This window comes from Polyodon spathula, chromosome 19 (assembly GCF_017654505.1).
Source record: "Polyodon spathula isolate WHYD16114869_AA chromosome 19, ASM1765450v1, whole genome shotgun sequence".
NCBI classification, from domain to species: domain Eukaryota; kingdom Metazoa; phylum Chordata; class Actinopteri; order Acipenseriformes; family Polyodontidae; genus Polyodon; species Polyodon spathula.
The window spans coordinates 17,443,353-17,548,259 of record NC_054552.1 but is presented as its reverse complement, the minus strand read 5'-3'; the positions used below and the strand labels follow the sequence as shown (position 1 = coordinate 17,548,259).

Here is a 104,907-nt window from a genome sequence, read left to right as displayed (position 1 = left end):
CCCCTCTAAAAACATTTTTCAAATGCACGTTTGTTGAACTTAATTGTGGAATTATCACCCGCACCTGGGCATGATTGTAAATTAGGACCAGGTGCAGGGTTTAAAAAGAAAGCAGTCAGTCTGCTCAAGGCTGCTGCGGTGTGAAGAGCCCGGTTGTGAGTGTGTGCAACCATAAAAAAAGGTATTATGTAAAACTTTTCTGTGTGGTTTGTGGATGGGGAAACAGCTTAGCTGTCAGGTGTTAGTCAGGGAAGGTCTTGTGTTTAGTTAGTGCTCCGAATGGGAGCTAGATGTTTGGTTTGTTTTGTTTGTTTTTTCTGTAAATATTTAAAAAAAGCGCGTCAGTGCTTATAAAATTCAATTTCTGTGTCCTGGGTCTTGCATATTGGGGGCAAACGAATGACTGTGAGTGACCGCCCGTTTACAATTATTACTGTATTGTATTTTTTTTTAATGAATTAGTTTATTTTACTTACAGTACAATATTATTAAATACATGTTTTATTATTAGTTACATATTTTTGTATTTTTTCTAATTCATTTAGCTGACGATCTTTATCCAAGGCAACATAGAATTACTGTATTAAATAATTAAAATATAGAATGTTACATACTGTATACTAATGTACAGTACTAGTTACATGTTACATTGTTTTATATTGTTTGTTCTGTAATAAACCTTTATACTACATACATTGTGTATGCACATTAATTAGTACTGTACTAGGTTTTGATTTTTGTGCTGATTTGGCGGGTATGTGCATGTATCTGGTTATTACATACCTCGGTTATAACATAACTTTTTTTTTACGGTCCCAAGGCAGTTTGTTGTATCAGAGTTTTACTTTATATTGAACTGCTCATTCTAATATTTATATGAAGTATTTTAAATATATTTAACTACTCATTCTAATATTTCTTCCCAGGTCTACAGGGTGGTGTTCCAAAAGCAGACAGATAAAATAACACAAAGAGCTTCATGTGTAAAAGTGTTGTAGTTACGCATGGAGGGGTTTGTGGAACGTGGTCCTGGAAGCTGTTACCAGGGGCAAAGGAAGCGCCACATTCGAGTGGTACAGCTGAAGAGACTAAACCTTAGCTATGCCACAGAGATGACTGCTGCTTTGGGGTACAGTAGTGTATCCCCTTTCTAAGCCCCGGTGTGACTTGAGTAGATCACCATCATTGAAAAATCCCAGCATACAGTGGTTTGCAGAAGTATTCACCCCCCTGCAAACTTTTCACATTTTGTTGGCACCTGAGCGTACTCCATGACACTTTCAAATTATACTAGAATCTACACAAACTTCTCCACATTTATAAAGTTAAAAAGTGCACGTAGAATAAGTAAGATTTACAGAAAAAAAAACAGATTAATCTTAGTTGCATAAGTATTCAACCCCTTTGCTATTGCAGCTCTAAATCAGCTTAGGTGCAAACGATTTGTTTGAAAGGTCACAAAATTAGTGAAATGGTCTGAGCCTGTATGTACTCAAAGTGGTTTAATTTGTAGATAATTTCCCTCAGGTATATAAAGACTTTCAAGCTGCAACTCACATAGTGATCCAATAAAGCAACCATGAAGACCAAGGAACAAGTCAGGGATAAAGTGGTAGAGAGGCACAGAGCAGGAGAGGGGTAGTCCATCATTAAGACGTGGAAGATGCAACATACTACCCAGATCAGGTCGCCCTCCCAAACTGAGCAGCCTGGCAAACAGGAAACTGGTTCAGGATATCACTCTGAAGCCAACAATGACCCTGAGAGATCTGCAAAGTTCTGTGTCTGAGGTGGGAGTCAGTGTTCACACATCAACAATAAGCTGGTCCCTACACAAAGCTTGCCTGTATGGACGGGTGGCAAGAAAGAAGCCATTGCTCAAAAAGCACCATCCCAGCTGTCAAGCATGGTGGTGGCAGCATCATGTTATGGGGATGCTTGTCAGGAAAGAGGGGAGAATGGATGGTGCAAAGTACAAGTGAATCCTTGAGGAAAACCTGTGTGAGTCAGCCAAGACTGAAACTGGGCAGGAAATTTACATTTCAGCAGGATAATGGCTCGAAACACAAAGCTAAAGCCACACTGGAGTGGTTGAACAAGAAGAGAATTAATGTTCTTGAGTGGCCCAGTCAAAGTCCTGACTTGAATCCAATCAAAGATTTATGGCAAGACTTGAAGGTTGCAGTCCATTCATGATCCCCAACAAACTTATCAGAACTGGAGCAATTTTCCCATGAAGAATGGCCATAAATTTCACCATCCTACTGTGCAAAGCTAGTAGAGACCTATCCAAAAAGACTCATAGCAGTACTTCCTTCAAAAGGTGCTTCTACCAAGTACTGACTTAAGGGACTGAATACTGATGCAACCAGTAAATTTCATTTTGTACATTTTCTTTGCATGTTTTGCTGACATTTAATCTCTTCCTCATATAAGTGTTTAGATTAACAGCTACAGCTTTGAATAAAATAATTTTGTTTGAAAAACTGCATAAATTATTTGTAATTCAACAAAATGTGACATTATTGGTAGGGAATACTTCTGCAAACCACTGTATATTCTTTGCAAAAAAGTTAGTTAATGCATCAGTTAGGGTTGATATTAAAATGGCAAAAGTAGGGAAATGTGATGTTAGGGTTTTAAACCCTACCTCTGCATTCCCTCCCACCCCCTTACAAGCAGTGGAAGGGGCAAGGCAACACAAGCAACCACAGTCAGCCATCTTCAATTAAGACAAATAATATACTACTCTCTGCAGATAACACAAGGCGTCCACCTGCACTGCATAAGAATGGATATTTACAGAACGCATGTGTGTGTGATCTGCCAACATAGTCCTAAAACACTGGTGAACACAGAACATACTGGTATTACAGCACAACGTATACAGCTCAACTGTGACAGTGAGGCCAGCCTTCCCATTAAACTGAAATCTGTTGCTCATCTAGTTTGACAAAAAAAAACTCTTGGTTGATCCATGTTGTTGGTGCTGCCATCTCAAACTGATATGACACAGCACATCCCACTCACCCAAGTAAACACAGTTTTATAACAGTGTACCTCATACACTTCAATTTTTGCAGGTGACAATATCATTCATACATCTGTCGCATGGGTGTCCTGTTCTTAAAGTTCTCCCATTCCCCCTATCCATGTGTGACTGAGAAAGAATGAATCTTGGTTAGAAATCTCCCTCTCGATCTGTGAGAGCGTGGTGTAAAGGGAACCGAGTGCCCCTGACTGGATGGTCGGACAATTCATTCCAAGGATTAGGTGGAAGTTGGCCATCTAGAAAGGGTGCAGAGCTACAGCACACCAAGTTATCGCCCCAGAAGGGAAGAGATGTGGCAACCGCGGATTGGAGAAAAAACATTTGCACTCGCTAACTAAGGGGTCGTGGCTAGGTGGTCTGTTACTTTGTTATGGTTAAGAGTGAACCGCTAAAGGCAAACTGTAAACTTACAGTGAGTGTTTTGTTGGTTTGTCGTGTTAAACAACACTTGTTGGTTCTTCTTAGACGGCTAACACAATCTGGAGCTGTCGCTTAAGGCCAGCACCAAACCCAGACAACACTGCACAACTGTTCTCGGTTAAATTGTATTTCACCACTCGCACTTTAGCACTCACTCTGGACTTGTGATCATGTGTGTGTGTCTTGTGTGTATTTAAAACTTTATTGTTTCGGGACATTTAACTGAGCAATACACATCATTGTGTATTGCCAGCTCTGATTATTATTTACTGTTGTCAAATGACTTTAGATTACAATTAAAACCATCATTTCACGAGTAACTGTGTTGTTGTCATTCTCTTGAACACTGCATCTACACCTGCGTACTGTAAACCACTTTGCCACATCTTGTTACTGTGAATGCTAATGCCGGTCCATCACCCCTTCCTCCATTATAAAAGACTGTACTATGCCATTGAACATCTTAAAACGTATTAATCTGAGACATCAATTGGATTTTTAAATTAATGTTATCAAGTACAAAAGTATGAAAACGTTTCTATATAAAAAAAAAAAAAAAAAAAAAAAACATGTGCATCTCAAGCCTAGCCCACAGTACAAATGCATTCCTTACAACTCATAAGCGAAAACAACATTCTATGAACAAACTTAAACGAATACTCCAAAAGCATGTTTTTTTTTTTTTTTTTTTTTTTTTGTTTGTTTTTTTAAATATTGAATTCTGACCATCTGTTAGTAATATTCAAAGCTGATGGAGTTTTGTGAGGCAGGCAGACTCCAACATGTTCAGCTTGTTCAATGTGAAACAAACTATTTTAGCCTTTTGGCTGACAGAGATTTGGGGATGCTGTTTGTGCATTGTGGAGACTTTGTTTAGACCAAAAGTTCCAAGCAGTAGTTATATGATATGTAATAAACTATAACTTTAATATTATGGGTCAAATATTGCCAGTATTGCAGTACAGTTGTTGTAATTTATCTATTAGAATACAATGAGTCAGCAGTTCAGCTATGGCCAAACATTTTGCATCTACCTATATAATTAAATCATTTTGCTTCACAGAGTCGAAAGAAGCCTGAGGAATAATGCTACATTAACAAACTGAATTACCACCGCTTTGTAGTTTTCCATACTTAACGAAAAACTGTGACATTTCAAAATCCAACATGCCTTAAATACTGCTATACAACCATTATGATAGTTCTGTAGTTTCTTTGATAACATGATGTTAAATAAAACATCTAAATGATGTTAATCTAGGCTTTTTTTTTTAAATGTCTCAATCCCCAAAAAATAAATGTATGTGATGCACAGTGGTGTCCATAGCTGTACCCTGGTGTTTGTTTTGTTCTCTGGCACTCTTCCCAAGGTGCTGTAAGACTAGTGGTGCCATAATTCAAATAGAATCCCAGTACCTGTACCATCGCTTATAGCAAAAAAATTAATAAAACAATGTAACAACGTAATAGTTGATAGTTTTCAAGCGAGGACTATAACCATTAAAATATTTAATATATAAAAGATAGATTAACATATTGTATACTGAAATGCTTCAAGGTATAGTGGTATAATACTGTGTTTTGGTGCAATAATTCACACTAGAATTCCTACTACTACTAAGATGCAAAGTACACTGGTAAATAACAATGTTTACAGTGTGTTTATAACTTGTCTACTTGTTTTCGGATGAATATGGCGGCTCTGAGGCATGCCAGGGTGATGACAGAGGGGGAGCTGCCCCCCCGGTCTCCACTGACAGAGGAGGAGCAGTGTATCCTGACAACGCTGGACGATGTCACCATGCAGGCCATCATAGGGGTGGACACTGCAGAGCCACAGCTAACAGCATGTAAACACAGCAGTCCTACTTACCACAGAAAGGACAAGAGTTGAGAAGATGGGAACTCTGCCTACAATGACAGTGAAATATTTACTATGGAAGTTGGTTCATAGTTAATGGAACTACCATATTAGAGAACTTGTCCCCTGCCTGATTCTTATTTTTCCCATGTGTATCAAATGCAGTGTCCATATTTCCTACTGTTTTTTTTAATGCGTGTGCCATGTTTAAACAATATCCTCTTTTACTATGTATCGCATCTCATGATGGCAAACAACATTGTGAAGACTGGGCTTGATACACAGAAATACTGTAAGAATGTGGCAATAGACAAGTTAATTCCTTCAAATAGAGCTTGTGGTCGTTTCAGTAAAGATAAAATCACTTTCAAAGTACACATTTCATATTTGGCTGTCACTTATCAAAATAGCCATTTGTCCTTTACACTGAAGCCTTAACTATATAAATTGTTATGCACATTTTTTTTTCACTACTGCTGACCAGTTAACCAGTCCCAGTCTCAGCTAGGCCCCTATAGAATAGTAGTGTGAATTGTTTCCAGGTAAGACACTGAACATGTTTCATTAGCTCTGGTAAGGTTGTAAAGTTCCACATTTACAGCACAGGGGAATCCCCTGGACTGTGTCACCACCTCTTTGTGGTTATCCCAGCTGAGAGAACCCCAAAAACAGGCTGATGCAAAATCCTTCATTTAGTTCCAGCAAAGGCTTATCTTAGCATGGAATACATGAATCAAATCCACCCCTTTAGCACTGAAAGAGTATTACAGACTGATAAGAAACAGCTTACCCAAGCATTGCACTTCATTTACAGCTCTGCTCTCTTATAACAAAAACCCTGGTGTTTGTTTTGTTCTCTGGCACTCTTCCCAACCAGGTGTAAGGCTATTGGTGCCATAATTCAGACTGAATCCCAGGACTAGATGTGCTTCTACTGTAAGTGCCGATAGCACTGTTTTGAAGATGAGAGAATCGCATTTAAAGTTTGACAGTCTGTGATTCAGTCGAGTTAGCAGGTTCTCACTCTGACTGTACCATAAAAATAGAGGGCCTTAATACTTGAAACTTAATTTCTATTGTTTAAGCCACTTCCTTGCAAGACAGTTCATTTGTTTACAGCATGCATGGGTTTCATTCCTTACAGGGAGGGAGCAGCCACCCTGGACCCCTTTCACCCAGGTGGAGCCGCGTGTGTTGCAGGGGCTCATCGGGATAGACACTGCAGACCCACACCTCCTCACAGGTGAGCACAGGGCAGGGGCTCTGGATAGACACTACAGAGCCACGCCTCCTCACAGGCGAGTACAGGGCAGGAGCTCTGGATAGACACTGCAGAGCCACGCCTCCTCACAGATGAGAACAGGGCAGGGGCTCTGGAAAGACACTGCAGAGCCACGCCTCCTCACAGGCGAGTACAGGGCAGGGGCTCTGGAAAGACACTGCAGAGCCACGCCTTCTCACAGATGAGAACAGGGCAGGGGCTCTGGAAAGACACTGCAGAGCCACGCCTCCTCACAGGCGAGTACAGGGCAGGGGCTCTGGAAAGACACTGCAGAGCCACGCCTCCTCACAGATAAGAACAGGGCAGGGGCTCTGGAAAGACACTGCAGAGCCACGCCTCCTCACAGGTGAGTACAGGGCAGGGGCTCTGGAAAGACACTGCAGAGCCACGCCTCCTCACAGATAAGAACAGGGCAGGGGCTCTGGAAAGACACTGCAGAGCCACGCCTCCTCACAGATGAGAACAGTGCAGGGGCTCTGGAAAGACACTGCAGAGCCACGTCTCCTCACAGGTGAGTACAGGGCAGGGGCTCTGGAAAGACACTGCAGAGCCACGCCTCCTCCCAGATGAGAACAGGGCAGGGGCTCTGGAAAGACACTGCAGAGCCACGTCTCCTCACAGATGAGAACAGGGCAGGGGCTCTGGAAAGACACTGCAGAGCCACGCCTCCTCACAGGTGAGTACAGGGCAGGGGCTCTGGAAAGACACTGCAGAGCCACGCCTCCTCACAGGTGAGTACAGGGCAGGGGCTCTGGAAAGACACTGCAGAGCCACGCCTCCTCACAGGTGAGTACAGGGCAGGGGCTCTGGAAAGACACTGCAGAGCCACGCCTCCTCACAGATGTGAACAGGGCAGGGGCTCTGGATAGACACTACAGAGCCATGCCTCATCACAGGTGAATACAGGGTAGGGGGTCATTGGAACAGACACTGCAGCTCACCACAGCTAATAATTTAAGAATAATTTTTGAACAGATCTAGACACAATATACAATACAGCATTTCAATCTGTGTAAAAAGTCTAATAAAACCTGTAATGAGGGTGGAATGTAGTAAATGGTGAGTACCTAGTTAAGGTAGCTTAAGGTTAGTGTTAATTGGGGGTTGTGAAATCAGCCGATGAGAAGGAAATGCACTTTGTTTGAACTCTTCATATTTTCAGGAATCCCAGTGAGCTTGTATGTTTTACATGAACTTTAACTGATATCTTATAAACATTCAAATAAAAATATGAGGACCAACACAGTATAAGAAATTGCTGTGGTCTGTATTCAGATCCAGGTTTCTGTATTTTTTGCAGCCAGTCGAACAGCACAGGTGTTGAGCTGTGAGGTGCTGCCAGTGAAGGAGGAACAGACAGCATCACTGTCTCCACCATCCTCTCCTGCCCAGACTCCCTTCCCAGCCCCCAGCCCTCCACAAACTCACAGAGACACATCACTGATACAGAACTGTCCAAAGCGTAGGCATTACACTCGCCCACCACCAGCCCCTCCCCTCCCCCTTCACCCACAAGACCAGCCTGCCCTCCAGGGCAGCTAGCAGCAGACCCCTCGGAGCTCCTGGTCCAGGTTATAGAGCCAAATTCGTTGTTGGTCAAATCTCTTAGTCAAGTCACGAAGAGGGGGAAGCCGAGACAGAGGGCTCCCCAATTCAACCATAAAGAAAACCACCTCCTTGTCAAGGAGGTTGTGAACAATAAGAAAGAGTTGCTGGGCAATTTGGTACTGAAACCTTCCCAGAGAAAAAGAAAATGGGAGCGCATTGCCCAGAAAGTGTCCGCTCTGGGGTACCATCGCAGAAGAGCAGCAGACATCCAGAAGAGGTTTTATGACCTGCGGCGGGCAGTTCGGACAAAGATGGCGACTCTGAGGCATGCCAGGGTGATGGCAGAGGGGGAGCTGCCCCCCTGGTCTCCACTGACAGAGGAGGAGCAGTGCATCCTGACAACGCTGGACGCTCTCACCATGCAGGCCATCATAGGGGTGGACACTGCAGAGTCACAGCTAACAGCATGTAAGTGATGGCTGGGTCAGGGCAGTGAGCCAAGTTGGAACAGAGGAGGAAATCTTGGGTACTGCCACACCCATTGAAACACTGGAATGGCATTATTCATTGTTTTTGAACAGATCTAGACAATCAGCATAACTTTTTAAAATCTGTGGTAGATTAAGAGAATTAAGCAGTCTTAAAAAAGAGCAATCTTCTCTTGAAAAAAATCACATACCACATTCTGCTGAGTGGACAACCCTCATTTAGCAATCATCACAATTTTAAGCAATTAACTACTCAATAAAAATAAAGTACTATGCATGTGTTATTGTTAACTGAAATGGCTGAATTAGTGTTACATAACTCCAGCAGTGTTAAGATCGTGACACAACAATTCTTGTTTTACTATACTTAATTTCAGTCAGAAAGGGGGAGCATGATCTGGATACACTAGCTTACTCATAACAGATATTCTGGTTCTGATCTGGATACACTAGCTTGCTCATAACAGAGATTCTGGTTCTTTTTTTATAATTCGTCTTCCTTCTGTATTTTTTGCAGCCAGTCAAACAGCACATGTGTTGAGCTGTGAGGTGCTGCCAGTGAAGGAGGAACAGACAGCATCACAGTCTCCACCAGCTTCTCCTGCCCAGACTTCCTTCACAGTCCCCAGCCCTCCACACACTCACAAAGACACTTCACTGATATAGAACTGTCCCAAAGCGGAGGCATTACACTCCCCCTCCACCAGCCTCTCCCCTTCCCCTTCACCTGCAAGACCAGCCTGCCCTCCAGGGCAGCTAGCAGCAAACTCCCCAGAGCTCCTGGTCCAGCTGCTTGCCGCGCAGAGGGATGGGAACTCCGGGCAGGCCAGCATTGTTAGGATCCTGACCTTGATGAAGGAGCAGCAGGAGCAGCAGTTGGGTGTTCACCAGAGCCTGGCAGAGAAGCAGAGTCACATGGTGGAGCGCCACAAGGCTCTACAGCAGCGACTGGGTGAGATCAGCAGCAGTCTGAACCAGCTCGTTGCTGGCCTGCTCTCCACTCTGCAGGTCCTGAGCTCAGCTGCACAGGGCCTGCATACTCCCCCTGTCTCCCAGCCCTGTCCCCCTCCCCCTCCTGCTCCTGACTACTAGCCTTCCTCTCGAAGTCACGCTCTCTACAGATCTGCTATGGGGCAAAGAAATGATCATCTTGGGCTTCTAAAGTTATTTCGTGGCAGAAACTGTCTCAGCTGTCAGACTGTAGGTTAGTTCACTTCTTTTTATGCCTTTCACTTCCAGAGGATGGGTGAGTTTGATTCTGGTTTAATCCCAATTGAGATTCATGTAATCCAGAACAACATGCATTCAGCGCTAGTGTCATCCTCTGCTGAGGACCAGGCCTGACTGGTAGGCAGGATTGTGGAGAGCTGTGAGGGAAGCTCCCGTGGGCTTGCCTGTGGTAGCCAGTGCCATCGTCCCTCACCTTTCCATAACTCTAAACATCAATTTTTTATTTTATATTATAAGCATTATGGTTGTGATCTGTTACTTTTAGTTTCATGTTGTAGAACTGCAAAAATACATGTTCTTCTGCAGTTCTCTTGTCTGGAGTCTTTTCTACACCTCACTCCTAATATGAGCAAATACAAAACACAGTATGATTTACTATCTGGGCAATTCAAGAGCAGGTAACAGTGTTGATAGTTACGTCAGGATTAGATACAAATCCAAGTGAAATACAAAATACTACAGATTAGATTAAGAGCAGGATTAAATACAGTAAAATAGGGAGCAGGGGACTGGGCAGTTCTGACATTAATAGGAATGTCGTTCCACCACTGCGGGGCAAGGGTGAAGAAGGAGCGGGCTCTGGAAGCAGGGGAGCGTAGAGGAGGTACAGCCAGTTTTCTACTGCAAGCGGAGCAGAGAAGTCGGGTCGGGGTGTAGTGAGAGATGTGGGTCTGGAGGTAGCTGGGTGCAGTCTGGTCAAGGCATCGGTAGGCGAGTACAAGAGTCTTGAACTGGATGCGAGCGGTGATCAGGAGCCAGAGGAGTAGCACAGGAGAAGCGAGGCAGAGAACACCAGGCGAGCAGCGGAGTTCTGGATGAGCTGGAGCGGACAGGTAGCAGACGCAGGGAGGCCAGCCAGGAGGGAGTTGCAGTAGTCTAGGCAGGAGAGTACCAGGGTATGGACGAAGAGTTGCGTGGAGCAGTTGGTGAGAAAGGGTCGGATTCTTTGTATGTTGTTCAGGAAGAATCGGCAGGTGTGTGCTAGAGCGGAGATGTTCTGGGAGTAGGAGAGGCAGGAGCACAGGGTTACTCCGTGGTTCTTGAGGAATGGAGATAGAGGTCAGAGGAGGGGGAAGATGAGGTCAGATTTAGAGAGGTTGAGTTTGAGGTGTTGAAAGTGCATCAAGTAGGAGATAGCTGACAGACAGGTAGAGATACTGGAGGGGGAGGGAAGGAATATCTGCATAGAAATCGTATGAGAAACCATAGGATTTAATGAGGGGGCCCAGGGAGTAGGTGTAGAGAGAACCGGAGAGGACCCCCGACTGATCCTTGGGGGACTCCTGTTGAGAGAGGGCGAGGTGTGGAGGTTGAGCCGCGCCAGGTTACCTGGGAAGTCGGAGAGGATAGGATTATTTGCTTCTGCTGCTTTCAACACCCAGTTCTGTTTGAGAACATCCTTCTTGAAATGGGTCATAAAGTGTCAGGACTGCAGTAAGCAGAACCCAGCTCAAGGTGGTTAATAGTTCAAGTGTTTTTCAGAATGGTGCCTGGATATCTCTCAGCAGCTACTCAATGAGTCCTGCAGAGTGCAGTTAGGAAATCTAATGTATCGAATGTTGGCATTTGCATGGCATCAGCAATGATGAAGGGGTGCCCTGTTGAGCAGTAATAATGCACTATTGCTGTATAGAAAACCAATATAATGTGCCATCCACTTGTAGAATACAGTAAGCACAAGAGGGAAGACAGACCATTTGCTTTGCTTAAAAAGTGTAAACTACAACAAGATAGATCATGCTAACACATTTAGATGAAAATATAAAATTAAAATCTAACAGAACACCTTGCAAGTATGGACTAACATGGAAAAGTCAGTGGTTAAATCAGTGTGGCAATGAAACAGATTTTGCTGGCACACCAGCACCCAATTGAGAAATGGAATACAGCTGTGCACCAAAACAGAATCTCAAGAAACAGTTGTTCTCTATACCCCAGAAACTTAAAACCTGTAGCCCTGCAAATATGAAGTTACTGATGACACCACTGATGACCGATAACCTAAACAGGTTATAAAATTGTTTGTGCTAGCAGATGAAATAGCACACAGGGATGCTTAAATATAGCTGTCCATCATTGTTAGCATAGATCACTGCCCTACATTATATGCATGTGAAAAGGTATTAACAAATATTACACAGTGTGGACTACTTCAAGATACAAACTTTAGCAAGACTATTTACTGTACTTAAATGGTGTTTTTCCTAAAAAGGGTATTTTCAAACCTGGTGAGGATTGTCATTTCATCCCATTTTTTGTAGATGCTTTACCCTTCACAGCAGTGTATTGATCTGGAGAAAATAAGCATAGGTCCCCCCCCCCCCCCCCCCCCCCTCCCATACCCCCCCTCCCCACACTTCATGTTTGACCCTTCCAATAAAACTATTCATCTTTTAGCAAGCCCATTTTTCACATTGTTGTCTCAATCATACTAAAATTTTAAAACCGTTTGGGTGGGTGGGCAGTGTCCGGTGATCCCAAGAGTCTTTCCTTTATTCCACCTCTGAAGCAGGTGCTGCAGACATGCATGGACAGAGCTGCTTTCAAGAAGTGGCATTTCCAAGGCTCTTCTCCAATACAAGCGTTGTGTATCAACTTTTGAAGTCATGTTTTTCCCTGTAACCTTCCCATCCTCCTATTTTGTAGATGTTTCATTACTGCTGACTCCTGGTAACTAAACCCCTCTTATGCTGCAATTTAAACCGGTTCCATGTCTTCATCCGCACAGGCAGCCCTTTATTCTAAATTTGTACATCTTAAAATAAAATTTAAATCACGAGCACCAAAAATATTCCATCACAATACAAATGGTAAAGAACATTACACTAATTTTGAGAATTTTATAATGTGAAATGTTGCTGTGCAAAACAAAGAAAAAAAAAAACAAAACTCAGGATGGCAGGTGCTCATCTTTTATTGATGTAAATTCATTAGTGCAGGACAACTCCAGGCACTATTTTCTGCATTGTTTTTATAGACAACTTTTTCAAAACCATCACAAGTCAGAAAGCAAGAGGGGAACATCTCAGGAACACACGCACACACTAAAACTTGACAAAGTCAGCTACAGCAGCAGGGAGTGCGGACCAGAGTGTGGAGGGGACCAGCCTTCAAAGTGCCAAATCCAGCCCTGCACCAAGGGGTAAACCACCTTCAAAAAGAGCCATATTAATATTGCAGATTTACTTTTATTGTATCCTCAATTTGCTTTGCACAATGTAGCAGCAGATTAATATTGTATAGTGGGCAATTGTGAAAAGCTCAAAATCACCCCTAAAATAGGCTTGCATGAGCTCCACTGCAAATGGCAGAAGGCTGAGTTTATATAAAACCCCCCCTACTACTTAGACTGGTCTCCACAGTATGACAAATAAGCAGGTTTCTTGAACCCTCAGAAAGACTGGGAGGTCAAGACCAGCAAGGTCGTATTTTAGACAGGCCAATGCCTTGTGGATGGAAGCTATGACCAAGAAACTCCTGCTTTACAATCCAGTGGATAACGCCTTTTCTTTTTCCTTGCAACTCTAAATGCATGGACCAGGATTCAAAGGGTATGCTTCAGAATATCAATTTTCAGAAACACAGGTTATTTCACTACTTAATGGGCTCATTCTTCCCCTTTTAAAGTGCAGTCCAATCATTCCATCAACCATCCAGTATAACAAAATAGATATTGGTTACCTTCCAATCACACTCAAAAGTATAAATGGAGAATGTAACAGTGAGTGGAGTGCAGCAATTTAAAAACGCAGTACAGAAGATAGCGAGATGGACACAAACTACAAAGCAGGTAGGCCCAGGCAACTCTGACAGAAGAATAATTCCAATGTGCAGGGCAGACGTTTAACAAATCATACAAGAGACAAGGCCGTATCCCTTGATCTTTCCAGCAAGAATAACTAGGGTACAGGACCCACAAAACTAACAATGTGCTTGTCCAACATCAGTTACATGTAAAAATTCCTCAATTACTTAATCTGTTCCTTGCAGGTATCAGAGAACAGCATGTTCTGTAAACTCTGGTTCCACACAGCAAGAAGAGATTTGCCTGGCCTGCACAAAAATGTCCAGATGAATTGTTTCTGATGTGTTCGATATGGTGTTTATTCCTTTAATAATTACTACAGGTTCTGGCAGCTAGAACAAGTGCCCTGGTGACAGGGGGGTGCGGGGAAATTAGGAAGCTGGTCTAAGGACTAAGAGGATTGCCTAGGTGTGCCAAGATGGACAGGAAGAAGTGAAAGGAGTGGGGGCCTCGAAAGCTGCCGCAGGGCGAAGGGACAGGAGAGGGGACTGGGGATGAATGGAGTTCCCTTCTTTAGGGCACGGGGACAACACGCATGGTGTTGGTGTAACCGGAACCTGGGCGCCAGCCAGTCAGCACGATGACCACATCGCCAGACTTGAAGAATCTACGAGCCTTGCCTAGGTTGAAATAGGAACAAAAAAAAAAACAAACAGGTTAGAGCAACTGTGGGACTGTATATAGATAACTAGCAACCTGGTTAGCACTGCAAAAGTAAGAGTGTCAGAAGCAATTTGCAATGGGTTAAGGAGTTTCTTGTGAAAATGTGTGGTACTTTTCAGGCTGCTGGAAGCCATGCAATAGAACAAAAAAGGTGCATTGAGGGAGTGGAATACCCAATTCCTTTTATATAAAAAGAGGAGAGCAGGGGGGACATGTGGGAGAAGGTTGTGTTGGAGTGAAGACAAATGTTGAAAGCTTGGATTACTACAGCTTCAAATAAAACTTTTAAGATGCATACTGAAACATATGCACCCCTTTGCAGGGTGTTTAAAAATGGTGATCCATCTATCAGTTGTTAGTTGCAGACTTACCGATATCCATGGCAAAGTTGACACGGAGGTCAACGTCATCTGCCCACACGTCAAGGGCAGGCTCATTGAACAGCACAGGGAAGATCCCACGGTACAGGTGGGCCTGGCGAGCAGTCTGTCCTTGACGAGTCACAGCAATGATGGGGGCACGGGGGCGGTACCTGGAGATCAGGTGGGCGGACCTAGAGAGCAATACATCAAGATAAACCAAGAGGATTCTGCTTCACTTTTAGTGGCTTAATCACAGTCCAGTGTCATGCAAAGAACCCTTCTCTTTCAGCCCATAACCAATGTATCAAGAAACACACTGAAGTACCAACAATCACTCAGGGAAGGAAATGAGGTAGTAATCTTGTTGTCACCCCCAACTTGTAATTCTGGCATTGCCCTGCCCAGTCACACATTTGTCTTAAGCTCTCATGTGAAGAATGATTTGGCTTTCTGTATAAAACCTGGAATGGCTCAAACCGATATGAAATAGGAAACATTTTCTATCTTTCACAGATAAGATTGTCAGTTGGGGCACAACCCACCCTCACCTACAGGCTTCCGCCGCTCTGGGAGGCTCCTGACACACCGTCTACTCAGTGAGAGGCAGCTGTGAGAGTCCCTAAATCAAGACAATTCCCTTTCATTCTGTTATATTGCCATAAAAATCAACCCGAGAACTTAAGTTTACATTGCACGACCACCTCGAGACTTGCATCTTCTGAACATCTGTATTGAAAACATTCCTTTTGGTCAGAATTCGAGTAAGCAACCAAATCCTTTAATCCTGTGCAGACGAGGTCCGACAGAGAGAGATCTGTCATTCAACGAACATCTTCCTTTCGGGTCAGTAAGCATTCTTGGTTATGCAAAATGATTTAGTATGCTTCCAGTGTGAGTGTGTTGATTCCATGGTATACAGGAATCTTAACCATAGACTGAAATGCTCCACCGTGTAAAAAGTATCCATTGGCTTGGGGCTTCAGTGAAATCCATTTTCATTGGGGTGTTATTCCTGAAGTTTCTCTTATGGATATTTCACAACAGTAAATTTTTTCTTCAATTTCTTTATGGGTTTACAAAAATTTTAGACTATTGAGTATGCCATCAGGTAATGTTTTTAACTCGAGATCGCTGAATCTCAACAGAAAACTGCATTGTTGGTCGATTATCAAATTTGTCAAAAGGTTTTTGTCACTTTGTATGTGTTGTATGCAATTATGTCACCATTCCAATCAATTATAATGCGAAGGGTTAAGGAGCTTGTGAGACACTGGCTGCAGACTGCTTGTGGACTCCATGAAGGCAGCTCTTACCTAGCAGCATGCAGGCCTGTACCTTACCTGCCAGTCTTGGTGAGCACGATGATGGCGCTGGCACAGCACTTGAAAGAAGACTCAACTCCGCCGATGGCGGCAGCCTCAGTGGGATCCCGGGTCAAGGGGGACAAGCGCCGGAGCTCCTCAAACAGCTGCCTGTGGAAAATAGCGGCCTCTGCCTCACGGGCAATCTGAGCGCCACAGCACCACCCAGAAGGGAGGGGACAGAGTCAGACCCACAATATTGCAGAAGCAACTAATACATTGTGATGTGGCAAAGAAAAAAAAACAGGCAGACCCAATAGCTGTGAAATTTACCAGATAAACAAATCTGGTGTTAATCAAATTAGAAGTTAGCTTTTGTACCTACATTTTTCATTTTAACAAACCCTCCACATCACAATCTATTAATACCACTGCAAGAATCCTTTACTCAGGGCTTCAGCTATAGACCCAAGCTCTCCTTGCTCACCAGGCTGAGCTATTCTCACTTCCAGGAAGACACTCACTAAACACCTTGCCTTCACTTTACCTCCTAGACTTCAGCAACACTTTACTGAAACTCACTTTCAAACTTCAGCTATGCATTTACCAATTCAGAACTAAATGTTTATCTAGCACTCCTAGGTGGAAACAATGTCTGGATTAAAAACAGTCCTGCAATGCTGTGGAATATAGCAGTTGCTGATAAATTACAGCAAAGTGATGCAATGGTGTAGACTGTTCAAGGCTTGGAGGTGAAGCAGAAGGCAAGATCTGTTTGACAGCCAAGGACCTCTCCTGTCTGTCTTCATACCTGCCAGACCCGCTCAATACTATGAAAGCCGACGCTAAGATCTTAAAGGATGCCTCCACGGCTCCAATGGCAATAGCCTCGTTTTGGTCACTCAAGTGCGCAGTTATGCGGCGGAGGACCTGAAAGACCTGCTGGTGAAAAATAGCTGCCTCGGCCTTGGCCTCGCGAGCAATCTGCAGCCAAGGAATGGGAGCGAAGAGAGAGAACGGAGGGGAAACGAGCAGACAGAAGATGGGAAAGAGTGGTGCAGAAGTAATTTAGTGTAATTAGTGTAATAAAACATGTTTATATTACCAACATGCATGTGGTTTTGCTGGCTGGTTGTGCACAAAGTCAATAATTTGAATTGGCTAAATGTACAGTATTAACCAAGTCATAACTTTGTTACAGTATCTGTTCCTTTTCCAGTTTCACACTAGGCTTTAATACAGTAGAGCTTTGCCATTCTAAACATTTTCTGAAGGTAACAACTGGGATTCAAAAGCAGGAGTGTGAAAACTATCATTTTCAAAACAGGAAGATTATACCGGGCTTACACTGCACGATTTTTGCTGCTTGCTGACGAGTCTGCAACTAAATTTCTTAATCTGGGACAAAATGACGTTGTCGGGAACAAAATGGTGAAATGTGAGAGGGTCTACGATGCCCCATTAATAGCTTCTGCGAGCTCCCACAACATCCCGACAAATTTCTAACATGTCAGAAAACTTTAGTCCCTGACAAAGCAATTTGTGAAATGTGCGAGGGGCTATGGGTCGATTTCTTGACGAATGCTGCTAGCAGCCAATAGGACAAGCTAACAACAATGTCGAAGAGAAAGGTTGTGCCTCTCTGACATGTGTGACATTTCCTATCATAAATCGCTCATTGAAGGTACCTGGTAAGCAAACAATTGTTATAACTTGTTAATACTGTGTGTGCTCTCATGGCAATCAATTTCTACAGTCACTCGTACTCAATATCCCTTTCAAACCCCTACTATATGCTCATTCAAAATTAGAGGAGGAGCGGTGTGCATCTGCGAGAAACTGAAAGTAGATTACATTGTTGCATATTTAAACTTAAACTTGTAGTAGCCTACTATTAAGTTGTATTCTAGTTGTTCAAAAGCGCAACACTCACTCTTAGTACAAAATATTTAGTTTAAAAGGTATTTGAATTATTCATCAGAATTTGGTATTCTGATGAAGATCGCTTGACAGCTAATCTCCCACGCCAATCTCTTAATCGAATAAATATTTTGTACTATGAGCGAGTGTTGCACTTTAATAGGATTAGATTTTATTATTTTGGATGCACCTCAACTTGCATCAGTCTGTACTAGCCATGTCTTAAGCCAATTGCACGTCCAAATGGATCTTGTCAGTTTTTTTCTGTGCAAAATGCACAGACAGAGATCGCCTCCTCGCTTGAGTCCACGATTCTCCCGAATGTCTACTATTCTGCAGTGAAAATAGGCGCAGTCCGAGACAAGATATCTCTTGTAGTGAGTGTATCTTGCAATCCCAGATCTACAGTGAGAAATCGGAGTAATCTGTAAATGAGCGGCTCTGTCTCCCGATTGCAAAATTCATGCAGTGTAAGCCCGGCTTTAGTCAAAGCAGCAAGGACAGGACAGGTTAGCTTTAGAGAACAGGGGTGTTAATTCTAACATTAAATACACAGCCATTAGTTATTTCTGTAGAAAAGGTGAATGCTTCAAAGCAGAACCACAGCCTCTTAATCAGAGCAGCAAAAGCAATTAAGAAATACTAGTAACATTTGTAGAACAAGACATTAATGTGTGCTTTCACAGAACCACTAATCTACAACTATCTAACCACAGGTACAATTAGAGGTAGATTAGACTGGTGTTAGGAAGAAGGGGTTAGAGCAAGAACAGATGCACCTTAAATATCCAAGTGCTGGGGAAAAAAAAAAAAAATTCTATTCTTTGGGATTTGGGTTTCATACGCAAATTTCGTGAAGATTAGAGATTCGAATATTTGAGCGGAGCCACTAGGTTGAGGGGCCACATTACGGCTGCTTGGAGCACCATGCTCAACGAGTGGGACAGGCTGGTGAGAATAACCACAGAATTGTGGCTTTGAGCTAGTTTAAAAATGGAGAGAAAGTGTCCGACATGAGAATTAACTTGCTACATTACAGCAATGTGGGTAAATTTATATAAACCCTTCATACCAATTTAAAAAAGGAAATCAAGCTATTGTTTATTACAAGTTGTTCATTTTATATATGCATTTCAATTTAAAACAAGGACATAGCTATACAGCACACAGGATGGAAATACAGGGGGCAATATTGATTGCCTTCTGTTTTATATAAAAAGCATTGGCCCCTATCCCCACTTACATCTCTGAACAGCACATTGCAGACTAGGCACATACATATGGGTATAAAAATTGTACAAGGAAAGTAAGACAACACTGCTCTGCAACAGTTACCCTCCTCAAAACATGCACTCCGTATGAAACAGAAAGATATGGTTGTGATCAGTCAGAGGAGGCAACTATATTCCCAGGAAGGACCACTCTGACCAGGGGATCTTGAGATTAATATTTATGAATTACTCAAGGTGGGGGGCGGCTAGTCTCAAGACCTTTGACATATAGCATGCCCCCTCCCCTAGCGGGCCAACGGATCTTTCACATCCACAGTGTAAATGTTCAGATATTGTATTACTAGTTTATTTAGCAGATGCCTTTATCAAAGGCAACTTGAGACTAGGCTGTGGGTTTCCTGTAACTAGGGCGAGAGTCGTGTTGTCGTCATCCGTCCCATACCAATGCATACTCACCGCATGTTGCATGCACACAGCCTCCAGGGGATAGTCTCCCTTGGCTGTCTCTCCACTCAGCATGATGCAGTCAGCTCCATCCAGGACTGCATTGGCCACGTCACTGGCCTCTGCACGAGTGGGACGGGGTTTTTTAATCATGCTCTCCAACATCTAGAGAACACAAACGACAGGGATACTAGGTATCAAACAGCAATTATTTTTATTCAAAACAAATTATCACAATTAACAGGTTATATTTTGGGCCCCTATGTCCAGTCAGGTGTCCGAGTAATAAAAACACAAGTATAGCACAGGATTGGCTTTGCAGAATTTTATTTCCATTGAAGATAAACATCCATTAAAATAATTTAGGAGAGCTTTTCTATGAGGTGCAGTATGGCACTCTGTTGGCAGGTACCTGAGTGGCACAGATTACTGGTTTGCCAGCTTTGTTGCAACGACCAATCATCATTTTCTGTGCAAGGAAGACTTTTTCAGCAGGAATCTCAATTCCAAGATCTCCACGGGCAACCATGATGCCATCACTGGCTTCCAGGATCTCATCAAACCTGTAAAACAAAGGAAGTGGCGTTACCTACGTGCCGAGCCCTCTCCCCTAGCTCCCATCTCTGATGCTCCACTCCCTCACCTGCGCACACCCTCATGGTTCTCAATCTTGCTGATGATCTTTATGTTTTTGCCCTTCTCTCCCAGGACCTTCCTAACAGCCTGCACGTCACTAGCCTTGCGGATGAAGGAGGCAAAGACCATGTCTACCCCCTGCTCCACTCCAAACTGCAGGTCCTGGATGTCTTTCTCAGAGACAGCAGGCAGGTCCACCGCAGCGCCTGGCAGGTTCACTCCCTTCTTGCTGCCCAGGCTACCACCGTTCTCTACCTCACACATGACGTAGTTAGACCCTGCACCAAAAAAAAAAAAGCGAGCAAACCAGTCTTTTGCATTCATTAGGCCACACTGCCCCTTGGGCCTCTGCTCCTTCTAATCACTGAACTCTACCTACAAGTCTTTCTTGCCCTCTCCGCCTACTCCCACAGTAGGTAATATGATACAATAATTTCTCCCTCCTCCAATGCTGCTCCCGTCCTCTCACCTAGCTCCTTCACCACAAGGGAGATGAGTCCATCATCAATGTAGATCTTGCTGCCCGCCTGCACCACCTTGGTCAGGTTTTTGTAGTCGACCCACAGCGTGTTCTCATCACATTTCTCCATGAAGTTGTCATCCAGGGTTATCTTCAGAGAAGCGCCCTTCTGCAGCTCCACCTCTGCTGTGCCACTCTGCGCAGGAGACAGCATGCCACACTCATTCAGTAACTTGAAACACCTGCACAGCTTGCAGACAAGGTCTTTCTCGTAGAACCAACTATTTGGGTTTCCATTTAACATCTGTAATCCCAGCTCTCAAACATTAGTGGATACAGGGAGGCAAAATAAGCTCCTCAAAACTCTCCCCCCCCCCCCCCCCCCCCCCCCCCAGGACATACAGTAGCACACAAAATAAACAACCACTCTAAGCCCTCCACCCCCTTCCCACAGTTTTCACCAAAATACAATTAATGTAACCAATAGGGATGAAACAAATTAATTTCCACAATACGAATAATGAAAGAGTAGGCTCTCAACGATACACCGATCACCATGATAGTAACAGTTATTTTATACTTTTTTTTAACTGAGTAAAAAAAAACACAAGTTGTCTATGTGGGATATGGTCTGCAACACAAGAAAGCTACAGACTAAGAGCAGGATTCTAGCAAGAATGAAAAAAAGCTTACAAACACAGGTAGAAGAAAAATAATCATGAAATTGTCCTTATTACCATCATTAATAGTTGCATAAAAATAGTCCATCAAAAAGATTTTCCTCCTGCTTTATTTACACATTTTATTTAAAAAATACTAGGAAACAGTACACAATTACAAAATATGAAGCATCTGTATTTCTTGCAATACATTTAAAGTACTTGCTTTACACACATACTGCTAACTATTCTTTTTTCAAATAGTCTGCAAAATAATTCAATTACCTAGTATGTATTAGTATACATCCTGCAAGTATGGAATAGAGCAGTACGGAAGGGCATGTTCCTGCTTTTGTTGCGCTTTTGCTACATTCTGCGGATTGGAGGTACACCCTATGGTACTGCATTTCCCCACTATGTACTTTAATTACAAAAAATAGGACTAGGGCTGTCGGTTAAGCCTCAAAATAGCAATTAATTGGGCACACAAAATATAAACTGTTCTAGTAAATCTCGCTAATTGCAACACACCTTTTCGGTGCATTCCTCTCCCCGTGATGTTATTTTAATATTGTAGTCAAGTAAAAGATTGTGCACAACAATTGAATGCGAGGGGCAATTACACCTTGGTAGCGTCAAGAGAAAAAAAACAAAAAACACAAGCCTAAAGGGAATTTAACAAACTACAGGAGTGTTACTATAATATTTAATCCAAACCAATTACAGTACTTTGGAATGTAAGCTAGATAAACCAGATATGATTTTACTAAACTTAATTCAGAGACAGCATCATGCACTGCATCTTGTTAATACTGTACCACCTAACCTTCACTATCCTGTGAAACAATGCGGAAATCCCAGACTAAAAAACATAATAAAATTTACTTGCCACACATTGCATACCCGCTAGCTAATCCTTAATCAAATTGCATTTAACATCACAGATTGATTTATTTATTTAACATTATTGAATACTGTTAAATATTCATTCTATAACAGTTCATTTTGGAACTCCAAAGCAGCAAACAATGCACTATCTTATTTATTTTTTTAAATGTGCATAATTTAGACTGTTTGCCAGGAATATATGCCTGTCGTCCTGCTCTGGAGACAGGGTGGTGCGTTTTTTTTTTTTTGCATAGTGAATAGAGGGGCATACTAACAAAGAATTTTCAAAACTGATGATGATTCGCTGGTAGGATGGGAGCAGTAAAATCAGATGCTAGTTATCACGAACAGGAAAAGGCACGCCCACTGCTTGTATGTGGCAGAAATACTGTAAATAGCAAGGCAGGGCTGTTCAGCGCAGTTTCATTGACAAACTAACAATTTTATTATTATTTAATCGATTATCCAGTATTTACATCCATGTACTGCATAAGAGGAATGGAATCGAAACGAAAAATAGATTTGATTTAAATCGCACCAGCCCTGCTACCCACCGATGATTTTACACATATTTGGAGAGAAGTATCTGTTCTGCTTCCAGCCACGTTTAGCAAGTCGTTTTCTACAATTATCGAATAATTTAAAAATGTTAACTATAAGATTCACGAATATTCGTAATCACGAAATATACTATCGAAAAGTCGTTTCATCCCTAATAACCGATGAATTCCGTTCTAAACAGTAATTACTTTCATGTGCACATCCTGGTTTTACAGTTCTGTAGTCCACTTGAAATCGTGCTAATTTCACAGATAATCAAAGCTAACCAGCAACTACAGAATGTACAGAATTAATGTATCGTTAATTGTTGTTGGTAGCAGATAGCTGGTGGAGTATGATATACTAGAACAGCATAGCACTGCAGAGAGCTCTCAGTAGCTTGCTAAATCAACCTGAAATCAAATAGTTCACTCATTTAGTTTGGTTCAATAATGCAGCATCAGTACTCACCCCCTTGATGAGTCCAGTTCTGATTTCCGGTCCCTTTGTGTCCAGTGCCACAGCCACTGGTCTGTAGAGGATGGGGTTAGCAGCAAAGCTCTCAGTGGCTTCACGCACATTCTTGATGGTTCCTTCATGGTACTGCAAGAGAGGACAACCGTGTTACTATAACATTCAAATACACCCCTACTCCTTATGAAAGTGGTGCATTGGTGCTTTATTGCAAGAACAAAAATCCCTGCTTTATTTATATAGCACTTTATACAAAAGTATCACAAAGCACTGTATAGTAGATAGCAGGGGAAAAAACCCAAAATACATTTGTATAGCATGTCACATACAATTGCCCAAGTCAGACCATTTAAATAACAGTATACACAATACAAAAAGCAGCATTAAAGTTTACATTAAAACCCAAGATAAGAAAGCAATTATATAACAGTACGTTTTTAGTCTACTTAACCCAAGGGTCCTAGCTTCCCTGACAAAACTAAGGCAAGGCATTCCATAAATTTAGGAGCTCTACAAGAAAAAGCTATACCTCTCATGTTGCTTTTGTTGACCCTAGGAATAACCAGCAGCATCCTGTGATCTCAGAGTGCGGTTTGGAAGATACAGGGTCAGTAACTCCTCAAACCACTACTGCAATGCCTCTCGTACAACCCTTACCCACAAAAATGAAAACGGAGGGCACTGTCATACTTTCTAATGAAATGGGTAGCTTACTGACCAAGTTAGTTAAAAAGGGACAGTCTTTGGGTATTCAATCGCTGCTGAAGCGGGGTTCAATAGACAAGCAATGCGTTGTATACTTTGTTCAGACGACAAACTACTGGCAGAGCCGTTCACATGCAGCACTTGTAAAGCAGAGTTTAAATATAAAATCCTTCTGTGATGTTACAATCCTTAATCTGTACCCAAAGTCCAGGGACAGCATATGCAATCTCCAGAAAGTCCCATTGAAAAGTCTAAATAAAACTGCAGTGCACTTTACTAAATGATATTACAAACAAGGATGTTGGGATAGTCATTGTATAAAACACCACATTTCCTCACATTAGGTCCCAACTACAGTGCTCCTACATGACAAATAAAAGCCTAAGCCAATTACTTGGAAAAGGATTCCTTTTGTCAGTGCCCCCGATCGACAGGCTTAATGCTGGAGGACTGGATAACCTGGCAACTTGCCACTGCTAAAACCTGTTCACTCTTTTTGAACATTCCCACCAGTAAGACAACTACATTTACACAAATAAAGATGAACAGTAGCTCCCAGCACAAAGCAAGACTAACATACACTGAACTGCAACAATGACAGAACCAGGTAACAGTGGAACAAAACAGAGCTCTACTGCAGTATAGACTGGGCCAGGCTTATTCAGTCCTCACAATTTATGAAACCGGTATTCAGACACACAAGTAAGACTACTTAAACTGGTGTAGATATTCATTAAAACCAATGGCTCTCAAACACATTCATTCATATTTTTTAAATGCTCATTTAGAAATCATGCCACCGGTATTGAAACTGCTGAAGCAGATCAGGGCATCTATAGAAGGAAGAGGGATTAATCCTGCAGTTTCTGTATGGGACTCAGTCCACTGCCCAGATTATACTCTAGCTAGCTGCTAGCCCAATGATAAATGTCTTACAAAAAATACCCTTCCAACTCACAATCCGAGTCCAAACAGCATTTGTCATGCGTTACATTAAGTGCTTGCAGGGAAATGACAGTGTGGTTTAAAACATCCTGCAGGGTTGATAATGACAGCGAGTTTTAGCCTTGTATTGTGTAACTCACATTGTAGGAGGAAGCTAATCTTAACAGTTTATACTGTTTTATCTCTGGTGAAGAGAACAGCTAATTTCTAGAATTACACTCTAAATCTACAAGTCAGAAGAGATGGCTTCAGTCTGACCTCTAGGTACCATGTTTGAATGCTTGCAATCAATGGCAACTGAACCAGCTAGTGCTACATATGGAAAGCTGTAGTAGTGGGAAACGTAAGTGTACTTCGACTGGTAAGTCAGAGAGATTGTGTTTCCACTGCCCTTTTGAGAACATGCAGCCACCATCTTGCCCTCTACTCCTGAAATGTCAGGAACTCATGCAGACGTTTGGTTTCAGTACAAGCTAGTTTGAATACCATAGGCAAAACAGGCATTATAATATTCTGTCAAATTAACCAAACTGGCAAAGCTATCTACAGGTGATCAGTGAATGATCTACAAAAGTTCAAAACAATTTTACAAGAGACATATCACCTTTGCTTTCCATAGTTTTTAAAGCAAGCAAAAAACAACCTTAACAAGAAGCCATTAGACACTTGTAGCCTCCACTATATAAGACTATAAGAGTTTATAGTGCAGCAAATGTAGGTTGGCAATTTGTCATGGTATCTCTGCTATTAACGGTATAACCAAAGACTCCTGTGTTTGAGTTCCTCATGGTTGAGGCGAGATGGACCAAGGGCAACAGGGACTAGACCTATTTCCTTACAGACAACCTTTCAGATAACAGACCAGAAGTCAAAACAAAAAGGTTACATCCCAGCCATGACAAAGGGTCAGATCTGCTGGAGGGGACCCGCTAACACAGCATTGCCAAAGGTCTGGGTTCAAGGAACCCCTCCCCCCCATCTCAGAAGGATTTTAACCGGGGCCCAACACAGGGAGAATGACTCCACTAGAGGTATACAGGTGAAAAGGCCCTAAATCAGTTACTTTCTTGGGTCCCCAAGAATCAGACCCACCTCGTGAGTGCCGTGAGAGAAGTTGAGTCGAGCCACATTCATTCCAGCCTTGATCATCTCCTTCAGAGTCTCCACAGAACGGGAGACCGGCCCTACACGCACAATCAGGGGCAAAGAAAAGTCAGCACCAACATGAACTGTACCATTTAAATAATGCATCAAAAACACCACTGGTATAATATGAAAAATGAAGACCAAAAATTGCATTTGCTTTTCAGGAAACTTGTGTGAATTTAGAGCTTCAGTCTTTAAAGTATTTATATATTTTAACTGCACTGTCATGAGTCCTGGAATATGGAGTTTGTATTTCAGTAGCAAATCCAAAGTCAGCTTTATTAAAAGAGAAATCTAAGAACTTAAAGAAAGTCTTACAAGTGCAATATTACATAGTGTGTTTGTACAGACCAGGCTATATCTATGTAATTTGTTGTATTTTTATACTGCTGCAAAATGGTCTACAACATATCCTCATCACAACATAAAATGTAGATACATAACATATAGAACTTTCTCTAAGCAGTTATTCACTGTGAGGATGGATATAAAAACTATTCAATAGTTGTGCTAAAATTAGCAGCACTTGTTTTATGTGCATTTTGAATTTTTTTTTTTTTTTTTTTAAATGTTAGTCCCTGGTTGAGGTGAAACCCATGGTCAGTTGTGGTCCCCAGGCAGCACCAGTATTCCCTTTAAGCTTTAGATACAGAAACTTGCCGTTTTGACTGAGAAAGGGTACAGTTATCAGTGAGAACTTCAGCCATGCATTAACCCTAAATATATTTGTTGCATTATACAATTTTGAAAGAATATTCCAAAACAAGTATCTAAACAACTTTACAATTTACTCAATTTAAACAAGACATTTACTGTGGCTCTGCCTCTGGTTCTGAATCATCCCGTGCCTATGCAGCTGTCAGTTGTTATAGATACAGACTGCATGCTTAACTGGTGGCCTGCATAAAATTGCCAACATCTGCACTGCCTTCAATTGTAACCATCTTTTAGGCTATTATTGATTCATTCTTGGGAACACAATTCTGTTCCACAAAAAATGGCGAATTCAATTTGTTCCCAATTAACGTATTAAACATGGCATTTGAACATAAATAATGTTGGTAGTTAAAGTAAGCTTAATAAACATTACCACAATTTTTTTTTTTTTTTTTATCCCTCCCACCCCCAAAAATCAGACTCTTCTTGTAGTAATAGTAAGTAAAGCACTTAATGTAAATGCTGTTTCTTTCCTAATTCTGCAGTGTTATTTGCAATATTTAAAGAGGCGTGTCTCCAGACAGATGGATGAAAACAATGTATAGTGACTACATTCTTTACACAGTAAAGTGATCAATTTCCTTTAAGGATTGTATAGCTAGAAAAAGTTCAGCTCATTAAATCGTCCGAAATAATTCAATTAAAACGGCCATGGTTTAATTTTTTAATTATAGCTTCGTTAAAGGCAGGTAGCGTGGGAAGAAAAACTAAACTATAATGAAATACGCAATTAACTTGGCTTACTTCGGGAAAGCTCCTCCTTGAGCGCAGTATCTTAGGTCTTAGTTTTTCAGCATAGAATGCAGTGCTTTGCCATTGTTGCAGTCTTATTTGCTTTCTTTCTCTACGTGTTTACGACTGGCATTGTGATATTTAATAGTACTGAATTTTACCTGATCATGTGAATTTACAGCAAAACTAAATACTACAGCACCATCCTCATAGATAAATCAGATTTATTTTATTGTAATAACTTGCGAAAGGTAGTAAACTGAGTGCGGAAGTTCTTGCCAGTTACTGCGAAAAATGCACGCATTTTAGCCTTGGAGGGAACGCTGGGCAGCACTCACCGATCGTGCAGATGATGCCGGTGTTGCGGGCGGTGGTTGGTTCAGAGTCTATGTCCAGCAGACACAGGTGCTCCAGGAAGGTGTCAGCCATTGAAGCATTGAGCTGCTGGGTCTGGATAAAGGCACTGCCCATCTCTTGGGAATGAGTCTTTGATGAGGACATGGTCACTATTGGGTCTATCCTGCAATTCAGAATGGGGGATGAAAGAGAAGGTTAGCTCAACAGCCTCAGTCCAGCAACTGTCATTGTTAGAGTTCAGATCTGTGGATCTCATTACACACAGTTTAACACTGAAAGGTTGATTTTTGAAGGAAATTCAGCAAACAAAAAACATTCATACATTTCCACAAAGTAACCGCGAAAGAAGCTACATTGGGAGCTACATCCCATATACCAATTGTGGGATGACAGATTTGGGTTCTCAGCACTTCTGCCAGTGTGTGCATCACAAAAGTTTATTTACTTCACAGAACCACTGCTGCATGTCGAAGGACTGAGACAATGTACTACAAACTGCGCTGGGCTGACAGATTTAAATTCAGCCACCCGAATTAAGCTAACTTCAGAAAGGTTAGTCATGGACCATTAAACTTACATTACTGTCTCAACCAACTAACAATTTAACACTGAGGGGGGGGGGGGGGGGGGGGGGGATAAATAGAGATTTCTCTTCCATATCCTGGTGGCGTCTAACCCGACACAGGAACTGAAAAGGGTTGCTTCCAATTGCTGAATGAAGATTTGGTCCTTTTGGTCCTTTTCAACAATCTATTCCTAGGCCATTAAGGCTACCATGCCAGCAGCAGTTTAGGCAGGACAGATGTCATTGGTTTCCAGAGATGCACTCAGACCTCACATTACCAATCAATCTGTTTGACGAGAACAGACGATTAAATGCACTGTCGAGTGAGCACTGATCACAGGTTGCTTTATATTAAAATAGAAAGTGTTCAATTTTTCATCTGCCATCCACTACATTCATTCACTGAGGTCGATGCTGGACTGTACTAAACCAGACCTGCCTACTGACTCCATCAAATCAACAAGCCTATTAAACATAAGCAGCAACTCTGCAGAGGTCTAATTATGTGGCCCAGGGTGTGCCAACTTTAGGAAGTCTAGGCTACACACCAATGATTATATTAGTTATGTATGAATATGTGCTTTTATGCACAAGTCAGCAGTGGTTTATTATTTTCATAGTTTGTCAGCTTAATTTCTCATACTTTCAGCTCGATCAAAGTGCATATTTCTGCATACACTTACAAGCAAAAGCAAAGCTGTGCTGTGTCGGACATGTATTTAAGAGCCTTGCTAGCAATAGAAATTACATATAGGACTAAAAACGCTCACATGAGTTTGAATTTATCTGGGAAACCTGGTTTCTCAGGATACAGATCTAAAAAGAGCTCACCATAACCCCTCTAGTTTTACAGCTGAACTGCATGTCTTGGAAGTCACAGTAGTTTCAGGTTTCCATCAAGGTCTTTACAATGTACCTTACCTCTACTTAAGAGACTTTTTCAGGTCAGTTGGAGATGTTAAAATATGGAGATGAGAAGCTCATACATAAAAACACACACTACCAGTTCCTGTGGCAGTACATGAGACAAAGGAGGAAGAAGCTGTAGCTCTGCCCCTAAGAGGAAGTGTCTGCAATGCAGTAGGCCCTAACCCAGACAGCTACCTTTCTCGCACAGACATGACTAAGCCCTCCTCGTTATTACGCAACACATTTACGACACCAGATACAGAGCTGCACCTTAATCAGCTTCTATTGCCTTCATGGTAATCTGTATAAGCTAAGGAAACACTAATGTGCATTACCAAAAAAAAAGAAAACAGAAGGGATGTTGACAGAAAAAGGAGGTTGAGAAAATGGATGAGAGAAAGCAAGCTAATGTATTACTACATAGGACTGTATACCAGATATCATGGCAAACTTCACTGCAGATGGCATGAATTACATAAGAGTAAAATTTCCACTGCTCGCTGGCTTTAGTCTTTCAAGGCTAAATGAGAAACGGGAGGGGAAGTGGAAAAGCTGAATAGAAAAGCAGTAATGGAATTAAAACTACAAAGTTGCTCAATGTTTGAATACATTTATCAAAAAGGTACGTGACACTCCTTTCTTTCAAACAGCAAAAAGGGCAATTTACTTCAGTGCCAATTAAACACCAGGGTTACCACTAGGAACAAATTATACTTTATAGCCCTCGATGAAGCAATGGGTCTAAATAATTGATAGTCTATCAAGATAACTTTATTCCACAAGCTCCTCTGTGGAATTTAAACTTGCATAACCATCATACCAGTAAATCATTTCTTCAATACAAAGATCTAAAGACAGCATTTTCAGACTTCATTGTGTGGAGAATGAATGCCAGAGGGTAGTCAGTTCTCTTAAGTCGGGGCTGAAGGGAACACGGCCAAGATGTTAATATAACAAATAATTAAACACCGAAAGTAGTGAACAGTTTTCTTAGGAGGTACTGTGAATTAATTCCTTCACTGCTGGGCCAACACTGGAACATTAGTAGGCAATTAAATATATATTTGAAAGTTTGGAACAAAAAGAAACATGAGTCCAACCATCCACAGACAAACATTGGGTAAATGCCAAGGATGGAAATTCCAAGTAATGTAGTGCTCTCCTGCTGATATTTTCCCACAGTACATTCCTTGTACAAAACAAAGGAATTGATAGCTGCCAGGTCCAGCAGAGAACTGGAAAAGCATGCATATAATTATACATTTTCAAACACAAAAAACACATATTGCAAAAAAGTCAAAATGACAGCTTTGGGATTTCTAGGTGGGCGGGCTTAGAACTTCCTTATTTTTGTGGTCCTGCCTTTCAAACGCCATCAGGGTATTTAACACATGTATTTAGGAAATGTCATAAAACGGACAACTTTCAGACACACAGTAGTAATTTAAAATTTGAAAACCTCAAACTGGCAGAGTGACTTCCATGTTAAGGTGGTATACATGAATACAATATTTTAACAGCCCCTAGTCTTGAGGCTCAAGCAGGAGACTGAGATAGGAATCAGGGGCTAACAAAACTACTTTAACAGGGTACGTGTTTGGGTCAGGACCACACCACAAAAAACAATAACTCCTTCCTCCATCCTAAAAACGTGCTCACTTTCTCTATTCCACACACAGGCTGCGACTCCATCAGTCCCCTCACACACAGAACAGCAGAGATGCCAAGTTCTGAAAGTGGAAAATAGTAGTACCTGACCAGTAAAAAAAAAAAAAAAAATAAAATTACCTGGCGAGGGAAGCAAGACCTTCGTCTGACAGTCAGTCATTTAATCATTTAATGTCCACAGAGTCCCGTGAGTTTAACTGAAGCTCACCCTGAGGATGGCAGAGAACTGACTGGAATGTTATACTTGGATAAATGAATAAAATTTAGCCAACAGTCCTTAAATTAAGCATATTTACTACAGCATGTAAAATGCAATTGTTCATATTGTTAGAACTGACTGGAATGTTATACTTGGATAAATGAATAAAATACATAGAACAGATTTAAAAAAAAAAAAAGCAGGACACTGACAATCATTCAAATACATATTTAGTAGTTTGGTTAATGCTTACATTTCAAAAATACACAATGTACTAATAAATTATATAAGCAACACAAATTCAGCAACAGTTAGTAAACAACCATAAGTTAAACTTTTGTTGAATAAATGAAAATAATGATTTAAACAATTGATTGACTGCTATGGTAGTATTATCAAGAACAACTGATTCTAATTAATAAGTGGTTTATGGCAGTGTTTTATTGTGCGGCCTGATCCGTACTTGCTGGCTATGTTTGAGTCATGAAATGCTGCTTTGCAAAGTGGACTGATATGAGCCGAAACAGCAATTGGAAGATTGTGCTAAACAATAAAGTTTGCAAAAAGTGCGTCTGCCTTTATCACTGCATTATCACCTGTATTCACCACAAATTCATGCACAGATTTATGATTTCCAACAGATTTTGCAAATTGCTGATGCTTTTTTGCACCTACATAAACGATACAATCATGACGTCCACCGGGTTTCACCAAGAAGTCAGTCCGGCAATACTCGCAGCAGGCATGAATCAGCGATTTTACTTGTTTTAATAGAAGGCCATTCTGTAGTGCAATTCCTGCCTATTTCTGGCAGGATAGTAGACTTTTCAGATGGAGGAGAGTAGGACATTTCTTATATCTGGCAGGTGATGAAACCTGAACAATTGTTTAAGGCAACTGTGCGGCAGTTTCTCCGATTCCCTACATCGGTTGCTAAGCAACCCGGCTCACCGCTTTTCTGCTTTTAGAACGTTAAGTACAATGCCAGTGAAAATATTAATATGTACATATAAAAATAGACAAGAACACACACATGGTAGCCTGTTGAAACTGTATGTATATTTATAGGCTACACTCATGTATATTTTTTTTATACATATTTTTTCGTAGTATCAAACGCTTGGTCGTAGCACCGTATTTGTAAAATACGTAAAATCGTAGCACTTGGCATCTCTGGAAGAGAGCGGACCACTACTCCGTGGTATGGTGCCTCCCTGGAATAATAAATGTAAAAAGGCACAGGACCACAAGAAAAAGAGACAAAACAAAGTCTTGAAGATCTGAACTGACTGGATTTCTACAATATATTGAACTTACATTCATGGAGATATTTACATTTTTTCAAGTAATAAATTGGTACTCTATTTAGGAGTACTCTAACCCACCCCTAGTAAATGCACAAAGTCCCTATTAACCACATGCACATGAAGGGCAATTGAAATAAGAATCCTGGAAAACAGTCAAGAATAGGACTTACTCCGAAGAACCCAGCTGTACTGTGTGCAACTGCTAGCAAAAAATACCCACAGCATTCACAGGTTGGTTGCAAGTATCTCTACTTCCTAATCACAAAGGCGAGCACCTTGTTTTACAGTACATTTGTGCAGGAGGAAGTTGCTTCTGAATGACTTGTAAAACATACACTAGCAGCTGAGTTTTTCATAACTAAGAACCGTCCCAGAATCATACAACTGGCAAAGAAAGGTTTGTGTAGACTGCAAACAGGTGTCAGGTATAAATGCACCTGGCAGCTAATCAGTCTCTGAAGGTTAAAGCACTCACAGGTGGCCTGAATGCAGCACAGGATTACCTAGAATTACACAACTCCTTCCTGACCAAGCACTGCATGAGCACTTCCATTTCTGGAAAAACGTGCTGGCTGTCACACCCCACTGCATTAGACTGCCCTTAAATTGTACACCAGCATCACATTCAATATTGTGCATCAGAATAAGGGTCCCAGGGTTGAAGCTTCAGAACAGCACCTCTAATGTACTTATGCCTAAACATGCACTGGTTTCTTTTTTTGTTGTTACTACAAAAAGTTTCAAACATTTAAAACACAACACATTTGGCACTACTGGTAAAATAATGACGGTATTTACATTATAGGTGCTTGTTCTATGGATACCAATTTAACAAACAACTTGGACATATGCATGGTACATGTCATGTTGGGTGCCCTATTGGTAGATAAAAAGCACACGATGTGGGCTCAGACGGGGCTGTCTTCCAGTGGTCTCCTAGGCTGTAGAGATTACTGCAGCGCAAGCTGTGGGCAGTGACTAAGCAGTACAGTATGTGAGCAGACTCACATCTCACTGCAGACTCACCATCTTTATTCATACAAACACAGCCAGCCAGAATCCTGGGGGAATTCACAAACCTGATGCAAATACTGATAAACACACAGGAGCAGGATTGCATAGCATGTTAGCAAACCTTAAATCACCTCAAGCAGCCCACCAGCACCCCACACAAAGGATGCTTTTTCACTCCTTTGACCAACTAGTTTAATAAATGTTTCAGGAGAGGATCGTTTACCTAGAGACTGATAGCATGGACGGAAATTAGACTTACTGCATAGCAGTTTCACCCATTCCAGGTTTAACTACAAGCTTGATTAAACAGTGTGTATAGGTAACAAGCTCAAATGTGCTTTGTTAGCAAAACCAGGAACAGCTCAAACAGCTGTTCGGTAGTCTTATTTCCATCCCTTGATCTAATCAATAATGCCTGCAGTACAAGCAATTTGAACCAAACAGTCTGCTATCTGCAATATTAGTCTCTTTTCAGAAAACACCAGTATAGCTCTGCTAGTCCACATGCGTAGCAAACCCCTAATCAATTCTCAATCCATGTTTTCCAACAATGCTGTATCAAAACCAAAAGATGGCAGAGTTTTTCAAAGACAAAGGTAGTTCAGACTTTGAAATTACTATAATCTTGATCACACCTTTCTCAGTTACTTTTCTTTCCCATAAATCCTGGAAGGAGTAGTACAAAGATTGTACTGTTTCAGTTGTGACATGGTACACATGCATTATTAAAAATGCATGTATCTCTTTACAATGCATATGATAATTACAGCTTCCCAGGCAAAGTCTTTCATTATTCACCATCACTACAATCCACGCAGCAAGTGTTCCCTTTGGAGACTGTCAGCACCTGCACTGAAAGTGCCCCTGGCAACCTCCCTGACTTCACATTCTAAATCACAAGGAGCTTGTCTTGGAGGAACAATTCCTTTAAGGTCAGTTAGTCCAACAATGCCTTTAAATATTTGTTTATATATTTTTACATTAGTGTTGCCCCCCCCGCCCCCATATTTCTAACCTATACATAACAAAATGCATTCCCTGTAGTACTTCTAGGCAACAGGCTGCATGCATCGCAGGCCTCAGTCAAGGCTTCTTAATCTCGTGCACACGATCACATCCTAAAACGCACATCTGACAGCTGGATTTCCTCCAGATGCAGAGCATTTGTTTCATTGCCTGTCCTTTACCTAGCAACCCAAGCTCTCCAGATTTCTCAGACACAGCGAGGGCAGGCCAGTGCCTTACGGTCTCCATCTACCCTGAAAAGGCAATATGCCGCCTTCACAGCACTAGGGATAAATCCTCTCACCTTATCCTTAACCTCTTACGCCACCCTGTCCCGCAGGCAGAACAAGGTACTGCAATTATACATTGCATTGAAATCTGTATTACAAAAGCAAGATACTTTAATTGTAGCCTACTCCATTGAAGAGTAAATCGATGTGCACAAAACAAACACAGCAACCTTTACTGCAAGGAGAATGCAGCATTACGCACCGCAGATAAGGTTTCTTACCATTTTCTGATCATTTTTCAAATTGTAAAATTTGTAAATCGAATTAAATGTCAAGCAGTGTTTGAAAGCATCCCCCCCAAAAAAATAGATTGTCTTTTAGAAGTTTGAGGAGATGGATAGGAGTGAAAGCGACATTGAAAATGATCATCTTTCTGGGTTGGAGAGCGCTGATTCGATGTGTGAAGCAGCATTTGAAGATGGACTGGATCCTCTTCAGGATTTGTAAGTATAATGGATCCACACTACATTTATTATTATTATTAACATTGAACACTTTAGGGATGTAAATAGTTATTTTGCTCATTTTATACAGTTTGTGTTTTCTAGGGTTTTGTTCAGTTTTATTCACTGTTTGAAAAAGAAAATTTGATTTGAAGTAAACAGTTTATTTTGAAAAAAAGAAATCTCATTTTGCTTCTTGACATTTACATACTTCCAAGCAAGTGGGTAACAAAAATAGTCAGGTACTGAAAATTCAAGTTACAAAAAAAAAAATCTCAGTAGCCACATTCTCCTTCACAAAACAGTTATGCGAGAGCAATGTGCCCGACAGTTGTGGCATATGAATTGAGTGTATTTGTCATGCATAATCATCATGGATACATTTCAGGCACCCAAAAGTTCTCCAAAAAAGTCACCTTTTGAATGAAATATTGGATTAAAAAAAAAAAAAAAAAATTACAAAATCAAATTCATGTGGCAGTATATAGCATGTGATGTGCCAGAAGGTAACACCCTTTAGAACTTGCTCAAGAAACTGGTGTATGACTGGCCATAAAGATTTACACAATATTAATTTTTGGAGAGGTTCAGGGACCCTTGGGCCTAGCTTTGTAAAAACTCATGTAGAATGAGAATAGCTTTGTTCAATCAGTTTCAAATTTCTGCCCAATGCAGCAGACACGTCGTGGAAGCACTGGAAAAAAAAAAAATGTCTCTTTTTCATGTGCTACAAGTTTTTTTATGTATTTTTTCTGAATATCTCCCTCCAGCATGGTACTGAGTAAGACTTACCAAATCTGAGGTTTTAGTCCTTCATGCCCAAGGGGTTACCTTGAATTCAAGCACTGAACCATGCCTGTGTCGTATATACTTTGGAAGATAATGTGACTTATTTAAGGCCACAGCTCCCCAGGCAGAAATTGCCTGTAGAGGGCTGGGGGTTTAACAGGTTAAACCTAATCCTGTAGTCTGCCTACATTCTCAGAACATTAAAGAATTATGTAGTTAATCCTACAATCCAAAAGTCAAGAGTGACTTGAAGGGCACTTCATCCATTGAGTCCTTCCTGAGGTTACCTACCAGCTTCCAATAAATGGCCTAACTTGTAGTTGGATACCAGCAAATTAGAGTCTGGGTGCTGGGTAAGGGTTTAAAGGCTTGGATGCTACAGTAAAGCAAACTGTTCATAAACAGGACCAAATGCCTTGTTAACAGGATGTGCTGTGCTTTCAGAATGTACAAGACATTACTGCAACAGGAACACTACTGATCAACGGTGAAGGGAAGTAAATGAGTCAGGCACACCGCATTCCTGGCAAGACCACAAAAAAAAGAAATCCCTGACACATACCAACTCCCAATCAAGCACAGAAAGTCTTAATCACACTGAGTAATGTCACTTCAGTAAAACTGAAGGAGGGGGGGGCTGATCAAAGTGAAAATGCAACCACAGCCCCCTTACCCTATATTTCCCGAACACTCACTCAGTTACCTACCACATTACTCACTTCAATACAAAATACAATTCACTGGTGTATCAGAGGCTAGATCAGCAACTCAAACTGAACTGACTTTCCACAGAAAACTAAAAAGGTCACATGCCTCGTCAGGCACAAGTTACTGTAATATCAAGGGCACCAACACAAGTGTTTATAAAACAATGCAAGATTAAGTCACTATCTCAACTGTAGTCAACTGACCAGAGGAGTTGTTACTGAAAATATGAACTTGACCTCTCCACAGGGTTAATGTCACAGCAGTTGAAAAGCATAAACTCTTCCCATGGATGTTTAAAAGTCTTGATTTGCTACCCCAGTATCAGGTAATATTGCTTAATGCGATTTTAAGTTTGTTACAATATCATTTCTAAAATTATTTCTCAAGACCCCCTCCCCTGTCCTCCACACCAAGGTATTTTTGTAGTGTACTGGTAGCAATCAATTTAACTGTCAGAAGAGAGCCCGAGAATAAATCGACAGCCTATCCTTCGATGCTAGAGTACATTCAATCTCTACCCAGAGACGGTGGATGAATCGTATCCTAATCCAAACCGACTGCACTGCAAATCAGGTCTCTTACTGATGAGCAATTACACGCTTTTCCGTTTTAAATTAATACATTCAGGGTTTTTTTTTTTTTTTTTTTTTTTTTTTTTTTTAAAAAAGGGCTGTCGTTTTGGAGAGAAACCATTACATGAAAAATCCTACCCTTGGAAGTCAACAGAAGTACACATAATATACCCCGAGAGTTTGGATCATTCAGTACAGAAAAGCAACCGCTGACAAAGCTTGAGGCATTACAAATCAAAAATAGGACCTCAGGAAATCAAAACGCCCGATTCCTACATAGCTCTGCTGTGCGTATTAATGACAAGACAACATGAGAGTTCCCAATCCCTTCTTCAAAGGCTAGTCAAAATTCTTAAAGAACAAAATCAACAAGTCCTAGATCACTGCAGTGCAATTACCGGCATGCCGGGTCATTAATTACCGCAATCGTCCTACTAGACACGCACTGAACCAAGCTAAATAAACTAGCCCTCAAACTACCACATAATTGGGTAGGAGAGCTAGATTATACTGGGATCAAAGCTATATATTGTTGTGGTGCCATCTTGAACGCTTTGCTGCCTGTAGCTAATTCAGCTGTGGCTTCTAAAATTAGGTAGGGCAGTGGGAGAATTAAAGTTAAACATTTAGTAAGATTGCAGTTATCAATTACATTTCCGGTATTTTGTTTGTGACCTGAACAGTACTGTACTAATATAGATACGGTATACAAAAATGTTTTATTCCAAAGCACATATGTTTCGTTAGGGGTAGTGAGAACATAGCTGAACTGAAATATGGACTGGTAGTCGGTTGGTCTGGCAGAGGAACTTAAACATCTACAGATAAAAGCACCTCCAATCGTCTCTGTATAGCTAGCACAAGCTGCCAATCACTGCCATGGCCTTCATAACTAAACGTGCTGCACAGAACAACCGTCCCCACTGTGCCGGAAAAAGGGCCATACCGGGCATCTCACATCACCGGCGCCAGTGACGCACTGTAGGTTTCAGAGGTACACTGCGTTTATTGAAGGATACATGGCAATGCTTGTCATTTTTGTAACAAACCTCAGAAACTGTAATTGCTTAGCAGAATAGGCAAGCCAATAGGTAATACGTGATTTAAAATAATGACTCGAGATGTAATTGTGCGCACACACAGAGGACGTAAAATAACGAATTTTACGCAGGATAACAACCGTTACTATAATAACATTCAGTACTATGATGCTTAACAGTACGAATGAATAAACCAAATAATTTCAAAACAAGTTAAACGTTATTATCCCTACCACACTCAAACTTTTCCTTTTTAATCACACTACAGAAATATTCTGGTAGTCGCTCCCTAGTTGGTAGCGTCTTTTATATATCTACGTTTTATTCATCACCAGAATGCTACACAACACCTTCAACCTTTCAATACCAACCTTTCAATACCAACCTTTACCCGCCGAGTTCTGCTGTGGACTGAAGAGCTGCTTCGACAACCGGCTCAAGATGACCTACCAGTGCTACCGGATCTACTTTTCAGTTTCACAGATATGAATGAATCCGCACACTCAGACCACTAGAAACTGCAACCTCTGGCATTACCTTTCACGCACTCTATTTTTACAGACACACTAATAATGAAAAGATTAGGGAATTGGGCTAAGAAGAAAAAAAGTCATCGGAAATTTAAATATATAGGTTATTTTCAATAGAGGAAGGATCCACTGCAGGGACTGCGTTGCGGTCTTCAGTCAGCCAATCAAAGCACTCTGACTGCCACTGAAGCATGAGGTGATCACGTGAACAGCATGTTGCGGCAGTGACGGCTCTTAAAGAATACAGCAAACGCGTGCCAGGGTAATTATTATTATTATTATTATTATTATTATTATTATTATTATTATTATTATTATTATTATTATGTTAAATTGTTGTTCAGTTTTATTTCATGAATATCGTATGCGAAAAGCTAAATTACCTGAAAGTTCAAAACCTAACTCTTCTGAAATGTTCTAAATTAAGTAAAGTTTAAAACCTTACTGTTCTGGAATTTTATACATTACGAAAATTTCAAAACCTAACTGCTCTGGAAATTTCTAGACGGTGTCAGCTTCAAATACAGCTGGTAGTGTAGCACGAGTTTGCACTAAGGTGGACATTTTTTGAAAAATCACAATAGGCTACCGTTTTTTTAATTAGATTTTTTTATTGCTGCCTTTTTGAATTTAGAGAGATTACCTGTGCATTATTCAGTATGAATATCCACGTTAAAGCAGGCTTCACACACACACAAAATTAGATGATCTGGGACACACTCTTTATATAAACATACTGCAGTATTGTCTGTAATACACAGTAGTGGACTAGTTCTGGAAAATATTACAGGTATCTGGAACCACTCTGCCTCCCAGCCCCTCAGCTCTAACCACTAGAGCACACTGCATCCCAGGCCCTCAGCTCTAACCACTAGAGCACACTGCATCCCAGGCCCTCAGCTCTAACCACTAAAGCACACTGCATCCCAGTCACTCAGCTCTAACCACTAGAGCACACTGCATCCCAGGCCCTCAGCTCTAACCACTAGAGCACACTGCATCCTAGTCCATTAGCTCTAACCACTAGAGCACACTACATCCCAGTCCCTTAGCTCTAACCACTAGAGCACACTGTATCCCAGTCACTTAGCTCTAACCACTAGAGCACACTGCATCCCAGTCACTTAGCTCTAACCACTAGTCCACAGTGCATCCCAGCCCCTCAGCTCTAATCACTAGAGCACACTGCATCCCAGTCCCTTAGCTCTAACCACTAGAGCACACTGCCTCCCAGTCCCTTAGCTCTAACCACTAGTCCACACTGCATCCCAGTCCCTCAGCTCTAACCACTACAGCACACTGCATCCCAGTCCTATACCTCTAACCACTAGATCACACTGCTTCCCTCGCAGTTCCTCAAATCTAACCACCAGGACAAGCCTCCCAGTCTCCATATTTAAGAAGCTTGATGGCACACACAAGCCCATGGTGACAATATTAGTTTGATGGAGGTTTTGATGAGAGCTTTCATATGGCATTTAAACCCTGATGTAGTGTCCGGATCACTGAGACCACAAGCTTGTAGGGGAAAGGGCAGTGTTTGCAGCTACAACTACCTTAGACAATGTAAACAAACTAGCACAATGACAACACTCAGTTTTCTGATTAAGCAGAGAGAACAGAAAGCTAATATATGGAAAATTGTAATCACAGGAATCATATTTTAGTGTCAATACAATGTTGACTAGATCTGTAACAAGGTGTACTGTGTCATTTCTTTTTAATTCCATGATAGCTAAAATAATCTATCATCACCTAGATCTGTGGCATGGAAAAGTGCAGATTGTATTTCAAATTAGATTTATGTTCTGTGTACCTGGACTTGTGTACCATCTAGTGGGGAAAAGTTGTGACTGCAGGTATGGAAAGATTTCAAGGAAACACGTGAACAATCTCCACTGTAATCCCCCAAATATTAGCCACATTTGATCAGACAGAAACCAGTTTCCCTGTTACATTTTGATTGATTTTAAAATAACATGTAAAATAAAAATATGTTAACCCATTTGTTTGCGTATTGTTTGAACCTCTGACCATGTCACTGATAAAGAACACATGTTTAACATTGGGTCTGGTACACAGCTGTATTCTATGGTTCCCTCAGTACAATTCCATTACAGGTGGTGCCCAGTAACCCTTACCTGTTCCAGTGCCCCATTCTTTTTACCTCTGACCATATTAATGAACCCTAACTCGCACTTTCGTACATTGTCTTTACAAGCTGAGTTGGACTAGTCTCTCTATAAAGCTCCAGTACAGATGGGGCCCAGTAGAAATAAACCATTTCACTGCCATATTGTTCTTAGCCAATAATTTCCCAGTTTCTACCAAAGCAGTTCAGACCATGAAATGCAAATAACTGACTTCTTTACAACAACAGTATTATTATTATTATTATGAATACTAATACTACTACTACTACTGCTACTAATAATAATAAGAATATTATTAATAACAAACATTATTATTATTATTATTATTATTATTATTATTATTATTACGGAATTAATAATATTTATATTATTATCAAATAAACTGAAATTACTTCTTGGATCCTAAACCAAGAAGCTGATCTAAATAGATATTATCTCTCCTTGTAGTAGTTATGTCAATCAGGGGTACAGGACCTAAACCAAGAAGCTGATCTAAATAGACCCCATCTCTCCTTGTAGTTAGTTATGTCCCCCCCCCCCCCCCCCCCACACCTGGTCTCTTTGCTGATGCCACTGCCTATGATCTCTCCCTCACACTCCCCCTCCACTCCTTCTTAGCTGCCTCTTACTGTCCAGCTTAGCATACTTCAACCAATCACCGCCCCTGAAAGCACAACTAGCATGTACAGTAGCCAATCAGGACAGAATGTTCATCATAAATAACATGGGTAGCTCCACCCCTTTTATTAAGTACTAAATCTCTTGTGCCACACTAAAGAGACGTAGGAATTCTGAATCTTGAAGCTTCAGCTAACAGGTCCAGATCAAGGTTTGTGGACATCAGTGCAATCAACATCATTAACAAAACCCCACACTTGTAAACGCCCTCCCAGTGCCTGCCTGACACTAGCCAGTGCCACTGTCCCTCACCTTTCATGAGCCCTGCAAATGCTTTTTAAAGTTTATTTAAACCAGCAGCCATAGGCAGTAGGTATTCCTTTAAGACATCTATGGAAAGCCTCCTCTGACTGTCGTTTCTGGAGCTGCATGCTCATTAATCTGTCAGATTAGCGCTGATTAGGGACACAAGACACTGATACAGAGCAGCCAACTCTGCCAAACTGCAGTTCCAGCAGAGCTCTGCATTCATCAAGCCCAGTTCTGAAACATTCATGTTGTTTCAATACTTTATAATATTGCATGCCTTACCTGTCCTTTTATATTAGTGTTAATGAGAAATCACTACACAAACTCACAAGCTTCCTTCAGAAGAGAACAAAGTTACAATTGTACACCCACTAGTGGTGCTTCCTCAGACCACCTCACTTCGGAAACAGTGGCTGAAAAAGTATATTTGTTACTGAGCTGCTCATAATAGGATATTAAACAGGGAAGATGTGAAATATTAAAGAGTAAGTCCACGACTGCACATAGAAACCTTTGCAAACATGTACTTTCATTATAAACCATGATGGGCCATATTTTTTTGAAAGGGGGAAAAAACACCTCGAGAGAGCATAAGAGGATTTGAAATAAATAACTTTGCTGTTTAATTTCAGTTTTATAAAATTGAAAGGTGTTTTTACCTCTTTCAAAATACAGGAGTTCATTAGAGACTGGAGTAATTGTTCTGAAAATGTAGCCCAACATCTGTTACTGCACAGTGTTATAGAAACCTCTGCTTACAGGCAGAGTGTCTGTTTTCTTCAGATACTTTCATTGTCATTTTACATGGAGGGTGACATTGTCCCAACCCCTTCAGGGCTGCCTTTCCTGCCAGTTACCAACCAGCTGCTTCCCCGAATGACTGACATGCTTTGCAGCCAGTAAGATGCTTTGACCCTGAAGGTACTGCCCTAGTGAAATGACCTAGGAAGTGAAGCAGTAAAAGATTTCCTGGAAGGCAAGGCAAGCACCCTGAGACCCTTCTTTTACCTGTAGTACTAAATGTCATTTTAAAAAATAAAAATACATATATGCAAATTCATGTGATTCTTCAAAACTGAACATTTAAGACCTATATGGTGAATGGAAGTGCGTGACAGTAAGTTTTATGAAAATCTGTTGTCAGGTACAGACATGAATCTGTCTGCAGCATGATGTTTCACTGTTAGAGACTATGCATGCAACACTGTACCAGCAGTTACCCATACCCAGCGCGGAAAGGGCTTTAGGGGATCGTTGGCGGGGGCGGGGCGGGGGGTTGGTATCTAAGTAGAGCATACAAACTACTCTGGATGGAGCATGCTTGAGTATATTGGGGGTGTATAGAGAAGTGCTGTCCAGCTGTTGTGTGATCATGAAATGCACCTAATAAAACTGCATTTTGGAACTGCATACTGCTTCTCTTGCATACTGGGTTTGCTACAGTATATTAGCAGATGATATTATTAAAAAAAGGCGCTCACGTTAAAAAAAATGGAAGTAAGATATTACCTTTAAAATGATCACAATTGCTGAAGATAGCTTTAAAAAGATTTGATACCTATGGGTAAAATACAAATATGGCAAGAGGCTTTCAATGATAGTTCCATTGAAAGTGAAACAACTTCCATAGTAAATATTTCCTTTTCATCCGTCTTCCAGACCCTTGTCCTTAAAGGTTAGCTGTGTGAATGTCACTGTGTTTCTTTGGAGTCTGTTCACTGATTCCTCCAGCCTTGTCAATAAGCAGTTTGTATGCATTGAAGGGCTCCCTGTCTTGCAGATCTGATTCTCATACAGTACACTGCAGCAGCACGAGAAAACAAGCAGAGTGCCAAGACTGTTCTAGAGCAGGCGCAGGCCCTAAAACATCCAGGAAACGTGTACATTACACTTGGAATATATTAGGAAAGACATGTTTCTGCAAATGCTTTCTAAATACTCAAACAGATTGGAACCAGCTGCTTTGTCTAACAGTATATTAGTGCAGTGCTGTGCAAAATAGAGCTCTGCAGCAAAACCATAGCACTACAGAAAAACATGAGATAGCAGCAACTACACTGAGCTCTGCAACAAAACCATAGTAGCAACTACACTGAGCCCTGCAGCAAAACCATAGCACTACAGAAAAACATGAGATAGCAGCAACTACACTGAGCCTTGCAACAAAACCTTAGCACTACAGAAAAACATGAGCTAGCAGCAACTACACTGAGCCCTAAAAGAAAACCTAGAACTACAAAAAACATGAGATAGCAGCAACTACACTGAGCCCTGAAAGAAAACCTAGAACTACAAAAAACATGAGATAGCAGCAACTACACTGAGCCCTGCAACAAAACCATAGCAGCAACAACACTGAGCCCTGCAACAAAACCATAGCAGCAACTACACTGAGCCCTGCAACAAAACCTAGCACTACAGAAAAACAAAAGATAGCAGAAACTACACTGAGCCCTGCAACAAAACCATAGCAGCAACTACACTGAGCCCTGCAACAAAACATAGCACTACAGAAAAACATGAGATACTAAAAAAGAGGACTAGATACAGCAAATACATGAAGACACAGCTTCAGTAGTTTTCTGCTCATGTAACACGAAGCATGTTTAAAATATGCTGAATTCTTCTACTTGCTTCTACCTGACCAGCCCCTGCAGTCCTTTAAAACCCATTGCAACCCTTTAAAGAGAGATGTAGTGGAGCTGAATGAGCGATACATAGCTCAGCATACTGCCTGTAGGGCTACTGCAGTTCTAACACTATGAAGGGTCCTCTTGATGATTTAAACAACAGCGTTATTAGATGTGCTGCAGTTTCATTGAATAGACCCCGAGGTTTTTAAGATTTTATATTTTATATATAGTGTTTATTATTTGAATTGAATTTCTGTTATTTCAGTAACAGCTACTGCATAACCTGTTCAATTAATTTCCCTTGATACAAACCTCCAATATGAACACCCCTTTTTAAAATCCCTCTCATCTTCTCAGCTTTGCTCCCCTCCAGTCTACAGGCTCTGTCAGCTGGAAGTCACATGACCATTAGCCTAGCCACACTGAGCATGTGCACACCAGGCTGTGTTGTCAGGCAAAATAAGAAGGCAGAAGGACTGGAGATCTGCAATAGATAAAACACTGAGCGAGAGAGAGAGAGAGAGAGAGAGAGAGAGAGAGAGAGAGAGAGAGAGAGAGAAAAATATCTCTACTCGTGGAGAACAGTAGTTGAACAAAGCAAGGTGCTAGGTGTTGGTGATTAACACAGACAAGAATAAACACTGACAATCTCTATTCATCTGGCACCTTCAGAGTTGGTAAGTGTGGGATGGGGAGAGGGTGCCTGCTTTTTCATCCTTTGATGATGATCCATAGGTGATCCAGGAAGGCAGCTCCCTGAATAAAGAGGTGTGCCTGGGCCTACATTCATTGGAAGAGAAGGGAGATGAAGAGCAGGGATCCTAGATTGGAAATGCAGCTTGTTGTTTATTTGTAGAATGGGTGTGTTGATGGATCAATAGTTATTTTTTCAATGGAGTGTTTACCAAACAACAGGATTGTATATTTATTTGTGTTTTGCATTATTATTGCAAGACTGGAGATTTGTATTGTGCTGCAACAAAATGGCTGGGTTTATTCACACAAGCAGGAATTGAGCTGTCACATTTAATTGTGTTCCGGTACTTGGGGAGGTAAGTGGGCTCTTATTGACACATTGGGGTGAAATTCCAGGGGGGGATTGGAGAGTAGGGGCTTGAGAATCGGAGCTCACACCAAGCAGGGACCATGAATTTGTGTTGAATCAGAGGAGTCAGACACTGCTATCAGAGACTTCTGATAACTGCTTGGAATGGCAGATCAGCACCATAACTCATGGACAGGTTTAGTGAAATGGCTAGGCTGTATCTGAATAAACAATAAACAGTCACATATGTATTATGAATAGGCTGCCCACCTATATACAGAGTGTTGGTTAATGTATGTATTTATCTTCGTGTTCTGAATATTTGACTTCTTGCCTATCTCTTTTCCTATTGCACTGTATGTCTGTTTTTTCAATGTCTGGGTCTATTTTGATAATTTTTCACCACCACAAATAAAGTCCTTCTTTAACCACAGCTTCTGAAATGACTCTTTAGCATGACGGTCATTTCTACCCCTAAGTAAGGCAACTGTGCCTGAGTAAATGGAACAACTCAATGCAAAGTCATAGTAGTAGAGTGTCATTGTTCGAGCGACCTGTTTTTTTTTTTTTATTTTATTCCTCTTTCAGGAGTCTTTTCAGAAGCAGAGCCATAGCAATAGAAACAAAATACAGATAATAACAATTAAATATCTTGAAAATGTGGATGGTAAGAAATATCTCTTTAAATGTATATAAAGCCACCCTTTCTATAGGCAGCACTTTGATATTGCCCCCTGAGGCTTGGTGATTTTTGATATGGTTTCTTACATTAAAATAGCTCCATGTTGATAGGTAGATTGTTTTGGGGTTCAATGAAAACAAATTTCCACACAGATTCACACAGCAGGAGGGGTCCGGTTATCTTTTTCTAATTTGCGCTATAACAAACAAACAAACAAACAAAAAACATTCAGTTTAAATCACTTCTTGAAAAAGAAAAGCCTTTTATTGAATATTTCATGCTACTGACTGTTTTTTTTTTGCTAATTCCACTTTATTTGTATTGTCAACACCAGCAGTGTTAACACAGAGTTAAACCACAACACAATTTAATGAATTATTTTCAGTACAATACAATATGGATGCCAGTTAGGTTTTTGAAATGATACTGTTGCTAGTTTCATTGAAATAAATGGGCTAAGAATGTTTTCTGAAAAGGCACAATATTTCAACCTAAAATTGGCAAGCCAAGCGAGAGAGACTGGACAGGTCAGATGTGATGCAGTGTGCGTTTATATCTTGCATCTTGCAGAGCCAGCATCTCTAAATTCAGCGATGTGTCAAAACAATGGGGTGACCCACTTTCAACAGGTATTATATATACTGTAGAACTGAGATTGGATACCATGGCTGGGGCTCAATCATTTAGGAAACTGAACTCAGTTTGGCATGGTTTGCATATCAGAAAACTGGTCCTGTACTGGAATTACTTAACTGGGATACTGGTCTTCTGCAGTGAGGTGGTACTGATGTGTCAGTATTGGCAAGAACAATCTGTTATGATAGAAACTGGTTAGAAATCACAGATTTTGTTGTGTCAAACAACAAAGAACCCTGGTGACAATGAGCAGAGTTGAGTTTACCTGGCAAAGTAAGCATTAAACTAACCCATAATAAGTGAATCATCGCACAGGACTTGAAAGGTTAATAACAGATGTTCATAGATAATAATAGATAGCTCGTCCTAAGCATCTGTAAGAAGCTGGGTTTGTTTGATAAAGGTTTGGTGAAGGCTGGTGCAAATTCAGAACATTTCAATGTGGTGACGTTAAGAGCAGTGATATTGAACGGTTTTGACTGTACTGTAAATCCAGTAATAGTAACTGGTGCTGACAGCATCTCAACCAGTACCTTTATCTTGGGTCTAGGATGAGGACACAGGTGTTTTTCTGTCCATGCGTTTTCTTATATTCATCCACTGAGTTCTCCTACCATCTTCCATTGTTTCTGTCTTCTGAATTCACTGTCAGTCTTTGACTATGCTGCTCATAGTATTTATTTATAGGGCTCTCTTTTCTCATGTTAATTGACTAAGGCAGTTGCTGTGAAGCAGAGGTTGCCACAGAAACAGCAGAGACAGGAGCCTAGCATCTGATGTGAGGCCAGCAGATTTCCTGGATTGTTGTCCCGCTCTTCACCCATTGTAGCCGGAATGGACAGGAGCAACCTAGTCCTGTCTCAGCAAGACCTATGAACTGCAAATCCAATGGTAAGTGTGGGGACCAGGTTCTGCTTATGTAAAATGGTTATTTACAGTTTTGTAACTTGTTGTTTACCAATGGTTTGTCTGGGGATGAGGCTGTTATTAAGGGCAGTGAGTTCTTGTGTTTCAAAATGGTACACAAAGCCAACCAAATCGAAAATGGAACCAAGCCTACCTTCATTTTGTATTATTTTCTTTTTTTGTAAACCGACTTTTCAGATTATAAATGCAACACTTTAGATTACAATTGGCTGCTGGCTTCATGTGCCTTTGAAATAACCTGTTGTGCAGTAAGTCAGTCAGTGGACTAGCTCCAATCAGAACAAGTGCCCTACAGCATAGGAAATAGTAGATAGGTACCAGTCTCACCCTATGGAATGAACTATTTTTGCTTCATAAAGTCAAATGAAACCTGCTGAATAATGTTATGTTAACATATTTAATTACATACTGCTTTGTTGTTCTCTATATAATTAACAAAAAATTGACAAAAATTTAAAAATGTGATATTTTGAAATCTAATATGAAATATTGTACTGCTAAAATGGCTTCCAGTAGCCAAAAAAGGCTGTATTGTGCACTGTCATTAGTGGTACTGCTGAACTCTGCTTGTGATGATTCGACCAGAGCGTTAACTCACATTTATAACCCAATCTGAGCACCAGTTACACTCAAACAAACCTGGAATGAAAGCCAAGCCCAATGATTAACCCTTCCTGTCCCAGGCTCTGACTTAATTTAAATGATCTACCATGATACTATAATCGCTATACACTTCAGGCTAGATTCCAAAGCTCTTCACTCCAGATTTTCACAAGAATTCTTTTTCAGAAATGAAAAAAAACACACCCATTGAAGTAAGAAACCCAGAGATAAAAAAAAAAAAAAAAAAAAAAAACTCTGAAAGAGCAACCTGATGTTGGCATACAAATGTCAGGTGTTATTTCCTGTTTCAGTCACCAGATCCTTGTGACTTTCTAAAGCCCCCTGTGGGCTCAGTAGAGCTCTACGCAGAATCATGTGTAACTCTCAGAATCACGTGTAACCTCCAATCAGAGCTTTCAGAATCACATGTAACCTCCAATCAGAGTTCTCAGAATCACATGTAACCTCCAGGTACACGAGAGTGGAACCGTTAACCTGACTCCACCCACAACACTGGGTTTTTTAAAAAGTCACCAGAATGTAATGACTGAACAAAAAAAGGTGACTCTAAACAAAAAGAAAACATTTGTTAACATAACTCTTCATACTTCAAACTCATAGCCATGTTTGCTGTATATTTTGGACAAAGTAATTGTTTTTTTCTTTCTGAAGAAAGGCTAGATGCTCAAAGCGATTTTTCCAAATTGTCATATATATATATTTATAAATGTGTCAATTGAGATAGTAAAAATGCACTCAATAACTTAATTTAGGGACTGTGAGTAGTCTGAAGTTACTTCTTGTTTAGAATTGCTGTGTGGAATGATGAAGCGCCAAGGACGGGTCACTTCTGGAGGCAGTTCTGATACGTTCCCCACAGTAAAAGCACAGCAAAGTGTAACAAAGCACAGTGAAAGCATTGTACTGCCCTGAGAGGTATGGTAAAGAATATTGAAAAAAAAAACAGATAAACTAAATGCAGGGCACAAACATGGAAAAAACATGAAAAAGCTGCCAAATGCACTGTGGTAAACTTTTATAAGGGACTGCTTAATTCCAGCCTCTCTAAATGAACTTCAGTTCCTACCAGACTAAACCCTGAGCTCTGTTGGCTTTCTTGACTCTTTCCTCAGTAATGTACAAACCTCTCCCCTGTTGTAACCCTTTCTCCTGCAGATTGAGTGCCGCAGGTGAGTGTGAGGGTGTTGGCTTGCTCGCATTCTCAATGCTGAGGCTATCCTGTCAATCTCTATGTCTGCAGGACATTAAAGGCCAGTACTGGACCGACGAGGATTCCGATGGAGACAATGACTCGGAGTTCCTGTATGGAATCCAGGTAGAGCCCTCAACACGTCAATCCATGAGCTTAGTGGAGTGAACAAAATCATTCCTAAACCTGACCTGCTGCCACTGCATTCACTGTCCCTGTCTAATAAACCTGACCTGCTGTCACTGCATTCACTATCCCTGTCTAATAAACCTGACCTGTTGTCACTGCATTCACTGTCCCTGTATACTAAACCTGACCTGCTCTCACTGCATTCACTGTCCCTGTCTCAAATGTGTAGTTTTGAAAGAAACACATGTCATAGAAAACATGTATTTTCTTTTTAAAACATCAAATCTAATTTTACACTAAGTTCTACACTAATAAAATACTTAGTTTGCTTGCCCTGTTGTACTTAGTTGGTCATTTCAGCCCCGCAGTGTCTTTTGGGCCAGAGCATCTTATTGGCTGAAAGCATGTCAGTTATTAGGGGAAGCAGCTGGTTGGTTACTTCCAGGAAATAAGCTGTTTCTCTAGATGAAATGGTGAAAGAAGTGCAAGACAATCTGAATGCAGGGCCTGCAAACACACTGTTTAACCTTTGTGTTCTACCATATATCATGTTTTAAATGAAGATACTGTACTCTTGCTAAACAGGGTTTTTCAAATCTGCACATTTCAGACCTATATAATGAATGGTTGTGGATGACAATGTATGGATTGAATTTGTTAATTTATTAACAACAGTCACTTTTAAAAAGAAACAACAAAAGCTAGTACACTTTGTCTGATCTAGCCTAGGTTAGACATGCTTATTGAAGATCACTTTCTCTGATCTAGCCTAGGTTACACATATTTATTGAAGATCACTTTGTCTGATCTAGCCTAGGTTGCACATGCTTTTGGAAGATAACTTGAACGAAAGAGCTGTTCCTAAACTCCAAGTCAAAACACCTTCATACACCTTGAAAAACACAATATTTGAGAAATGTCAATAAAAAGCACTTTGAATGACTCCAGAAAAAACATCACAAGAAATTATTAAGAAAATGAAATTTGAAGTTGAATTTGAAGGTCAGTCATTTCTAAGGGTCTTTAAACAGGGGAGCAGTGATGGCCTCACTGCCTGTGTGCTGTGTTTACAGGGAAGCAGTGTTGGCCTCACTGCCTGTGCGCTGTGTTCACAGGGAGCAATGTTGGCCTCACTGCCTGTGCTGTGTTCATGGGGAGCAGTGTTGGCCTCACTACCTGTGAAGTGTTCACAGGGAGCAGTGTTGGTTTGTCTATGTGCTGTTCATGGGGAGCAGTGTTGTTCTCACTGCCTGTGTGCTGTGTTCATGGGGGGCAGTGTTGTGTTTACTGCCTGTGTGATGTGTTCATGGGGAGCAGTGCTGGCCTCACTGCCTGTGTGCTGTGTTTGAAGAGGAGCAGTGTTGACATCACTGCCTGTGTGCTGTGTTCATGGGGAGCAGTGTTGGTCTCTGCCTGTGCGCTGTGTTCACGGGGAGCAGTAGTCCTCACTGTCTGTGCACTGTGTTCACGGGGAGCAGCGTTGGCCTCACTGCTTGTGTGCTGTGTTCATGGGGGGCAGTGTTGGCCTCACTGCCTGTGTGCTATGTTCACAGGGAGCAGTGTTGGCCTCACTGCCTATGTGCTGTTCACAGGGAGCTGTGTTGGCCTCACTTTGTGCGCTGTAGAGGGAGCAGTTGGCCTCACTGCCTATGTGCTGTGTTCATGAGGAGCAGTGCTGGGCTCACTGCCAGTGTGTTCATGGGTTTGTAGGGGAGCAGTGTTGACCTCACTGCCTGTGTGCTATTTTCACAGGGAGCAGTGTTGGCCTCACTGCCTGTGTGCTGTGCTTGGAGGTTGACCTCACTGCCTGTGTGCTGTGGAAGTGGGGAGCAGTGTTGGGTTTTGCCTGTGCGCTGTGTTCACAGGGAGCATTCTTGTCCTCACTGCCTGTGTGCTGGGTTCATGGGAGCAGTGTTGGGCTCACTGCCTGTGTGTTCATGGGTTTGTAGGGGGGCAGTGTTGATCTCACGGCCTGTGTGCTGTGTTTGTAGGGGAGAGGTGTTGACCTCACTGCCTGTGTGCTGTGTTCACAGGGAACAGTTGTCCTCTGCCTGTATGCTGTGTTCACAGGTAGCAGTGTTGGCCTCACTGCCTGTGGGCTGTGTTCACAGGGAGCAGTGTTGGCCTCACTGCCTGTGTGCTGTGCTTGAAGAGGAGCAGTATTGACCTCACTGCCTGTGTGCTCTGTTCATGGGGAGCAGTGTTGGCCTCACTGCTTGTGTGCTGTGTTCACAGGGAGCAGTGTTGGCCCCACTGCCTGTGTGCTGTGCTTGGAGGTTGACCTCACTGCCTGTGTGCTGTGTTCATGGGGAGCAGTGTTGGGTTCTGCCTGTGCACTGTGTTCACAGGGAGCAGTCTTGTCCTCACTGCCTGTGTGCTGGGTTCATGGGAGCAGTGTTGGGCTCACTGCCTGTGTGTTCATGGGTTTGTAGGGGGGCAGTGTTGATCTCACGGCCTGTGTGCTGTGTTTGTAGGGGAGCAGTGTTGACCTCACTGCCTGTGTGCTGTGTTCATGGGGAGCAGTGTTGGCCTCACTGCCTGTGCGCTGTGTTCACAGGGAGCAGTGTTGGCCTCACTGCCTGTGTGCTGTGCTTGAAGAGGAGCAGTATTGACCTCACTGCCTGTGTGCTGTGTTCCTGGGGAGCAGTGTTGGCCTCACTGCCTGTGTGCTGTTCACAGGGAGCAGCAGCCTCACTGCCTGTGGGCTGTGTTCACAGGGAGCTGTGTTGGCCTCACTTCCTGTGTGCTGTTAATAGGGAGCAGCATTGTCCTCACTGCCTGTGGGCTGTGTTCACAGGGAGCTGTGTTGCCTCTGTGCACTGTACAGTGAGCAGTTGGCCTCACTGCCTATGTGCTGTGTTCATGAGGAGCAGTGTTGGGCTCACTGCCTGTGTGTTCATGGGTTTGTAGGGGAGCAGTGTTGACCTCACGGCCGGTATGCTATGTTCATGGGGAGCAGTGTTGGCCTCACTGCCTGTGTGCTGTGTTCACAGGGAGCAGTCATCCTCACTGCCTGTGTGCTGTGTTCACAGGGAGCAGTGTTGGCCTCACTGCCTGTGTGCTGTGCTTGAAGAGGAGCAGTGTTGTCTTCACTGCCTGTGTGCTGTGTTCACGGGTAGCAGTGTTGGCCTCACAGCCTATGTGCTGGGTTCATGTGAGCAGTGTTGGCCTCACTGCCTGTGCGCTGTATTCACAGGGAGCAACGTTGGCCTCACTGTCTGTGCTGTCTTCACAGGGAGCAGTGTTGTCCTCACTGCCTGTGCTCTGTGTTCATGGGGAGCAGTGTTGTCCTCACTGCCTGTGTGCTGTGTTCACAGGGAGTAGTTGGCTTCACTGCCTGTGTGCTGGGTTCATGTGAGCAGTGTTTGGCCTCACTGCCTGTGCTGTTCACAGGGAGCAGTGTTGCCCACTGCCTGTGCTGTGTTCACAGGGAGCAATGTTGTCCTCATTGCCTGTGTGCTGTGTTCAGGGGGAGCAGTGTTGCCCTCACTGCCTGTGTGCTGTGTTTTTAAGGGAGCAGTGTTGGCCTCACTGCCTGTGTTCTGTGTTCATGGTAGCAGTGTTGCCCTCACTGCCTGTGTGCTGTATTCACAGGAAGCAGCATTGGCCTCACTGCCTGTGTGCTGTTCAAGGGAGCAGTGTTGGCTTCACTGCCTGAGTGCTGTGTCCACAAGGAGCAGTGTTGTCCCCACTGCCTATATGCTCTGTTCATGGGGAGGAGTGTTTGCCTCACTGACTGTGTGCTGTGCTTGAAGAGCAGTGTTGGCCACAGTGCCTGTGTGCTGTGTTCATGGGGAATAGTGGTTACCTCACTGCCTGTATGCGGTGTTTACATGGAACAGTGTTGTCTCACTGCCTGTGTCCTGTATTCACAGGGAGCAGCATTGGCCTCGCAGACTGCCTGTGTTATGTTCATGGGGAGCAGTATTGGCCTCACTACCTGTGTGCTGTGTTCACAGGGAGCAGTGTTGGTTTCACTGTCTGTCCGCTGTGGTCAGAGAGTGCAGTGTTGGCCTCATTACCTGTGTGATGTGTTCATGGGGAGCAGTTTTGGCCTCACTGCATATGTGCTGTGTTCATGGGGAGCATTGGATTCCCTGTTTTCATGTTAAGCAGGCTTGGTCTCACTGCCTGTGCTGTGTTCAAGGGGAGCAGTGTTGGCATCACTGGCTGTGCTGTGTTTTTAGTGGAGCAGTGTTGGCCTCACTGCCTGTTTGCTGTATTCACAGGGAGCAGCATTGGCCTCAATGCCTGTGTGTTGTTTTGTGTTCATGGAGAGCAGTGTTGTGCTCACTGCCTGTGCGCTGTGTTCAAGGGGAGCAGTGTTGGCTTCACTGCCTGTGTGCTGTATTCATAGGGAGCAGCATTGGCCTCACTGCCTGTGTTGTGTTTATGGGGAGCAGAGTTGGGCTCACTGTGTGCTGTGTTCAAGGGGAGCAGTGTTGGCATTACTGCCAGTGTGCTGTCTTCATGGGGAAGAGTGTTTGCCTCACTGCCTGTGTTCTGTGTTTACAAGGAGCAGTGTTGTCTCACTGCCTGTGTGCTGTGTTCACAGGGAGCAGTCTTGGCCTCACTATCTTTGTGCATGGGGAGCAGTGTTGGCCTCACTGCCTGTGCGCTGTGTTCACAGGGAGCAGTCGTCCTCACTGTCTGTGCGCTGTGTTCACGGGTAGCAGTGTTGGCCTCTCTGCCTGTGTACTGGGTTCATGGGAGCAGTGTTGGCCTCACTGCGTGTGTGCTGGGTTCATGGGAGCAGTGTTGGCCTCACTGTGTGTGTGCTGTTCACAGGGAGCAGCGTTGGCCTCACTGCCTGTGGGCTGTGTTCACAGGGAGCTGTGTTGGCCTCACTTCCTGTGAGCTGTTCACAGGGAGCAGTTGGCCTCACTGGCTATGTGCTGTGTTAATGAGGAGCAGTGTTGGGCTCACTGCCTGTGTGTTCATGGTTTTGTAGGGGAACAGTGTTGACCTCATGGCTGGTGTGCTGTGTTTGTAGGGGAGCAGTGTTGGCCTAATTGCCTGTGCCCTGTGTTCACAGGGAGCAGTCGTCCTCACTGCCTGTGTGCTGTATTCTCTGGTAGCAGTGTTGGCCTCACTGCCTGTTGGCCTCACTGCCTGTGCGCTGTGTTCACAGGGAGCAGTGTTGTCCTCACTGCCTATGTGCTGTGTTCATGGGGAGGTGTTGGCCTCACTGTCTGTACGCTGTGTTCACAGGGAGCAGTCTTGTCCTCACTGCCTGTGCGCTGTATTCACAGGGAGCAGTTGGCCTCACTGCGTTTGTGTTGTGTTCACAGGGAGAAGTGCTGGCCACAGTGCCTGTGTGCTGTGCTTGAAGAGGAGCAGTGCTGACCTCACTGCCTGTCTGCTGTGTTCATGGGGAGCAGTGTTGGTCTCACTGCCTGTGTGCTGTGTTCATGAGGAGGAGTGTTGGCCTCACTGCCTATGCGCTGTGTTCAGGGAGCAGTGTTGGCCTCACTGTCTGTGCGCTGTGTTCACAGGAAGTAGTGTTTGCCTCACTGCCTGTGTGCTGTGTTCACAGGGAGCTGTGTTTCCTCTCCTCTGCGCTGTACAGGGAGCGGTTGGCCTTACTGCCTATGTGCTATGTTCATGAGGAGCAGTGTTGGCCTCACAGCCTGTTTGCTGGGTTCATGTGAGCAGTGTTGGCCTCACTGCCTGTGCTGTTTACAGGGAGCAGCGTTGGCCACTGCCTGTGCTGTATTCACAGGGAGCAACGGTGGCCTCACTGCCTGTGCTGTATTCACATGGAGCAGTCTTGTCCTCACTGCCTGTGTGCTGTTCACAAAGATCAGTGTTGGTCTCACTGCCTGTGTGCGGTGTTCAAGGGGAGCAGTGTTGGCATCACTGCCTGTGTGCTGTGTTTATGGGGAATAGTGGTTGCCTCAATGCCTGTGTGCGGTGTTTACAGGGAACAGTGTTGTCTCACTGCCTGTGTGCTGTATTCACAGGGAGCAGCATTGGCCTCGCAGGCTGCCTGTGTTATGTTCATGGGGAGCAGTGTTGGCCTCACTGCCTGTGTGCTGTATTCACAGGGAGCAGTCATGGTCTTACTATCTTTGTGCATGGGGAGCAGTGTTGGCTTCACTGCCTGTGTGCTGTGTTCAAGGGGAGCAGTGTTGGCATCACTGCCTGTGCGCTGTTCACAGGGAGCAGTGTTGGCCTCACTGCGTGTGCTGTGTTCATGGGGAGGTGTTGGCTTCACTGTCTGTACGCTGTGTTCACAGGGAGCAGTCTTGTCCTCACTGCCTGTGCGCTGTATTCACAGGGAGCAGTTGGCCTCACTGCGTGTGTGTTGTGTTCACAGGGAGAAGTGCTGGCCACAATGCCTGTGTGCTGTGTTCATGGGAAACAGTGGTTGCCTCACTGCCTCTGTGCGCTGTTTACAGGGAACAGTGTTGTCTCACTGCCTGTGTGCTGTGCACAGGGAGCAGTGTTGGCCTCACTACCTGTGCACTGTGTTCATGGGGAGCAGTGTTGCCCTCACTGCCTGTGCTGTATTCACAGGGAGCAGCATTGCCCTCACTGCCTGTGTGCTGTGTTCATGGGGAGCAGTGCTGGTTTCACTGCCTGCGCGCTGTGGTCACAGGGAGCAGTGTTGATCTCATTGCCTGTCTGTTGTGTTCATGGGGAGCAGTGTTGTTCTCACTGCCTGTGTGCTGTGTTCATGGGGAGAAGTGTTGGCCACTCTGCCTGTGTGCTGTGCTTGAAGAGGAGCAGTGTTGATCTCACTGCCTGTGTGCTGTGTTGATGGGGAGCAGTGTTGCCCTCACTGCCTGCGTCTGCTGTGTTTCTAGGGGAGCAGTGTTGGCCTCACTGCCTGTGTGCTGTATTGACAGGGAGCAGCATTGTCCTCACTGTCTGTGTGCTTTTCAAGGGAGCACTGTTGGCCTCACTGCCTGTGTGCTGTGTCCCCAAGGAGCAGCTGGCCTCACTGCCTGTGCGCTGTGTTCATGAGGAGCAGTTTTGTCCTCAATGCCTATGTGCTGTATTCATGGGGAGCAGTGTTGGCCTCACTGCCTGTGTGCTGTGTTCATGAGGAGCAGTGTAGTCCTCATTGCGTATGCGCAGTGTTCATGGGGAGAAGTGTTTCCCTCACTGCCTGTGTGCTGTGTTTGAAGAGGAGCAGTGTTGCCCTCACTGCCTGTGTGCTGTGTTCATGGGGAGCAGTGTTGTCCTCACTGCCTGTGTGCTGTGTTCATGGGGAGAAGTGTTGGCTTCACTGTCTGTGTGCTGTGTTCAAGGGGAGCAGTGTTGGCATCACTGCCTGTGCGCTGTTCACAAGGAGCAGTGTTGGCCTCACTGCCTGTGTGCTGTATTCACAGGGAGCAGCATTGGCCTCACTGCCTGTGTGTTGTGTTCATGCTCAGCAGTGTTGGCCTCACTGCCTGTGTGCTGTGTTCATGGGGAGCAGTGTTGGCCCCACTGCCTGTGTGCTGTGTTCATGGGAAACAGTGGTTGCCTCACTGCCTGTGTGCGCTGTTTACATTACAGGGAACAGTGTTGTCTCACTGCCTGTGTGCTGTGCACAGGGAGCAGTGTTGGCCTCACTACCTGTGCACTGTGTTCATGGGGAGCAGTGTTGCCCTCACTGCCTGTGTCTGCTATGTTTTTAGGGGAGCAGTGTTGGCCTCACTGCCTGTGCTCTGTGTTCATGGTAGCAGTGTTGGCCTCACTGCCTGTGTGCTGTGTTCACAGGGAGCAGCATTGGCCTCACTGCCTGTGTGCTGTTCAAGGGAGCAGTGTTGTCCTCACTGCCTGTGTGCTGTGTTCATGGGGAGGTGTTGGCCTCACTGCTTATGCGCTGTATTCACAGGGAGTAGTTGGCTTCACTGCCTGTTTGCTGTGTTCAAGGGGAGCAGCATTGGCCTCACTGCCTGTATGTTGTGTTCATGGGGAGCAGTGTTGGCCTCACTGCCTGTGTGCTGTGTTCATGGGGAGCAGTGTTGGCCTCACTGCCTGTATGCTGTGTTCATGGGGAGCAGTGTTGGCCCCACTGCCTGTGTGCTGTGTTCATGGGAAACAGTGGTTGCCTCACTGCCTGTGTGCGCTGTTTACAGGGAACAGTGTTGTCTCACTGCCTGTGTGCTGTGCACAGGGAGCAGTGTTGGCCTCACTACCTGTGCACTGTGTTCATGGGGAGCAGTGCTGCCCTCACTGCCTGTGTCTGCTATGTTTTTAGGGGAGCAGTGTTGGCCTCACTGCCTGTGCTCTGTGTTCATGGTAGCACTGTTGGCCTCACTGCCTGTGTGCTGTGTTCACAGGGAGCAGCATTGGCCTCACTGCCTGTGTGCTGTTCAAGGGAGCAGTGTTGACCTCACTGCCTGAGTGCTGTGTCCCCAAGGAGCAGCTGGCCTCACTGCCTGTGCGCTGTGTTCATGAGGAGCAGTTTTGTCCTCAATTCCTGTGTGCTGTGTTCATGGGGAGCAGCTGGCCTCACTGCCTGTGTGCTGTGTTCATGAGGAGCAGTTTTGGCCTCAATGCCTGTGTGCTGTGTTCACAGGGAGCAGTGTTGGTTTCACTGCCTGTGCGCTGTGGTCACAGGGAGCAGTGTTGGCCTCATTGCCTGTGTGCTGTGTTCATGGGGTGCAGTTAGCCTCACTGCCGGTGTGCTTTGTTCAAGTGGAGCAGTGTTGGCATCACTGCCTGTGTGCTGTGTGTTGGCCTGTGTGCTGTTTTCTTGGGGAGCAGTGTTGGCATCACTGCCTGTGTGCTGTGTTCATGGGTAGCAGTGTTGGCCTCATTGCCTGTGTGCTGTGTTCATGGGGTGCAGTGTTGGCCTCATTGCCTGTGTACTGTGTTCATGAGGAGCAGTCTTGGCCTCATTGCCTGTGTGCCATGTTCACACGGGAGCAGTGTTGTACTCATTGCCTGTATGCTGTGTTCACAGGGGAGCAGTGTTGTCCTCACTGCCTGTGTGCTGTGTTCACAGGGGAGCAGTGTTGCCCTTGTTGCCTGTGTGCTGTCTTCAGAGGTGAGCTGTTTTGGCCTCATTGCCTTTGTGCTGTGTTCACAGAGGAATAGTGTTGGCCTCATTGCCTGTGTGCTGTGTTAATGGGGAGCAGTATTGGCTTCATTGCCTGTGTGCTGTGTTCTCAGGGGAGCTGTGCTGCAGATCTGTACAGACACCCCCAGCTGGACGCGGACATCGAGGCAGTAAAGGAGATCTACACTGAGACCGCTCTCTCTGTCAGGTGAGAGGTGACACTGAACAGGTTACAAGGGCTTTATAGAAACTCTTTTTTTTGCCAAACACTGGCTTACCATGTGTTGAGAATGGTATCACATTGAGTGTTGTGCCAGTCTTGCCCCTAGAATGTTTCCCACAGTAAAAGCACAGCAGTGTAATAAAGCACATTGAAGCATAGGTGAGCATTGTAAAGCCTAGAAGGATGGTAAAACATATTAAAAACATGTCTAACCAGGGTAAACCTTGGATGATGCATACTGCAGTATAACCGTGGCATCAGGAAAATTGATACTTTTCTGTGCTGAACACTTTTCTCACCGTCATTCTAAAAGCTTTTTGTCACAATATAACAGGGCCAGTGATTAGGCTGCTAATGAATCTCAAGCCTTAGTCATCATTGCTTTAAATGCCTCTGAAACTATGCTGTGAAATGATTGAAACATGTTGAAAAGGTCTAGGTAGCGTGGTCATGACTGTCTCTTGGGAAGGTGCTGAATTTATTGTATGTTTTCTACACCATCTTCACCGACAGGGAGTATGGAACCATCGACGATGTGGACATCGACCTGCAAATTAACATCAGTTTCCTGGATGTGAGTAGACCTGCAGGGCAGGCCGGGCCACCTGTCTTTGTCTATCTAGCTATCTGTCTATCTGTCTGTCTGTCTCCTATCTACCTATTTATCCATTCGCTTCTGTCTGTCCTTTCTTTCTGTCCCTTTGTTGTTGTGTCTTTCTGCCTGTCATCTCTCCATCTATCCAGCAGTTCTCCCTGCCTCCCTCATTAGTTCTCTATCAGGCTTCCAATTAAATAAATCTTGAATGAGTCCAGTGAATTAGTCAAGTGTCCTTACACAGTACTGTACCTGTACAGTTTCATTTCAGCCTGTCCTGGCTGTGAATTTAGGAGTTACTGAGATGTGAAATCACAAGGTGCACTCTGGCTTATAATGCCCTGCCTTTATGAGCGTCTGTCTGCTTGTATTGTTCATGCATTGTCTGTCCGTCTCAGTGTGCCAAGTCTGCTGAGGATCCCTAATTTTTTTGTTCTTGATCTTTGTTTCCTCTAAGTTTCGCCTCCAAATCTGTGACTGTCTGTCTCTTATCCTCAGGAGGAGGTGGCGACTGCATGGAAGGTGATTCGAATGGAACCAATCATTGTGCGCCTTCGTTTCTCTCTGTCCCAGTACCTCGATGGACCGGGTAAGCAAGGGCAGCTACAGTGGACTCCATCCACTCAACAGGACTGTGAAAAATAGGATTCTTTAATATCTGTTTTTCTTTTTAGAACTGTGGAACACACCATTTTTTAAAAGTTAATGTTACTTTTCAATGATAGCTTTAGAGCAGTGGTTTTCAACCTGTGGTAGGCGGACCAGTACTGGTACGTGACAGGATTGCAACTGGTATGCACCGGCAGTCATTCTTTATGACAGTATGTTTCCTCAACCACAATACTCCCTCAATCATAATGTATCAATCTGTGTACCACTGAATCACAGAGACATGTTCCTCAACCATAATACTCCCTCAATCATAATGTATCACTCTGTTTGCACCACTGAATCACAGATATGTTCGTCAACCATAATACATTGTGAACTTTCAAAGTTCCTGATGGGGAACCAAAGCAGCCACTCTGTGTCGTTGATTGTGGTGAAATCATATCAAGTGATGCCGTCCCATTTTCAGTGAGAAAACTGGTTTTAATGTGTTAAGTCTCTGTTTTACAACAGCATTTTAAGATTGCACATGGTTACTGGTACACCTGGGGTCTATTGCACAAAAGTTGTTTAAAGAGTTATCATGATAACTTCCAGGTTTAATTGTGAAAGTCAAGCCTAGTCTGTTGCACAAAACAAGGTAATAATAACTCAGGCTTAAATCCATGGAAATTTGTCGCGATTAAACTAACCTGCTTCAGAGCAGGTTAACAAAGATTAATCCTGACTTTTAAAACTGGAAAAAAAAATGGTGTCACCTTTTATACTGAGAGTGGTAGATGTTGGTGCTATAATTTAAGAAGGGCTTTTTGTGGGGAGGGAGTGTTCAGTGATTGCCAGGGTCTGATTAATAATCCAGATTCCACCATCCTGTATCTGGCGGATCTCTTAAGACCCTCCCTTGAGCAACCAACCCGACGGAGCAGAGCCCTTACCCATATACAGGTACTCTGCATAGGTCTAAGATTTATGGCCCATGGAACATTTTTGTATACAGTCAACGATGCCGAAAATCTTAATAAGGCAACGACATGCAGAGCTTTAAGGAAAGTGTACCTTGCACTGAAGAAGTTGCTGCCAGTTCATGAAATTTCCCAGACATGGTCCATTATCATATGTTGAAACAAATTTATTGCACGGAAGTAGTAAAAATAAGCTGCTCTTTTGTTGTTCTCCATTTTTTCAGATGACTATTAATAAAAATTACCATGGCAACATACTCAAACAGTTCCAAGCACATAGATAGTAACATTAACCCAGCTTGAGTTATCTAGATTAATGTAAACTCGGTCTATATTCTTGCAAATGAATTAGCCTGCTAAGTTATATCCTGTTACCTCAAACCAGATAACTTAAACTACTTCTTTAAACCACTTTTGTGCAATAGGCCCATGGTGATCCCTGCTGATAACCACTGCTCAAAATGTTAATGTAATCTAAAATACCCTCTGCACACATGCAACTTGTCTTCATCTGGCTTTTAACTTGTTCTGGGCTGGAGAATTGAAAGGCTGTTTTGTCTCATGATTTGAGTAGAAGGAGGTTTCATTTACAAATGCAGTGACATTTGTGAAGCTCTTTAAACAAGATTTCAAATTGGCAGAGGCTGAATCTTAGCAGTTCATAGCTGATTCAAAGCTACAGTGACTCTCAAAAATATTCACCCTCCTTTTGACTTTTCCACATTTTATTGTGTTACAACATGGAATCAAAATGGATTTAATTAGGGGTTTTTGCCATTGATCAACACAAAAAAGTTCATAATGTCAAAGAGAAAATTAAAATCTACAAACTGTTCTAAATTAATTACAAATATAAAACAGAAAATAATTGATTCACCCCCTGTGACAGGCTGGCGAGTGGATAGAGGTCCAGAGACAGACTGCAGTTCAAAAAATATATACTTTTATTATAAATAAACACAAAAATAAAAGTGCACAAGGGCAAAATAAAGATATTTAAACACAAATAACAAAACACAAAACTTAAGGGCGATGCCTTCACTGGATTTAGAAAATTAAAAGAAATCACCAACAACAAACAATAACACCAACCTGCTTCCTCAGCTCCCTCTTCCTAATGGGAAGCAGAGGCCTCCTTTTATGTCAGGTGGCTGGGCGCTGATTGATCGTTAAGCTAATCAACTAATCAACCCCAGCCACCTGAACATAATAAACCCAGGCAGGTAGGGGAATTTAACCCCATTCCTGCGAATTTCTAAAGGGCAGAGCTGTGCTCTGCCACACCCCCTTTGCTATGACACACCTAAATAAGCTCTGGTGCAACCAATTGTCTTTAGAAGTCACATAATTAGTTGATTTGAGTCCACGTGTGTTCAATTAAGGTGTTTCACGTGATTTCAGGTTAAATACACCTGTGTCTGGGAGGTCCCACTGTTGGTTAGTACATTTCCTAACAAAAACTACATCATGAAGACGAAGGAACATTCAAATCAAATCCGGAATAAGGTTCTTCAAAAGCACCGGGGCCACCACCCCGTCCCAACTATAGCTTGGGGGATATCGGTAGAAATGCCATCTTTAGTTGAGGGAGGGTCCATTATCTGCTAGGTAATAAGACGAGGGCGATCACCGCCTCCGCCGCTGCCGCCTGGGAGCGAGCCAGGCGGAGTCCGTTGGGGAGTTAGCAGGCAACCCCAGGCAATCGCCCGCACAGTAGGGACTCACCAGTGTTCCCGGATCGTCCCGGCATCCTGAGTGTATCAAGGCAGGGGATCCTTGGGCCATAGCTCCTCACGAGGAGGGGGAGCGGCGGCTCCTCCACTCTGGCTCCGAGGAGCGGCGGGAGAACAACCTTTGTGGTCCCGACCAGGGTACAGATAGTCTACCGGTCAGGTAATTGGTGTACCACCATTGGAGACCTTTCCCGGGAAAGGACGCCAACCCGGATGTGTGAAAAGGGTGAAGAGGGGTAGAGCTGCGGTGTCGCCACAACGTATTGATAACCGCTAGCACCGTGGACTTAGAAGTGAACCTACCACCTACACCACACCCCCAGCGCGAGGAGGTAGTGGGGTGGCCCCTGATGCCCGGGGTGAACACTGCACCTCTTCCTGGGCCTGATTGTAGGGGCATCCTGCCCAGTTGTGGCCGTCCTCCTCACAACGGCCACACCAGTTTGCCGGTGGCACGTCTGGGCAGGACCGCCAACGGTGGTCCTCCTTCCCGCACCAGGAACACCAGGGGAAGAGGCTGACCAGGTCCTCCAGCGGTGGCTGCAGCAGCTTACATTTCTTCAGCTGCTGCCTCTCCTGCCTTTGCCGCTGTCTTTGCTTTTCTTTTTATTTAAAAACAAAAAAAAAAAAAAAAAGTCCCAAAAAAAAAAAAAAAAACAAAAAAAAAAAAAATAAAAAAACCTGCAGTACTGCTCTGAGCCTCCTGGAGGCGCTATATCCCACTCTGACACCAAATGTGACAGGCTGGCGAGTGGATAGAGGCCCAGAGACAGACTGCAGTTCAAAAAAATAACTATTTTATTATAAATAAACACAAAAATAAAAGTGCACAAGGGCAAAATAAAGATATTTAAACACAAATAAAGCAAAACTTACAAAAATAAAGATTTCCAGGCTGGGCGATGCCTTCACTGGATTTAGAAAATTAAAAAAAAAATCACCAACAACAAACAATAACACCAACCTGCTTCCTCAGCTCCCTCTTCCTAATGGGAAGCAGAGGCCTCCTTTTATGTCAGGTGGCTGGGCGCTGATTGATCGTTAAGCTAATCAACTAATCAACCCCAGCCACCTGAACATAATAAACCCAGGCAGGTAGGGGAATTTAACCCCATTCCTGCGAATTTCTAAAGGGCAGAGCTGTGCTCTGCCACACCCCCTTTGCTATGACACACCTAAATAAGCTCTGGTGCAACCAATTGTCTTTAGAAGTCACATAATTAGTTGATTTGAGTCCACGTGTGTTCAATTAAGGTGTTTCACGTGATTTCAGGTTAAATACACCTGTGTCTGGGAGGTCCCACTGTTGGTTAGTACATTTCCTAACAAAAACTACATCATGAAGACGAAGGAACATTCAAATCAAATCCGGAATAAGGTTCTTCAAAAGCACCAATCAGGAGTAGGATATAAGAACATTTCCAAGGGATTGAATATCCCCCGGAGCATAGTAAAGTCCATTATTAAGAAATGAAGAGAATATGGCACAACTGTGAATCTGTCTAGAACAGGCCGTCCTCAAAAACTGAGTATCCGGGCGAGAAGGGCACTAGTCAGAGAGGCCACCAAGAGGCCTATGGCAACTCGAAAGGAGTTACAGTCTTCCACGGCTAAGCTGAGAGACACTGTGCATAAGGCAACATTAGCCCAGGTGCTTCACAAAACTGACCTTTATAGGAGAGTGGCAAAATGAAAGCCATTGTTGAAAAAAACTCACATCAAATCTCGGCTAGGGTTTGCCAGAAGGCATGTGGGAGACTCTGAGACCAAGTGGAAGATGATTCTATGGTCTGATGAGACCAAAATAGAGCTTTTTGGCCTCAATGCTAAGCGCTATGTTTGACGCAAGCCTAACACCACACATCATCCTGAGAACACCATCCCTACCGTGAAGCATGGTGGTGGCAGCATCATGCTATGAGGATGCTTCTCTGCGTCAGGGCCTGGAATGCTTGTGAAGATAGAGGGCAAAATGGATGCAGCAAAGTACAGAGAAATCCTGGAGGAAAACTTGCTGAAGTCTGCAAGAGACCTGGGACTTGGTAGAAGATTCATCTTCCAGCAGGACAATGACCCCAAACATACAGCCAAAGCCACACTGGATTGGCTTAAAAACAAAAAGGTCAAAGTCCTGGAGTCCTCAAAGGAGAATATGTGGAAAGAGTTGAAAATTGCTGTTCACCAAAGGTCACCAGTCAAACCCCACACCTCAATTCAATTGAGAATATGTGGAAAGAGTTGAAAATTGCTGTTCACCAAAGGTCCCCATCCAACTTGACGAAGCTTGAGCAATTTTGCAAAGAAGAATGGGCAAAAATTGCAGTGTCCAGATGTGTAATGAAAGAATTAAGCTAACAAGTGGTTTTTGATTCGAAAGACATGAAAAGACTGACAACACCATTTTGGGTATTTATACCTTTGTAAACAACAGTTGACTCCACTCCCATTTGTTTTACCTTCTGTCCAATGATAGGGGTTTCCACTCTATCATTGCACATTCCCTCTGCGGTGGAAAAGGGGGGCTGCATACCATGTTGTACCTAGCAGGGTGCATCCATCTTGTCTTTCAGTTCCCCTCCCCATCTCACACTATCTCTGCTAATTTCCTGCCTTTTGGCGTTTAGCTCAGATGACCATCTGTGACTTGAGTCGTGTTAGGCTGTGCAAAACTGCACATAGCTGGTTTTGCCAAATGGTAAATGAAATAATTCAATACTTACAGAATACTGTATAGAACCTTAATAAAAAAGCATATTAAAGCAACTGAATTAGTAAGCACATTAAAACAACTATAATAACACATTCACATAATTTAAACAATGATTAGAAAGAACTAAACTATAAAAGACACACATACAATGTAAAACTTAAAATTAATAACATCATTAATACCTCATGCAGAAAGCTATCACTACAGTCCACCCTTTTTATACTGAATTGTACAACTGTAATCAAGTACAACCAAATTATTATGTATCTTATTAGTTGTTCCTGAGCTTAATAAAGCTACTTAGCAAAATTATGCTTTGTAATGAGTCAGAGACTGTTGTATCCAAGAATTAATGAGGTCGCTATGGCATTCTTATAACATTGCTTGCAAGATTTTGTTCCCCTGTTGCAGTCTCTCACAGTTAGTCACCTCTAAAATCAGGATCAGGATTCTCACTTGCTATGCAAGCTGAGCTTCATTAATCCTTTCCTTGAAAGTGGGCTATTGCTCCATCGGGTTATGCTTCCCTACATGTTTTTTGCAATCAGGATTCCGCCGACCCTTTATTGGCAGTGAGCCTCTCTGCATCTCTCGCTTGTTCTTAGCTTGGGGGGGATTCCTTCCCCCACCTCCTGTTGAAACAGGATTTTCAAAATCATGTGCAATATTTCTATTTTCTCTGCCAATCATAGCTTAAGTAACGCTCTATAATGTCATGACCACAGCACTCTTTGATCACTTATGATAAGAGATTTTTAATGTTACCTTAGCTCTTCACCAAGGATTTTAATTCACTTGACTCTGCTGCCTCAGCGGGTCTTACAGTTGAGATTTTAACGTTACTCTGGCTCTTCACCAAAGATTTTTATTACGCAACACAGTTTGCCTCAGCGGGTCTTACAGTCGAGATTTTGATGTCACCTGGCTCTTCACCAGGATTTACAATTTGCTGCTATACTTTTTTCTACTTATTCTTTTATTTTGTCTGTGGATTCCTGTACAGTGGCTTGCGAAAGTATTGACCCCCCTTGGCATTTTTCCTATTTTGTTGCCTTACAACCTGGAATTAAAATTGATTTTTATTTGAATTTCATGTAATGGACATACACAAAATAGTCCAAATTGGTGAAGTGAAATGAAAAAAATAACTTGTTTCAAAAAATTCTAAAAAGTAAATAACGGAAAAGTGGTGCATGCATATGTATTCACCCCCTTTGCTATTAAGCCTCTAAATAAGGTCTGGTGCAACCAGTTACCTTCAGAAGTCACATAATTAGTTAAATAAAGTCCACCTGTGTGCAGTCTAAGTGTCACATGATCTGTCACATGCTCTCAGTATATATACACCTGTTCTGAAAGGCCCCAGAGTGTGCAACACCACTAAGCAAGGGGCACCACCAAGCAAGCGACACCATGAAGAACAAGGAGCTCTCCAAACAGGTCAGGGACAAAGTTGTGGAGAAGTACAGATCAGGGTTAGGTCATAAAAAAATATCCAAAACTTTGAACATCCCATGGAGCACCATTAAAGCCATTATTAAAAAATGGAAAGAATATGGCACCACAACAAACCTGGCAAGAGAGGGCCGCCCACCAAAATTGACAGACCAGGCAAGGAGGGCATTAATCAGAGAGGCAACAAAGAGACCAAAGATAACCTTGAAGGAGCTGCAAAGCTCCACAGCGGAGATGGAGTATCTGTCCATCGGACCACTTTAAGCAGTACACTCCACAGAGCTGGGCTTTACGGAAAAGTGGCAAGAAAAAAGCCATTGCTTAAAGAAAAAAATAAGCAAACACGTTTGGTGTTCGCCAAAAGGCATGTGGGAGACTCCCCAAACATATGGAAGAAGGTACTCTGGTCAGATGAGACTAAAATTGAGCTTTTTGGCCATCAAGGAAAACGCTATGTCTGGCGCAAAGCCAACACCTCTCATCACCCCGAGAACACCATCCCCACAGTGAAGCATGGTGGTGGCAGCATCATGCTGTGGGGATGTTTTTCATCGGCAGGGACTGGGAAACTGGTCAGAATTGAAGGAATGATGGATGACGCTAAATACAGGGAAATTCTTGAGGGTCAGTCTTCCAGAGATTTGAGACTGGGACGGATGCATGCTCAAGTTTTCTGTTTTTTTGTCTTATTTCTTGTTTGTTTCACAATAAAAAATATTTTGCATCTTCAAAGTGGTAGGCATGTTGTGTAAATCAAATGATACAAACCCCCAAAAAATCTATTTTAATTCCAGGTTGTAAGGCAACAAAATAGGAAAAATGCCAAGGGGGGGTCAATACTTTCGCAAGCCACTGCAAGTCCCTTACACTTAATAAATCACTGTTTGACTCTCTCTACCATGGGATCTCTCTGCTTTGAGATTCTACCCCAAGTATCACGACTCACTAATTATTCTTTGCCTTTCTCTTTCCCTTCACTATGTGTGATTTATTCAAAAACTGACTCACCGGATGATATAATACTGCTGACGAATCTGAAACCGCACACCGTGAAATGTCGTTAAGGGTTGCTTTTCAGGAATCCCAGGTTTCGGCACCAATCTATAGTGAAATAATTAAGCTGACAAATGGTTTTTGATTCAAAAACACTTTATATACAAGAAAGGTATACCTCCAATACAATCATATAAGCACAAGATTTAAACTGACTTTGGATGAGACCTCAGTACAGCTCAGTGCATATGTTTGTATCAGAAAGCACGGATATCCATGGAGTCAATTCGAAAGAGATGAAAAGACTGACAACACTTTACCATTTTGGGTATTTATATCTTTGTAAACAACTGTTGACTCCACTCCCATTTGTTTTACTTCTGTCCAATGATAGAGGTTTCCACTCTATCGTTGCACATTCCCTCTGCGGGGGAAAAGGGGGGCTGCATATCACGTTGTACCTAGCAGGGCGCATCCATCTTGTCTTTCAGTTCCCCTCCCCCATCTAACACTATCTCTGCTAATTTCCTGCCTTTTGGCGTTTAGCTCAGATGACCATTTGTGACTTTGAGTCGTGTTAGGCTGTGCAAAACCACACGTAGCTGGTTTTGCCAAATAGTAAATGAAATAATTCAAAACTTACAGAATACTGTATAGAACCTTAATATAAAAGCATATTAAAGCAACTGAGTTAGTAAGCACTTTAAAATGACTATAAAAACACATTCACATAATTTGAACAATGATTAAAAAGAACTAAACTATAAAAGACACACATACAATGTAAAACTTAAAATTAATAACATCATTAATACCTCATGCAGAAAGACATCACTACAGATGTGCAAAGCTGGTAGGGACTATCCAAATAGACTCATGGCTGTAATTGCTGCCAAAGGTGCCTCTATCAAATATTGACTCAAGGGGGTGAATACTTAGGCAATCAATTATTTTTTGTTTTATTTTTGTAATTAATTTAGAACAATTTGTAGATTTTATTTTTCACTTTGACATTCTGGACTTTTTTTGTCAGTGGCAAAAACTCTTAATTAAGTGAATACTTTTGAGAGCCACTGTAGATCAGCAGTAAAGAATGCCTAGAGTGTAGCCAGGCTAGTGCACCATTTTCCACATGTCAGGAGGACAGTGATAAAGGCAGTTCAATTCAGAGCAGTGTTCTGTTATGATTAACCTGGGTCTCTGAGCTTATCTCTTGTGTTTGAATTGCAGAGCCATCAGTGGAAGTGTTCCAGCCATCCAACAAGGAGGGATTCAGTCTGGGGCTGCAGCTGAAAAAGTAACTAAGTCTATCACGTTATTTAAAGTAGTTGCAGCCAATGAAATAATTGCACAAATCTTACCTGTGTTGCACTTCCATTGGTTACATTATGTGCAGTTTGTATAGAAATAAATGTTATAGTGAACGTGCGCTTTCTGTTTAAAACATGATATCGGTACTATTTTTGGTTAAAGAAAGTGCTCAGTTCATTTAACTTTCTTCAGGTAGTCTATTACACTTGCACTTCCTTTTCACCTCACCAGTGTCTTCTGAGTCAAAGTATGTTACTGGCTTAAAGCATGTCACTCATAAGAGGAGACAGCTGGTTGATTTATGACAGGAAAGAAGTAATTGACAATTGAGTAAAAGCATAGCTTGCAAATAGATATTTCTTTAATGTAGCACCAGCTATCATGTTTTCAAATAACAATATGCAAACCATGTGTTTCTTTCAAAACTGCACATTTGAGACCTGTATAACAAATGGAAGGTCACAATAGGTACGGTTTGGGATTTATTTTGTGAGCTATAAAAAAAGAGATAGTTGTGTTAATCGGGGGAATAGTGCTAATTCGAAGGGCTGATACTGTTGATCAGATTAACAGTTATAAGATCTGGCTTTCAAGACCTCAGAAGGTTCTTTAGGTATAAGTGGACATTTTAAAGAAAATTTGCTGTAATTTACATTTGCATATCAGAGGAATTATTAATCACCTGGAAGAAATCAACCAAGCACTGTGAAAGATCTGTTAGAATTCTAGTACATCTTATTTTGTATAGAGAAGCCTTTCTGTGCATGGAGCAGATGACACAGATGTAAAGTTAAAAAAAGACAACTCTCTTCGTGTTTAATAGTACTTCCCGAGCAGTCTTCATTTTTGGCATTTCTATTTTTTTGTCTTAATAGTAGATTGTAATGACTTTGGTTCCCCTAGGAACACATCAGTATCATTCTATTCATGATGATCAAATATACCAGATAGCATCTTTTAAAAAGTAATAGATTATATGTTTGTAGTGACATTTGCTTCTTCTAGGTACTGTCACTAGACCCCTTCCAGCTAATCCAGGGGTAGGGCTCGCTGTGGCTGGGCTACTCTGGTTGGTAACATCACTTCTCTTCCTGCAGGATCCTGGGCATGTTCATCTCTCAGCAGTGGAAGCACCTGAGCAATGACTTCCTGAAGAGCCAGCAGGAAAAGAGACACAGCTGGTTCAAGGCAGGGGGCACCATCAAGAAGTTCAGAGCCGGACTCAGTATATTCTCCCCCATCCCAAAGTGAGTAGCTGCCGTCTAGCCCTCTCCATCTTCAACACCCCGGTTAAACCGGGAATCTCATTGAGCCGACAGGGATTAAGCTCTAAATATGTGGAATTGTGAAAACTCACCATAAAGCCTTTAGTGACCCATGCTGTTGAACCTTATTGCACTTCCTGGACTACAGAAGTGTGTGTGGATGTACACCTCAAACGCCTTCGTGCCGGCCCTCTACTTTTATATATTTGGAATGTCTTTCAGGTATTGAGCCAGAATTCAGTTGATATTTAGCACCCTTTTGTATTCTTGTTTATCTTGTGAGTTTTTTTATACCATTATTTACTATGAACTGACTCTCTCTCCTTCTCTCCCCCTTTACTTACCCTCCCCACCACTACACTTCTCTCTCCCCTCCTCCCCTTTACTCCTCTCTTTGTAATCTGTATCTCTCTTTCTCTCCCTTCAACCTCTCTCCTCCCTCTCCCCTCCCCCTCTCTTCCTCCCCTCCCTATCTCGCACACTTTCTCCCTCAATCCTCTCTCCCCTCCCCCCTCCCTATCTCGAGCCCTTTCCTTCTCTCCCTTTCACCTCCCTCCCCCTCCCTCCCCACTCCCCCACCCTCTTTCTGGTAGGTCTCCCAGTTTCCCTCTCCTCCAGGACTCTGTGTTAAAGGGGAAGCTGAGTGTGCCAGAGCTACGTGTGACGAGGCTCATGAACCGCTCCATCTCCTGTACCATAAAAAACCCCAAGGGGGAGCTCTTCAGCTACCCCCCAAGCAGCCAGGCAAGCCACACTGTTAAACAGGAGAGCTGACCCTTTGAGATATTGTCTCAATACAAGAGCTGTCTCCAGTGAACAGTTCTGTAGAAATGCTAAAAAAATGCTTTTTTTAGGTCATATAAGTTTTTCCAATGGACAACAAAACATGTTATTCAAATGTCCCTCCTATGCAATTCTATTCAAATGCATATGCATTTGATGAAGTGTTATCAGCTTTTTTCTTAGAGAAATAAAACAATTACCATGGAATTAAATTAGATAAAATCATTTCTACCATACTTGGGTGCCACACAAGATTTTTTTTCCTGTATAAATGATTATTTGTCTCTGATCAGTTAACTTTTCTAACAGTGTGCTTTTTTATACATCAACATTATAATAGTTCAGTTTCCCATCACATTCCTGGGTTCTATTTTTCTAATATCGGCTTTCAAGTCTGCCAGCCCCATCTACACTACATTATATGGACAGAGCTGAAAGGTCACATTGTCACATGTGTGGATTGGAATGAGGAAGGGTTAGGTTAGGTTAGGGTAGAGTAGGATGGCTGACAGAGCTGAAAAGTCACATTCTCAGATGTTTGGAATGGAATGAAGGCTGCTCAGTCCTGGCACATGGGATTCTCTTTTCAAGCTCAAACATATTTTTTCATTTTAAAACAGACATCTGGTACTACACTAAGTTCTCAGTTTGCAGGAGGTCTGTTACTGCTTTACCCTTTCACTCCAGCAGTGTCTTCAGAGACAGAACAAGTTACTGAGAGCATGCCAGTCAATAGGGGAAGCAGATGATTAGTTATTGAAAGGATAAAAGCTAGGGAAGGGGTGCGCAGGCAAGTCTTAAAGCATGGCTTACAAACAGAGATTTCTTCAACCTAGAGTAGTACCAGATATCAAATTAATGTTTGCTAAAACATGTGATTCTTTCAAAACTGCACATTTGAGACCTGTATAATGAATGGCTGTGGATGGCAGAGAAGATTTCTGGAGTTAGTCTGAATTTATACATCAAAAATAATTCAAAATATTGATTTGCAATATTATTATGTATTATGTACAATGCATGTCTAGAATGAGGAGAGAAGCCCCTTGCTGTCTGGCTAGCATCCCTCCCATAATCAATAAGGAGATAAGTCTCTTGCTGTCTGGCTAGCATCCCTCCCATAATCAATAAGGAGGGAAGTCTCTTGCTTTCTGGCTAGCACCCCTCCCATAATCAATGAGGAGAGAAGTCTCTTGCTGTCTGACTAGCACCCCTCCCATAATCAATGAGGAGAGAAGTCTCTTGCTGTCTGACTAGCACCCCTCCCATAATCAATGAGAGAAGCTCCTTTACTGTCTGATTAGCGCCCCTCTCATATTCAATGAGGAGCTCTTGCTGTCTTACTAGCACCCTTCCCATTTATCTCCTTGTCTCCACTTGACCCATCAGAGCGTGTCTGTTCCCGCTGCCAGGCCTCCCCCGCAGATTACCACGAAGCAGCTGATTGAATTGTTTTTCTCATCCCAGGCGGGCGGACACTGCAAGAACATCCCTACCCTGGAGTACGGCTTCCTCGTGCAGGTAGGGCTGACCTAGTGCTGAGCTCATGGGTGGTGTTACAAATAATTAAATCTGATAAACTCTAACATTGCTGTTAGCTTACCAACTCCTCCTCCTCTCTGTATAGATTATGAAGTATGCAGAGCAGCGCATCCCCACTCTCAATGAGTACTGCGTGGTGTGTGATGAGCAGCATGTCTTTCAGAATGGATCCATGCTAAAGGTGGAGTATCCAGATCACAGATCTCATTGACAGGATGTACCGACACAGTCATGAAAACAATGTGAAGCACTGGTGCATCACAGAACATACAAACACATAGCATCAGGACCTCTTGCCTGTGTCATTCCAAATTCACCAACTCAAACCATCACCATCAGCCATTTGATTTCCTTTTTGTTTTTTAGGCACTAAGTGGTGCTGGTGCTTACTAGTGTAAATACACTTGACTGAGCTAGCCTTCCTAATAGATGTGTACAGCAGTTCCTAAACTCATAGAGTAATCAAAGAACAATAAGAATAAGAACCACTCAGAAGGACTGTAAACCTCATACAAAGGCAAAGGGGCTCCTTTAGACCTGACTTGACAGTGTTTTGAGGTCAGTCACCTGCAAGAACCTGGACGAGTGCTGATGGTCTGAATGAATGTTCTGATGTTTTGTGTCTCTGCAGCCAGCGGTGTGCACCAGGGAGCTGTGCGTCTTCTCCTTCTACACGCTGGGGGTCATGTCCGGAGCAGCCGAGGAAGTAGCCACTGGAGCAGAGGTGACCACATGATGAGATACACATATTCATACATTACTGTCAGTGTTTTTCTACAGTTACCACTGTGCACAGTTACATTCTACTGTGGTAATGCCACTTTGAGGCATTGGTTGGCCCCTCGCTTCATACACTGATACACATGATATTCATCAGAGGCCTCCCTGCTTAAGTTCTGAAACATGACAAGATGGTGTCGTTAGACATTAATCCATGGTACAAGACGGACTTCATTCCTATGTGTGTGTTCCGGGTGGTTGATCTGGTAGAAGAGGCTTCATGACTCTGTGTGTGTGTTTGTGTGTGTGTGTGTGTGTGTGTGTGTATGTGTGTGTGTGTGTGTGTGTGTTCCAGGTGGCTGATCTGGTAGAGGGGCTTCATGCCTGTGTGTTTGTGTGTTTTTGTTCCAGGTGGTTAATCTGGTAGAGGAGGCTTCATGTCTGTGTGTGCCTGTGTTTGTGTTCCAGGTGGTGGACCTGTTAGTTGCCATGTGCAGAGCGGCGCTAGAGTCGCCCCGGAAAAGCATCATCTTTGAGCCCTACCCTTCTGTGGTCGACCCCAACGACCCAAAGACCCTGGCCTTCAATCCCAAGGTAAATACTGCAGTTTGCCAGTGCTGTCAACTCCCAGCTACCAGCCTGAGGACTTCAAGGTGCCTGTATAAGCCCGAATCAGTTGGATTTGAATAACTAGGAATATAAAGCCAGAAGCAGTTAGAATGTATGTTTGGCCTGAAGTATATGAAATATATGTGGATTAGTGACCCAGTCGCTGTGTCTCCTCCCTCCTCTCCCCACAGAAGAAGAACTATGAGCGTCTGCAGAAGGCTCTGGACAGTGTGATGTCTATCCGGGAGATGACACAGGTAAGGGTTCAAACCCAGTGTCTAGACCAGAGATCCTGATGGCAACAGGCACATTTGTGTATTGAGTAAGGTTAAGGGCATGATCATGTTTCTAAAATGTAAAATAAAAATAAAATTACAGGCAAATACGGAACTATCAAACGACACAAAAGCAGAGATTGAGACCCAGAGTAGTTAATTGTAGTGTGTTTAATTTCTCTACCAATACAACAGTGTTGCACTATTCCAGATTATGACAGCTGGGACTTCAAGACACAACACGCTGATACAGTTTTAAAGGGTCCCTGGTGTATACTTTGGTAGCTTTCCACAGACACTACAAGGCAATGACTTGTTTGAATAGTTCCTCCACTAGATAACGCAACAATTAAGTAAAATCCATTAAGTGATTTGTGCAGTCTTTGTTTGGAGCCCTTTAAATGATTTATGAGTGGCTTTGAAAAGAAATAGCTTGGTGTTTTGGCAGGTAATAAAACCGGTACTAAGAAGAAATAAATAAGAAGTCTATCCTTGATTAAGAAATATATTCATTTGAGCGCACATACATTTCTGTTTCAGATCTCAGCAGATCTAGAAAATTTCACTAGCAGACAGCAGTGTGGTCAGACTGTGGCCTTGGACAGCTGACCACATGGCTTGTTTTGAATGGCTGACTTGACATCCTCTATTTCAGGGTTCGTATTTGGAGATTAAGAAACAGATGGACAAGCTGGACCCCTTAGCCCACCCTCTGCTCCAGTGGTGAGTAGAAAATCGTACGTTAGATTGTCATAGAAAATTCCAACAGAGTGCTGTATAATGAATATTTCTTCTGATTCTCCTGTTTCAGGATCATATCAAGCAACAGATCCCACATCGTGAAGCTGCCGCTGAGCAGGGTATGTTTCAGATCAGACTGTACTGTGGGGGTGGGGGGGTGGCGTAGCCCCCCCAAGGTCAAGGCTGGTCTGCAGCCTTTGAAACAGTATAGCCAGACACAGAAACTGCAATTCAAGCACTTCTTGCACACTTTCAATTCCTAAAAAAAACAAAACAAACTCTGGAACAAACTAAAGGGTTAACCACAACCAGCATTCCCTCGAAGCTTTTTAGATACTGACAAACTTGTTATTTTGACTGAGAAAGGGTAAATTACACTGTGTAACAAAATTTTTTATTTTTTTTGTTCCTGGATAGTAAGTGTAATTTCCTAATTGCTTATGCCTCAAAAGTATAGAACATGGCTATTATTCCCCACAAACTTTGCTTTTGTGACCAGGACAGTGATATTTCAAAATATCACTATTTCCAATGGGAAAATGGGCAAATAGACCTCCTAGGCCAGGCGAGTTGTCCTTCATGGCATCCAGATCAGACATCTCGGACCGAGCCACTTCCATCGGGCAGGCCACAGCGCAGGACTCCTTGCCAACCCTGCCGCATGTGTTGCCGAGGGAAGTGTTCCGGGAGCTAATGCAGCGTGCAGCTGCAGCCACGGACGTTCCCTGGCCAGTGGAACAGGAGGGACAGGGGAAACGCTTCCTCCAGAAAAAGAGCAACCACAGCAAGCCCTCCCTTTGCGCCAGGACTTCCTGGAATTGGTGCGCTCCTCCTGGAGCAACCCAGTGTCTGCACCCTCAGCCTCCAGAACAGCAGAGTCTCTGCTGCACAATGAAAGCACCCAAGAAGCGGGCCTAGGCACATTCCCCACTACTGGGGACATGGTCACGGTATTGATGCAAGGTTCCACCTTCACTAAGGGGGATAAGGACCCTGCCTGTCCATCTAAGCCTTGCACAACAACAGATGCAATGCTAAGGAAAGCGTACGCATCGGCAGCACTGTCAGTTAGAGCAGTGAATGCCAAGGGTATACTGGTGCTTTACCAGACCCAGTTAGCAGAGAGGCTGCAGGAAAGATCCACAGAGGCAGACATAGGGGAGCTCCAGGTGGTGGCAAAGACGATGACTGACATAATAGGGGAGTTAGGCCAGGCATCAGGAAGTTCTCTGGCGGCGATGGTGGCCGCTCTCCGGCACTTGTGGCTGACGCAAGCCAAGGTTGTGGAGACTGAGAGGGTAGTGTTACTGGATGCCCCTATTACACCAGGGCAGACATTTGGGGCGACCACTGATGTGACCCTTGAGAGGTCCCACAAGGCCACAGAGGTTACATCCAAATTCTCGCTCCACAAAACAATTGATATTTATAATTACGCTTCTCTCTCTCTCTCTCTCTCTCTCTCTCTCTCTCTCTCTCTCTCTCTCTCTCTCTCTCTCTCTCTCTCTCCCCCATTCTCCACTCCCGAACACACAACCCAGAGTATGTGAAAACATGCTGCTTTTATGCAGCTGTACCAAGACTCGACTAATCAATCATTCAGTTGGAGTCATTCAAGTGAATTAATAAAGTGCAATTCCCCATGCTCACATATTGTTACCTTTTACTTGCACGTGAAGTGCTGTGCAATCCTCATGCCTAAATACAAATATACATTTTAAACACTTGTGTTACACAGACCCGTTTCTATCCTGTGTACCAATGACTATACACCAACATTAACACACAAAATACACGCAGGGGCGGGCACTTTGCCACAGTCCCATAGAAAAGGGCCCCATATCACAGTAAATCGCAGGCTACCTCGAGGCAAGTGACTCTCTACTGCACTTTAATGCGGTGCAACTTTAAGTGTAAACTCAATACTTTATTTTTCCAGCAGAGAGCACCAGAGAGCTTTTAGGAATTTATATGGCTGTGTACTGTTCATCCTTAACAATATTATTGTGTTTAAGATGTGTTTAATGCCCCCTCCCTCTTGGGTACTCTATTAGCAAACATACTGTATTTTTTAAAATGATTTTATGGATTGACTACAATGCTGGTAATGTGTAGGCTGTATTGTTTGTTGTACGGTAATACTTCATTTGAATAGTATGTCAATTTTTCTATTTTCTTCACTTTTGAATGGTGCTTTATGATTCTCCAGACAAGCTTAAGAAGCTCAAAGCCCAGTAAAGGCAGATTGACAGAAATGTGATAATATCTGGATACTGGAGCAACAGAACCAGAACCACCAGCATGAAACACCATACCATAGCCAGAGAAACAGAACATCTCCATTGAAATGACATTGAAGTGACTGGCTCTTTAATATTATAACTCTCTAGAATAGCCCTAGTCAATTCAGTTATTCCATTCACTCAGATTCTAAGACCTTGTTGTTTTGTTTAGAAGGTTTCTCACACATTTGCAGAGCATCCAGTTGTTGAAAAACAGAGACGGTCTTTAAACAACCCTTCGAAATACAAAACATGATGTTTAAATGTTGCTTTCTGTCAAGAGACTCTGCTCTCTGCGCCTCATCCCACGCAGGGAAAAACATGCTTGCAACAAGATATACCCCAGTACTGTATACTGTAGTGTACAAAGATTTACAACAGCTTCTTATTAAGTGGTTTAGAAGTCCCTGGCGTACAAAGAGACCCTAGTTGATGAACAGTCAGGATTTTTCATCGTTGGAAAGGCTGTTGGAAACTAAAAAAACTGCTCAATTTCAGTGCAATAAACCACACAGAACACCTCTATCATTCCGAAAGGAGAAACATTGCATTTCAAAGGAAGATAGCTGTATTTACTTATCCTAGGAAATTTAAGTTATTAATGTAATTTGTGTTTTTTGTTGTCCAGCATAAATAAGTAATAAATCACATGTCACTGTAATGTACCACATGCCAATATCAATTCAGTGAAAGCTGAACTAACAGGTGGATAACTGGCTCCCTCATTCACTATGTTGAAAAAAGTGCTTCAGAGTTTACTGGCTGGTAATAGCAGACTAACCAACTGTATGCACTTAAATCCAATCAAACCCGGGTGCTGCTACAAAGTGGGTTACACGCAGAATTATGCAGAATATCTTAATCATGTTGAATCAGTTCCTCAAAGCTTGAATTCAGTTCCATTTTGATTATATAAACACGGCAAAGGTTGTCTCAGTCATTTCTAATAGGTCATGAATGAACTGAGTGAAATTAGATTAGACTTCATGGACAGAACAATGCGACAATAGATTTGTAGCACCGCCTGGCTGTATCACATGATTCTCACAGAAAGATGTGTGAGTGAAGATCAGGCAGTGGAAACTGTTCAATAACATCCAGTGACAATACTGCTTCTGTTGAGTCCGTCCTTGCCCTAGCCCCAAATTGATTTTAAGTTTGACAGTTGATGCAGTGACATTCCAGCATCTACTGCCTAATAGAAGTGCGGTAGAACTAGAAGCTGATTGGCTGATAGTAGTGAATCATTTTCTATGCCTTATTACTCTTGTTATTGTGGCAAGATTTTATAAGGGAAGTCATGTAAACTTTATTTAACCTGTAGTACCAGATATCATGTTTTAAAATAGCATGTTTGGTATAACATTTGTTTTTTTCAAAACTGCACATTTGAGACCTACAGTATCTAGCTAATGGAAGCGTAAAACATGTCACATTTCTGAAATTATTTTGTAAGCTACAAGCACTGTTCAGTGTTCACAAAATAAATGTTTTTTTTTTTTTTTTTCACAGCAGCACTTCATGTTATCCCGCTGAAAATGGTGATGTGTTGAGTTCTAATTGAGTGGCCCTCTCAATCCACTGCTTCTACTTCAGTCTATCTCACTGTTAAAGAGCAAGTTGTTTCAAACGGCATCTGATTTATTTTTTTATGTTTCCCTTGCTAGTTCATGGTGTCGGCAGTCATTCAGAGTGTTGACGGGTTCTGTTCATGGTGTTATGTCATTCAGAGTGGTGACGGGTTCTGTTTATGGTGTTATGTCATTCAGTGGTGAACGGTTCTGTACATGGTGTTCCGTAATTCAGAGTGGTGATGGGTTCTGTTTATGGTGTTATGTCATTCAGAGTGGTGACAGGGTCGGTTGCTCCAATATTGAGTTACCATAATGTTTTTTTTTTATAAATCTGTATTTACCTGGCTTGTCTGGAGAATCCAAAGTGCCAGCAGGTGGCAATGTAACCTTTCAACTCTGCCAGCCCCACCTATATACATGTAGACAATGCTGTTCTGTCCTGGTACTTAGGATTCTCCAGACAAGCAGCTCAAAGCCAGGTAAAGGCTCAGTATTGGAACAGAAGACCCCAGAACCACTCAGAATGATTGCACCAAGCACCAAACACTAAAGTACCATGCACCAAACACTAAAGCACCATGCACCAAACACCTTGCACCATGCACCAAACACCTTGCACCAAACACCAAAGCACCAAACACCAAAGCACCAAACACCAGACACCTTGCACCAAACACTAAAGCACCATGCACCAAACACCAAAGCGCCAAACACCAAACATCTTGCACCAACCACCAAACACCAAAGCACAAACACCAACCACCATGCACCAAAAACCAGACACCAAACGCCAAACACCTTGCACCAAACACCTTGCACCAAACACCAACCACCAAACACCAACGCACCAAACTAGTACATCAAATATAACAAAATAAATTTAAAATGACATTTGAAGCTACTTATTCCTAACCTTTCACCCCCCTCCCCTCTCTCCTTAGCAACTGAAGTTCATGCACACCTCTCACCAGTTCCTGTTGCTAAGCAGCCCCCCCGCAAAGGAAGCTCGTTTCCGGACCGCCAAGAAGCTGTATGGTAGCACCTTCGCCTTCCAGTGAGTGACGCCCCAGCGCCCTTCAGAACAGAGCAGGACAAAGCTCACCTCACACAGCATGTCAAACACAAGCCCCAGGGCGTGTATGGCCCTCCCCAAACCTCCCTGGCTTCTCAGGGTCGTAGTTTTCTTTTTATAAGGAGTGTGCTCTGTATCACAATTTCCACCAACCCTTTTCAAAAGAGATCTCACTTTGCCAGAAGGGCATACAGTGCGCCACTGATACTTCTCCGATCGGTAGTTCAGTGACGTGTTTGACTTACTGTTAGGTCAAGTTGACAGTAAATTTAAATAGTTCTATATTTTACAGTATAAGGGCCCTTTAATAATTAATTGCTTTCAACATAAGTCAAATAGTGAATTAAGCAGGGAGCCTTGTAGTATATGTTGGCTATATTGAAATTATTTTTTTGCTTTTTTGAAATATATACAATAGCAACACACCTATTAAAGTAATATAGCCAATTTAAAAAAGTGTAAAACTACCCCATAGTTCAGTCAGCCCTTGGTAACTTATCACAAAACTACAAAAGTTCAGTAATCTACAGAGTACAACATTATTTGGATAACGTCTGTGAGTTATATTGAGGTTGTGCAGTGCACCTGAATAATATTTATTGATAGGGTTGAAAGCAGGATGTAATGGATCACCGCTGATTAGTTATTAATACTGACATTGGCATAAGCCACATACTTACTGTACCTCTCACTACAGCGTGTGCTTTAGTTGAATGGTGAGACTTCGTCTTTGAACCGTTACCGCTTCACATCCGGTCTTTGCCTTTCCATTCAATTGAATGGGCTGAGATGGGCTTTCAAAGAAGTGAGAGATATACACACGAGTAGATGTGTGTGCTATTCCCTGGTTGTGTGTTATACACAGGGAGAATGTTGTATTCCAATAATTACGATAGTCCTACATACCCCTGAGTGATTCCATCTCCTGTATTGTAGAGCACAAGCACTCCTCAGGACAGTGTTCAGACAGTATCCGGGACCCTTTTTGTTCTCATAGTTTCTCTGTTTTTCTCTCTCCCTGCCCCCATTCTAGTGGGTCCCATATTGAGAACTGGCACTCCATTCTGAGAAATGGACTAGTCAATGCGTCTTATACCAAACTGCAGGTATGTAGCTATCACAGCTAGAAAGATGCATCCATCCCTGGACCAAGTCCTGCCTTAACCCAGGCCTGGGGTCCAGCTGCTCCATTTTGACAGTAACGGATGCCATGTTCCTCCTCATTGCAATGAGTTTCTGCAAGGCCCACCGGTGACCCAGCCCATGTCACCCTCCTCTTCAGCTCTGACAGCAATGGACGCCATGTTTCTCCTCCCTGTTCCTATTGGCTGTTACATCCAATGTGGAAGTGTGGAATATGGCGTCCACTGGGTGGCTGGGTTTTCGGTCTGCCTTGTTAAGGCAAGGGTGGGCCACTAGCTGGAGAGCGAACCACTAACCATCAGTTTTCAGAGCGGAATTTTGCTTCCATGAAATAACCCTTTCCAGGATGGCCCCTGGAAACAGCTGGCAGTCTAAAGGCGGTGTGGTTGGTGGGGAAGGTTGTTAAAAGGTTGTAGTGGGAAAGAGAATCCAACAGCAAGGTTAGTAATTAACCATTGAGCATGGTTTTTTGTTTGTTTTTTACCATTGAACTCTGCTAATGTATGCTGCTGTTTACTAACATTTATTTTTCAAAGAAGAAAATTGTCTGTGACGGTTGTTGAATAAAGATACAGTTTACACCCAACACACAAAACTTGTTGTAAGGGTCTGGGGTAGACCCTCACTTGTCCAGCCTACTGGGTAACAGTCACTCACAAACATTCTCAGAATTAAATGGTTTATTTGCAAGACACAATGTAACAAACATCCGGACAGGTTCAGGGTAAGGTCCGTGCACTGGCCACTGAAAGGAAAAACAGACAATCTGCATACAGTTAGGTAACTCACACTGCAATATTACCTTATGTTCACACATAATTATGAAGCAATCAATCCTTTTTGACTTGCACTGCACTGACGCGACTCTGGGTAGAATTCACAGTAGATTCACTGCATTGCACTCCTGACATGACTCGGGGTAGAGTTCACAGTGCAATCACTGTGACGCACACAGACATGACTCGGGGGGGGGGGGGGGGGGGGGGGGGGGGGGTAAAGCCCCTCCATTAGACTGCTGATACTTTTTCATGATGCAACATTAAAGTGGATGAGACTGCATGCGTCCAACATCCGTGTGTATGCGGAAAAGACTAAATAAATACCCTTGCACTGCACACCTCCTGCAGTAGAAACGGTACAGCTGACCTCTTTACTTGATATGTATATCCTTGACAATAGCTGCACGTTTAGGATAAGTTCTGCATTAACACTTGGAAAATGTTTAAGCTGTAAACTAATAGTTATATGTAATTCAGATCATTACAACAGAGCACGTACACTCTCACACACACACACTCCTTGCCCCTCTCACTGTGAGTGTGATTGTGATTGTCACCGTGTCTTTTCAATGCAAGCTGCACGGGGCAGCATACGGGAAGGGCATCTATCTCAGCCCCATCTCCAGTATATCATTTGGATACTCAGGTATGAATACAGTTTACCAACTTACCAAACCAAACCATGAAGCCAGGTGGAATTGTGTTTGCATTGCCTGAGACAGGACAGGCACAGATATATATATATATATATATATATATATATATATATATATATATATATATATATATATATATATATATATATATATATACAGCTCTGGAAAAAATTAAGAGACCACTGCAAATTTTTCTTAAATCAGCATCTCTACATGTATGGCAGCCATTCCATTCCAGTGTCTGTTGAATTCCAACACAGGCACACCTCATTCTACTGAATGAGGTACTGATTAGGGGATCACCTGAACCAAATCTTATTTAACGAGGAAAAGTATAAAAACCACTCCTGTGGTCATCACTATCCTCTTGCAATAGGACCAGCTGGATGGCAAAACAGTGCTAGTAGTACCTCAAAAGTAATTGGAATCAAAAAATAACTATTGACCATGCCCAAAGAGTTGAAAAGGAAAGTTTTGAGTGAGGAAAAGAAGGGTTCAATTCTGGCTTTACTGGCAGAGGGATACAGTGAGCGTCGGGTTGCTTCCATCCTTAAAATTTCAAAGACGGCGGTTCATAAGAACAAGGTCAAGCAGCACACACTGGGGACAACAAAGCTACAGACCGGCAGAGGGCGAAAACGACTCTCCACTGACCGGGATGACCGCCAACTCATTCGAATGTCACTCAGCAACCGTAGGATGACATCAAGTGACCTACAAAAAGAATGGCAAATGGCAGCTGGGGTGAAGTGCACGGCGAGGACGGTTCGAAACAGGCTCCTAGGGGCAGGGCTGAAGTCGTGCAAAGCTAGAAAAAAGCCCTTCATCAATGAGAAGCAAAGTAGAGCCAGGCTGAGGTTTGCAAAAGACCATAAGGATTGAACCGTAGAGGACTGGAGTAAGGCGATCTTCTCTGATGAGTCCAATTTTCAGCTTTGCTCAACACCTGGTCATCTAATGGTTAGATGGAGACCTGGAGAGGTCTACAAGCCACAGTGTCTCGCACCCACTGTGAAATGTGGTGGAGGATCGGTGATGATCTGGGGGTGCTTCAGCAAGGCTGGAATCGGGCAGATTTGTCTTTGTGAAGGACGCATGAATCAAGCCAAGTACAAGGATGTCCTGGAAGAAAACTTGCTTCCTTCTGCTCTGACAATGTTCCCCAACTCTGAGGATTGGTTTTTCCAGCAGGACAATGCTCCATGCCACACAGCCAGGTCAATCAAGGTGTGGATGGAGGACCACCAGATCAAGACCCTGTCATGGCCAGCCCAATCTCCAGACCTGAACCCCATTGAAAACCTCTGGAATGTGATCAAGAGGAAGATGGATGGTCACAAGCCATCAAACAAAGCTGAGCTGCTTGAATTTTTGCGCCAGGAGTGGCATAAAGTCACCCAACATCAATGTGAAAGAGTGGTGGAGAGCATGCCAAGATGCATGAAAGCTGTGATTGGAAATCAGGTTTATTCCACCAAATATTGATTTCTGAACTCTTCCTAAGTTAAAACATTAGTACTGTATTGTTTAAAAATTAATATGAACTTATTGTCTTTGGATTATTCGAGGTCTGACAACATTGCATCTTTTTTGTTATTTTGACCAATTGTCATTTTCTGCAAATAAATGCTCTAAATGACAATATTACCCAAACACATACCTATAAATAGTAAAACCAGAGAAACTGATAATTTTGCAGTGGTCTCTTAATTTTTTCCAGAGCTATATATATATATATATATATATATATATATATATATATATATTATATATTATATATATACAGTGCCTTGCAAAAGTATTCAGACACCTGACCAATTCTCTGTTATTACCGAATTACAAATGGTACCTTGAAATTTCGTTCTGTTTGATATTTTATTTTTAAACACTGAAACTCGGAATCAATTATTGCAAGGTGACATTGGTTTTATGTTGGGAAATATTTTTAAGAAAAATAAAAAACTGGAATATCTTGCTTGCATAATTATTCAACCACTGTGCTATGGAAGATCCCAGTTTGCACTGATGAAAGACATTGCCCTAACGAGAACACAATTACCTTACCATTGGCCTCCACCTGTGAACCATTCAAGTTGCTGTCACAGTTTCTGGATAAAAACCCCACTGTTAAAGGATCATTAGTAAGGCTGTGAATCTGAAGGAAAATGAAGACTGAAGAGCATTCTACAGAAATTAGAGATAAAGTAATACAAATGCATAGATTAGGGAAAGGGTACAAAATAATATCCAAGTGTTTGGATATCCCAGGGAGCAAAGCTGGATCAATAATCAGGAAGTAGAAGCTGCATCACACATAAGAACATAAAAATATAAGAAAGTTTACAAACGAGAGGCGGCCATTCGGCCCATCTTGCTCGTTTGGTTGTTAGTAGCTTATTGATCCCAGAATCTCATCAAGCAGATTTTTGAAGGATCCCAGGGTGTCAGCTTCAACAACATTACGGGGGAGTTGATTCCAGACCTTCATGATTCTCTGTGTAAAAAAGTGCCTCCTATTTTCTGTTCTGAATGCCCCTTTGTCTAATCTCCATTTGTGACCCCTGGTCCTTGTTTCTTTTTTCAGGTCGAAAAAGTCCCTTGGGTCGACATTGTCAATACCTTTTAGAATTTTGATTGCTTGAATTAGGTCGCCGCGTAGTCTTCTTTGTTCAAGACTGAATAAATTCTATTATTTTAGCCTGTTTGCATATGACATGCCTTTTAAGCCCGGAATAATTCTGGTCGCTCTTATTTGCACTCTTTCTAGAGCAGCAATATCTTTTTTATAGCGAGGTGACCAGAACTGAACACAATATTCAAGATGAGGTCTTACTAGTGCATTGTACAGTTTTAACATTACTTCCCTTGATTTAAATTCAACACTTTTCACAATGTATCTGAGCATCTTGTTAGCCTTTTTTTATGGCTTCCCCTCATTGTCTAGATAAAGACATTTCTGAGTCAACAAAAACTCCTGGGTCTTTTTCATAAATTCCTTCTCCAATTTCAGTATCTCCCATATGATATTTATAATGTACATTTTTATTTCCTGCGTGCAGTACCTTACACTTTTCTCTATTAAATGTCATTTGCCATGTGTCTGCCCAGTTCTGGATCTTGTCTAGATCATTTTGAATGACCTTTGCTGCTGCAACAGTGTTTGCCACTACTCCTATTTTTGTGTGGTCTGCAAATTTAACAAATTTGCTTACTATACCAGAATCTAAATCATTAATGTAAATTAGGAATAGCAGAGGACCTAATACTGATCCCTGTGGTACACCAGTGGTTACCACACTCCATTCTGAGGTTTTTCTTCTAATCAGTACTTTCTGTTTTCTACATGTTAACCACCCAGGCACTGCCAAGAAAAGGCTGTCCCTCAAAATTCTGCGCTCAAACAAGAAGAAGACTTGCGAGAGAAGCCACAGAGAGACCAACAATCACTTTGAAGGAGCTACAGAGTTCAGTGGCTGGGAGTGGAGTAATGGTGCACCAGTCAACCATATCAAGAGCTCTGCATAACACTAGCCTGTATGGGAGGGTGGCAAGAAAGAAGCCGTTACTCAAAAAGTACCATCTGAAAGCACATATGGAGTTTGTCAGAAAGCATGAGAGTGACCCAGCTGCGATGTGCGAAAAGGTTTTGTGGTCAGATGAGACCAAGTGTGACGGAAAGATGAGTTCTGGTGATGAATCTTCCTCCCGACCTGTGTGGGCGCTAAAGAACGGGAGGAGAAGTATCTGGAAGGGCTGGCCTGACAGTTCGTTTCCGGGTCAGGGAAGTGGGTCAGCCTGGAAAGGAGCGCGACTCTGTTGTAAGACCGTATTGATTTGAAAGGTAAACGAGAGGCAGCTGCAAGTAATAAGGCAGCTGCAACCGTTTATCTCGATATCATGCGGGATTACATATAGGGGCCAGGGTAACGCTGATCTTCTCCTTCGTTTGGGTAACGTGAGGAGAGAAGGACTGAGAGAGGAGCTCTCAGAGTGTATTACGTGTTGTGTGTTGTCTTTGTTTATAATTGTCTGTCTTTTTCGCACCACTAGACAGTTAACGCACACCTCCGGAGCTGTCGCCACGTAAAGCACTATCCGGAGCACCACTGCACTGAGCACCTGCACGTTTTCGATCACCCAGGACTGGTGACCGTACCGTTGTTTTTGTTCGGGACTGTGCCCTTGTTTTCATTATCCCCGTGCTTTACACATTGTTGTGTATTGCAGGGGATTTATTATTTTTGACGGTCGCCAGACCTGGAAAAGAGCAATAAAGCACTTATTCACTGAATCACTGTTGTCTTTTCATCACACCTGCACCGCATCACTGCGACATCTGTTCCCCTTACCAACCACTTTGCCACACCAAGATAGAGCTTTTTGGCCAAAACTCAAAGGGCTATGTGTGGCACAAACCTAACACTGCCCATGCCTCAAGACACACCATCCCTACAGTGAAGTATGGTGGTGGCAGCATCATGCTGTGGGGATGCTTCTCATCAGCAGGGACTGGGCATCTTGTTACAATTGAAGGAAGAATGGATGGAGCAAAATACAGGAAAATACTGCAAGAGAATCTGCTTCAGTTCGCTAAAAAACTGAAACTTGGGAGGAAATTCACCTTTCAGCATGACAATGATCCCAAGCACAAGGCCGGAGTGGCTCAAGAACAAAAAGGTGAATGTCCTACAGTGGCCCAGTCAAAGTCCTGATCTCAATCCCATTGAGAATCTGTGGCACTTTTTGAAAATTTTAGTCCACAAGCGTCGTCCAACCAACCTGAACAACCTGGAGCAAATCTGTCAAGAAGAATGGGCCAAAATCACTCGACACTGTGTGCAATGCTGGTACATACTTACCCCAAAAGACTTAAAGCTGTTATTGCAGCGGAAGATGGCTCTACCAAATATTAATGTGTGGGGGTTGAATACTTATGCAAGCAAGATATTTCAGTTTTTTTATTTTTCTTAAAAATATGTCCCAACATAAAACCAATGTCACCTTACAATAATTGATTTTGAGTTTAAGTGTTTTAAAATAAAATATCGAACAGAACGAAATTTCAATGTACCATTTGTAATTCAGTAATATGGTCAGGGGTCTGAATACTTTTGCAAGGCACTGTATATATGTGTGTGTGTGTGTGTGTGTGCTTGGTTAACTATGTATGGTTACTTTGAGCAGCCGTTCAGTCCTTAGAAACAGAAACTTTAAAGTAATAGTAAAGGTGCACAAGGTACAACATATTTAGCTTAGACATAAGAGTCCCTCATCAGCTAAAATGAGCTTCCAGTGATTTGTTTGTTTTAAAGAATGAATTTCAAATAAAGCCAAGTAGGGCTTCATGGTAGAATGTTCCTCCCAAAAGGTTCCAAAGTACCGAATTTGAAAATCAGTTTGTGTTCTGTCTGCTCTCTGGTTGCATGTGTTCCATAGTATTTGTAAATTCCACAGACAGTGACATCATCACTGTTTGTCCAACAATATTAAAATATGTAGCTACAGGTGACCTGGTGGATTTAATCTTAATCTTTCTGAGCGATCTGCCAAATGTCCTTTAGTCTCTATAATATATAACAAGTTGCACTTTTGCACAGGTGATACAATTTATGCCAATAAATTGAAAAATGTAATATATAATCCGCCAATTTGGTGATTGGAGTCATGTGTTTAATTGGTGGCCATTCCAGCTCTGGGCTGTAGCTCCACTCCAGAGACAGAATAGTAACCAAATCACATGGCCCCTTCCCTTAAAGGGGCAGGACAACTTTGCCCTGCCACATGGTGATAGAGATTTAGAACTATGAATTTCCATGTTTGTGTGTTTACAGGTTGCACAACAAGATCTGTTGCAAGGAAAAATGCCTTTTAAAGTATTGTTTTCAGAAGGGATAGAGTTGTGGACCAAAGAGTCTGTAATGCTTTTGTCTCTCCTATATGATATTGTGACAGAAATACAATGATTTTTGGTTATAAATATTCCTTCCAACCTGTGAGGGAGCTAAGCAGTGAGAACAGAGTTTCTTGGATGGGCTGGTCTAACAGTTCTTTCCCAGGGTTCAAGGGAAGTCCGCCAGGCTGGAAGGGGGTGATACTCCGTTACAATAACATATTGGAGATCTGAGGTACTGGAGATTTGAATGGGCATTGTATTGTATATTCGAATAAGAGTTGTATCAGAGATTTGAGGAGCTGTATTGTAGATTTGAATGGGAGTTGTATTGGAGATTTGAGGAGTTGTATTGGAGATTCGAATGGGGGTTGTAATGGAGATTTGAATGGGAACTGTATTGGAGATTTGAATGGGAGTTGTATTGGAGATTCAAATGGGGGTTGTAATGGAGATTTGAATTGGAGTTGTACTGGAGAGTCGAATGGGAGTCTGTTTCTTTGTAACACACGCTGGTAGCAATGCAGGAATTATTGACAACATAAACATTGATGTTTAAGTTAACATCTCATGCAACCTGTAAACACACAAACACAAACTTGGAAATCTTCTATCACCATCAATGAACATTTGACTTGCACTAACAGGGGGATTGTGGATTGTATCATCTTTGTAAAAGAGCAACTTGCTATATATTGTAGAAACTAAAGGATGTTTAGCAGATCGCTTTGTAGAACACCTCAGAAGCATTAAGATCAAATCCACCTGGTCATCTGTAGCTCTACATTTTAATACTGTTGGACATTCTACTGATGATGTCACTGTCTGTGGAATTTACAAATGTTATGGAACACACACAACAAGAAAGAATAAAGAACACAAGCTGATTTTCAAACTCTGCACTATGGAACCTTTTTGTGCACTATGACGGGAGTGTGTAGGGGGCTGATGTAGTGGAGCGCAGGGGAGTGTGTAGGGGGCTGATCTAGAGGAACGCAGGGGAGTGTGTAGGGGGTTGATCTAGAGCAGTGCAGGGGAATGTGTAGGGGGCTGATCTAGAGGAGCGCAGAGGAGAGTGTAGGGGGCTGCTCTATAGGAGTGCAGGGGAGTTTAGGGGGTGATCTAGAGGAGTGCAGGGGGCTGTTCTAGAGGAGCTCTGCTGACAGGTTGTTGTTTTGTTTTCTTATAGGAATGGGGAAGGGGCAGCACCGCATGCCCTCGAAAGATGAGCTCGTTCAGCGCTACAACAGGATGAACACCATCCCACAGGTACAGTGTAGGGGTACAGGGAGCTACTGCAATACTGGAACTATCATCATTATCACTGATTCCCTCAAAGTCCCTCAGCTCTAACCACTGACCACACTACCTCCATCCCAGCCTCTCCGCTCTAACCACTGACTACACTTAACTCTTTCCCAGCCCCTCAGCTCTAACCACTAGACCACATTGTCTCAATCCCAGTTCCTCATCTCTAACCACTAGACCACACTGCCTCCCTCCAACCACTTAGCTCTAATCACTAGACCATACTGCCTTCCTTAACCCATCAGCTCTAACCACTAGACCACACTGCCTTCCTCAACCACTCAGCTCTAACCACTAGACCACATTGCCTCCCTCCAACCCCTCAGCTCCAACCACTAGACCACACTGCCTCTCTATAACTCCTTGGCTCTAACCGCTAGACCACACTGCCTTCCTCAACCTCTCAGCTCTAACCACTAGACCACACTGCCTTCCTCAACCTCTATGCTCTAACCACTAGACCACATTGCCTTTCTCAAACTCTCAGCTCCAACCACTAGACCACACTGCCTCCCTCCAACCCCTCAGCTCTAACCACTAGACCACACTACCTCACTCCCAGCCTCTCGGCTCTAGTCTCGTTTTCTCTTCCTTGTTTGTTCTTTCAGTGCAGTCCTGCCCCTGAGTCCCCAGTCAGGTGTCTCAGTTCTGTTTTTCAGAGTCGTCCAATCCAGTCCAGATTCTTGCAGAGCCGCAATTTGAACTGCATAGCGCTTTGTGAAGGTAAGCGCTGCTTCATATTCTATTCATTGTAACACTTGCAGCCTACCAACAGAACACTTGGGAACCTGCAGTAACACTTATCCATGGTATTGTTTGATGTTAGTAAGATGGTGAATAATCATGCATATTTAAATCTGTTGCTGTTATGATAACTAAACAGATCGGACTGGCTTTGGTTGACAGCTAATAACAGTTACTCGGTTGGCAGGTGCTTATACATTTAAAATGGCATAAGTGACTGATGTTTCAGTTTATGAGCTATTCTGGAGAGCAAATTTCCAATCCCAATCTAAATTCTACATTTTTATTAATAAAATAGCACATGCATTTGATGTTTAACTCTCATAATCCTGGTACAGCCCTATTGTACTTACTGGTATCTTTAGAGTGGCAGTATTGAAATCTGGTTTTGTTTAGGAGAATGGAGAGAAGTGATTAAACAAGGTTATTGAAATCTCATATCCCCACCATTCCCTCTAGCTACAGATGAACAACTTTATATTTTTATGGATTGCAGTGTGCAGTACAGAATGTCTCTACTGCATTTAGCTTCAAGTCGCAGAGCAATTAAAATGCCTCTTTTGACCAACCTTTAACTGACAGAGCAATCAAAATTACGTGCCTCATATTGTGCCACTCAGAGACTGTTATTTATGGGATTACATGGCCGTCTGAAAAATTGTGAATATGGGTAATGAGCTGTAAATGACTTTCTTGAATAGGTGGTTATTACAATTGTGATGTTAGTGCTATAAATAATCCTGCAGTCAAGCAATATCATATCATCCAGCCCAGGCTGCATCGTCCAGCCCAGGCACCGGAGTGTGATCGTGAGGACTGCAGACACAAGCTTTGAGCAGCCTGCTGCACAATGGAAAATCTATCACTGGCATTGTGGGATTGTTTACTTTCTTTGAACACTCCGTGGTCCGCATTGGAGCTCATGAGCTATGTTATGAAGTCCACATTTTTCAATTCTGGGCCGCATGTGGCTCTGCTTATTTGACTCCTGGGTCACATCTGTTCACAGTCACCACCACATTAGCATGGTGCATTTAAAACAATATAAATGCATAATAGTTGTATATCCTTTTATGAAGTATTGTTTTGAATGTTTGGGAGGTACTATATCTTACTGTAATAATAATGGCTGCCACTTTCAGGCCTATGTTGGTTTGGCATTGCCCCTGGTTTGATATTGTGACAGTGTATAGGATTTTATGATTTCACAAGAACCAAGGAATCAAAAAAACAGGAAAAAAAATACTATACCACTTAGACACTACCAACCTCATAAAGACACTACAAACCACAAAGAGACACTACAAACCTCATAGAGACACTACAAACCTCATAAAGCTACTAAACCCCATAGACAATACAAACCTCATAGACTATACAAACCTCATAGAGACACTACAAACCTCATAGAGACACTAAATCTCATAGACAATACAAACCTCATAGAGACACTACAAAGCCCATAGAGACACTACAAACCTCATAGAGACACTAAATCTCATAGACAATACAAACCTCATAGAGACACTACAAAGCCCATAGAGACACTACAAACCTCATAGAGACACTAAATCTCATAGACAGTACAAACCTCATAGACTATACAAACCTCATAGAGACACTACAAAGCCCATAGAGACACTATAAACCTCATAGAGACACTACAAACCTCATAAAGACACTAAAGCCCATAGACAATACAAACCTCATAGACTATTCAAACCTCATAGAGACAGTACAAACCACAGAGACACTACAGACCTCATAGAGACACTAAATCTCATAGACAATACAAACCTCATAGACTATACAAACCTCATAGAGACACTACAAAGCCCATAGAGACACTACAAACCTCATAGAGACACTACAAACCTCATAGAGATACTAAATCTCATAGACAATACAAACCACATAGACACTACAAACCTCACAGAGACACTACAAAGCCCATATAGACAATACAAACCTCATAGAGACACTACTAACCCCACAGACAATACAAACCATAGAGACACTACAAACCCCATAGACAGTAAAAACAATAGAGACGCTACAAACCGCATACAGACACTACAAATCCCATAAACAATGCAAACCATAGAGACACTACAAACCATAGAGACACTACAGACCCCATAGAGACACTACAAACCTCATAGAAACACTACAAACCCCACAGACAATACAAACCATAGAGACACTACAAACCCCATAGACAATACAAACCATAGAGACACAACAAACCCCATAGACAGTACAAACAATAGAGAAAGTACAAACCTCAAGGACACTACAAACTCCATATAGACACTACAAACCCCACGGAGACACTACAAACTCCACAGAGACACTGCAAACCCCATGGAGACACTACAAACCCCATAGACACTACAATCCATAGAGACACTACAAACCATAGAGACACTACAAACCATAGAGACACTACAAACCATAAGACACTACAAACTATAGAGACTACAATGCCCATAGAGACAATACAAACACAACAGAGACACTACAAACCCCATAGGCCAGTGGTTTTCAAACTGAGGTACGCGTACTCAAGCACTCCTCAAGGGGTACGCGAGAAAAATCCTGCAATGGTGGACAGCGGATTTTTATTAATGTATTTATTTATTTATTTATTTATTTACCACATTGCAGTACTTTGCGACTTAGCAATTGAATTAACAATGTTGAATCTCCTTTCAAATAAAATCACAGTCATACTGGTGTATGACTGTGATTTTTTACACCCAAGCAGCTGCTGACAGTGAGTGAGCTTTGAGCGCACACATGGCTAAATTACATATTTAAATAGCAAGATGGTAGTTCTGCAGTCTGTAGCCTAAAAAGAAAAAACTAATTATAATCATTGTATGATGTTCCTTCTTTTAAAAATGTGTAGTATTTACTAGGTACGTTTGCTTTCTGGAGTTTAAATGTTCAGTGTTTGTAGTTTAGTTTAATCAGTTCCGTGTGTTTTATCTAAGTTTATGTTTTTAATGAACAGTATTATTGTGTTTAGCAGGCAGCTGTGCCGCCTTACTTAGTGAAATCACACTGCGTACATGATTGTGTTATCTTTATTTGCAATGTTTTATTTGTTTTTTGATTAATTTGTTGAAGAACTCCTTTGTCGAGTAATTGCGTTAGCCTACGCATGTACGCCGCTAATTATTAGGCTAATAAAGGCAAAAGCATGTTATTATTATTGTAGTGACCCGGGCACCGTTCTGTGTCTGCTTGACTGGTATGTTGTCCCGTTTGTTTGTCTCATCTGTCTTGTGCTGTGTGCATATTACGTGTATTGTTCAAGGTGCCACCGTGTCACTCAGAATTGGGAAAGGAGTGGGGATAGATCCGGCTGGTTAGTCGGTAGAGTAGGCGGGAGCAGCAGGGGGAGGTACTGAGAGTCGGGAGGAGTTTGAGAGAGAGTCGGGAGGTGCAGAATGAGAGCTGCAGGAATGGGAGTGGTAGATGGAGGTGGGTCCAGGTGCAGAGAGGAGGCTAGCTGCGGGACCAGAGATAGAAGGGGTTGAGGTTCAGGCGTGGAGAGAGGCTAGCCACGGAATTCTGCCGCAGTGTGACCGCAGGGTCCAGGAGAGAGACGGCCTATGACATGGGACCTGCGTGAGTCAGGGTGAGAGAACGGAGCCGGGGAGTAGAGTAGAGAGAGAGCGGGGTAGTTGAATGAGGAAGGGGGGGTTATTGTTTCTGTGGCTTGGTCTCGGCCCTAACAGGGACCTTTGTGAATTAACTAATAAATTGGTTTGCACCTGAAAAATTTGTTGCACCTGAAAAGGTGACTCCGTCTTCTGCTTTGCCTTCTGAGGGCACGGGTCGTTACATTATTATTACAAAAATGGAATCACGGATTTATATATATATATATATATATATATATATATATATATATATATATATATATATACACACACACACACACACACACACACACACACACACACACACACACACACACACACACACAGTACTGTGGAAACGTTTTAGGCAGGTGTGAAAAAATGCTGTAAAGTAAGAATGCTTTCAAAAATAGACATGTTAATAGATTATATTTATCAATTAACTCAATGCAAAGTGAGTGAACAGAAGAAAAATCTAAATCAAATCCATATTTGGTGTGACCACCCTTTGCCTTCAAAACAGCATCAATTCTTCAAGGTACACTTGCACAAAGTCAGGGATTTTGTAAGCATATAGTCAGGTGTATGATTAAACAATTATACCAAACAGGTGCTAATGATCATCAATTCAATATGTAGGTTGAAACACAATCATTAACTGAAACAGAAACAGCTGTGTAGGAGGAATAAAACTGGGTGAGGAACAGCCAAACTCAGCTAACAAGGTGAGGTTGCTGAAGACAGTTTACTGTCAAAAGTCATAAACCATGGCAAGACTGAGCACAGCAACAAGACACAAGGTAGTTATACTGCATCAGCAAGGTCTCTCCCAGGCAGAAATTACAAGGCAGACAGGGGTTTCCAGATGTGCTGTCCAAGCTCTTTTGAAGAAGCACAAAGAAACGGGCAACGTTGAGGACCGTAGATGCAGTGGTCGGCCCAGGAAACTTACTGCATCAGATGAAAGACACATCATGCTTACTTCCCTTCGCAATCGGAAGATGTCCAGCAATGCCATCAGCTCAGAACTGGCAGAAAACAGTGGGACCCTGGTACACCCATCTACTGTCTGGAGAAGTCTGGTCAGAAGTGACCTTCATGGAAGACTTGCAGCCAAAAAGCCATACCTCCGACGTGGAAACAAGGCCAAGCGACTCAACTATGCACAAAAACACAGGAACTGGGGTGCAGAAAAGTGGCAGCAGGTGCTCTGGACTGATGAGTCAAAATTTGAAATATTTGGCTGTAGCAGAAGGCAGTTTGTTCGCCGAAGGGCTGAGAGAGCGGTACACGAATGAATGTCTGCAGGCAACAGTGAAGCATGGTGGAGGTTCCTTGCAAGTTTGGTGCTGCATTTCTGCAAATGGAGTTGGGGATTTGGTCAGAATTAATGGTCTCCTCAATGCTGAGAAGTACAGGCAGATACGTATCCATAATGCAATTCCATCAGGGAGGCATCTGATTGGCCCCAAATTTATTCTGCAGCATGACAACGACCCCAAACATACAGCGAAAGTCATTAAGAACTATCTTCAGCGTAAAGAAGAACAAGGAGTCCTGGAAGTGATGGTATGGCCCCCACAGAGCCCTGATCTCAACATCATCGAGTCTGTCTGGGATTACATGAAGAGAGAGAAGCAACTGAGGCTGCCTAAATCCACAGAAGAACTGTGGTTAGTTCTCCAAGATGTTTGGGCCAACCTACCTGCCGAGTTCCTTCAAAAACTGTGTGCAAGTGTACCTAGAAGAATTGATGCTGTTTTGAAGGCAAAGGGTGGTCACACCAAATATTGATTTGATGTAGATTTTTCTTCTGTTCACTCACTTTGCATTTTGTTAATTGATAAATATAAACTATTAACATGTCTATTTTTGAAAGCATTCTTACTTTACAGCATTTTTTCACACCTGCCTAAAACTTTTGCACAGTACTGTGTGTGTATATATATATATATATATATATATATATATATATATATATATATATATATATATATATATATATATATATATAGTAACCGAGCTTGCAACTCTCAGCGGTTATAATAATAATCAATCCCTAACTTCCTGTCCCCTAAATCAAACACTTATTAGAAGCTTAATTGGTCCAAATAAGCAATTGGTACAGTTGGAACAAAAGCCAGAAGGACATCGGCCCTCCAGGACCAGGACTGGGGACCCCTGCCATAGACACTATAAACTATAGAGACACTACAAACCATAGAGACACTATAAACCCCATAGAAACACTACAAACCCCATAGACAATACAAACCATAGAGACACTACAAACCCCATATAGACCCTACATCCCTGTGGCAAAGTACCCACCCCTGTGTGTATTTTGTGTTGTATGTTGTGTGTTAATCTTGGTGTATAGTCATTGGTACATGGGATATAAACAGGTCTGTGTAACACGAGTATTTAAAATGTATATTTGCATTTAGGCACGAGGACTGCACATCACTTCATGTGCAAGTAAAAAGTAATATAGGTGAGCACTGAGAATTGCACTTTATTAATTCACATGCAGTTGTACCACGACTCCAATTGAATGATTGATTATAGCAATCGAGTCTCGGTACAGCTGCATAAAAGCAGCATGTTTTCACTCACTCGAGGTTCTGTGTTCGGTGAGTGGAGAACGGATTGGAGACAGAGATAATTGTAATAATAATAGTTAAAATAGAAGCTCACCGTGTTTTGTCTGTATTGTCCGTTTTGTTTGTCTCAACAATTTGGCAAATGTGCCGTGTCCTGTTTTTGTTTGTTACAACCGTTTTATTTACTGTTCTGTTCACTCATTAAATGCTGAACGAAACCAGTCGCTCAGCTCCACCCAAGTGCACCTCTCTGTTGTTTATTTCCTGGTTCTTGTTTCTGGTCTGACGTCACCCACTCCAGCAGTCTTTGTGATAATCTCACAAAGAGACACAACAAACGCCATAGACAATACAAACCATAGAGACACTACAAATCCCATAGAGACACTAAAAACCCCACAGAGACACATCAAACCCCATAGAGACACTAAAAACCCCACAGAGACACATCAAACCCCATAGAGACACTACAAACCACAGATACACAACAAACTCCACAGATACACAACAAACCCCATAGAGAAACTACAGAGCTCATAGAGACACTACAAATCTCATAGAGACAGAACAAACACCATAGAAAATACAAACCATAGAGATACTACAAATCTCATAGAGACACAACAAACCCCAGAGATAGTACAAACCATAGAGACACTACAAACCCCAAAGAGACACTACAAACCACAAAGAGACACTACAAACCCCATAGACAATACAAACCATAGAGACACTACAAACCCCATAGACAATACAATCCATGCAGACTTTATAAACCCCATAGGCCAGGGCAGCCCAATCCCGGTCCTGGGGGGCCGATGTTCTCCTGGCTTTTGTTCCAAACACAACAGACACAACAAACCTCATAGACAATACAATCCATAGAGACACTACAAATCCCATAAACAATACAAACCATAGAGATAGTACAAACCATAGAGACTTACAAATCTCATAGAGACACAACAAACCTCATAGACAATACCATCCATAGAGACAATACAAACCATGGAGACACTACAAACCATAGAGACATTACAAGCCCTATAGAGACACCACAAACCCGACAGAGGCACTCTAAACCTCATAGAGACACTACATGCATCATAGCGACACTACATGCACCATAGAGAAACTACAAATCCCAAAGAGATGCAAGAAACCTTATAGAGACACTACAAACCCGATAGACAATACAAACCATAGAGACACTATCAACCATAGATAAACTACAAACCTTAGAGACACTACAAACCTATAAAGATACTAAAAGCCCAATAGACAATAAAAGCAATAGAGACTCTAGAAACCATAGAAGCTTAATTGGTCCAATTAAGCAATTTAGGGTACAGTTGGAACAAAAGCCAGGAGGACATCGGCCCTCCAGGACCAGGATTGGGCACCCCGCCATAGAATCTATAAACCATAGAGACACAACCCACCTCACAGAGACACTACAATCCAGAGACTGTACAAACCCCATAGAGACACTATAAACCAGAGACAATACAAACCATAGAGAAACTACAAACTCCATAGAGACACTACAAACCATAGAGATACTAAAAACACCATAGAGCCACTACAGCCTTCCTAGAGACACTACAAACCATAGAGACACTACAAGCCATAGATACGCAACAAACTCTGCAGAGACATGACAAACCCCATAGAGACACTACAATTCTCAAACAGACACAACGAACCCCATAGATAACACTGTGTAACAATTTTTTTTTTTTTTGTTCCTGGGTAGTAAGTGTTATTTCTTAATTGCTTATGCCTCAAAAGTATAGAAAATGGCTATTATTCCCCACAAACTTTGCTTTTGTGACCAGGACAGTGATATTTCAAAATATCACTATTTCCAATGGGAAAACGGGCAAATGTGTGTCTTCGTTCACATAAAGTAAAAAAAAAAAAAAAAAAAAACATATGAATCCAAATTAACATATATTTATACTAAAGTAATACAAAAATGACTACAAAAGATTTAGAAGTGAGTAGTTTTTCGAGATTTACGATTATACTGTATTTACAAACCCCATATAAACTACAAACCTCATAAAGACACAGCATATCATAGAGATGCTACAAATCCCATATAGACAAACATCATAGACACTACACACCACTTAGAGACACAACAAACCTCAGACCACAAACCATAGAGACACTTCAAATCCCATAGACACTACAAACCACATAGAGTAACTACAAACCACATAGACTCAACATACCCCATAGAGACACAACAAACCCCATAGAGCAACTACAAACCTCATAGAGACACAACAAACCTCAAAGAAACACAACAAACCATAGATACACTACAAATCCCAGAGACACTACAAACCATAGAGACACTACATACCTGTATCTGTTAAAAATCTTTCTTCGTCATCAGCCCAGGTGGCTGTGGGCAGTCGGCATCTGCCCACCACAGCTTGGCATTTTGCGAACTGCCCGATTTCACCATCGGTCCATAACAGAGACACAAAAAACCTCATAGTAACACTAAATACCTCATAGAGACACTACAAACCCCACAGAGACACTACAAACCTCATAGAGACACAACAGACCTCATATAGACACTACAAACCCCTCTTTTGACCTCCCGCTGGAATGTCTTTTTCATTTTGACTTCTTGTATTGAAAGTGTAGTTCATATCTATGTCCTAGCAAATACTAAACAGAGACATAATTCATCCAAATTTATTCAACCTAGATTATAAATCTAGGTTTTAAAGTGTTTTTTTTTTTCAATAAAATGAGAAAAAAAGGTTTTCTAGTAGCGATAGTGCCCTCTTTATGAAGGCGCTACCGTGTGATAGTTTTCCTTGACTTTCATTTATGCCCTTAACTTGGCCAACTACCATGTGGTAGAGCCTTCATTGACAGGCACTGCCGCTTAATCCAAATCTCAGCATTTTACATGAAAGAGATACAACCAAGGCACAAAATATTTTCTTATCTGTCATAAGATCTGTTATTATGCCATTGATCATTTAGTTCTCTAGAATAGCCCATAGAGAGTCATCACTTTTCACACTGTTTCTCTGGAATCATCAGAAATTTCTCTTGGAGAGCACCGGCCCACCCAGTACTTCTATCAGTGATCCAAGATGGAGATATATACCATGTCGGGGATACCACTTGCATGACAAATTAATTAGTCATTTGAGAACCAGCCCAGTCCAAAGTAATGAGTATTATTACACACGCACAGCACAGACAGGAGGGGGCTGGGGGATTGTAAGTATTCATATTAAGTCTTCTTTCCTAGAGCCTGCATTCCCCCTTACTGTGGTTAGCGAGATGGTGACAAGCTGCAGCGCTGCTGAACAAGACACCCGGGTGTAGTGCTAACCTGCCTCCGGCACGAATCCTGCTGTCTTTTAAAGCTCCTTGTGGGAATTGTCTTCTGAAGATTTTTTAATAATTACCCGCAGACTAATGTGTGATGCAATGTGCTTCTCCTTGTTGTTTTTGCAGTAATAACGTCAAAAGACCTGCAGAAGCACGGGAATATTTGGGTGTGCCCCGTGTCTGACCATGTTTGCACAAGGTTCTTCTTTGTGTAAGTATGAAGCCTGGATTTAAAACATATATTGGGCTGGATACAAATCCTGGAAAGACAAACCCCTAAAATATTTTAAAATGGCAGACCTGGTTTTATCCTGGCTGGATTTTGAAGTCCTCAATTGAAAACAAAGATGATTTTGTTTAAATACTTGGAACAATATTGTTTTGAATCCAGGTGCTTTTTCACTAAATTTGGAAAGAGTAGTAAGCATTGTCTTCCTCATGTTACTACCAAGTTGTTTTTGGATGAGTATTGTCTCCTGTAGGTCAAGCAACTGTAAAAAAAACCTCAACAACTTTTTTTTTTTTCCCTTTAACTTAAAAATTTCCAGCTTTCAGTTTCATTTAGTATGATTCATTTTTTTAAATTAAGGTTTAGGGTAAACAGACAAAGCGTTTTACGAGTGGATGTTTTAGTTCTGGATTTGCTGGATTAGGACAGAGTTGTTTAATTGCTTGTTCTGTATACTGCAGATATGAAGATGGCCAAGTGGGAGATGCCAATATTAACACCCAGGAGCCTAAAATCCAGAAGGAGATCATGCGTGTGATCGGGACTCATGTCTACTCCAGCTGAGGAATGGGTGGGAGATGAGGCACGGAGAGGGGAGCTAGTCCACTGAGGAAACAAGAACACGACCGACTCCACTCCCCTGGGCTCAGCATTGTGATCAGCTCCACTCCCAGCCCAGCTCAGCATTGTGATCATCTCCACTCTCAGCCCAGCTCAGCATTGTGATCATCTCCACTCCCAGCCCAGCTCAGCAATGTGATCGTCTCCACTCCCAGTCCAGCTCACCAATGTGATTAACTCCACTCCCAACCCCTCTCAGCATTGTAACCAGCTCCACTCCCAGCCCAGCTCTGCATTGTGATCATATCCACTCCCAACTCAGCTCAGCATTGTGATCAGCTCCACTCCTCCGGGCTCAGCATTGCGATGAGCTGTACTCCCAGTCCAGCTCAGCATTGTGATCAGCTCCACTCCTCCGGGCTCAGCATTGTGATCAGCTCCACTCCCAACCCAGCTCAGCATTGTGATCACAGCACAAAGGCCCGCTCTCTATCCTGCAGCCACAGACTAAGACTAAGTGACAGAGAGCCCAAACACTGCAGTTCCCCACGGTCTCGAACCTGGGGAAAGATGAACAGCAACTTTGGGGCAGGTTGCTTGTAATGCCTTCCTTGAAACAGCTACTTGGGAATGTATTCTACAAGGACATGGTTGAATCCTCTTTGTCATTTCTAAATGACTGGATTTTTTTCTTTTTTCATGTTTGTCACCATGGTGAGTTTCTACTGCGTGCCACTATGTGTTCCATAGCTGGCATCTTTCTACTGCATGCCGCAGTGTTCCCTTGCTGGCGTTGTGCCATGTAGATTACAGGTCTGTTCCAGGAGGCAGGTTTATTCAGAAACGTTACTTTTCACTAACCTTGGATCGGTTTCAGACAGCAGGGTCTGCATATTCCTTTCACTTACAGTAATCCAGCTGGGGTTTCTCCTCAATTAACATTACAAAATACAATATTCTGGAAAGATGTCTTCAGTGGGGCAGTTTTGCAAGTTGTATGCCAGCAGTGATGAGATCTGCTTCGGTTTAAATCATTAAAGACAATTGTCATCTTCTGACTGATTCAAATTACACCACAATCACAAAGAGTATTTTAGTAACTGGAAAGAAATTGCTTTAAAGTAAAAACATTTTTTATTGATGTTTGCAATCAATCTGAGTAGTTTTTTTTTTTTTTATTATTTCCTTGCCTGAGGATGGTGCGTTGAGTCTTTTTTTTTTTTTTTAATTGCCTGCTTTGAATCCATATTCTGGTTAGTGATGGCTACAAGCAGACATTACTAGACATAGACAAAGTATTCCAATGCTGGGACACATTTTAAAATATTCAAACAAATACTGCTTGAAATGGCAAAAATCACCTTGTCTGTATTCTTATTTCAGAATTTATAAATGTTTGTATTAAAAATATATCATGCAATGGAAAGAGGTGATGTTTCTCTCATTTAATTAACAGGTCATTTAATTGGGTACTTTACTCCTTCGAGATTTATACTTTTGATTTCCAGCTAATGGAAAATTAAAGAAAATTTTGATCATTTGTTTAAACTCATGTTTGTCCCAGAACTAAAATCCAGGAGCGTTAATGGAAGCCACTGTATAGTTTCTAACGACTGGAATAAGCTATTTATTTCAAATTCTTGTCGTATTTAAAGAGATTGGCAATATAGCTGCAGTGCAGCACTACAGTATGGCACTTTTTCAACATGTATTTTCAAGTTAAAGAAGGTGCAAATGTTAAATACATTCTGTTGCACTTTTGCATTCCTAGACCAAGCAAGAACCTACTAACCCGATAACTCATAAATAACATATCCTCAAAAGCCCTCCAGCATGCATCCTGTGCAGTGATGCCTACTTTTCCAGTGGAAATATATTCCTGTATTTGTTCTCCTGTATGTAAATACAAACACAACTCTTTTAAAGGAGGAGGAGAGGGTATTGTCAGAGTCCTCTACTTGAGTTCCAGTGTGTCTTCAAACTGATCATGAGAATTGAAAAGAAATGTTCTCCTCTGCTCTGACAAGGAAGTGCAGTCTGAACAGCATTCAGTTCTGCCTGTGCTAAACAGCTCTTAAAAACCTTGGTTCCTATCAATAGCAACACAGACATTGAGAGGGTCCTGTGGGGACCTATTACCGGTAACACGGGAAGGAAGTGAGTCAGTGTCATGCATGCCCTGCAACAGCTGTTTTTGAAGCCAACATGTTTAGTGCAAAACAGTCTACTTTGCAACTGCATTATAAGACAGTTTAAATTAAGTAGGGCTGTCATCAAGGGCAGTATAATAATGCAGCACCACTGCATTCCCTCCTTACCGGAGCTGCACCTTCATAGGCACTCAGTCACATGACTTCCCTGGGCAAGGTCCTCTTCTAACTGGGAGTGTAGCTCTGGAGGACTGGACTGGTTTCCCCTGGCTGTTTCCAATAGCACACAGTCTGGCCCCCTCCTCCCCAGCTTGTCTCGATGTTGTGAGCTTGGACTGTGAATTATTTCGTCCAGTGGTGACCTGTACAGTATTTGTGTATTTATAATCAACTTATTTAGTCGTTGTCTGTGGTGTGTGTGGATGGAGGAAAAATAAAGAATTTTGCACTGTTTTACCTAACTGGTCAGTTCTGAATTCTTGAATTGTTTCTAGTATGTGTAAGATTGATGAACCGTTAAAAAGTTTCTATATGTCTGCTTGTACTGCTCACATCTCTCAAGCATTTGTGATGCTGATTGTCAGCTTTATGAAAAACCATCTCATGTTGTCCCTCGTGTGACCTTTCACCTAAGATGGATGACTTTTTTTTGTTTTGGATGAAAAATACCTTTTACATATTGGCTTCATACTCGGAACATCTGGGATTCTCTTGATCAAGTTTGTGGGTATTGTATCAGAACAATAAATCCAGTTTACAATGAGGGCATGTCATCTATCTATATGCAGTGGACCAGGTATCAATCTGATCATTTTGCATGAGCCCCCTACTCTCTCTCAACCAGTAAGCTTCCTCCCACAAGGTAATCTGAGAACACTCCACTAGGAGGCAGTGGTGTATAACTGTGAGGCTGTGTGCTGTCAGTCTCAGAATTACATTTAATCTCATTCCAGTGTCAAACTGGGGCTGCAATCCAGTCTGCAACCAAGCTTTCCACAGGATAAACATATACAATTTGTATAGAATTTATAATTTAAAAATGTATACTCATTTATTGACATTTTTTCACCTACAACCTTTCGTTCTGCCGGTAGTGCAAGGCTCAACACAAGCTGTCTCAAGCATTGTTTGCTTTGGGCTCTCATTAGGTAACTAAGAGAGACTGAGTTCCTCATGGGCTGACAGAGTCCAAATTCAAACTCAATCAGAGATTGGATCTCAATCATTGGGTTCAAATGGCTTTCAACTCACTCCCAGTGGCAGATAAGAGATGTGTCAGTCTGGTGCAGTAGCTCAGGCGAGGCACATTTCATGACACATTGCATCCATGAACCCTTTACTACTACATGCTATATGACATTCTCTTTTTAGGGTCTAAAATGTACTTTATGCCCACTTATATTTTAAATAACATCTACAGCGACTGTTAATCTTGCGACTGAATGACCTGTATACACATGACATGCATTTTAATTTCAAATGCTGTATACATCACTTCATGAAGTGAACTGCTGTTACT

At 42.5% G+C, this 104,907-nt stretch overlaps 2 protein-coding genes across 13 annotated transcripts; one reads left to right on the top strand and one right to left on the bottom strand.

Moving 5' to 3' along the window:
* Nucleotides 1-12,779: 12,779 nt before the first annotated feature.
* On the bottom strand, nucleotides 12,780-38,849 carry LOC121294682 (pyruvate kinase PKM). Of its 3 annotated transcripts, none has more exons than XM_041218663.1 (11): nucleotides 38,748-38,849; nucleotides 27,849-28,030; nucleotides 26,008-26,099; nucleotides 23,263-23,394; nucleotides 20,714-20,900; nucleotides 20,252-20,522; nucleotides 20,021-20,171; nucleotides 19,621-19,773; nucleotides 16,052-16,218; nucleotides 14,721-14,902; nucleotides 12,780-14,306 (listed from the first exon to the last, which is right to left on the bottom strand). In XM_041218663.1, the coding sequence occupies exons 2-11, from the start codon at nucleotides 28,009-28,011 to the stop codon at nucleotides 14,200-14,202; spliced, it is 1,605 nt and encodes a 534-aa protein (XP_041074597.1). In that variant the 5' UTR covers nucleotides 28,012-28,030; nucleotides 38,748-38,849; the 3' UTR covers nucleotides 12,780-14,199. The 3 variants fall into 3 exon arrangements, with proteins under 3 accessions (XP_041074597.1, XP_041074598.1, XP_041074599.1); XM_041218664.1 differs by having other exon boundaries at nucleotides 38,762-38,828; XM_041218665.1 differs by lacking the exon at nucleotides 38,748-38,849 and adding an exon at nucleotides 38,734-38,747.
* Nucleotides 38,850-39,109: 260 nt separating this feature from the next.
* Nucleotides 39,110-103,812, top strand: LOC121294681 (protein mono-ADP-ribosyltransferase PARP6-like). Of its 10 annotated transcripts, none has more exons than XM_041218653.1 (23): nucleotides 39,110-39,168; nucleotides 47,700-47,873; nucleotides 49,689-49,848; nucleotides 58,963-59,057; nucleotides 59,586-59,646; nucleotides 60,166-60,256; nucleotides 69,360-69,426; nucleotides 70,538-70,687; nucleotides 71,299-71,449; nucleotides 72,878-73,009; nucleotides 73,116-73,211; nucleotides 73,662-73,754; nucleotides 74,219-74,344; nucleotides 74,551-74,616; nucleotides 75,290-75,357; nucleotides 75,446-75,494; nucleotides 80,173-80,285; nucleotides 81,337-81,409; nucleotides 82,802-82,871; nucleotides 89,961-90,040; nucleotides 90,688-90,802; nucleotides 100,575-100,659; nucleotides 101,139-103,812. In XM_041218653.1, the coding sequence occupies exons 3-23, from the start codon at nucleotides 49,738-49,740 to the stop codon at nucleotides 101,239-101,241; spliced, it is 1,995 nt and encodes a 664-aa protein (XP_041074587.1). In that variant the 5' UTR covers nucleotides 39,110-39,168; nucleotides 47,700-47,873; nucleotides 49,689-49,737; the 3' UTR covers nucleotides 101,242-103,812. The 10 variants fall into 10 exon arrangements, with proteins under 10 accessions (XP_041074587.1, XP_041074591.1, XP_041074592.1 ...); XM_041218657.1 differs by lacking the exon at nucleotides 39,110-39,168 and adding an exon at nucleotides 45,145-45,296 and having other exon boundaries at nucleotides 72,956-73,009; XM_041218658.1 differs by lacking the exon at nucleotides 39,110-39,168 and adding an exon at nucleotides 45,146-45,296 and having other exon boundaries at nucleotides 72,956-73,009; nucleotides 90,739-90,802.
* Nucleotides 103,813-104,907: the final 1,095 nt, after the last annotated feature.

Coding starts and splice junctions, on each gene's coding strand:
- LOC121294682 (XM_041218663.1), bottom strand. CDS start 28,011: ATGTCCTCATCAAAGACTCATTCCCAAGAGATGGGCAGTGCCTTTATC. Junction 14,903..16,051: donor GTGCTCACCAAGACTGGCAG/GTAAGGTACAGG, acceptor ATTGCTCTCTAG/GTCCGCCCACCTGATCTCCA. Junction 14,307..14,720: donor CAACTTTGCCATGGATATCG/GTAAGTCTGCAA, acceptor ATTTCAACCTAG/GCAAGGCTCGTAGATTCTTC.
- LOC121294681 (XM_041218653.1), top strand. CDS start 49,738: ATGCTGAGGCTATCCTGTCAATCTCTATGTCTGCAGGACATTAAAGGC. Junction 82,872..89,960: donor TATATCATTTGGATACTCAG/GTATGAATACAG, acceptor GTTTTCTTATAG/GAATGGGGAAGGGGCAGCAC. Junction 90,041..90,687: donor GGATGAACACCATCCCACAG/GTACAGTGTAGG, acceptor TTGTTCTTTCAG/TGCAGTCCTGCCCCTGAGTC.